This window comes from Balaenoptera ricei, chromosome X (genome assembly GCF_028023285.1).
Source record: "Balaenoptera ricei isolate mBalRic1 chromosome X, mBalRic1.hap2, whole genome shotgun sequence".
NCBI lineage: Eukaryota > Metazoa > Chordata > Mammalia > Artiodactyla > Balaenopteridae > Balaenoptera > Balaenoptera ricei.
In genome coordinates, this window is record NC_082660.1 from 198,505 (window position 1) to 340,493 (window position 141,989).

Sequence of the window (141,989 nt, forward strand, 5' to 3'; positions counted from 1 at the left end):
GGTACCCGGGGAGTCTGTGTCTCATGTTCTGGAACAGTCTTACTGTAAAGCAAGGACTTCAGGGACTAGGTTCTCCGGATAGCCTGGAAAATGGCCATTTAATCCACGTTGGAAGGCGTTCCCTTTGGGATCAAAGTACTCATTTTCCACTGGAAAATCTGCTTCTGTTTTCGGTACCAGGATCCCTCCCTGAACAAAGGTGCCTGAAACCCAGAGGAAGAAACTCATGGGTCATCTCAGGGGCTACCTCGGCCTTGAACTTGCTCGGTGGGCCCGTGGAACTCACGCTTGGGGGATCGGGTGGAGATCAGGGCATGTGGTTAATGGTAATTACGACTCAATAATCAGTGTCTCCCGCTGGATCCAACCGCGATTACCTCGCATTTGGGTCAGGAATGGTTCGACATGGATCATTTAACTCTACAGAATGATTAAAAGACATTAAAGTCAGTTGCATTTGTGGATTTTTGTTACCAAACAACCGAGAGGCTGTTGGCGGCTTTCATGGTAACGCTCGGGGAGGATCCTTAGAAATCCAAAGTTGATGGAGCACTTTTCTCACGTCGTGGTGAGTTTTTCAGAAATCAAACCATGCCTCCTTCCTCCTGTTTATTCTGATTTATAAACTTAAGGACTGGATCAAAGGCGTGCATTTGGGAGTATCTGTAGTTCCCCGCAGGGATATTAAGTGAAACTTCTGTGTTTGTTTTCAAGATGAGTTTTGGAGACCTCCGCATTTGAGGGGTGAGTTTTGGCAGAAGGATGTCGCTGGTGGGCCAGCGTCGAGGCTGGGAGCTCAGGCTGCCGGCCACGGAGGTGAAGCCAGCCAGACGGGGTCACGTCTTCAGAGGCAGCGTGGCCACGTGGCCCTGAGCACATCCCCTTCCTGTGATGACAGGCTGCCACACACCCAGGCCTGTTCTCAGAGCCCTGGGCAACCCGAGGCACAGTGGACCCCGGTTGGGAGGGGAGACCGTCTCTGCACAAGGGTCTTAGGAGGGTCTGGGTACTGGGGGAAGGGGGTGGTCTTATACCTGTCCCCACCCTACACGAGCCTGTTCCCCCCCTCCGGGCCCCCCGAGACCCCTGCCCTCCCCCAGGCCCCGCGAGGCCCCGCCTCGTCCTCCTGCCTGGGGCGCGCTCACTCAGCTCCCGCGGGGGCGTGTCTGGCCCTGCAGCATCTCGCCCGTGTCGGGGGCAGCCGCGGGCTGAGCTCGCCTCCTGAGTCCTTGGGGAGGGGGCTTTGGGGGTGGGGGGGACCCCGGGCAGTGGGTGAGGGGCACCAGGAGAGGGAGCCAGAGGCCAGAACCGACCCCCTACAGCCCTTGCTTGTGTCTTGCCGCCGGGAGGAGTTGGGGGTGGACCAGACTCGAGCAGGGAGGCTGGACCTGGGAGGAGCTGGGCAGCCGAGCCCAGGGGTCCCCGGCAGGGAGGATGGCTGACGGGGCCCCTGGGACCACGTGGGCACCCCCAGCCTGGCAAACAAGTGGGCTGGACCCGGGGAGCCTGGGGGGCTGGAGTCCGGGGGCCGGCATGCTCCCCCCCCCAGCAGGGTCTATGCAAAGCCTCCCCTGCCTCAAGGACCCTGTAGGAATCAGACCCCCGGGGCTGAGCGGCGGGATGGGGGCGGGAAGGGGGCGGGAAGGGGGCAGGAAGGGGGCTGAGCGGCGGGACGGGGGCGGGAAGGCGGCGGGAAGGGGGCGGGAAGGGGGCAGGAAGGGGACGGGAAGGGGGCGGGAAGGGGGGGCAGGCCGGCGGAGCACCTGCTGTGAGGCCCTGGCTGGCTGGTCCCCCGGCCTGGTCCTCCCTCGGAGAGGAGGCCCTGCGCCCGGGGGCCCCCTGCAGCCCCTCCTCCTCCACCCCGTGCAGGAGGACCGGATGGGGCTGTGGGGCGCGGTCCCGCTCCGCACTCGGCCTGTGGGGTCCCTGGAGGCAGCTCCTCTCGGGAGGATCGGAGGCCGTCCTGCGCACGCGGGCTCAGGGGCTCGCATCCTGACTGTCCCGCGCCCCACGATTCCATGTGGGTGCCCCCCCCCCCGGGTCCCATGCGGGTCCTGTACACGCTGCCACAGGCGCCCAGATGGCGGCTGCAAACACACATTAATTCTCCCCGCCCCGCAGGCAGCAGTCGCACGTGTCCCCCCAGGCAGACGCCCAGGACGGGCAGGGCTCATCCTTCTGGAGGCTCCAGGGAGGGCTGTTTCGTCCCTTTCCCAGCTCTGGAGCCACCGGGTTCCTGGGGTCGGGACCCCTCTCTGCACCTCACAGCAGCATCTCCGCAGAGTCACACTTTCCTCTGAGCTCTAACTCCAGTTCTGTCCTCGCACCTGCCCCGACTCTCACTTCTGCCTCCTGTTCGCGGGGACCCACGGGGAGGGGGCTGGTGGGTTCACCTGGGTGCCTTGGGGGCAGGGGGGTGTCTCTGGGATTAGGACGTGGACTTTGTAGGGGACACGATTCCGCCTGCCACACTGCCCCAGGCGGAAACTCCACAGGATGGCAGTTACAGAAGCAGGCGTGGAAGGCCTGGGCACACCGAGGACTGAGGGGGGGCCTGCAGAGCCGCGTGTGCACAGCCGAGCCTCAGAAAACAGGGAAAGCTCACACGCACACCTTGCATCCACAGGCTTAGGAGAAGCGCAGAGACTTTCCAGCGGTGCTGAAAGCCTGGGACAACTCAGGAAACGCCCCTATAATGCTGAATACAGAGGTAAGGAAAAAAGTCCTTTCCTGGTGCCAAAAGGGCAAGGGAACGCCCTTCTCATTCACTTTCCGTTTAGAAAACCTGCAGCGTAGTGTCCCGTCTCCCTGAGATGTGTGTGAATCTCTTTAAGCAGAAGGACCCCCGGCCTGTTTGCATCCCGGGAATGTCTGCCTGGGGACCCTGGAGCCTCTCTGCAAAGTGAACATCGGGAAGGGGTCCTGCCTCACCGTGGGGGAGTTTGGCCCCAGGATGTGATTTCTTGCTTGTCGACAAGATGCCCTAAGTTATATTTTTTCTTTTGGGTAAAGACAACTAACGGGTGTGTGATGGGTGGTCCCGGCCACCTGGCCCTGTAAACGGGGGGATTCTTCCTGCTTGCTGGGCTGTCGGGAGACATTTTAATTATGCCCCTGACGCTACCGTGGGGAAGGGCGAGGAGTGGCAGCCGTGAACGCGTGGACACAGAGGGAACAGGGAGCCGGACCTGCCCCCTTCACGGCCAGCGCTCACAGGGCTTCGGCCAGGCGGCCGGCACGGAAGAACCGGAAAGGCTGGTTCACGAACACACACAAAGCTTTTACTGTCTCGCGGCTCAAGCACCCTGGACGGGACGTCAGCTCTCCAGACGCCCCTGACGGTCAACCGGAACAGCTCAGAGTCTCACCATCGACGCCAGCTCCCAGCCCCAGCGGCCCTCCCGCCAGGCTCACGGGGGCGTAGGGCCCACGCGGGGCGCCCGCTCCTCTCTGAGGCGGGAACGCTGCAGCCCCCCGGCCCCCGGGGAGTCCCCCCCTCAGTCCTCGGGGAGCATCCGCACCCTTGGGCGTCCTTTCACCCTGGAAAGAGCTTCCTGAACCTGCCGTAAGCCGGGTCGCTTATGATGACCTTGACGTCGGCCACCCCGGCCTCAGGCCTCACGTCCACCGCCTGCACCGTGGCCTCCTGATGCAGCCAGCTGGGAGGAAGACGCGTTTGGTGGGAACGGGCGGCCCCGATGGAGCCCCGAAGCCCCCAGCGGGGCGTCCCACCTCTTGGTGGGCAGCCTCGCCCATGGCCCCGGCGTGCGGCTAAGCGGCCGGCACCTGCTCCCCGCCTGAGGAGCCAGACCGGCTGCCCCGGCGTCGCACCCTGGCCCCACCTGGCGCCGCCTTCCCCGCCCAGGCCAAGGGCACCCCCGCCCCCCGCCGGGCCGGCCCGACGCACCTCAGCTGCGGCCCCGCCAGCCCCACTCGGAGCGTGCGGACCCGCCTGCCCGTGGCTCTCAGAACCGCTCCCTCCAGCCTGGCCTTCAGCTCCTCCAGCCCGAGCCCCAGGAGCGCAGACACGGCCACCGCGTTGGGTTCGGCGGGTCTGTACCTGTAGGGGCGGCCGCCCGCTCAGCGAGGGGGACCGGAGCGGGGTCCCCGCCCGCGGGCCCAGCCGTGACGGGCTCGGATTGTGCCGGGCGAGGACGCGGCCCCGCCGGAAGTTGAGAGGAGGGGGTGGGAAGAGCGAGATGTGCGTGGGGCTGGGGTGCGGTCCGGGCGCGTGGGGCGAAGGGGTCCAAACGCGCAGCCCACCCCGCGCGCTGCGGGGCGCTGCTCGAGTGGGAGACCCGCGTGCGCCCTGGTCGCCAGCACGAGGGGTCCGGCGGCCGCGGGGCGGCAGGTGCTCACCCGGGCACCAGGTCCACCTTGTTGAGCACTTCCACCATGTGGTCCAGCAGCGGGCGCGGCAGCTGCAGGGCCCGCAGGGCCGACAGGACGCTGGCCTTCTGCAGCTCTGTCTCGGGGTGGCTCACGTCTCGCACGTGGATGACCAGATCCTGAGGACCAGAGGGGCCGGGCGGTCAGAGAGCTCGGGGCCAGCGGTGTCCGGCCCCGCCCGGGAGGGCCCGCCAGGCCCACGATGGGGGCGCCGCACCGCTCTCTGTGGGGGGTGGGTGCGGCTGCCCACGGAGACTTGTGCCCCAAGGGGGAGGGTGGGACCCGAGACCACAGAGCCGCTCTGCCGTGCACGGAGCCCCCCCCAGTGCCCTCGATCCGGGCCAGGCTGCCGCTCCAGGTGCACCCAGACTGAGGGGCCGCCTCGTGTCCCCGCCCGACAGGTGCTGGCCCTACGCCTGCGTGCGGCCAGTGACCCCCGTCCCCAGCCCCCAACCCGGGGGGTGCTGTGCTCGAGGCTCCGGGCCGCTCCACTTTTCTGTGAAACCAAGCTCACGTTCTAAAAAGGCTTCCATCCCTATTCCATACGTTTTACAGGCAGGTACCTTGTGCCAAATTCAGAAAAGACAGAAAAGGAGAAATTGCAGCTGAGGGTAATTCTGCCACAGGAAGGATGGGCCCATTACGGTTTGGGGGGCTCGCTTCTGGGTTGTCTCTCTCTCTCTTTTTTTTGATGAACTTAAATTTTCTTTTAATCAGTGTTTCAGTTCAGAAGTTCTAGATTTTCAGAAACTTTTGAGGACGGTGCTGGCAGCTGCACGTGGCCCTCAGGCTCAGCTGCTGTGACCTCGAAGGTGCTGGGGCATCTGTCACACGTAGGGCCCCGCAGCCCCTGTACCCTGAGTAAATGCCAGGGTTCACTGTCTCGGGGCCCCAGTGCAGCCAAAAGGTGCAGAGAACCCCTTCTTCATTAGCATTGCCTTTACAGCACATACAATCGTACAGTCGGAGCACAGCTCACTGAGGGGCAGGGATGGGGGAATCCAGTCATCGTGAAGTTTTGTGTAATGGGACCCTGCCCTGTGATGCTGTGATGCGGGGACCCAGGCCCGTGATGCTGTGATGAGGGGACCCGGGCCCGTGATGCTGTGATGAGGGGACCCAGGCCCGTGATGCTGTGATGAGGGGACCCAGGCCCTGTGATGCTGTGATGAGGGGACCCAGGCCCGTGATGCTGTGATGAGGGGACCCAGGCCCTGTGATGCTGTGATGAGGGGACCCAGGCCCTGTGATGCTGTGATGAGGGGACCCAGGCCCGTGATGCTGTGATGAGGGGACCCAGGCCCGTGATGTAGTGATGAGGGGACCCTGCCCTGTGATGCTGTGATGAGGGGACCCAGGCCCGTGATGCTGTGATGAGGGGACCCAGGCCCGTGATGCTGTGATGAGGGGACCCAGGCCCGTGATGCTGTGATGAGGGGACCCAGGCCCGTGATGCTGTGATGAGGGGACCCTGCCCCGTGATGTAGTGATGAGGGGACCCGGGCCCTGTGGTGTTGGGATGAGGGGACCCTGCCCCGTGATGTTGGGATGAGGGGACCCTGCCCCATGATGCTGTGATGAGGGGACCCAGGCCCGTGATGCTGTGATGAGGGGACCCAGGCCCGTGATGCTGTGATGGGGGGACCCGGGCCCTGTGGTGTTGGGATGAGGGGACCCAGGCCCGTGATGCTGTGATGAGGGGACCCTGCCCCGTGATGTAGTGATGAGGGGACCCGGCCCCGTGATGCTGTGATGAGGGGACCCAGGCCCTGTGATGCTGTGATGAGGGGACCCGGGCCCGTGATGTTGGGATGAGGAGACCCTGCCCCGTGATGCTGTGATGAGGGGACCCAGGCCCTGTGATGCTGTGATGAGGGGACCCGGGCCCGTGATGCTGTGATGAGGGGACCCGGGCCCGTGATGCTGTGATGAGGGGACCCAGGCCCGTGATGTAGTGATGAGGGGACCCGGGCCCTGTGATGCTGTGATGAGGGGACCCAGGCCTTGTGATGTTGGGATGAGGGGACCCTGCCCCGTGATGCTGTGATGAGGGGACCCAGGCCCGTGGTGTAGTGATGAGGGGACCCTGGCCCTGTGATGTTGTGATGAGGGGACCCAGGCCCTGTGATGCTGGGATGAGGGGACCCAGGTCCGTGATGCTGTGATGAGAGGACCCTGCCCCGTGATGCTGTGATGAGGGGACCCTGCCCCGTGATGCTGTGATGAGAGGACCCTGCCCTGTGATGTTGTGATGAGGGGACCTGGGCCCGTGATGTAGTGATGAGGGGACCCGGGCCCGTGATGCTGTGATGAGGGGACCCGGGCCCGTGATGCTGTGATGAGGGGACCCGGGCCCGTGATGCTGTGATGAGGGGACCCAGGCCCGTGATGCTGTGATGAGGGGACCCAGGCCCGTGATGTAGTGATGAGGGGACCCAGGCCCTGTGATGCTGTGATGAGGGGACCCGGGCCTTGTGATGTTGGGATGAGGGGACCCTGCCCCGTGATGCTGTGATGAGGGGACCCGGGCCTTGTGATGTTGGGATGAGGGGACCCAGGCCCGTGATGCTGTGATGAGGGGACCCAGGCCCTGTGATGTTGGGATGAGGGGACCCTGCCCCGTGATGCTGTGATGAGGGGACCCGGGCCCGTGATGTAGTGATGAGGGGACCCGGGCCCGTGACGCTGTGATGAGGGGACCCAGGCCCGTGATGTAGTGATGAGGGGACCCAGGCCCTGTGATGCTGTGATGAGGGGACCCAGGCCCCTGATGCTGGGATGAGGGGACCTGCCTCCCATTTGTGGTATTTGAGGCGACCTGGCCCTCCGCACTCACCGAACGGCGGACGTCCTCCAGGGTGGCCGAGAAGGACTCGACCAGGCTGTGGGGCAGCTGGGAGAGGAAGCCGATGGTGTCCACGTAGATGACGGTCAGCCGGGAGGGGAGCCGCCCTGCGCGGGCTGTGACGTCCAGCGTCGCAAACAGCCGGTCCCGGGGCTGGATGGCGGCGTCCCCCGTCAGGGCCTTGATCAGTGTGGTCTTTCCTGCACATCGGGCACAAGGGGACCGTGCGTCTCAGACCCCTCCGGTCCCCCACCGACCGCTGTGCACCTCGGGGCTGCCCCACACTGACTACAGGCTGCTGGAGGGGGGGCCGGGGCAGGAGGGTCTACGCGCTCGGAGCTCTCCGCAGGACCCGCGGGACGCTGCGCGGGCCGTGCAAGGACTCAGCTGCCACGATTCAGGGTAAAATGGACCAGGGCCAGGGCAAGAGTGCTGGTGTAGACGAGAGAGACGGCGTAGACACAGACAGTGGTGACGTGCATGTGAGGCGGGCAGGCGTCCACAGACGGAGGGATGGTACCGTGGCGTAACCGAGCTGTGGTGTGGTGTCCGTGTAGACGAGGGGATGGTGGAGTAGGGGGTGCAGTGTGGGCAGACAGGTAGTGAGGGTGTAGACGGTGCTGTGTGTACCTGAGGTGGCCTAGGACACCCTCCGCCACGGCCTTTCCTGACAACGTGGACACTTGCTCCACCTGAGCCCAGGTTCAGGGGCGCCAGCAGTAACCGTCCAGCCCAGGGATACCCCCTGGTTACGCCTGTAAGCCCTGCCGATGGTCCACCAGGAGGTGGTGGCGGTTCCTGCCGTCGAGTAACTGGATGGCGGGGCTCAGCCTGGACGCCCCTGCTCCGTGCAGGACCCCGAACTCCCGGTCGGTGAGCGTCGGGATCAAGCCGCACTCACCGGATCCTCTGACGGTTAGAGGAGGACGCGCCACCCTCTGAGGATGCAGCCAGGAGGGGCAGTTGGGATTTCCTGGCACGGGCGATTTTACCCGTAGACATTTATGACTTTTCCAGCCTGGACGCCCCACGGCTTCCCGTGCACGTTTGTGGGACATTCCCGCCCTCCTCTGGACGCAGACCGTGAGGCGGTGCTTCCCGAGCACACGGCGGGGCCGGGCCTCAGGGGAGCCCAGCAAGTGCCACGGACTGAATCCCCACGGTGGAGGGAACCGGGCGCTTTCCACTTATCTCAGGGCACCTGTGACCCTAAAGGACGCCCTGCACTCTGTTCCCCACGTGGGGTCCACTTGATCTGCTCGTGCAGACGAAGCTGAGAACAGACTGTGAAGCTTTCCTCGGTAACATCTGAACCGCTCTGATCCCTGGAAGATCCTGTCCACTCTCAACGGACTTAAAACTGTCACTACTTCCTCGTTCTCAGAGTTTGGAGACATCCACTAAGAGGGGCGTCAGCCCACAGCAGTCACACGGGGGGCCGCCGTGGCCCCCGGGACGCCCAGGGATGGGGCCCCAGTCCAGTCCTTCTCACTCTGGGCTAGCCCTCCGCGAATACTCATCTCGCCGGGTGGGCAAGTGGGTTCTCCTAGCGTACACCCGCCCAGCCCCGGGGAGGGCCCACTCCTCACCGCAGTTCGTGTATCCGACCACGGAGACCACAGGGAACTCCCGCCGCCTCCGCTGCTGCCCCAGGAGAAGCCTCTTCCGGCGGAGTTTGTCCAGGGCCTTCCGAATCTTCGCTTCCTTATCTTTCAGGAGACGCTGGTGCACCTGCAGGAAAGACTCTCCTAGGAGCACCCAAGATGGCGAGTCAGTGAGCAGACACAAAAGGGGCAAGAGCCACGGGGGTGCCTGCGGGGGACGGGGACAGGCTCACTCTTGGGGCTGCAGGGACCCGCACCCCCAGCCTGCTCTCCTGTACACTTGGCCCCAACACCTTCTGTTCTGAGATGGCTCTGCCCGGCGCGAGGCGGCCTCGCACTTCTGCCCCCCGAGGTCACCTGGGCTCCCCTTTACCCAGGAGGAAGAGGCCAAGGGGAGAGCCTCAGAAGTGCCCCCATGATACCCACAGTGGGCTGAGTGGTGCCCCAAAGATGTGTCCACACCCTGACCCCCAGGACCTACAAATGGGGGCTTATTAAGAAACAAGGTCTCTGCAGATGTGATGCAGTGAAGGGTCTGAGATGAGGTCCTCCTGGAGGAGGGTGGCCCTACATCCAATGACAGGGTCCTTATAAGAGACAGAAGAGGAGAGACACAGACACAGAGGAGAAGCCCCGTGAAGACGGAGGCAGAGACGGGAGGGATGCGACCACAAGCCCAGGGACACCTGGAGCCCCCAGAAGCTGGAAGAGGCGGGAAGGACCCTCCCCTGGAGCCTCCAGAAGGAACCAGCCCTTATAACTCCTTGATCTGGTCTGCAGGATTCAGGGAGGATGAATGTCTGTGGTTTTAAGGCACCGGTTTGTGGTCCTTCGTTACGGCCGCACCAGGGAAACACCTTGATACCCTCCTTTGACTGTGACCATGGATGAGGCCCCATCAGGACCTCTGAGGGATGTCGTCCCCTTTGTAGGGGTGGTGGCCAAGACACCCCCCCCCCCTTCTGAGCGCCCGGTGACAAGACGTCAGACACGGTACCTGACCCCATGATGTGGCGAGAGCCCCCTCGTCGTCCGCCCAGGTGGGCAACGTCATTTTTCAGGTGGGACCTGGCGTGGAAACGGGTCGGCTCAGGAGATGGGAGCACGTGCCCGTGGGGGGCTGGGACAGAGCCCTGGGTTGGGGGTGGGCATCTGGACAGAAAGAAGAGGCTCGCGGGGGGCCTCCCCGCTGCGTGGGCCTTCACGGGCGGGGACGGAGGGCCCCTTGCTGGGTGGCGCTCCTCGTGGGCCCCGTGCCCTGGTAGCCGTGCTGCTTGGACACGTCCCCACTGGCCACATTCCACCCTCACCACCCCGGCAACAGTCCAGGTACGGGAAAGCAAGAGGGGGTCCCAGGAGGGCTCTGCCTGCCCCGAGCCCGGGCTCTGCAGGTACCTGAGCAGGGGCAGCTCGGCCAGGGCCACCTGCAGCCGGGCCTCCTTGGTGCGGGCGTTGCAGCGGAAAATGTGAAGAACCACTGTGAATCGGTCAAACACCCGCACACCCCAGGCGGCTTCCAGTTCTTTCTAGAAGACGGAGCGCGAGGGAGGGGACCTGTGGTGACCCCAGGCCCGTCGAGACCTGTGTCCTCACGGGGACACTGACCCACTCCCTGAGCCGCCGTGGGCGGGAAACAGCGAGCTTCTGAGGTACCTTGGTGGGTGCAGCCATCCTCTCCACATTCAGGAAGACGGCAGTGATTTCCGGGGACCCTCTGATTTTCTCTAGGAAAAGAGGATGGCCTCTCAGAGATCTGCACGCCCATGATGTCTGTCTGCGGACCCTGCACTCTGGCCGTGTTCCCCGGACACCCTGAGCCTCTGAGCACAGTATTTGTCAAGTGTGGGTCGGGGGTCGGGGAGGACCGGGCCGGGTCCATCTTCAGGGGAGTACATCTCACACACGTGGGGGTCCCGTGACCCCGTGGGGACTGAGTGCCTGTCAGACACAGATGGGCGGCGAGCTCCCCCCTTGGCATGTCTCCTGCTCTGAGCTGTGAGCTAGACATGGGTTTGGGGCGGAGACGTCGGTGTCCATGGAGGGCAGGGGTCACACGCAGGACCCCCTCCGCAGGGCACTGGGAGCGGGTGGGCCGGGGCGCAGGGCTGGCGTGCGCCCGACTCTCAAAGGCCCCGCCTGTGTCCTGGGGCCTCGTTTGAATTCTGACGCGGGCGTGGTGGCTTTTGCCGTCTGATCCAAGTTCCTGTGAGGCACAGAGGGATGGCCACGCTTGCTCTGTCTCCGGGAGGGTGACGGGGACACGTGCGCCTGACTCACCTGTCAGGTGCTCCAAGGTCCCTCTGCCGAAGATGAGCTTCCTGCCTGGCGTCTTGGTGGGCACCACCATCGTGTCCACCACCGACCAGCCACCCAGCGTGTGCACCAGCGCCTGTGCTTCCACCACCTGCCACTCAGCTTTGGGGAGAGACAGGCCAGTGTGAGGGTCATTTCCGGCTGGGTCAGCCCCGGGCCCTGTCCAGCCCTGCCCAGGGCCCTGGGCCACGTGCCCCAGGCTGGGACGGCTTCCTGCTTCCCACCTACACAACGGTCCCGGGAAAGCGCCCCAGTCAGCATTTGCTCGAAATGCAGCTAGCTCTGTTCTTCTGGGCAGATGGTCAGGAGGGGTGGACACAGGACCGGGGAGGGGAGGAGGGCCCTGAACCGAGCAGGGACGCGGGGATGGCCGCCCCCCGCGTTGCAATCTGGGACGTCTGCCCCGTGGGGGCCCATGGTCCCTTGTGACCCACGGGAGAGCATCCCCTGTGAGGCTCCCAAGGGCCCATAGAACCTGCCACCCTGCCTGCGGGGTGGGCTGAGTCCCCGTGGGGGCCCTATCCTGGGCGAGCCCAGCCTGGTCTTAGCCTGGCCCCAGTGGCTGCCCTTGCCGAGCCTGGCCCGAGAAAGGCAGCGCCCACCCGGGGCCCCTGGCCGTGAACGGTCAGGATGGGGTGTGTGTGTGCGCGCGTGCGCACGTGCGCTGGGGGTGGGTGGCGGGAGAGGCAGGGCCCACCCGGGGCAGGAGCCCAGGACACTGAGGGCGCAGGCCGTGGATGCAGGGCTGTCGGGAGCCGCCCCGCCCTAGGCTCTCCTCCTGACGGTCCTTCCCGAGCAGGAAGGGGGCACAGGGCAGCCGAGGCTCTCCCCTGAGGGACAGCAGGCAGGTGGGCAGTGACGCCAGCGTGTCCCGGGGCTGGGCCCTGACGGGGTGGACGGGGCTGACTCAGGTCTGGAGAACAGCTTTGCGGGGCCCGGGCTTGTTCTCTGTGAGATGTGGAGCGCGTGCCCCAAGCCCCACGGGAGGCCGGCCCCCCATCCCGCGCCCGTGCCCCCGCCCCCTGGGAGGCCACCCTTGCACAGAATCTCAGAGCCGCGGCCCCTCTGTGGCGCCCCTGCTTCGCTGTCCCCACTCCCCGGACACCTGGGTGCTGCTGTCTCTGGGGCCACCTGACCCTCCTCAGGGCACAGCCAGGACACAGGCCAGAGGCTGGGGAGTAGGAGCCAGGCTGGGTCTGAGGCCACAGAGCAGGGTCCCCCCCATTCTCTGGGCTGTGCGGGGGTCCCCATCTTCTGGGACATGGGGGGCCCCCCCCATCCTCTAGGCCAAGGGAAGGCAGAGTCTTCTTGGGTGTGACTCCCCATGGGCCCGCCAGCTTGTCCCACCTCCTCCACCTGCTGGTCGCTCAGGTCAGGTGTTTGGTCACGCCTGACCTCCGCCCTTCAACCCCAGGTCTGACCCAGCAGTAATCCCTGCAGGTGCTGTCTCTCCTGATCCCAGGGGCCACGTCCCCAGCTCCGTGGTGAGTGCCTGCGCGGGTGCCAACAGCCTCCCTCCTGCTGCACTGCTCCTCTGGCCACGCCCACAGCTGCCTGCCTGGGGGTCTGGCACCCCACAACCCCACCCCGAAGGCCAGGGTTAGGATTCGGTGGGGATGGAAACGGAGAAGCACTTGTGCAGGTCACAGCCCAGGGGCACAGGCACCATAAGAGACCGAACCCTGATCCCAGGACCACAGAAGGCTTCCCCTCCCCCACACGTCAGCCCTCACCACTAAGGTCTATTTACAGCAGCAGTTCCTTTCACCTCGTGCATCACGTCCAGCTATCAAGAAAAAATTACCAGGCGCACCAAAAGGCAATCTGAAGAGACAGAGCAAGCATCAGAACCAGACATGGCAGGGATGTTGAAATTACTGGACCAGGAATTTAAAACAACTATGATTAACATGCCAAGGGCTCTAATGGATTTAGTAGACAGCATGCAAGAACGGACGGGAAAGGCAAGCAGACAAACGGAAATCCCAAGAAAGAACCAAAAAGAACTGCTAGAGATCACAAGCGCTCTAGCAGAAATGAGGAGTGCCTCTCACGGGCCTGCTGGTAGGCTGGACTTGGCAGAGAAAGGATCCCGGAGTTTGAGCATACGACAGCACGGAAAATTAAAAACGTCTGCTCTGCAAAAGATGTCATCAGCAGACTGAGAAGTTAAGCCACAGACCTGGGAGAAAATATGTGCAAAAGACACATCCGTAAGCACTGGTATCCAAAACATAAAAACAATTCTTGAAGTTCAGCAATAAGAAAACAACTTACTAAAAGATGGGCCAGAGACCTTAACAGACACCTCACCAAAAAGATATACAGATGGCAAACAAACATATGACAAGATGCTCCCCATCCTCTGTCATCAGGGAAATGCAAACTAAAACAGCAATGAGACACCACTCCACACCTATTAGAAGAGCCCAAATCCACAATCCTGACAACACGAAATGCTGGCAAGGATGTGGACCATCCCTCCCACTCACCGCTGCGAGGGATGCAAAACGGTACGGCCACTGTGGAAGATGGTTTGGCAGTTTCTTATAAAGCTAAACATACTCTTACCATACAATCCGGCAATCATACTCCTTGGTATTTACCCAAAGGAGTTGAAAACTTACATCCACACAAAAACCTGCACACGGATGTTTATAGCAGCTGTATTCATAATTGTCAAAACGGAAGCAACAAAGATGCCCTTTAGTACATGACTAGATAAATAAACTGTGGTCCATCCAGACAATAGAATATTATTCAGCGCTAAAATGAAATGAGCTGTCAGGCCATGAAAAGACATGGAGGAACCTTAAATGCATGTGACTGAGTGAAAGAAGCCAGTGAGAAAAGGCTACAGACTGTGTGATTACAACTCTATGACACTCTGGAAAAGGCCCAACAATGGAGACAGTATAAGGCCCAGTGGTTGTCAGGGGTTTGGGGGGGGGCGGGTGAATGGGTGGGGCGCAGAGGATTTTTAGGGCGGTGAAACTACTCTGTGTGATGCTATAATGTTGGATACATGTCATCATACATTTGCCCAAACCCGTAGAATGTACAAGACCAGCAGTGAACCCTAATTAACGTAAACCGTGGACTTGGGGTGACGATGTTATGTCAACACAGGCTCGTCAGTTATAACAAACTCACCATCTGGTGGGGATGCTGAAGGCGGCAGAGGCCATCCATTGGTGAGGGCAGCGAGTATATATGAAAAATATCTATACGTTCCTCTCAATTTTGCTGTGAATCTAAAAGCACTCTAAAAAAAAAGTTTTTAAGAAAAAAAACCAATGAAGCACTGACACAGGCTACAACATATACGTGCCTCAGAAACATGGCGCTCAGTGAGAGAAGCCAGACACAAAAGACCACGTATCACTCACGTGAAACGTCCAGGACAGGCAAATCCACGGGGACAGAAGGCCGATTCCTGGTCGCCAGGGGTTGGGTGGGGGAGAAGCAAGGGGGAGGCCTACTGCTGGGGGTACAGGGTCTCCTTCCGGGGAGACGACAATGCTGTGGAACCGGACAGAGGCCGTGGCTGCACACGACTGTGAACGTACTAGTTGCCTCTGAGTGGCACCCTTCAAAGTGGTTACTCTTATGCCCTGCGAACTGTATCTCAATAAAGGTCTAAGAGGAGGAAAGGAATTAGGAGAATGCCACCCCCCCCCCCCGATTGGGTCACTGCTCTGCTCAAACCCAGAGTACCTGTGACGACCTGAGTCCTCGCATGGCTGCACCACTACAGTGACTTGGCTCTGAGAGCCCCCAAACAGCGAAGGGGCAGCGGTCCCAGGAGGGCCCAGGACGTGCTCCCTCAGGAGCCCTAACCCTGGACACTGTCCCTATTCATCTGTGGGGTCCGTCTCCCCAGGCCACCCAGGACCACCCTGGTGAGACGGCCCCGTCCCCGCCCCCGTCCGTCCGCCTTCCTGCTGGGTTCTGAACACAGCACTCAGGTCAGGCGGCGGGCTCCTGCCCGGCGTGTCTGCTGTCCCCCCAGCCCGACCGGGGCGGGTACAGTGGGGCTGCTGATGGCCGAGGGCCATGGATGCAGGTCCCAGGCGGCTCAGGGACTCAGCCGGGTTCACGATTTCTGCTACAAAGGGCGTGTGAACACGCTTGTGCACAACCTTTGGGCGTAGTACTCAGCGATACACAGTGAAAGCGGGTCAATAAAGGCTTAAAGCTGAGGGACACACCCCGTGCAAACTGGCGTTAGTTGTTGGATTCTCTTCCTTTACAGATGGGGAGACTGCTCGGGGCAGCAGGGCCGAGCGACAACCTGGGGCGCGGCCGAAAGGGGAAGGGGCCCCGGACCCGCTATGTGCACGGGGGAAGGCGCCCCAGCCCAGAATTAGGATTTCCAGGCCCGCTGCAGGGGTGCCGCTGCCGGGAGTGGATCCGGTGGGGGCGGTCCAGCCTCCGAGTCCCCGCCCCCATAAGCCCGGCTCTAGGGGTCCCAGCCCTCGGAGTCACGCCGCCATAAGCGCCGCCCCTTCAGCCCGGCCATTCAGGAGCCCCGCCCCCGACGTCCCCGCCCTACGAGCTCCAGCTCTCGGAGTCCCGCTCCCCGAAGCCCCGCCCTATGGGCTCCAGCCCTCAGAGTCACGCCCCCAAAACCACGCCCCTTCAGCCCGGCCATTCAGAAGCCCCGCCCTTCGGCGTCTTTGCCCAGAGCGCCAGACCTCGAAACCCACCCCCAGAAGCCCCGCCCCTTAAGTTCCGGGCCTTGGCGCTTTTCACGACTCCCAAACCCCCCCCCCACCCCCCGAGTCGGTGGCCACAGTCCCGGTCACCTCGGGTCCCCTGCGGCTTCCCGGGTCCCCACTTGACGTCAGGGTGAACCAAGCACACGCGCTGGGTCCCCGCTGGCAGCAAAGGGTCCCTCCTCAGCAGCTCCTCCTCCTCCTCGTCCTCCTCCTCCGCATCTTCTGGTTCCTCCTCATCCTCCTTTCCACCAGTCCGACTTCCCCGGCCATCTGCACGTGGGCCCCGCCCCTCCGGGCCCCCCAGGCCCCCGCGGAAGGTGGCGAGCGCGCGCACAGGGCAAGGCGGCAGCGGCGGCGCGGCCCTCGGAGCCCGGCAGCCGCGAACCACGCGAGAGAAGCAGGACCCCGAGCGGACGGCGGCTCGCAGGGCCCACATACCGCAAGCGCTCCTACGCAACGGGGCGGGGCCTCGGAGGCATGCTCCCGTGCAGGCTGCCCATTGGCCGTCCGGGTCACGTGCTCTCCGCCGCCTGATTGGTGCGCGCGGTCTGGGCCGGGGGGGCCGGTCTGGGCCGGGGGGCGGGTCTGGGCCGCCGCAGTGTGGGGGTACGCTTCTCTCTGCCGCGGATGCTCGAGGCGACCTCCCAAGGCACGTAGTGCCGGAGCAGGGCCAGGCCGGGCACCCAACCCGGTGGGCGCTCCCCCACGCTCGCCACCTCCCCGCGCCTCGGTCAGGCCTCCGCGCACGTTCGGGGTCCGGTCCTGGGGATCATTTCCGTTCTCCGGAACCCCGAACTCTGCATTGGTGGATCCGAGTGTGGCTCCAGGGGTCCTAGACCCTGCCTTGGTGGGGGTCCGAGGGTGGCCCCGAGAGTCCCAAACGCTGCCTTAATGGTCCGAGTGCAGCCCTGGGGTCCCAGGTCCTGCCTTAGGGCTCTGAGTGTGTCACAGGAGTCCCAGATCCTGCCTTGGGGGTTCAAGTGCATTTCTGAGGGTCCTAGACCCTACCCTAGGCGTACGAGTGCGGACCCGGGTCCTAGACCCTGCCTCAGGGGGAGTCTGAGTGCAGCCCTGAGGGCCCGGAACTCTGCCTTAGGGGTCCCGGTGCAGCCTGGGTTTCAGACCATGCCTTGGGGGGGGGGGGGGGGGGTCCCGGATCCTACCTTAGGGGTCCGAGTGCGGCCCCGGGGGTCCTAGACCCTGCCTTGGGGATCCAGTCCCATCCCTGGAGGTCCCGGACTTTACCTTGGGGTCTGGAGTCTGGACTGGGCGGGTATTGCAAACACTGCTTGGGGGTTTCAAATCCAGTCCGGGGATCTGAAGTTTATGGTGCTAGCTTGACTGGCCCTGGGGGTCCAGGCGAGTCGCCGTGGATCCTAAACTCTGCCTTGGGCCTGTGTGTCTGGCCCAGAGGTCACAAACTTGGCCTTGGAGTCTCCTGTCTGGCCCTGCGGGGATGAAGTTAGCGTTGGTAGCTCGAGTGTGGGAATGCAGCCCTGGGGCCCAAGACCCTGCCTTGCGGGGGAGGGGGGAGCGGGTCCTAGTGGGACTCCAGTGGTCACGAACCCTGCTTTGGGGGTCCCATCCTATCCCTGGAGGTCTCGAACCCTGTCTTGGGGGTTCCACTCCATCCTTGGGGATCCCAGACCCTGCCTTACGGGATCTGAGTGCAACTCCGGGAGTCCCCAGCCTTGCCTTGCAGGCCCAAGTCTGTGACAGTGCATTCCCAGGCTCTGCTTTGGGGGGTTGGAGTGCCGCCCTTTGGGTCCCAGACCCTGCCATGGGAGTCCAAGCCCATCCCCAGGGGCCCCTGACTTTGCCATGAGTGTCCAATGCTGTCCTCCTTCAGGGGTCCCAAATGCTGGTCGGGGCTTCCCAGTAGGACAAGGTGGTGTTCCAAAGTCTGCGATGGTAGCCTGAGTGCAGCATTGAGGGTGTGAGTCATGCTAGGTTCTCAGGCCCTGCCCTGAGGGTCCGAATCCGGCTGGCAGATGGAGCTTGGTTCATGATAGCAGAGTCCACGGCATCACAGAAAGTGGGAGGCGGGCTGATTCCAAAGGAGCACCCTTCCCATTCAGACTGTAATCAGTCATATCCTCTTGGCAAAACTTTAAAATGGCATGGTGTTGAGAGCGTCACAAGGAATCCCAGCCGTCTCTAGGGGGTTCTTGTTTTTACAGGAGAACGGTTTCAATTGGAATGTTCCTTCGTAAGTATCTGCAGAAAGCCATGGCCTGCCTGATGTTTCAGGAGACGATGTTCAGCCGCATCATGTAACAAAGAGAAGGCGGGAGACCCCAGAGGAACGTGGAGACGTGTGGCCTGAAACGGGGTTGCAGACACAATTTCCATTTAGGAATGGGTGTAGAGGGTGAAAAGGGACCTTTGAGGCCAGGACCTGTCATGTACACAGCCTGGCAAGTGTGATCAGACTGTGCAGAATTACAAGTTTAAATTGAGATGGAGATTATCAGCCGTAAAGAAAACGGGTGAAGTCTTAGAATCTCGACCCAGGGTTGCCAGTGGAGCCCCGGACAGGTGGTCATTCCTGGGGGCCATTTCCCTGTGGATAGAACGAGAGGCGGAATTAAAACTCCCAACAGGGAAATCACGAATGTGTAAGTTCTGGTGGCTGGTCCTTTTGTGGCTAGTCTCCCTGCCCTCCTCCATCACACGGCGGGAGACAGCCAGGAGGCCCAAGGAATGTCGTAGACCGGGTCCTGTTAAAACCTCGAGCTCCTTTGTCCCAGCACGGGTGCGTCCGTCCGGAGGGCTGGCTCTGGTGCTGGGGTGGTTCAGGGCTGCATGGGGAGGGCGGCTGGCTGCTCCGGTCCTGCCACGCTGCCTGGCGGGAGATGCGGAGAGGTCACCTCGTTCCAAGCCCTCCTGCACGGCCTTACCTGGGGGGTGGAAGGCCCGGAGCTCCTGTTTGCTGAGCACTCGGTCGGAGGGAAGCGCTGGTCCCCTCCTGCACACAGACCTCTCCGGCTCTTCTCTGCTTTGTGACTTGTCTCTGTGCTGCCCTGGCGTCGTCACCAGGCTGTCCCCCAGAGCCTGCCTTCTCCGGGGTTTCCAGGGGTGTGTGGGGGGAGAGTTAACACACTCGATCATGAGGTAACGCAGTTGTTTACTGCTTTACTATTGATCGCATGTCATATGGCTGCTGCCAGAGGGTAGATGGTTTCCCCCTGAGTACACTGGGAACCCTAAAACCTTACCGAGATGAAAATCCAGGCCTCTGCGGAGACGACTCGGCAGACAGTCGTAGAACATCTACCGTTCATGGTACACGGCGTAGATGTTGGTGTGACGGTGATGATGAGGCTGTGGGAGGAGCTGGGAAACCAGGTGGAAAGAAGTGACCGTTGCCTGGTGTCGTCGTGTGATGGCGGGTTCCCAAAGGTGCACCGAGAGCCAGAGGGCTGGAGACGCGGTGTAGACTGCAGCTTGGCGTGGAACGTATTCCATTGCCTTGATTCTCTCCTACCAGTGATTTGGAGATGCATCGTTGATTTAATAACTTTTTACCACCCTTCCGCCCCACCCCCCCCAAAAAAAACAGACAAGCCCCAGCCATCACAGATTTGCTTGCGGGGTGAGAAGTCTCTGATTCACGGACGATCGTGCACTTAGAATCAGGAGAGCTGGTGGGTCACCTCTCCCCCTTCACAGCCGTGGGAAACGATGACTTTGATGTGGTGCCTCTGTCCCCATGGTTGTTGCCAGTTTCTTTTCAGTGGCTCCCTTTTTGTAACTTGCTTCCCTCTACTGGCAAGAGGTGTTAAGAAGTCTAATGGTAGGCTGTGCACTTAACATCCCCAGGGTTTGGGGGTGTCCGCACCTTTGGGAGAGATGTTGTGAGTGAGTCGGGGTGGCAGTGTCATTACATGGCTTACAGCTTCAAGGGCTGCATTTAGCAACTTGACTTTTCTTGTACCTTAGATGAAGGTCTGGCCAAATTGTCATGAAATCAGAGTCCGTCTCAAAAGGCGGTGGCCCTGAGAATGTGTGTAAACGCTCCTTATTAGGGATTTTGTCAGGATAACGATCTGCTCAATTTATATACATTCGTTCCTTGGGCTTGAAAATGCATTTTCCCTCCATGGAAAGAAAGTGACATATTTGTGTAGATAATTAGAAGGTGCAGAAAAGAACCCAGAAGGAAATAAAGATCACCTACAATATGACCATACAGAGATAACTATTGTTAAGATTTTGGTATGTATTCTTCCAGTTTTTTTAATGTACATCTACACACAGGTTTGTGGATTCCTATAGTATATATTGTTTTATAAAATTTTTAACTTAAAATGTATCCTGCATATACTTTCAGTACATAGAGTAGCCCTGTGTGTTGACTGCGTAGAATGTGGTTCAGTGGATATTTCATCGTTTACTTCATCCCTCGTGTTAGCTGGGCTTAACGTGGTGCCTGGGGGTGTGGCCGCCGTGTGCTGGGATTGCCCTTCTCTCCTCGCCCCTCATGCATGGCGCGTGAAAATAAGCGGCAGCCCGACTCTAATCTGGATGGTTGTACTGGGCAAATCACTGAAATGTAGAGGAGTTTCTCATTTGGGCATTAAGCATGAGTGAGTGAGAACGTTTTTAATTGAAGTATAATTGATTTACAATGTTTCAGATATACAGCAAAGTGATTCATTTATATATATATATATATATATATATATATTCTTTTTCAGATTCTTTTCCATTATAGGTTATTACAAGATATTGAATATAGTTCCCTGTGCTCTACAGTAGGTCCTTGTTGGTTGTCTATTTTATATATAGTAGTGTGTATATGTTAATCCCAAACTCCTAATTTATCGCTCCCCCATCCCCTTTCCCCTTTGGTAACCACAGGTTTGTTTTCTATGTCTGGAGTCTATTTCTGTTTCTTAAATAAGTTCATTTGTATCTTTTTTTTTTTAGATTCCATATGTAAGTGACATCATATGGTATTTGTCTTTTTCTGTCTGTCTTCACTTAGTATGATAATTTTTAGGTCCACCCATGTTGCTGCAAATGGCATGATTTCATTCTTTTTTACGGCTGAGTACTATTCCATTGTATATATGTACCACGTCTTCTTTATCCACTCCTCTGTCAATGGATATTTAGGTTGTTTCCATGTCTTGGCTATTGTAAATAGAGCTGCTATGAACATTGGGGTGCATGTATCTTTTATTTTTTATTTATTTTTTAATTTTTTATTTCTTAAAATGTCCAGATTTTTTAGTATTGAAATAATGTGACAATTTTTGAAATTAATGGATTTAAGGAGAAAATTCATATACTAATTGCTATTCATGTTTACGATGTTGGTAAGCCATTTAATAGAACTCAACATTATTATTGACTTAAGCATTTATAAAATATGAAGAGTTGCATTTTCTGTAATATGATAGAACATCTGTCTCACTCTAAAAGTCTTTATTGTGTTTACTGGGGAAACACTAGGGCCACCTCATTAAAGCCAAAATCAAGATAAAAATGTAGACTAGCACATATTACTATTTTTAGTATATTATCTAAAATAATTACATAAGAAAAATATTTAAAGCAAATGGTTAAAATTACTGTTGTTTAAATATATTGTACTGCAGACATTCAAGAATATCAACTAAAAACTGCTTTAACCTCTAGGAAAATTCAGTAGGGCACATGGAAACAATAATGTTGAGAAATTTTATATATGCATATTATAAAAGTGTGTGTGTTTGTGTGTTTGAAGATAAGATTTAATAAGAGAACTTCATTTACCATGCAAGAGATATGTAAAGTTTCTGAGAGAAAAAACTTAACAAGGAATGTGAAATATGTACAGATATGAATAAAACTTTACAGTGTTTCAAAAGTACACAAAAGAGAACTTGAACAAATAGACTAATGTGGGGATAATTCTACAGAATTCTAATAAAGGACATATAACTGTACTGTAGACTACGGGGCCAAACATAAAACAAGTATGTGATTGGTTCCTGGTATTACTTCTTGTACTGTCGAAGGACAAAAAGAGGTGCTTCACAGGTGAGGTTTGGAAATAGGCTGAAAGAATCATGGAAGGTAGTAGCAAAAAATATTCCACTAATTATTAAATATTCCACATGTGTCTTTTAAAATTAGACTTTTTATATTTTCCAGATATATGTCCAGGAGAGGGATTGCTGGGTCATATAATAATTCTATTTTTAGTTTTCTGAGGAACCTCCATCCTGTTCTCCGTAGTGGCTGCATCAATTTACATTCCCACCCACACTGTAGGAGGGTTCCCTTTTCTCCACACCCTCTCCAGCATTTGTTATTTGTAGACTTTTTGATGATGCCCATTCTGACCGGTGTGAGGTGGTACCTCATTGTGGGTTTTATTTGCATTTCTCTGATAATTAGCGATGTTGAGCATGGTTTCATGTGCCTGTCGGCCATCTGTGTGTGCTCTTCGGAGACATGTGTTTGTGTGGAAATATGCCTGCCTTTCTCTTGGGTAAATACCGGGAGTGGAGTGGCTGAGGTATATGGCAGGTACGCGTCTGACGCTTTACAAACCCACCAAACTGTTTTCCCAGCTGGTCCCTGTTTCACACTCGCATCAGTGGTGTCTGCGTCCCGGTGGCCCTGCGTCCTCTCCAGCCACTGTGGGCCTTTGGGGTGGTTGTGAGGCGGCATTTCCCTGTGGCCTCAGTCTCCGTTCCCTCATGTCTATTGATGTGCAGCGTCCTGCCATGGCTGATTTTCCCATCTGTATGTGTTCGCTGAGGAATCTGTTGAGATCATCTCTGGGCCTTTTTTTGTTGAATTGTTTGTTTTCTTCTGGTTGAGTTTTGAGACATCTTTATAAAGACCTCTACCAGGATTGTGCTTTGCAGGTATTTTCTACCAGATCCTGGCTTGTCTGTTCACTCTCCTAAGTGTCCTCCACAGAACAGAGGTTTGAATTGTGATCAGTTGTTTCTTTTGTGGATTACATTTTTTGGTGATGGATCTAGATCGCAAAATTCTTTCCTCCAGAAGTTTTATGGTTTTACATCTCAGCGTTGGGGCCATGACCCATTTTGTGTTAATTTTTGCCTAAGGTGAAAGATGTAGGTCAGATTATTCTTTCTGCGTTGAGTTGCCCGTGCAGTTTTGAGAGAAGCAGTTGACTGCGTTTCTGTCCATCAGTTTCTGGACTCCATTCTTTTCCATCCGTGGGACCCTCCTTCACAAACACCACGCTGTCTTTGTTACTGTCACTTTATGAGTGAGTCCTCCAGCTTTGTCTTTTTTTTTTTTCAAAATTGTTTTGCCTGTTCTGGTTCCTTTCTCTTTCCATATAAATTTTAGAATTAGGTTGTTAATATACACAGAAAATTGTGGTGAGATTTTGATTGGGATTGCATGGGATTTACAGATCACTTTGGGAAGAATGAACATCTCAACAATATTCTTTCTTCCAGTCCATGAACACGGTATATCTCACCGTTTCCTTTTTTCCCCAGTGTTTTTAATCGTGGTATAATATACATAACATAAAATTTACCGTCATAACTATCCTTAACTGTACGCTTCAGTGGTATTAAATACATTTATAATGTGTAACCATCATCATTAACCATCTCCATAACTCTTTTCATCTTGTAAAACTGAAACTCCACATCCATTAAATAATAACTCACCATTGCCCCCCCACCAGCCCCTGGTAACCAGCATTCTACTTTCTATCTCTATGATTATTCTGAGGACCTGGAATCATATATTATTTGTCTTTTTGTGACTGGCTTATGTCCCTTAGTATAATGTCCTCAAGGTTCACTCATGTCATAGCATATTGCAGGATTTTCTTCCTTTTTAAGGCAGAATAATATTCTGTGGTATGAATAACCTACACTTTGCTTATCCATTCATCTGTCAATGGACACTGTGTTGCTTTCAGGTTAGCTATTGTGAATAAGGTTGCGATGAGCATGGGTGTACAAATATCCCTTCCAGACCTTGCTTTCAACTCTTCTGGGTATATACGTAGAGGAAGAATTGCTGGATCATATGTTTGTCTTAATGCCAATGCCACGCTGTTTTGATTACTGTAGCTTTGTGGTAAGTTTCAAAATCAGGAAGTGTGAGTCCTTCAGCTTTGTTTTTCTTTTTCAAGATAGTTTTAGCTATTTGGGGTCCCTTGAAATTCCATGTGAAGTTTAGGATGAGTTTTTTTATCTGTGCAGAAAACATCATTGGGATTTTGATAGGGATTTTGTTGAATCTGTAGGTCACTTTGGGCAATATTGACATTTTAACAATATTAAGTCTTTCAGTCCATGAACATAGATTGTGTTTCATTTATTTGTCTTCTTTAATTTCTTTCAGCAATGTTTTGTCATTTTCTTTGTAAAAGTCTTTCTCCTCCTTGATTAATTCCCAAGGATTTTATTCTTTTTTGATGTTATTGTAAATAGAATTATTTTTGTAATTTCCTTATCAGATTGCTATTGTTTGTGTATAGAAATGTAACTGATTTTTGTATTGACTTTGTATCCTTCTACTTTGCTGAATTTGTTAGTTCCAACAGTTTTTTTTGTGGAATCTTTAGGGTTTTCTACATGTAAAATCCTATCATCTACAAACAGATAATTTTACTTCTTTCTTTCCAATTTGGATGCCTTTTTCTTGCCTCCTTGCTCTGGCTAGGACTTGCAGTACTCTGTTTAGGTTTCCTTTTTTTTTTTTTTTTTTTAATTAATTTATTTTTGGCTGCGTTGGGTCTTCATTGCTGTGCGTGGACTTTTCTCTAGTTGCGGCAAGTGGGGGCTACTCTTCATGGCGGCGTGCGGGCATCTCATTGTGGTGGCTTCTCCTGTTGTGGAGCACAGGCTCTAGGCACGTGGGCTTCAGTAGTTGTGGCAGACGGGCTCAGTAGTTGTGGCTCGCGGTCTCTACAGCGCAGGCTCAGTACTTGTGGCTCATGGGCATAGTTGCTCTGTGGCATGTGGGATCTTCCCGGACCAGGGCTCGAACCCATGTCCCCTGCATTGGCAGGGGAATTCTTAACCGCTGCGCAACCAGGGAAGTCCAGTACTCTGTTGAATAGAGGTGGCAAAAGTGGACATCCTTGTCTTATTCCTGATCTTAGAGGAGAGGTTTTCAGTCTTTCACTGCTGAGTTTAATCTACTGTGGTTTTTCATATTTGGCTTTTATTGTGTTGAGGTAGTTTCCTTCTATTCCTAGTTTTTTTTTTTTCTAACCATGAAAAGGTGTTGAATTTTGTTGAGTGCTTTTTCTGCATCGATTGAGATGATCATGTGGTTTTGTCCCTTAATTCTGTTGTTGTGGTATCTTATTTTGATTTTGCATGTTGTACCATCTTTGTAATCCAGGAATAAATCTCACTTGGTCATGGTGTATAATTCTTTTAATATGTTGCTGAATTTGATGTACTAGTATTTTTGCATCAGTGTTCATAAGAGATATTCATCTGTAGTTTCCTTTTCTTGTAGTGTCTTTGAGTTTGGAATCATGGTAATGCTGGCTTCATAGAATGAGTTAGGAAGTGTTGCTTCTTCTTATACGTTTGGAGAAGTTTGAGAAGGATTGGTATTAGTTCTTTAAGTATTTGGTAGAATTCACTAGTCAAGCCACCAGATCCAGTGCTTTTCTTTGGGGAGATTTTTGATTACTGATTGCATCTCCTATTAGTTATAGTGCTATTCAGATTTTCTACTTCTTTGTGACTTACTCTTGGTAGGTTTTGTGTTTCTAGGATTTTTCCATTTCATCTAGTTATTCCATTTGTTGGTGTACAATTATCCTTAGTACTGTCTTAGAATCCTTTTTTTTTTTTTCTGTAGAATTGGTAGTAATGTTCCCACTTTCATAATTCTGATTTTAGTAATTTGAGTCTTCATGCTGTTTTCCTTAGTCCACCTACCTTTAGGTTTGTCAACTCTGTTGATCTATTTGAAGAACCAACTTTTAGTTTCATTGATTTTTCTTCTATTGTTTTTCTCTTGTCTATTTTATTAATCTCTGCTCTAATCTTTATTATTTCCTTCTTTTTGCTAGCTCTGGATTTCATTTTTTCTTGGTAATTCCTTAACTTATAAAGTGATGTTGCTGACTTGAGATCTTTCTGGTTTTTTAGTGAAAGCATTTACAGCTATAAATTTCTCCTTAGCACTACTTTCCCTGCATCTCATAAGTGTCGGTATCTTATGTGTTCATTTTAATTCATCTCTAAATATTTTCTAATTTCCCTTGTGATTTCTTCTTTGATCCATTGATTATTTAAATGTGTGTTGTTTAATTTCCACAGTTTTGTGAATTTTCTGGTTTTCCTTCTGTTACTGATTTCTCACTTTATCCCTCATTGTCAGAGAAGATAACTTTGTATGATAGCTATCTTTTTCAATCTATGGAGACTTAATTTGTGGCCTAACATATGGTATATCCTGGAAAATGTCCCTTGTGCACATAAGTGGAAGGTGTGTGCTGTTGTTTTGGGCTAGTGAGTTCAGTATTTGCCTGTTAACCTAGTTGGTTTGTTGTGTTCATTTCCCTTTTCATCACTTATATTCTGTCTGGTCGTCCCATTCCCGAGAAGAGGGTATTGAAGCCACAAACTATTTCTGTAGAACACTGTCTGTTTCCCCTTTCAATTCCATTAACATGGTATATCTCATTGTTTCTTAAGATGTTACTTGATTTTTTCATCAAAGTCTTGTAGTTTTCAGCCCACAGATCCTATACCTATTTTGTTAGAATGATACCTAAGAATTTACTTTTTAGGGTGCTCTTCTAAATGGTGCTGTTTTTTAAGTTTCAGTTTCCAGTTTTTCATTGCTTGTTTATAGAAATATGCCTGATTTCTTTATACTGACTGACCTTGTATCCTGCAGCCTTGCTAAATTCAGTTTTGAGTGTGAGGAGGCTTTTTGGTTACATTCTTTGGGATGTTCTGCATAGCCCATCATGTCATCAGCAAATAGAGGTGACTTTATTTGTTCTTTCCCAGTCTTATTGGGCCTTTCATTTCCTTCTCTCCCTTGCACTGACTAGGACTCTGGGACACAGTGGAGTAGGAGCAGACATCCCTGCCCTGTTCTTGGCCCAGTGCACGTGCGGTGTGGACCTACATCCCCTCCTGGGTAAGAAGGAGACTGGTGCCTGCAGTGCTCGCTGGTGCTCAAGGGCGGCCCTGCCAGCCACATGGAGCAACTTTTACCTTTGGCCTCAACTTGTCCTGTTAGCATCTCAGGAGTGGGTTAAAACTGAGAGCTACAAAAGGCATTTTCTGCAGTATTATGTATAACAGCAGTAAATGTCCCAAGGGGGAGTGGTGGTTACCTGAGTTACGTTACATCCAGGGCTGGGGAGGCAGGTAGCAGCAGACAAGTTGTTGAAGAACTTCAAGATGTTTTATTTGAAATCATTTCAGACTCACAGAAAAGTTGCGAAATTAGTAGAAAGAGTGAGCTTATACCCTTCCCCCCGATTCCTCACGTTAGTTATCATACACACGTGCATCATTTTAACTGTGTGTGTGTGTGTGTGTGTGTGTGTGTGTGTGTGTGTGTACACTTGTCGTTTTATTTTCCTGAAGACACTTGGGAGCATGCAGCTGAGGTGAGGTCCCTTCCGAGTACTTGAGTCAGCGGCGCTTCCTTCAGGCAAGATCAGGGGCCTGTCGCAATGAGGTTGTTGGCGGCAGGGAGCCACCTGGGCTCAGCGCTGTAGCCCGTGGACATTGACCACAGTCTGCGGGGCAGGCCACAGTCCTGTCGGGCAGCTGTGTCCACATGTGACCCCTGGTTTCTGCTGTCGCGACCATACCCCCAGGTTGCACCATCTCCAGGCATGACCCCTGGGTTCCACCATGACCCCGGGTTCCGCCATGATTCCAGGGTCTGTGGCCCCGCGAGGCTGCGGTGGTCTCAACCCCTCCTGCCAACCCCCTAGGCTGTGCCCTCCCCGGAAGCGCAGGGAGAGCGGTTCCCTGCCTATGTTTTGTGGTCTCACTCATCCCACAGGACTTCTGTCCCTGGTCGCTGGCCTGAGTTCCCTGTCTCCATCCTGGGTCCTGACGGGTGGGGTGATGGGTGCCCTGTAACCCTGCAGACAGGGTTGGGGGACAGGTCTCCACCCCTCCAGGCACGCACGCGGGCCTCCCTGGACGCTGGTGGTTCATGGCCATGGTGGCAGGTCAAGGACCCCGGCTGTCAGGCTGTGGCAGGGACACGGGTGGGGAAGCCCCCATGGAGGCTGGAGGCTGTGATCTCCCCTCAGGGCCCAGGGAGGATCGGAAATCCTGGCTGAGGCCCCGCCTGCAGACCGTGTCCCCTCCCCCGACCCCAGGTGGGGTGTTCGGTCCCCTGTCCCCAGAGCCAGTGTCTCGTCACGTGTACCTAATCGTTCACATTCACAGGTGTGCTCACCGCTGCCTGTCGCCCCCAGGCCACGTGGGTCGAGTCCTATGAGGAGGTCGGAGTCGCCCTGCTGGACCTCATCAGCCGGTCCAGGGCTGCCGCTGCGAAGGGGAGCCTCGCACGGGGGCTTCCTGACGTCCTTCACACTCGGGTCCTGAGCCGCGCTCTCCTGCCCAGTCGGGCTCCAAGAGACCAGGCGGGCTCGGACCTCTTCGAGGGGCTGGCTTAGGTAAGGGGCTGGCTTGTTTTCTGGGCAACGTTATCTGGTATCTCAGAGGGAAGGGGGACTGTGTCCACCCAGGGAAAGAGACGTCCACGCCCTGACCCCAGGGCCTCAGGACGTGACCTCATTTGGAAGTAGGGCCTGGTCGTGTAAGTAGGTGAGACGGGGGCCTTAGGGTGGCCCCAGTCCTGTGTGACTGCGTCCTTACAAGATGAGCAGAGACACAGACACGGAGGGGAAGCCACATGAAGATGAAGGCAGAGACGGGAGGGATGCGGCCACGAGCCCAGGGACGCCTGGAGCGCCCAGAAGCTGGAAGAGGCGGGAAGGACCCTCCCCTGGAGCCTCCGCACTTTCCAGCGAGACAGCTACCATGAGTGGGCCTGAACTGAAGGCAGCACCGTGGCCCTGACCAGTCTGTCTTGCCCGCGTGGCGCCCTGGGGAGCGGCTCTCACAGGACGCGGAGACGTCCTGGACGTTGCTTCACAATGTCACAGGACGTTGGCTTCACATGAGACCGTAGGATGCTGTCCTGTGAACAGGCCCATCTCACCCTTCCTCCTGGGCTCTGGTCTCACGGGGGACTGGACACCGTGTGGGGCTGGGCTTTCAGCCTCTGCACAGGACCCCTGGGTGTTGCTTAAAAGTGCAGGTTACACCCCAAGAATGACGGAAGGTGAAATTCTCACCTGTCTCTGTGGATCTGACTGCTCCAGGGGCCTCGTGTGAGTGGGGTCACACAGGCTTTGTCCTTCTGTGTCTGGCTTACGTCACTGAGCACAGTGCCCTCAGGGTCAGCCACGCTGAAGCCTGTGTGAGAAGTCCCTTCCTTTTTAGGCTGAATAACATTCCTTTGTGTGGATGGACCATGTTTTGGTTTTCTGTTCACCCATCAATGGACACAGGTAGTATGTACATTAATTCCTCATGTCTCATAATATTCAGGGACTAACTCGCTCAGTGCAGCCCCAACTCGGATGGGCCACCTCCTTTTTCCTCACGGGGTCCCGACGCCCGGTCAAGTGGGTTCATTCTAGCCAGACTCGGCATCAGGAGGGGTTTTGGCACCCCGCATTGGGTCTTGTGCTTTTTTTTTTTTAAAACATCTTTATTGGTGTATAATTGCTTTACAATGGTGTGTCAGTTTCTGCTGTACAACAAAGTGAATCAGGTATACATATACATATATCCCCGTATCTCCTCCCTCTTGCGTCTCCCTCCCACCCTCCCTATCCCACCCCTCTAGGTGGTCACAGAGCACCGAGCTCATCTCCCTGTGCTATGCGGCTGCTTCCCACTAGCTATCTGTTTTACATTTGGTGGAGTATATATGTCCATGCCACTCTCTCACTTCGTCCCAGCTTACCCTTCCCCCTCCCCGTGTCCTCAAGTCCATTTTCTATGTTAGTGTCTTTATTCCTGTCCTGCCCTTAGGTTCTTCAGAACCATTTTCTTTTTTTCAGATTCCATATATATGTGTTACCATATGGTGTTTGTTTTTCTCTTTCTAACTTCATTCTGTGTGACAGACTCTAGGTCCATCCAGCTCACTACAAATAACTCAATTTCGTTCCTTTTTATGGCTGAGTAATATTCCATTGTGTATCTGTGCCACATCTTCTTTATCCATTCATCTGTCGATGGACACTTAGGTTGCTTCCATGTCCTGGCTATTGTAAATAGAGCTGCTAATGGACACTGCAATGGTACATGACTCTTTTGGAATTATGGTTTTCTCAGGGTATGCGCCCAGGAGTGGGATGTCTGGGTCATATGGTAGTTCTATTTTTAGTTTTTTAAGGAACCTCCATCCTGCTCTCCATAGTGGCTGTATCAATTTACATTCCCACCAACAGTGCAAGAGGGTTCCCTTTTCTCCACACCCTCTCCAGCATTTGTTGTTTGTAGATTTTCTGATGATGCCCTTTCTAACTGGTGTGAGGTGATACCTCATTGTAGTTTTGATTTGCATTTCTCTAATAATTAGTGATGCTGAGCAGCTTTTCATGTGCTTCTTGCCCATCTGTATGTCTTCTTTGGAGAAATGTGTATTTAGATCTTCTGCCCATTTTTGGATGGGGTTGTTTGTTTTTTTAATATTGAGCTGCACGAGCTGTTTATATATTTTGGAGATTAATCCTTTGTCCGTTGATTCGTTTGCAAATATTTTCTCCCCTTCTGAGGGTTGTCTTTTCATCTTGTTTGTAGTTTCCTTTGCTTTGCACTTTTAAGTTTCATTAGGTCCCATTTGTTTGTTTTTATTTCCATTACTCTAGGAGGTGGACCAAAAAAGATCTTGCTGTGATTTATGTCAAAGAGTGTTCTTCCCATGTTTTCTTCTAGGAGTGTTATACTGTCTGGTCTTACATTTAGGTCTCCAATCCATTTTGAGTTTATTTTTGTGTATGAGTGTTCTAATTTCATTCTTTTACATGTAGCTGTCCAGTTTTCCCAGCACCACTTATTGAAGAGACTGTCTTTTCTCCATTGTATATCCTTGCCTCCTTTGTCATGGATTAGTTGACCATAGGTGCGTGGGTTTATCTCTGGGCTTTCTACCCTGTTCCATTGATCTCTATTTCTGGTTTTGTGCCAGTACCATATTGTCTTGATTACTGTAGCTTTGTAGTATAGTCTGAAGTCAGGGAGTCTGATTCCTCCAGCTCCGTTTTTTTCCCTCAAGACTCAGCTTTGGCTGTTCAGGGTGTCTTGTGCCTCCATACAAATTTTAAGATTTTTTTGTTCCAGTTCTGTAAAAAATGCCATTGATAATTTGATAGGGATTGCATTGAATCTGTAGATTGCTTTGGGTAGTATAATCATTTTCACAATATTGATTCTTCCAATCCAAGGACATGGTATATCTCTCCATCTGTTGGTAACGTCTTTAATTTCTTTCATCACTGTCTTATAGCTTTTTGCATACAGGTCTTTTGTCTCCCTAGGTAGGTTTATTCCTAGGTATTTTATTCTTTTTGTTGCAGTGGTAAATGGAAGTGTTTCCTTAAATTCTCTTTCAGATTTTTCATCATTAGTGTATAGGAATGCAAGAGATTTCTGTGCATTAATTTTGTATCCTGCCACTTTATCAAATTCATTGATTAGCTCTTGTAGTTTTCTAGTGGCATCTTTAGGATTCTCTGTGTGTACTATCATGTCATCCGCAAACAGTGACAGTTATACTTCTTCTTTTCCAATTTGTATTCCTTTTATTTCTTTTTCTTCTCTGACTGCCGTGGCTAGGACTTCCAAAACTATGTTGAATAATAGTGGTGAGAGTGGACATCCTTGTCTTGTTCCTGATCTTAGAGGAAATGCTGTCAGTTTTTCACCATTGAGAATGATGTTTGCTGTGGGTTTGTCGTATATGGCCTTTATTATGTTGAGGTAGGTTCCTCTCTGCCCACATTCTGGAGAGTTTTATCAAAAATGGGTGTCGAATTTTGTCAAAAGCATTTTCTGCATCTGTTGAGATGATCATATGGTTTTTATTCTTCAATTTGTTAATATGGTGTATCACATTGATTGATTTGTGTATATTGAAGAATCCTTGCATCCCTGGGATGAATCCCACTTGATCGTAGTGTATGATCCTATTAATGTGTTGTTGGATTCTGTTTGCTAGTATTTTGTTGAGGATTTTTGCATCTATATTTATCAGTGATATTGGTCTGTAATTTTCTTTTTTTGTAGCATCTTTGTCTGGTTTTGGTATCAGGGTGATGGTGGCCTCATAGAATGAGTTTGGGAGTGTTCCTTCCTCTGCAATTTTTTGGAAGAGTTTGAGAAGGATGGGTGTTAGCTCTTCTCTAAATGTTTGATAGAATTCACCTGTGAAGCCATCTGGTCCTGGGCTTTTGTTTGTTGGAAGATTTTTAATCACAGTTTCAATTTCATTACTTTTGATTGGTCTGTTCACATTTTCTGTTTCTTCCTGGTTCAGTCTTGGAAGGTTATACCTTTCTAAGAATTTGTCCATTTCTTCCAGGTTGTCCATTTTATTGGCATAGAGTTGCTTGTAGTAGTCCCTTAGGATGCTTTGTATTTCTGCCGTGTCTGTTGTAACTTCTCCTTTTTCATTTCTAATTTTATTGATTTGAGTCCTCTCCTTCTTTTTCTTGATGAGTCTGGCTAACGGTTTATCAATTTTGTTTATCTTCTCAAAGAACCAGCTTTTAGTTTTATTGATCTTTGCTGTTGTTCTCTTTGTTTCTCTTTCATTTATTTCTGCTCTGATATTTCTGATTTCTTTCCTTCTGCTAACTTTCGGTTTTCTTTGTTCTTCTTTCTCTAGTTCCTTTAGGTGTAAGGTTAGATTGTTTACTTGAGATTTTTCTTGTTTCTTGAGGTAGGATCGTATTGCTATAAACTTCCCCCTTAGAACTGCTTTTGCTGCATCCCATAGGTTTTGGATCATCGTGTTTTCATTGTCATTTGTCTTTAGGTATTTTTTGATTTCCTCTTTGATTTCTTCAGTGATCTCTTGGTTATTTAGTAACGTATTGTTTAACCTCCATGTGCTTGTGTTTTTTACGTTTTTTTCCCCTGTAATTGATTTCTAATCTCATAGCGTTGTGGTCGGAAAAGATGCGTGATATGATTTCAATTTTCTTAAATTTAGTGAGGCTTGATTTGTGACCCAAGATGTGATCTGTCCTGGAGAATGTTCCGTGCACCCTTGAGAAGAAAGTGTAATCTGCTGTTTTTGGATGGAATGTCCTATAAATATCAATTAAATCTATTTGGTCTATTGTGTCATTTAAAGCTTGTGTTTCCTTATTAATTTTCTGTTTGGATGATCTGTCCATTGGTGTAAGTGAGGTGTTAAAGTCCCCACTATTATTGTGTTACTGTCGATTTCCTCTTTTATAGCTGTTAGCAGTTGCCTTATGTATTGAGGTGCTCCCATGTTGGGTGCGTATATATTTATAATTGTTATACCTTCTTCTTGGGTTGATCCCTTGATCATTATGTAGTGTCCTTCCTTGTCTCTTGTAACATGCTTTATTTTAAAGCCTATATTATCTGATATGAGTATTGCTACTCCAGCTCTCTTTTGATTTCAATTCGCATGGAATATCTTTTTCCATCCCCTCACTTTCAGTCTGTATGTGTCCTTAGGTCTGAAGTGAGTCTCTTGTAGACAGCATATATATGGGTCTTGTTTTTGTATCCATTCAGCGAGCCTGTGTCTTTTGGTTGGAGCATTTAATCCGTTCATGTTTAAGGTAATTATCAATATGTATATTCCTATTACCATTTTCTTAATTGTTTTGGGTTTGTTTTTGTAGGTCCTTTTCTTCTCTTGTGTTTCTCATTTGTTGTAGAGCTGGTTTGGTGGTGCTGAATTCTCTTAGCTTTTGCTTGTCTGTAAAGCTTTTGATTTCTCCATCGAATCTGAATGAGATCCTTGCCGGGTAGAGTAATCTTGGTTGTAGATTTTTCTCTTTCATCACTTTAAATGTGTCATGCCACTCCCTTCTGGCTTGCAGAGTTTCTGCTGAGAAATCAGCTGTTAACCTTATGGGAGTTCCCTTGTATGTTATTTGTCGTTTTTCCCTTGCTGCTTTCAATAATTTTTCTTTGTCTTTAATTTTTGCCAATTTGATTACTATGTGTCTCGGCGTGTTTCTCCTTGGGTTTATCCTGTATGGGACTCACTGCACTTCCTGGACTTGGGTGGCTATTTCCTTTCCCATGTTAGGGACGTTTTCAACTATAATCTCTTCAAATATTTTCTCGGGTCCTTTCTCTCTCTCTTCTCCTTCTGGGACCCCTTTAATGCGAATGTTGTTGCGTTTAATGTTGTCCCAGAGGTCTCTTAGGCTGTCTTCATTTCTTTTCATTCTTTTTTCTCTATTCTGTTCTGCAGCAGTGAATTCCACCATTCTGTTTTCCAGGTCACTTATCCATTCTTCTGCCTCAGTTATTCTGCTATTGATTCCTTCTAGTGTAGTTTTCATTTCAGTTATTGTATTGTTCATCTCTGTTTGTTTGTTCTTTAATTCTTCTGGGTCTTTGTTAAACATTTCTTGCATCTTCTCGATCTTTGCCTCCATTCTTTTTCCGAGGTCCTGGATCACCTTCACTATCATTATTCTGAAATCTTTCTCTGGAAGGTCGCCTATCTCCACTTCATTTAGTTGTTTTTCTGGGGTTTTATCTTGTTCCTTCATCTGGTACATAGCCCTCTGTCTTTTCATCTTGTACACAGCCCTCTGCCTTTTCATCTTGTCTGTCTTTCTGTGAATGTGGTTTTCGTTCCACAGGCTGCAGGATTGTAGTTCTTCTTGCTTCTGCTGTCTGCCCTCTGGTGGATGAGGCTCTCTAAGAGGCTTGTGCAAGTTTCCTGATGGGAGGGACTGGTGGTGGGTAGAGCTGGGTGTTGCTCTGGTGGACAGTGCTCAGCAAAACTTTAATCCACTTGTCTGCTGGTGGGTGGGGCTAGGTTCCCTCCCTGTTGGTTGTTTGGCCTGAGGTGACCCAGCACTCGAGCCTACCTGGGTCTTTGGTGGGGCTAATGGTGGACTCTGGGAGGGCTCACGCCAAGGAGTACCTCCCAGAACTTCTGTTCCCAGTGTCCTTGTCCTCATGGTGAGCCACAGCCAACCCCATGCCTCTGCATGAGACCCTCCAACACTAGCAGTTGTGTCTGGTTCAGTCTGCTATGGGGTCACTGCTCCTTCCCCTGGGTCCTGATGTGCACACTACTTTGTGTGTGCCCTCCAAGAGTGGAGTCTCTGTTTCCCCTAGTTCTGTCAAAGTCCTGCAATCAAGTCCCAGTAGACTTCAAAGTCTGATTCTCTAGGAATTCCTCCTCCCGTTGCTGGACCCCCAGGTTGGGAAGCCTGACGTGGGGCTCAGAACCTTCACTCCAGTGGGTGGACTTCTGTGGTATAAGTGTTCTCCAGTTTGTGAGTCACCCACCCAGCAGGTATGGGATTTGATTTGATTTGATTGTGATTGCGCCCCTCCTACCATCTCACTGCGGCCTCTCCTTTGTCTTTGGATGTGGGGTATCTTTTTTGGTGAGTTCCAGTGTCTTCCTGTCAATGATTGTTCAGCAGTTAGTTGTGATTCTGGTGCTCTCGCAAGAGGGGTTGAGTGCACATCCTTCTACTCCGCCATCTTGAACCAATCTCCTGGATTGCCTTTTATTTTGAGTTTTACTTTCGGGATGGGTTCTTCTCTGTTTTCAACCTCTGACCCCCCCGGGGGGTTTTCTACAAGAGGTGAGGACACAGTCTCACCGGTTTTTTCTCCACCTTCCTTTGCTGGGTTTTCCATGCCCCCCGGAGGCCGCCTGCATGTGGCTCAGTTCAGCTCTGGTCCGAGTGGCCGTGTAGCCTCACCGTGGCCCCCTTGCTGCCCGGGGGGCCCCACCCTCCCCACGGAAGGCGCGTCCCCGGTTGAGGGCCTGGCACGGTGGCCATGGCTTGGACCCTCTGCTGAGGGTGCATCTCGCCCCGAGGACGAGGCTCGGGGTCCAGCCTCCCCGGTGGGTGTTGGACGCGCCTCCGCGCTGGGCCAAGGCCAGGCCCGAGGGGCGGGGGGTGCTGAGGGCACCACAGGCACAGTTAGTCTGGGGTCCAGGCAGTGCGGCTGGGCCACGGGTGGCTGTCCCCACTCTGTGACTTTCAGTTTTGGAACACAGTGGCCACCAGTGTGTGCTTAAAGTGTTGCCGTGGTAACCATCCCTTTCTGCAACTCCCAGCATTGCCACCACTTTGGTGACACCTTCGAGGAGACGGTGACCAGGACGAACATAACCGCGGGCTCTGAAACGCCCCATCCCTGCTCTTCTGCCGCAGCAGGAAGCCTGGAAGGTCTGACGGTGCCCCGCGGCCACCCAGCCGGGGCGTGAAGTCACGGTGAGTCGCCGGGGCCTGAGGACGGCGGGGACACGCTGGGGTCACCTGCTGCCTCCTTAGAAATCACCGCCCTGGTCTGCAGTGTGTCCTCGGCTGCGCATGGGCACGGGGAATCCTGGTGTCCTGTCCTGTCGGGCAGTGGTTACAGCAGACGGGCCGGCTGTAACATCAGACGTTTGTCTCTTGTCTTGGAGGCTGGACTCTGAGACCAGGGTGCCAGCGGGTCAGGTTCTGGAGAGGCCTCTTCTGGGCCGGGTCATAGGCGGCCCCTTCTGTGTCCTCACAGAGCAGAGGGGAAGCTCTGTCCTGAGTCTTACGAGGACTCTGACCCCATCATGGGACCGCAAGCGTGTGACGTCATTAACCCTGATCACCTCCCAAGGCCTCACCTCCTAATCCTGTCCCACCGGGGGGTTAGGGCCTCCACACGTGGATTTGGGGGGACATGCACACTGAGTCCATCCCATGTGGCTTATGAAGTCAGCCCCACCTTAGGGACGTTGGCCTTTGTGTCCTGTCCCTGAGGACAGGAGGGGGGGATGGGAGGAAACGGCCCCGGTGTGTCATTGGGATATGTGACAGGTCGGGGGTGGCACATGGAGGGGGGGTCTCGCCCTGTTGCCCAGGCTGGGGAGTAACCTGTGGTTCTGTGTTGGGCTGGACTGTCCCCGGGGTGGGGGGCGGCTTTCCCAGCTGAGCCCGGGACCTTCCTGCCGTCTGCAGGAACCCCAGGGCGTCTCAGGGGCCGGGTGAGGGCAGCACTTACCTACAGGTGCTTCTGCATCTGCCGGGGACAGGCGTCCCTCACCCCGGGGCGTCTGGGCAGTTCCTGCAGCTGCCTGCTCTCTGGTCAGGCGGCAGACTGTCCCCTCCGTAGACCCGCCCACTTGGGCATCCCCGCACACCCGACCTTGGCCCATCCTTACACAGGGTACGAGGGAGGGCCCCGTGCGTGAGCTTCGTGTTGAGTGTGGGGACTTGTGCTGCCGACGGTGACGCGGGGAGGGGTCTCCCCGTCCCTCGGGGTGGGCATCTATCTGTCCTCTGTCTCATCTGAGCTGTCACGTTGTCATGACGGCATGCGAGCGAGGTTGGTTTTCTGATTCTTCGTCTTCGTGGAAGAGTTGACCCCAGAATCGTGGCGTCCGGGGTGTGGCGAGCGGCTGTCTCACCCTGGGTTGTGTTTCCTCGTGTGTTTCCCTCGCCAACACCCCTGCCTTCACATCGGGGGTTACTCACAAGTGTCGGCATATTCTCTGATGAGCCCGCCTTGAATCGGGGCCAACCTGGTCTCGGTCCCGAAAGCGTGTCGGGGGAGGCGGTGCTGCTCTTCTCGCCTCGTCCACTCGTCTGGGCTCGGTGCTGTGTCCGAGCCCTGGAAGGGACGGCCTGCAGCCCCCGGGCCTCAGGCTTTCCGCTGCTGCCGCGGATTCTCCCCCCCTTGGGGGTTGACCCCCTGCCCCTCGCGCGCTGCGGCAGTTTCTCAGGAAGGGCCGGGACGGAGCCCCTCTCGGAGCGTGAGCGCTGGGCGGGCGTTCCCGGCCGGCACGGGTCCTTCCGGACCCAGGGCTGCGCACAGGCCAGGTGCCCAGCTTCCCCTGGACAGCCGTCGGACGCCCTTTACCCTCCCCGTCCTGCAGGGACGTGGCGACCAGCCTCCCCTTTTCTGCAGTTTCTGAGATCGTCACACGCAGGTTTCACGTTAGGTTTCCTGCAGTTTGCTCCTGGGCGGGAACGGCCTCGTTTCTTCCTCGTTGTGGAGCAGCCCGAGACGTCCAGACGATCCCCAAATTCCAGGAACCGAGTGTCCAACGTTGGCGGCCACGTCGGGCTCCACACGTGCCCCACACGTGCCCTTCTCTCTTGGTAATGAATCGTGAGCGTCTCCCCTGGTCAGCGGGTTTCCATCCGGTCGTCGTGCTGAAAGGCTGTGAGGGTGTCCGTGGACCGGAGGTGACGTGGCCGGTGCGAGTGTAGCTGGATGTAGGCAGACCCTGCCCCCAGCATCTCGGCCGTGGATCAGTGGCCTCCATGCGTGTGTGTTGCTGTGGTTCTGTGCCCCCCCCCCCCCAGCCCCGTGAGTGTCCCCAGGCTCAAGGGTCCCCGTTCACCTGCACTGCATCAGCCTGTGGGTCACCCTTCCCTCGACCACACGCCTGTTTCCCGGGACCCTGTCATTATTTTGCCTCTGGGGGAGGCGAAGGTGGGGAGGCTCTTCCGGATTCTTCTCTGGATTGTCTTGAACCTGGGTCACCTGGGGAGGGGGCTCTGCCCTGCTGTCTTGGTTGACAACCTGATCCAGACACCGGCCCACTCCCCTGAAGTATGGGGGCCGGGGGAGGCCCCAGGCAGGTCTGGGGTCCGAACCCCTGCGGCTCGGCTCAGACCTGGGTCACAGGCCTGTGGGTGTGGCCACGGTGCACAGAAGTTTTCCAGCCTCTGTTGGGGGTGAGGAGCCCCACACCCTTCCCCTGGAAGGAAAGGGGGTGTCAAGGCCACGATGGCTTCTCTTGGTAAAACATGCAGATACGGATCCTCAGAGCCGGGACACCACCTCCTCCCACCCCTGCAGGTTCACCCGGACCCTGGCATATTGGGTGCCCCCAGACCGCCCACCCCTGCACATGGGAGGGCCCCCTGACCCTGCACTGGGAAGGTCTCTCAGACCCCTGCACATGGGAGGTGCCCCCTGACACCCCCACGCGTCCTTGGACACATACGGCCTGGGCAGCGACCCCACGGAGTGCATTTGCGTCCCCTGCTACTCCACGGGCTGCTGGCTCACAGCCTGGTGCTTACGCCACCCACCGGGTGCACAGGTACGCTTAGGTCCCGCCCCTCTGCCTGAGCCCCGCCCACTTCTCTGAGCTCCGGTTCCCCCATCAGAGCTCTTCCAAGTCCTGAGCCCCGCCCACCTCTGGCCCCGCCCTAGCAGTCCCGCCCCCTCCTCTGGACCCACCCCGTCTCTAAGCCTCACCCCTCCACCCGAGCCCCGCCCACTTCTCTGAGCTCTAAGTCCTGAGCCCCGCCCACACTGGCCCCGCCCTCTAGGCCCATCCCTGCATACGCCCCGCCCTCTCCCTGAGCCCCGCCTCCAGGGATGGGCAGGCCTTCGCCTTCCCGGAGGCCCGAGGCCCCGGAGCCCCAGGTGAAGGACGGAAGGACAGAGGAGGACCATAGCCGCCAGCCAGCGCGTCCCCAGCCTCGGCGTCCTGCCCCTGCTCGCCCAGTTCCGCCGGATCCTGGCAGAGCGTGAGTGCCCGGCCCGCGCTGTGGTGAGGAGGGCCGGGGGGATTCCCGCGGGGCAGGGCGCTCCCCCGCCCCCGAGCCTCCGTGTCCCCGCACGGCGTGCTCGCCGCTGTGAGCGTGGGGTGGGGGCACAGGTGAGCTCCTGGGGGGTCCCCTCCCCCGTCCCCGTCCCCATCCAGGCACCCTGTTGCTGCAGGCTCGCCCACTTGTGGGACTTCATCCCCGAGGGCGTGCAGGCCTTGGGGGAGGGGGGCGCGGAGCCTGTCGACAACCCGTTGCCGCCCCCAAGGGGTCTGTGGGGAGGTGGGGGGGGGCGGGGGGTGAGAGGCGGGCGTCCTCGGAACAGGGAGTGGCCTGGGGGGGGGGGGGGGAAGCAGCAGCCCTGCTGTGCCACCGCGGCTGACCGCTCCTGCCACTGCAGAGCTGCCCGCGGGGACGAGCTCCACCTGGACGCCCTGGCCGGCACCTCCGTGGTCGGCGGGGAACCCAGAACCGTCTGCAAATCCCCAGTCCAGCAGGTGAGGCGTCCCCTGTGCTGTGGGTAATGGGGGGCAGCGAGGGAGCAGGGGGGACTCTGCAGCCGCTGGGGTCTCCCAGGTGAGACCTGAGCCCAGCGTGGGGATGGGAGGGGCCCCTGTGCAGTCAGCACCGGGGATCCAGGCCCTGGTCCCAGTGACCCGGGGCCACCGTGTGCACCATCACCCGCGGCTGGCTGGTTGTCAGGTGGCCCAGGCCCCACTGAGCCACCCCAGGTGCTCTGATACCCCAGGTGTAGACTGGGGCTCGCTCGGGCGCCTCAGGCGTGCGCCCAGGCCCGCATGGCTCAGGCCACTGGGTCAGGGGCGCCCTGGGGTCCTGGCGTCCCTCCTGACTCCGGGCTGGGGCAGTGCTGCCGGAGCCCCGGTGAGTGTGGGCCTGGGACGGCCCTTTAGGAGCAGAGGTGCCCCCCCTCCGAGGCACCTTGCGCAGACCCCGCATGGTCAGTGCACCAGTCCGGGGGGGCTCTGCCCTGTGTGGTCCCACGTGGTCTGGCTCTGCGGGGGGCCGGCTCCTCCTCTCGCTGCCGGCCCTGCCGTGGGCGCGTCTTCTGTCCACTGCCGCGGGCCCAGCTGCAGGGTGGACGGACTCATTCCCTGAGGTCTGCTCAGTGCCCAGACCTTAGACGACCTGTCCCTGGCCTGGGCAGGGGGACGCTCGTCGGCCACCTCCCCCTGGACACGCGGGGCCGCGCCCTCCCCTCAAGTCTCAGGTTGGTGCCGACTCAGCCGTGCCGGACCCGGGGGTGGCCCGAGCGGCATGGAGGGTGGGCGTCGGGGCCTCCCTGTGGTGTCTGCGGGGAAGGCTCGCGCCCCGTCACGCACAGATCAGAAGTGACCGCGGGCGACAGCGGCCACCCGGGCCCACCGTGGCCAGAGGGTCAGGCTGCAAGTGCCCCGGGGCCCAGGGCCTGGGACCTGCGCCCCCGGCTCCTTGCCCTGAGGGCCTCCACACCCTGCGGTCTCCCCGCACTGACACCACCGTCTGCCCCACGTCCCTCTGTGACCTGCCTTCGGAATCCCCGGCCGCTGTGTCCGTTTTTGTCCCAAGGTGAGCCTGGGGCTGAAAATCCTTAATTTCTTTATTTGAAAATACAAACGTGATCTCATAAAACGTTTTTAAACTGCTCTGCACAGCAAATAAAGCTCCACTTTACATATTCTGTACATTTACACAAAAACAGTAAAAGATGATATGCTGACGTGGGCGCTCCCTCTGGGGGAGAAGCTGCGGCCAGGACAGTGGCCCCTGCGGGGGCGCCCGCGGGACGGAGGCGCCGGGGCTCCTGGAATGTTCCTGACGACCACACCCCGCCCCGAAGTCAGCGCACCTCCACGACCGCAGGCAGATCTCCTGGGTGGCGCCTGGGAGCCGCTCAGCCAGACGAGGTGAACCGCTGGCCAGGCAACGCGAGTCTGCAAACACCTACACTTGGAAGCTGGACAGCGCGTCCTCGCCGCCAGGCCGGGCTGGGGCTCTCGCACGCGCGGCAGCTCCTCCGGGGCGGGTGGGGCCCCCCTCAGTGACCGTCTCTGGCCAGCTTCTGTGCTGAATAAATAAGAACGTCTCTCCATACAAACGCACTTCACTTTCTGTAAAAGAGCTCCACGAGCACACCGTTCTGTTCCCGAGGCAGAGGCCGCGTTCACGCCCCGCGGAGGCCACAGGTCACGAGGGCGGCAGGTCGTCATCCCCGCACTCGTACTCATACAGCTCGACGGCGCCCAGGCCGGTTGGCACCTCGAAGAAGGGCCTCTGGGCCCGTGGAGACCGCAGCGCGCCCAGCTTCTGGTCCACGGGGCTGAGCTCCGCCTCGTACCTGCAGGGAGGGGCTTGGTGAGGACACGGGCGGGCGCGCCCCCCACCTGTGCTCCCCCACGGCCGGAGGCGCTGCTGGCAGACCCCCGATGCGTGAGCGCAGGACCGCCACGCCGACGGCCTCCTTGCTGAGTCCTGCCCGCGGGGAAAACAGGCACGTCCCCCACCCAAACTCCTCCCGAGGGCGGGAGGAGGCACCCTCTCTGTTGCAGGAGGCCGTGACCCCGACTCCAGGATGGTTGCCAGGAGGCCCGCGTGACCCCGGTGCCACAGCAGGGCACAGTGTCACAAGAAACTGCAAGCGATCGCTGCAGCAGAATCCGAGAACAAACGAGAAGGCCCGTGTACCGTGACCAGGTTTGTCACGGGAAGGCAAAGCCGGTTCAACCACGAGAACCACACTGTGTCTGTGTCGGCAGACGACCGGCGAGGGGCCACCTGGCCAAGGCAGCTGACAAAGCGCAGGATTCAGAGTCTCCGCGAACGGCAGTGAAGCGGAGTGTCCGCAGGCTGGGGAAGCACGTGGGCGGAAGCATCCCGCAGCAGCGCCACGCTTCCCGGGCAGCGGGGGACTCCACCCCTGACGTGGGATCAAGGCCAGGCCGTCTCCCGTCACCACTCTGATTCAGCACCGTGCTGGGTGCTGGAGGAACCACCACAAGATGAATAAACCGTATTTCTCTACGTCACCAGTGAACTGCTGGGACGGAGAGCTCAGCAGGACCGCTTCAATACCAAACACGACGACGTACTCAAGTACAAACTTCACAAAATACGTGTAAGATCCATACACTGAAAACTACACAACACTGGCAGGAGAGGTCAGAGGCCTAAATAAACGGAAAGAGTGCTTTGCGGGTCAGGAAGCCCGATGTCACTAAGGCGTCACTGTCCCCAGAGCGCTCGTTCCTTCCTCAGAGTCTCAGCTTAATACTGTGTAGAGACAAGCTTGTTCGGAAACGTCCACGTCAAAACAAAGGAACCAGCACAGCCGACACCTCGCTGAAGCACGCGGGGTCTCACCTCGCACAGGCCGGGTTACCTCGCAGCTGCAGGAAGCACAGCCGGGTGGGCGGCCCGAGGCCAGCCACACCGGTCACGGGCCAGACAGTCCCGAGACCAACTCACAGGGGGTCGCCCGGTCACGGTGCCAAGTCTCACCACGTAGAGACCCGGCTCAGCCCAGTAAACGTCTCCCAGGCGCTTCCTGGACAGTCAGGCCGACTCTACGATTCACACAGAAGCCAAAGCAACCGGAGTGACCCAGACGGTTCTGAGCACGACCAGAGTCGGAGGCCTCGCTACGCGATCACTGCCGCACCCCGAGGCCACGGCGAGCGAGACGGCGTCGCACCGGGGGCCGGACAGAGACGAGCGTCAACAGAACCGAAGGAGCTCACAGACAGGCCCACAGACACGGTCAAGTGATTCTCAGCGGAGATGCCGACCTGGTGGCCTTGCGTTACACTGGACATCCACGTGCATAAAAAATAACCGGGACCAGCCCCATGCCCCGCAGGGGAGGTCCCTCAGAGCAGATCACAGACCCAGCGTAAAGTGGAAAACGCTGCAACTTCCAGGAGAGTCTCTGTGGCTTTGGATTAGGCAATCATTTCTCACACGTGACGCCAAAGCCCAGCCCGTAAAGACAAAGTGACAAATGGCAGTTCATCAAAGTTCAGAGCGTCTCCTCCGTGATACACAAGGTTAGGAGAAGGAAAAGATACACCACAAACGGCGAGGAAATACAAGTCCCCTCTCTCCTGAAGGGCTTGTATCCAGAAGACGTAAAGAACCCGAGACTCGATCAAAAGGAAACAACCCACGATGGGGAACAGACAGAAGACACGGCCCTTCACCAGAAAAGGGCGACAAGGACAGCTAAAGCCGGGACGCAATCCTGCTGCACACGTCCGAGTGGCTACAATTAAAAAAACAAACCAACCGTAACCACGGCAGAGCCGGCGAGGATGTGGAGCTGCGGGAACGCACGCCCGACACCGGTGGGGACGCAAAGTGGCGCAGCCACGTGGGAAGATGGGTGGGCGGCTCGTGGAGGTGACCCGGAACCTCCCGCCCAGGCTCTGAGCCGGAAGACGAGCGCTTACAGCCCCACGAAACCAGCTCGCACGTCTCAACCGCGCAGCCGTCCACGCGTGCCCAGGCCCGAAGCAAGAGACACCAGCAAGCAAGCGTCCATCGCCGGTGAGGAGCGGCCAGGTGTGAAGGGGCCCAACCTCCTGACGCGCCCAGGGACGCGCGGGGCTCTGAGAGGCCGCGTGCTGAGAGCAAAGGCGGGCGTGAAGGGGCTGGGGGATTCCACCTCTGTGACCTTCTGGAAAAGGCCAAACACCTGGACCAAAGACAGGCCCTGAGGGTGGGCGGGGTCCGGGGTGACAGGCGTGCTCACCGTCCCGCCCGCTCTGAACCCCCTCGGACCCCTGGGCAGGCAGCGCCGCGGTCGGCAAGCTGAAGCCCCCTCCTCAGAGGCGGAGGGTGACCCTCAAGCCCCGGGCTCCACTGCCACCCGTGCGCCACACACACGAGGAGCCGTGCCAGCCCCGGCCCTGGGGCCGAGCAGCCGCGTCAGGGGAAGAGGCAGGCGGGGAGGCTCTGGGCGGGACCGGGTGAGGGTCCGAGCCCGTCAGGGACCCAGGCATGAACGCCGGACCCCAACCCTCCTCTACCGCAAGGCTACTTTCAAGCCTGAGGACCGAGGCCCTGGGGGAGACGCGCAGTCCCCGGCTCCCCTCACCCGTCCACACCCGCCAGCCACGGGGGAGGAGGGGCGTCGTCGGCAGGCGCGCCCACTGAGCTACAACCACGCTCCCCGACGGGAAGCCCCCCGAGGGGCTGCCCTGCCGGCTCCCCCGGCCACCCTTCCGCAGGGCTGGGCTCTGCGCCCCTCAAGCCGCCTGCCGGTCCCACCCCCGAGGGCGAGAGAGCTCGGGAGATGGCACACGGGACCCCGGAGGACCGTGTGTGGAGCCGCGGAAGGGCCTGACTCAGCAGGAAGCCCTCCCGGGGCCAGGGCTGCGTGAGGCCGGGCGGTCGGGAGCGGGGTGAGCGCCCGGGGACAGGGCGGGGAGCTGCTGCGGGCCCAGCCTCCACAGGTCCCTGCCCTCGGGGTGGGGCGGCGGCAGGTGGAGCACAGCAAGCGTCTCTTGCCTGCGGGCTCCTCGGGCTGTGACACAGGGGGAGTGTCCCCGTCCCCCCAGCTGGCCATCCCCGCGTCCCGGGCCCCCGTCCCCCCACCTGCATCCCCGCATCCCGGGCCCCCGTCCCCCCCAGCTGGCCGTCCCCGCGTCCCGGGTCCCCGTGTCCCCGCCGCGCCCTTACTCGTCGTCCCAGGGCTCCCCCACAGCCTCCTCAGCCACCAGGATGTCGTACTCCTCGGCGGCGTACCTCTCCCAGTCGGACATCTCGGGGCCCTCGCTCTCGCTCTCCTGCGGGAAGCATGCGCGTCGTGTCACACGGGTGGGGGGGAGGGGGAGGGAACCCGGAGGTGCCCCCGCGCCCCGCCCCCCGCTCACCCTGAACAGGGAGACCTGCTCTCCTGCGGGAAGCATGCGCGTCATGTCACCCAGGGGGGAGGGGGAGGGGACCCGGAGGTGCCCCCGCGCCCCGCGCCCCACTCCCCCCCGCTCACCCTGAACAGGGAGACCTGCTCTCTCTGCTCGTGGTCCAGGTACTTCTCGATGTTGAAGAAGGTGTCGAAGAAGACGCTGGCCAGCTTGCACTTCTTCAGGTCGTGAAGCGTGATCCTCCCTGCGGGCAGAGGCGGCACGTGAGCTCCCACGGCTCCCACGTGCGCCCAGGAGCCGCGTCCCCTCCGTGCGTGCGTAACGACGCGCCTCAGGACCCAGCGCCCCCCGCCGCGAGCCAGGCCACGGGTGTGGGCAGAAGCCCGGGGGAGGGGACGGGCGGGAGACAGGGCCCGACGCAGTGAGGGCCGCGCGCGCGTCACCTGAGGGCGGGGCCCGAGCTGCCCTGGACCCGCGGACACGGGGCAGGAGGCCCTAAGCCAGGGCAGGAAGGCCCAGGACACCGTGGCCCCCGGTGCCGACACCTGAGACCAGGGTGCAGGACACGGACGCACGACACCGACTGAGGCGGGTGGGTCCGCGCAGAGCCAGCCTCTGACCCTGGAAGGTGTCCTGGGCGCCCCTGGACGGACGCACCTGGTGGGCTCCCGGCTCCCACACCCACCAAACACACCCCGGGGACCCCAGCACAGGGCTGGACGAGGGGGAGCCGAGGGCGGGGGGCCCTCTGAAGTGCCCACACCGGGCGTCCCGGGCTTGGGCTCCCCACGTGGGCCGTGAAGGAGCACAGGCACCGGGCCATGGGGTCGGGGGACCCCCTCCCCCGGGGGTGTCCCTGTCTCACTGGGGCACCCCGCCCTCCGGCATCACCTTCGCTCTGGGGCTTCACCAGGTCCAGCATCTGGCACAGGCAGTCCTCAAAGGGCAGGGCCTCGATGGCCATGCTGTCCAGCCGGCGGCACTGCTCCTCGTAGAAGTACTCCAGCTCGTACATGGACAGCACCCCGTCCCCATCCAGGTCCATGCAGCGGAACCAGTACTCGATGCTGTGACGCCGGGCCACGGTCAGCGTGGCCGCCCAGCACGGACCCCAGCACCCGGGGACGCCTCCCCCAGCGCGAGCCCCGCCTGGGACAGACGCCACCAGCCGGGGACCCCTCCCCCAGCGCGAGCCCCGCCTGGGACAGACGCCACCAGCCGGGGACCCCTCCCCCAGCGCGAGCCCCGCCTGTGTCTGACCTTGCCCAGGTGGATCACGGAGGGGGGGCGCCCTCGCTCGGGGGTGACCACCAGCCCCTGCTTCTAAGTGTTCCAGCAAGTGGGGCAGAGGGCAGCTGCCAGATACTCACCTGGTTGGGGTTTTCTTGTCTTCCTCGGAGATCAAGAACCAGACAAAGTCAGCGTAGCTTATTTTTCCTTCTTTCTGCACTTTTTTCCCTCTGCATTCAGGGCCGGAACCGAGAGACAAAGACTGCGTCAGGCAGCAGTGGCCTGAGGCGGGGTCCCCGCCCACCTCCCCCGGGGCGTGGGGAACCCTGCACCCAGCCCAGTCCTGCACCCTTGGTTCCTCCTCGGGACAAGGCCTGAGAGACCACGTGACCCGGAGGAGGGTCCCTGGGGCCCAGCTGGGGCAGGAGCAGCCGCCGTGGTCACAGCCGCCTCACAGCCTCAGGGGCAGGGGCCTGTGTCCCCCAACTCACGACCTCGTGGCAAAGGTGTGTACGCGAGTCCCTAACTCACGACCTCATGCGACAATGGCGTGTCCCTTACATGTGACCTCATGTGAGTGGCATGTGTCCCCGACTCATGACCTCGTGAAACAAAGGTGTGTCCCTGACTTGTGACCTCGTGTGACAAAGGTGTGTATGCGTGTCCCTAACTCACGACCTCATGCGACAATGGTGTGTCCCTTACACGTGACCTCATGTGAGTGGCACGTGTCCCCAACTCATGACCTCGTGTAACAAAGGTGTGTCCCCTACTTGTGACCTCGTGTGACAAAGGTGTGTACGCGTGTCCCTAGCTCACGACCTCATGCGACAATGGCATGTCCCTTACATGTGACCTCATGTGAGTGGCATGTGTCCCAGACTCGTGACCTCGTGTAACAAAGGTGTGTCCCCAACTCGTGACCTCGTGTGACAAAGATGTGTACGTGTCCATAACTCACGACCTGTGACAATGGCGTGTCCCTTACATGTGACCTCGTGAGTGGCATGTGTCGACTCGTGACCTCGTGTAACAAAGGTGTGTCCCCGACTCGTGACCTCGTGTGACAAAGGTGTGTACGTGTATCCCTAACTCACGACCTCATGTGACAATGGCGTGTCCCTTACATGTGACCTCATGTGAGTGGCATGTGTTGACTCGTGACCCTCGTGTAACAAAGGTGTGTCCCCGACTCGTGACCTCGTGTGACAAAGGTGTGTACGCCTGTCCCTAACTCACGACCTCATGTGACGATGGCGTGTCCCTTACATGTGACCTGTGAGTGGCATGTGTCCCCGACTCGTGACCTCGTGTGACAAAGGTGTGTACACACGTGTCCCTAACTCACGACCTCATGTGACGATGGCACATGCTCCCAGAGCACGGCCACCTCACATCAAGGGCGAATGAGTCAGACCCGGATGCGCGTGCGGAACGTCAGCCCAAACCCCGATGAGAGCGGCTGGGACGCACCGCGTCACGGCTCCGGAGAAGATCCTCTCGATCATCTTGGTGGATATGGCTGCAAAAGAGGAAGCCAGCCGTGAGCCCTGCACGCTGCTCCTGGCCCAGCGTCGCAGCCGTGCAGGTGGCCGGGCGGGCTCAGGTCTGAAGGCCGAGACCCGAGCCCGGTCAGGCGGAACCCTCGGGACTGAACCTCCTGCTCCCGGCCTCCCTCAGCGCTGCCCGGCGCGTTCCAGTCCCGGACCTGAGCCCAGAGCAAAGCAGAGTGAAGAGCTGGCCCAGGGGCCCCAAGACAGAGTGGGCGGTAAAGGCAGGACGCACACGTCCACCCTCTCGGAGGCTCTGCCTCCAAACACTCAGTTGTTGTGATCAGCACACAAATGCATCCAACCCGCTGGCAACTAAGAGGATGGAAGAGTGAAAGACACCAAATCAGTCGGCTGGGGCTCCCATGATGAAGCACCGCAGACGGGGTGGCTTAAACGGCACACGTTATTTCTCCCCCAGTCCCGGAGGCTGCAGTCTGAGATCCAGGTGTGGGCAGGGCTGGTCCCTCCTGAGGCCTCTCTCCTGGGCGTGTAGACGGCCCTCTCCTCCCTGTGTCCTCACAGGGCTGTCCCTCTGTGTGTGTCTGGGCCCTGATCTCTTCTTATAAGGACACCTGTCCTGTGGGATCAGGACCCACCCTAGTGACCTCATTTTACCTTCATCCCCTCTTTGAAGGCCTCATCTCCAAATACTGTCACATCCTGAGGTCCCGGAGGTCAGGGCTTCATCGTGTAAATTTTGGGGACACTTTTCAGCCCATACCCAAGATCTATAGCCACAAAAATGGGGAAATAAAGACCAAGTGTCTTTTCCCCCAAGTCATCCGGCCTCACTGAAAGTCACCTCTAACGGGAAATGACCGGATGGTGTCAGAGGCTGAACGGTGTTTCTCAGAAAGACACGTCCACGTCCTGACTCCTGGGCTGCGAACGGGACCTTATGTGGAAACAGTGTCTCTGCAGATGTGATGCAGTGAAGGGTCTGAGATGAGGTGGCCTCCTGGATGAGGGTGGCCCTACATCCAATGACAGGGTCCTTCTAAGAGACAGAAGAGGAGAGACCCAGACACAGAGGAGAAGCCCCGGGAAGACAGAGGCAGAGACGGGAGGGAGGCGGCCACAAGCCCAGGGACGCCTGGAGCCCCCAGGAGCTGGAAGAGACGGGAAGGACCCTCCCCTGGAGCCTCTGGAGGGAGCGCGGCCCTGGGGCACCTTGACCTCAGACGGCTGGTCCCCAGGGTGGGGGAGGGTGGATTTTAAGCCCCCGATTTGTGGTCATCCGATACAGCCGCCTCAGGAAGCCCCTCCTGGATGACAGTCCTTCATAAATGCGTTGATTTTGGACCTCTGGCCTCAGAACTGGGAGGATAATTTCCTGTTCTTTGAGGGTCCCCCCACCACCCCGCCATGACGACAGCCCCAGGGAACTGGACAGCTGACTCAGACTCACTGCCACGACCGGCAATCTGAGACCAGAACCCACTCGTCCGTGGGACACGGGACAGGTCAGCTCTGCCCCTCTGCCCGTTCCTTCCCACGACGTAAGGAGGAGCCCTGCCGCCTCTCGTGCAGGACCTGGTAGGTTAGGAAGCGGCAGATGGAAGGGGAGGGACGCATCACGGCACTCACGTCCACAGCTGGGGGACTGTGCACGAAGCCACCCAGTGTCCTGTGCTGGCCGCAAGACCACGGTCCCCACAGTCAGTCGTGTCTCCAGGACAGACAGACGAGGCCACAACGCCACCAGCCCAGCCTGGTGACAAAGCCCCAACACCAGCCCCACGAGACGCCCTGACGTGAGACCTCGACGGGGTGGACACAGGGACACAGGGATGTGGGCACCAGGAGAGGGTCGTGGGGACAGGCGGGGACAGGTGACCCCCGATCTGGGGAACCACGTGCCGGCCACCACGGGTCTGCGCCTGGAGCTATTCCCGAGATCACACAGGGAGTTGGAGTTGAGACCAGGCGTCGAATTTAGGGACGGAGTTGAGAGAGACCCACGTCCGCTCAGGCGTCCACACGCCAGCGTCCACGGCATCCTCGCAAGGCCAGTCCAAGAGATATAGCAAGCAGACAGTGCCCCGGGGAGCTCACGTCCGGGCCCCGTCACCACAGACAAGACACACGCCCCGAGGATGCAGAAATTCGGTTGTGCGCGTGGGTACGTGAAATATCCGTTACACGAAAACGTGCAGTCTTAAGAAAATGGTTTCTAAGACTAAGAACCCATGGCGCACTTAAATTCTGGCCCACTCTGTGTACCCTGAAAATGTGATTTCTTGTCACGGGAGGTAGGAGGTGATAATTTTCTCTGATCAAAGAAGCATTGACACTGGATTCCCCCCTGCTGCTCCTGAACTGTGAGAAGCCAGAGTGCAACTTCTCAGGCCTTTCTGTGGTGAGAAGGCACGGAAGCTCACAGTCAAACCCAGAAGCCAGAAGTACAACCTCTCAGAGAACTGCGTCTCCGCTCCGCCGTTCCCTCCCCTCAGGACGGCTCCCGGGGGCCCGCCGCCGCCGTCCCACCCGCCCCGGCCCCAGTGGCCCCGAGCTGGAATCTGGCCTCAGGACGGTGCCCAGAGCCGCCCACGCAGACAGGGCACCGTCCACTCCGCAGACGGGCCGCTCGAGGCCCCGACACAGAGCAGGAAGCCGCGGGAGGAGGGAGGGAGGGAGGGAGGGAGGGGAACGCTGCCGAGAGATACAGCATACGGGGACAGTTTGCTCAGCTATGGGAACTGGTGCTGGAGGCTCAGGGCAGCACCCAGACTGGCCCACGCCGGGGCTCATCAGGGGACCTGGCGTGAAATGACGGGTGGGGTGGGCCCGAAACACTTGAGCACAAATGGAGGGGAGGTGGGCGGGGAGAGTGGGGGGACGGACAGAGCCTGTGTGGGGCAGCCGCTGCCTCTGCTCAGGACGGGGGCTCCACGCCCCCCAGAGAGCGCCTCCACCAACGGCAGGACCTGTGCGTCCCGGTCCCCGCGGGTCCCGTGCTGTCCCGTGTCCGCCCCGACCCCCATCCGTCCTGTGCTGTGTCCCGTGTCCGCCCCATTCCCATGTGTCCCGTGTCTGTCCCGGTCCCCACAGGTCCCGTGCCGTGTCCCGTGCCTGCCCCGGTCCCCCTGCGTCCCGTGCCGTGTCCTGTGTCCGCCCCGACCCCCATCCGTCCTGTGCTGTGTCCCGTGTCTGCCCCATTCCCACGTGTCCTGTGTCCGCCCCAGTCCCCACAGGTCCCGTGCCGTGTCCCGTGTCCGCCCCGGTCCCCGTGCGTCCCGTGCCGTGTCCCGTGTCCGCCCCGGTCCCCGTGCGTCCCGTGCCGTGTCCCGTGTCCGTCCCGGTCCCCGTGCGTCCTGTGCTGCGTCCCCGCCGCCCGCCGGCCGCGCCCTCACCGTGGTCGCTGTGCCGGGCCAGGTCCTGCGCGTCAATGAGCAGGTCGTGGTCCGTGTCCAGCTCCCAGAACTTGCAGTAGATGACGTAGAAGTGCTCGTAGGAGAAGAACTCGGTCAGCTGGTTGATGTCCGCCTCGTCTTCCAGGAGCGCCACGTTCTGCCAGGACAGACCCAGAAGACTGCTGCCAGGCACCTCCAGCTGCAGCGTGGAGACGGGCCTCCCGCAGGTGGGACCCCCCCCCCCCCCGCCCCGCCCCGCCCCGCCCAGGAGTCTCACGTCCTGAGGGTGGAGGGTCAGCGCTGGTGGAGACCTGCTTGAGGGCTGGGAGCCCAGCACCCAGGTCGGGGCGCACCGGTCAGGGCCCCGACACCGCAGCACGGAGCAGCCCAAGCACGTACGCTCTCGTGGCCGGGGGCTCCTGACGCGAGCGGGTCAGCCCCGCCCTTGTCGACACGCACAGGTCCACAGAACCCGGGTGCACCCGCTCCCCAGAGGGCGGGGCCGTGCCTCCCGGATGGACAAGGGGAAAGGAAGGGTACACGACGAATGGAAGAAGGAAAAGGGTGGGCGGGTGGATAAAGGAAAGGAAGGAAAATGAACGGATGACGGACGAGTCGGGGGACGAGGGACGGATGACGGCGGAGGGATGCAAGGTGGGTGGGGTAGTGATGACAGGTGGGCAGATGAGTGGGGTGACCGCGGATAAGCTGGGTGCTGGGTGGAGGGATGGAAGGTGGGTGGGGTAACGATGACAGGTGGGCAGATGAATGGGGTGACCGCGGATAAGCTGGGTGCCGGATGGGTGACCGCGGACCAGATGGGTGCTGGGTGGAGGGATGGAAGGTGGGTGGGGTAACGACAGGTGGGCAGATGAATGGGGTGACCGCGGATAAGCTGGGTGCTGGGTGGAGGGATGCAAGGTGGGTGGGGTAATGATGACAGGCGGGCAGATGAATGGGGTGACCGCGGATAAGCTGGGTGCTGGGTGGAGGGGTGGAGGGATGGAGAATGGGAGGGAGGAGGGAGGCGGATGGAGAGTGGGTGGGTGGAGGGAGGGGGATGGAGGATGGGAGGGTGGACAGAGGGATGATCTAGGGGTTGGTGTAGCGATGGGTTACTGGTGGGGGGGTGGAGGGATGAACGAGCGCGTGGGTAGATGAAGAAGGGGATGGTGGGTGGGGGATCGAGGCAGGAACAGGTGATAGCGTGCTGGAGGGATGGGTAACGGCTGGGTGGATGGACAAGGAGGTGGACGACGGGTGGGTGGACCGGGTGGGGGAAACAGGTGATGCGTTAGCCGACGGAGGGACGTGTGACAGGCTGGTAGGTGCAGGGAGAGACGACGGGTGGGCAGAGGGGTGAGTGGACCGACGGACGATGTGTATGTGGATAAAGAATGGACTATTGGCGTGTGGGCGGAGAAACGGATGACGTTGGGGAAGGGAAGGGAGGGAGGGAGGCTGGGTGGGGTAATGACGACGGGTGGGCAGACGGGTGGGGTGACCGCTGACAGGTTGGTGGAGGGATGGGGGATCGCTGGGGGGCGGGCGGAGGGATGGGTGGATGGGTCGCGGTGGATGCCGGGAGGCTGGATGAGTGGGCGGGGGCATGCAGGAGGCCCCGTGTCCCCTCGGGCAGCCGCCACCCACCTGCAGGAACGTGCTCCTCCGGAGCTCCGCGCACGTGATCCTCCCGGACCAAGACCTGTTGACCGCGTAGAAGATCCTCTGTACGACCTGTAGGAGGAGGCCCGTCGGCTGAGCACCGGGACGCGGGGGGCCGGGGGCCCCGCACGTGACTGTGCGGCAACCCCACGTGTGGTCCTGCAGGTACCCGGCCCGGGGCCTCGCCTACGAGCTCCTGCCTGGCCCCACCAGGAGCTCCGCACCCCGGGCCGCAGGGCCCCGTGTCGCCAGCAGAGGGCGACCGCCCGCACGTCATCAGACGGTGGGGGGGGAGCAGTCCTGCCTCCAGCTGCAGGGAGGACACAGGTGGCAGGAAAGGCGGACCCGCTGCCACATGCAGGGGGATGTCCGGGTGAGATGGCCACACCTGAGCTGGGACGGCGTGGGCAGGCAGTTCCTGTGGGGCTGGGAGTCTTTCTTACACTGCGGGTGGTTTGAGAAACTGCTCCCAAGGCTTCCACGGACGCTCAACTGACCGCTGAATGGAAAACGTTAAGGCCAGAGAGTGACCCCTGCGCCCTGCACAGTGAGGCCCACCTTGGCCACGGGGCTTAGCTCTGCTCCCAGGTGGGGACGCCCCTCGCCTGTCCCAGGGCATCTGCTCACCTGTCCTCATCTGAGACGTCCCCTCGCCTGTCCCTGTCACGGGCTGTCCCCTCACCTGTCCTCCTCCCGGGGCATCCCCTCCCCCGTCCCTGCTGTAGCCCGTCCCCTCCGCCCGGACGTGTCCTGCCTTGTCCTGTCTGCGCACAGAGGCCGGGGCACGGGAACGGAGCTCCTGGCACCCAGCCCCGTTCACACGCAGCGCTCCCTGCCGCCGCTGGAATAAGGCACGGCTCTGGGCACCGCTCCTCGGCGACGACCCCTCAGGGCGACGTGGAGCGGTGAGGGGGCGGAGGGAGGCCTGTGGAACCGCGGGCACGCAGGCTTCCACGAGCGACGGCTCCGTGCCATGCAACAAGCGTGCCATGGGGCCGCGGCGCTGCCCACCTCCACCCAGAGCCGGAGGGCCGTCCTCCCCAGGCGACCTCTGACCCGAGCGGGGGCTGGGCTGTGGAGTCCTCGTGTCCCCGGGCCAGGCCGGCACCCGGCCCGCCGCGCTCCAACTCGCTGGGCGTGCTGGCCTGGAGCCGAGGAGGCCAGGCCCTCAGGCTGAGGGGCCCAGGCTGCCCAGAGAGGGAGACCGCTGGGTCTGCGGACGTCCCCTCGCCTGCCCCGACCTGTCCGAGCCCGGGGCACGCGGCCAGGACCACCCAGGCTCTCGCTGAGCGCGCCCAGCTGGGGCCCAGCTGGGACCCAGGTGGGACACACAGCCCACGCGCGCCCGAGCCCCACACCCGCTTCCTGGTGGGAAAGCGGGGCTGTGAGGGGCCACGGGTGCAGGGGCTGGGCGTCCGTTCCCTCACGGCAGGCCTGGAGCCCGGGCCTCAGGCGCCCACGGAAGCCACAGGGGCAGCGGACGTGCTCGTACTCACCGTGGTGATGTAGCGGGAGTGGAACTCCGACGCTTCCTTCAGGAATGCCAAGCCCGGGTGGGTGTTCACCACGTCCTGCACACGGGGGACGGGACACGGCCCTGGGATGTGCCGCCAGGCCCAGGGATAAGCGCGCACGTGTCCACCACCAACACCCAGGTTCACACATCCAGCCACAGAGCCGCTCACGCAGCGTCACCCCAGACACGCGGTTACGTGAAATCACATCAAATTAAAGGATCACACAGAATCATCTGGGCCACGAGCTAAGGAAGCACGCCACCCGTCGCGGCCGAAGGTAACAATCTGACACGTATAAATGTATCAAAGACCACCGTGGAACTCCACCCCAGATTCTGAGAAAGAAAATTGGTGATATCCTCACTTAACAAAGCACCGCAGTCCCAGGAGCCCTTTAAGTCGCTTCCATTCAAATGGTTTGGTAACTTCGGTTACTCCGTGTTCACGTGGAACACGCGGGTAACCGGGGACCGCCTTCGATTCCCCTCTACAGGACGTAACAGAAAGCGCTAAACAAAACCGTGTTTACAGGAACCAGAACGGCGTCTGGAAGTGCGCGTTCTGCAAGCCGCGAGCGGCCTCTCGTGGGCGGCCCGGCGCCCGAAGGCGCGACTCCACGCTCCGCGGGCTCAGGTGTGCAGCTGTCTGCACCGTCCTGCCTCTCACGCAGGCCTGGAGGGGCTGCACGAGCCAGCTTCGGAGGAGCCCGCCCTGCCCCGCCCGCCCGCCAGCCCGCCCCCGGGGTGTAGACGCCGGGGCGCGCCTGCGAGGAGGGGGCGGGGGCGAGGGCGCGTGCGGCGGGGAGGCGGGACGGGAGGCGGGGACGGGAGGCGCGTGCGGCGGGGAGGCGGGACGCACCTGCAAGAAGGGGATGAAGTCCTCCTGCGCCAGGGAGTTGCCGCCGGGGCTCACGAGCAGGTGGACGAACTTGGCCGCGTCATCGTGACAGCTCTGGAGCATCCTGGGCGACAGAGGGCACCCCAGCTGCACCCCGCGCGCGTCCACAGGCCCCTCCCCAGACTCCGGAGGACGGGCACAGACGGACGGGGCCCCGCAAGGGACACGGCGGCCGTGCCGGGCACCCCCGGACATCCGTCTCCGTCCCTTACTGTCCCGGCCGCAGGAGCACCGGCCAGTGGAGGCAGAGGCACGGCCGGGCCACCACTCCCGCCCCGGCACTCACTTTCTCCACATGGCGACGAACTTGTGCACGGAGACGGAGCCCGTGCGCTCCCCGCCGGCGCCGCAGAAGAGCGGCCCCTTCCAGTAGAGCGGGCAGCCGCAGGCCTGCGCGGGGAGGGGAGGGGAGGGGAGGGGACACAGGGTTAGCGCGCCCCGGGCCCCGCAGCGGCCGGGAGCGCACCGCGTGCAGACAGCCCGGCCGCGCAGCCCAGCGCCTGCGCCAGCGCCAGCGCCACGGGCCTCCGCGGGGAGGGGCAGCCTCTCCCAGCCGTCACTCCGGAGACGCCGACGGCAACGGCGCTCCCGGGCACGCGGCACAGACCGCCTGCCGCAACTGGAGGCGGCACGTCGGCAGCTGTAGGGAGGCGACGAGCACGTGCCCAGCCCTGGACGTGCAGCACCTCCGATGACGCGTCGGGGCGGCGTAAGTGACGGAGGAGGTCAGGGGACACTCGGGGTGCGACAAGCACGAGGCTGTGACCCGGGCACATCTCAGTGGCCGAGGCGACCGCAGGGCTGGCGGCCACAGCTGTCAACGCAGGTGCTGACCGGGAAACAGGCGGAAAACCCACGCTCTAAGCTTCCCTCCCGAAAACGCAGAAGCAGCAGGGCGGAAACAACAAAGGCTGAGAGAAGAGAAAAAGAGAGCAGATACGCAACAGAGAGAGGCAACAAGGCCGAGTCAGCTCTTCGGAAAGCTTTTAAGCAAGCAATTACCCCTCAACAACACTCCTGGAGAAGCAGAAAAAGGAAACGCGCGCTCCCCACGTCAGCGGTCACTGCAGAGCCCGCCAGCGCTGGACAGACAGGCAGCTGACACTCCCAAAAACTGGAGGCCAGGAAACGCGACAACTGCAGGCAAACGGGCGGACCCCTTGACTAAAAGACGTGTCCAACCACAACTGACAACGGACATCCAGACGGTTCTACATTTCAAGAGACCGAACCCGTGGCTTAAAGCCTTCCTGCTAAGAAAATCCCGGGCCCTGCTTTAGGGAAGAAATCACGTGGATGGTACCCACACTCTTCCAGAGAATGGAAACAAGGGACGTCTCCCAACTCCTGTTACGAGGCTGCACGTCCTGGACCCTGACACCTGTGAGGGGAGATCAGGCCCCCTCAGCTCCCAGGAACAGAGATGCCAACACCCCACACAAATCCAGGCCGGCAAATCGAATCCAGCAGTTAAAAAAAAAAAAATCACAGTGAAACAAACAACAGGCCAGGAAACTTAAGAACAGAAAGGAACACAGCACTGTAATCAGGGGCGTTACACAGGAGCCCACGGCTCACATCTGCACGTGGGGACACGTGTCGGCCGGCTCTGCCCTGAGCTGGAACAGGACAGGCTCCACCAGCAGAGATGGAGGAGGGGACGCTCGGGGCAGAGACAAAGAGAAAACTCTGGTAATTCACAAATACGCGGCGGTAGGGAGAATTCCGAAAGGTTTACGAAATACCAGAATTACACTAAGTCCCCTACACACGAACGAGTTCCATTCCGAGAGCACGTTCCAAAGTCCAGTTTGTCTGTAAGTCCAACAAAGTCAGCCTAGCTACCCAACTAACACAGTCGGCTGCACAGTACTGTACTGTAACAGATTTCTAATACTTTCCATGCAAATGATACATAAAAGACAAACACAAAAGATGAAGAAAACATTTTTACATTTTTACAGTACCTTGAAAAGTACAGTAGTCCAGTACAACAGCTGGCACACAGGGGCTGGCATCGAGTGAACAGGCAAGAAGAGTTACTGCCTGGAGGAGGGAGAGGAGGTGGGAGATGGTAGAACTGAAGGATCTCCGGCAGTAGGAGACGGAGGGCAAGCTGCAACGTCACTCGTGCCTGACGCTTACGGTAAGCACGTTCGCATCTCTAAAAGTTCGCAACTTGAAGGTGTGTACGTAGGGGACTTACTTGTAACAGAAAACCAGCAAAGCCGCGGGATCCCAGGACAATGTACAAAAATCAATTATATTTCCACACACTGGCGACAAGCAATTAGAAAACAGAAAATGTAACAGTGCCATCTATGAAAAGCATAAAAGACGTCAACCTACAGGTAAACCGTAACTGAAAGTGTGAGATCTCTACAAAGGGAACGAGAAAGCGTGGCTGGGAGAAGTGGAAGACCCCCCAAATGGAGGGACAGACCATACAGATTCCTGGCCTGGACACTTAATGCTGTTGACACATTTCTGACCGGAGACGTTATTACAGCCACAGGCGTTAGTTTCTGCAAAAATCCCCCGGTCAATAATGTGTTAAAATGTCAACTGTTCCCCAGACGACCCACAGATTCAACGCAAAGCCAGTGCACACCCAGCAAGGTGTGCTTTGCAGGAATCCACGAGCTCATTCACGGCCCACGTGCAAACGCACACGACCGCCAGCCTCCCGAGCACTCACAGCACGGAGGCTGCGCATCAGGGCAAAGAGGAAGGGACCGGTGTAGGGACAGACCCCTGAGCTGGTGCCACCCACCAACTCGGCACACAGACAAAGCTGGCGGCAGCTCAGAGGGAACGATCGTCTCCAGTGAGAGCCCAGCTGGTCGGCGGGGCAACTCTACAAAACCATGACGGAGGGATCCCAGCCCCAAGCGTGGACGGTGAAACTCCAGAAGGAAATGTAGGAGGTCATCCTGATGCTGGAGAAGCAAAAGGTTCCCTAAACGTGACTCAAACACCAAAACTCTGAAAGAGAAGGTGGGTGGACTGAACCGCTTCCCCACCAGAACTCCGGGGCAGACGTCGCCGAGGGCATAAAAACAAGCCGCAGACCAGGAAAACGTTCACAGGGCATTATCCTGACAACGGGGTCACGCCCAGACTTCAAACTAAGGCAAAGGTACAGGAAAAAAGGCCAAGGGCCCAAGAGAGCGACCGGCCCTGCAGGGAGAAGGGTGTGAACACGGCCGGACTCCGGAGGGAGAGGCAGAGGAAAGGCGCAAACCGGGTCCCCACAGAAGCCCACACGGTGACGGCGCTCACAGGACCCGCGTCACGGGCATCGCCCGCGGGTCGGGGAGGTGGCGGCGGAGCTGCCGGCAGATGGTCTGGCAGGACCCGAGCACCGGCCACGCACGCCCGCGGCCAGGGGCCGCCCCGGGGGAGACCGCCGGAGCCCGCTCCTGCCCACGACGCCAGGCCCAGAGCGCGCCGGCGCCTCACCCTCGGCGCCCCGGGAGGGAGCAGCCCAGCTGCGCGGGAGCCGTGCGTCTGGACGCTCTGTGGCTTCGCGCACACGCTGGGGCGGGGACCACGGGGCGAGGCTCGGGCACAGTGCGGGCTGAAAGGCCTCTGCTCCGCGCAGGTGGGCGCGCGGCCTGGCGCGACGGGCAGCGGAGGCCTCCTGCCAGGGATGCTGGCGCCAGGGCCCCGAAGGGGCTGTGTGAGCCGGGGCGCGGAGGGCACTGGCCGCTTCCCGGGGCGGGAGGGCGCAGGCGGCCGGGACCGGGGAGCCAGGGGCCTCGGGCATCCCGCCTGGAGCGCTCGCGCGGGCACGTGAGAGCTCGCTGGATGGACTCGGGCGACGGCACCGTCCCGTCCCACGGCCGTGCGTCCGTCCACCGCACGGCAGGAGCTGTGCCCTTGCCCGTGGGGTGACGCCTGCATTCACGTCCCAGGACGAGCGGTGCCTGCACTTCCCAGCCCACCCACCCCACAGGCAGCGGGAGAGTCCATCCTAACGCTTTCACCGTGACCTCCGTCCACTACCTCTCAGGACCGTCTGCAAACATTCTAAGGGAACAGGAAACACCAACTCTGAAATCCAGAGGTACGAAGAAACGCGTTTAAAAATATGGTAAAACGCCACCCTGAAGGGAAGAACACAGGACGTGGTAAGGTTTTACAGGTCTGTAACTTTCATCTAGCGTACGTGACGGGAGACCCGGGCACACGCCGAGGCCCGCGTCACCCCGTCAGGAGCAGCCCCGCGGTGACCCCGATCCCCTCCCTCACGCCCCTCACGGCACCCCCCGACGCCCGCGCACACACAGAGCTCCCCGTCCGTCCACACAGCCTGTCCCGAACACGGCAGCATCTGGCTGGGGCCTGGGGTCTGGCTCGGCTCCCGTGGCACAGGGCATCTGACACCCACCCGAGCAGGACTCTGCGTGTGGACCATCAGCAGGCGCACGCTGGCCTTTGCCCGGCTCCCCCCACGGGGCTCCTGACCACGTGGGGTCCCCTAAGGGAGGGATTCCCAGAGCATCTGCGCTCCCACCACGAACCAGTGCCAGGAGCGGCTTCTGTGCTGATATTTGGCCTCTGCCCCCAGGTCCGGACACAGAGCCCCGGAGTCCCTCGGAATCTCCTGGGGGGACAGGAGCCTGTTTCGTCGTGGATGGGGCTGTCCTTTAAAGAGCCCACGCCACGGTTACTGAGCTGGAACTTTCAGCACCCCGGCATTCTCTGCAGAGGGCGAAGGCAGAGGTGGAGAGAAACCTCGATCGTGCCCACGGGATGCCTCCGAAACAGCCCCTAAAGGAGCAGGTTCAGGGGCCTTCCAAGCTAGGGAACAAATCCGCCGTACCAGGACGGAGATGCACCCCAACTCCACGGGGACAGACTGCTGCACTGGGGAGCCCCCGACGCCGCACCCCGATGCCTCTTCTCCAGGCTGCTCGCCGGTACCCCTCAGCATACCCTTCATAAGGAACCCTTTATAACGAACTGGTGTTTCCCTGAGTCCTGTGGGCTGCCGAGCAAACTGCGGAATAGACGTGATCGCCTATTAGAAACCCCTAAGGAACCTGAAAAGTGATCTGATGGGCATGTGTCGTCCACAGCCAACACACAAAAACCAACAGCAGGGGGTCGTGGGAAGCCCCGGGATCCAGAGCCGCTCAGGCGGACACACAGGTGACAGCCTGGGACGCGGGCCTGGCGTGTGACTGGGGGCCCAGGGGCTCAGCACCCGCCGTGCTAACTCCAGGCAGCAGGGCTCAGAACGGGAAGACCTGCAGGACGCCCAGCTCAGAGCCCACACGTGTGCCGACAGGGGCCCCCGTGCGCAGGGAAGGGAAGCAGAGACTGCCCTTTTCACGGACCAGCCGTTTGCCCCTTTCTGTGTTCAGAGGAGCAGGTCCACTGACCTCGGGCACGCAGCCTCCCGAGAAGCACGTCTCCGGCAAGAACAAGGGCCGCGTGGCGATGACGAGGGAGAAGGAGGGGTGTGGGGACGGAGCTGATCTGGGGACAGGAGGTCCTCACACGACACAGCCGCCCACAGAGGCACAAAGGCCGCGGCCCCCGGCCCACAGCTCCCCGAGGAAAGCCCGCAGTCACTCACCGTCGGGAGCCGCACCCTCTCCCGCAACTGACGGAACAGGCAGAAGCTGCCGAAACGCCGGGACCCGGACACGCTCGGAACCCAGGGAGCAAACCGACACTCAGGGCTGGACGACCTTCACGTGCGCGTTTACCAAGGCGACCACCCTCAGCCCAGAAAACAAGTCTCAGTACATCTGGAAGCACTGAGACCAGACAGAGCACCCCTGCCCACGACAGAACTAAACTGGAAATCAGTAACCAAAACATGTCGAAACAAGCTGCAGGAGTTGAAAATCAAAACAACGAAATTCTAAATAATGCATCAGCCAAAGGAGAAGTTTACAAGACAAACACAAATGTAGTTTGCACTGAATGAGAAGGGGAAAAAAAACACACAAAAAAACCCAAAAACCAACACATCAACAACGTCTGGGATGCCGGTCCAGCAGCGCTCGGAAGGAAGTTCACAGCATTAAGTGCTTCCGTGAGCAAAGCAGAAAGGCTGAGTGGACAGAGCTGCCTCGTTAAGAAACTGCAAGGAGAACAGTTAGCCCTAATGTGAGCAGCAGAGAGGAAACAATAAAGACGGGAAATCAATGCGATAGGAAATCACTACAAAAAAGTTAGCAAAACTAAAAGCTAGTTCTCAGAAAAGATCAGGAAAATAAAAAACTTCTGGCCAAACCGACTGAGGATAAGGACAGAAGACACAAATGCCAACATCAGAAGTGGCAGAGGGACGTCAGTCAGTACAGACCCTAAACGTGTGGAATCTTATCAACAACGTGTGTCAATAAATTCACCAAGTCACGGGAGCTGGGCACACACTTGAAAGACGGGAACTACCCCATCAAACTCAATGTCCACAACCTTCCCAGGGAGAGAATGTCCAACCCCAAATGCTTCACTGTGAATTCTGCCAAACGTTTATCGTGAAACACCATCCCAGTTCTAAACACGCGGCTCAATAACCCAACCAATTCTGTGAGGCCAGGCCACCCTGCGACCGAGCCAGAGAACTCACTAGACAACGCATCTCCAGATGGGTGTCCTTCCGGAGCCTGGATTTAAACCCTAACAAGACACAAGCAATCAGAACCCAAAAGCACGCAAGGAGGAAGAGACAGGATTTATGATGAAATGGGATTCATCCAAAGACGCAAGACGGCTTGAGGGAAGAAGAAAAACCACAGGAGCACTCAATACGTGCAGAAAAGCAAATTTCAACACGCGTTCAAGATTTTACACAGTAAAAGGGCTCTCAGCAAACTAGGTTCCTCAACCTGATAAAGGACACAGGAGCAGCTGCAGCTCCCACGCTGCGTCTGCGGGGAGTGACGCGCCCCAAGGCTGGGGGGGCGAGGGCTATGGTGCTCCCACACCCCGAGTCAACGTCCTCACGGAGGCCCAGCCAGCACAGCGAACAGGGCAGGAAAGAGGATACAAGACCCGCAGATTACAGAGCAAACGGGGACACTCTCTTCATGCGCAGAGGACGTGATCGTCTACTGGAAACTCCTAAGGAACCTGAAAAAGTGATCTTACGTGTCGTCCAAAGCCAACACACAAACACCAACAGCAGTTCTGTGCACTTCAAGGAACAGCCATGAACTGAAGCAAAATAACGCTACTGACAGTATCGTCAAAGACATGAAACACTGGGTTATGCCCAAGTATTCATACGTTTGAGGAAAGACCAACATGACAAAACGGTACTGAGAGAAATTAATGATGACTTAGAGTCTGAGAAATGCCGGGCTCATAAGCCGGCAGACTCGATGTTGGAAAGGCGTGGACTGTCCCCAAATTCACCTACACACTCCAACGATCACAACCCGAATCCCAGCAGGCTCCTTCCCCAGCAGGCGTGGGGACGGTGATTCTGCAGTTCACGTGGGAATGCAGAGACACCAGAACAGTCGCAGCACTTGAGAACCAGAGAGAAGCAGGAAAATCAGCACTGCCGGACGTGAGCACAGCAGTGAAGCTACAGCAGCGGGGCCAGCGCTGTCCTGCTGTGACAGACGGCCCGTCACCGACACCCAAGAGCCTCCAGGGACAGACTCACGTACGGCAATTCCCGTCGGAAGAAGGTGCCAAGGCAAGTCAGCGGGCGGACGGGGTGCCCAGCGAACAGGTCTGGGGCCACTGGACACCGTGTGCAGAGACGCACCTTCCCTCCTACCCCACACGCGCCAACACCCAGCTCAGAGTGGAGCACAGACCTGAAGGGAAGAGTTACCCGAATCAGCCTTTAGAAGAAAACACATGAGAAAAATCCTACTGGCCTCGGATTTGCCAACACTTCCCATCAAGGATACAAATGCATAAACCAAGTAGGGAAAAAATCTGAAAACTGGACACAATCAAAATGAAAAACGTTTGCAATTCCAAAGACTGTTACAAGAGCAGAAAGACAAGCGAACATTGGGAGAAAACGTCTGCTACACAGTACCTCTGACAAAGGACTTGCATCTAGAATGTATGCAAAGCACATATAACTCAACAGTAAGAAAACACCAGATTTTTAAACGGGCAAATGATCTATCTGAACAGGCATGTCATGAAAGAAGACATACAATGATAAATGGGCACATTTAAAAGATGCTCACTCAGTACTGACAGTCATTAGAAATGTGCAAATTAAAACAAGCTATCTCCATATACCCAGTAGGATAGAGCTATGGTCTGAATGTTCGTGTCCCCACCCCACCCGGCAAAGGTCTTATGTTGAAACTTAATCCCCGAGGTGATGGTGTTAGGAGGTGGAGCCTTTGGGAGGTGATGAGGTCATGAACGGGATCAGTGTCCTTATAAAAGGGACTCCAGAGAGCTCCCTCACCCCTTCTTCCGCGTGAGGGCACAGCAAGAAACTTCTGTGCCCCAGAGGACAGCCCTCACCAGAACCAGCCCTGCTGACACCCTGATCTCGGACGTCCAGCCTCCAGAACTATGAGAAGTAAACTTCTGTTTTATACGCCACCCAGTCTGCAGGATTGGTACATCAGCCTGAAGCAAGACAAACGGCTACAATTAAAGGGAGAGAAAAGCAAGTGTGCTGAGGATGTGGAGCGATGGGAACCACACATGCTGGTGGGGACGCAAGATGGTGCAGCTGCCGTGGAAATCAGCGGGGTGGTCCCTCAGTACGTCAAACACAGAATCACCATATGACCCAGCAATTCCACTCCTAGGTATGTGTACACACACCCACACCACCACCCACCCTGCCCCCAGCCAAAAGAACTGAAAACGGGGCCTCACACAAACACCCGTACTCAAGTGTTCACAGGAGCACTGCTCACGACAGCCAAAAGGTGGAAACCACCCAAACGCCCAGCTATGGATGACTGAATAAGCAGAATGGGGTGCAAGCACCTAATGGAACATGACCCAGCCATGGAAAGGAGTGAAGCTTTGACACAGGCTACCATGTGCATGGACCTCGAGGACGTGATGCCAAGTAAAGGAAAGAAGTCAGACACAGGACAATTAGTCCTGGTTCCATTCACATGAAACATTCAGAGCAGGCAAATCCACAGAGACAAGAAGCAGATGAGCGGTGTCAGGGGCTGGGGGAGGGGGAGTGCAGCGACTGCCAAGGGGCCCAGAGCTTCTTTTGGGGTTAGGAGAATGTTCCGGAACTAGACAGTGGTTAGGGTCGTGCAACACTGTGTGTGTAGTAAGGCCTCTAAATTTTAGATTTTAGAATGGCTAACGTGCTGATAGATTTTTATGTGAATTTTACCACAATTTAAAAAATAAGTACCTACTGTGTGATTCTATTTGCATGAAGTTCTAGGAAACTCTAACTGATCCACAGTGACAGAAAGTAGACCAGTGGGGGCCTGGGGCTGGGCCAGGATGGACTGGAAAGGAGCCAAGTTTGGGGGGATGCTGGAAATGCTTCTCATCTCGACTGCATAGTCTCACGGGGATTCACACACATCAAAGCTCACAAAATGGTACACCGTAAACATCTACTGTTTACCTCACATCAGTTATACCTCAAGAGAGCTGCCAAAAAAAGAAAAAGATGTTGATGAGAAACAAACACATAACCAGGGACTGAACATAATCATTAGGGAAATGAGACACGAAGCCACAGTAAGTGACCTCTGCAGGGGCACCAGCTCGGCTAAAGTGAAAAAGCGTCAACACCAAGTGCTGACAGCTTACAGAGCAACTGGCGTCTCACACACCGCTGGCTGGACACACATAACGGACAGCCACACTGGAAGACGGTTTCGCAGTTTCTTATAAAATTAAACATAGAGTCACCAGATGACCAAGCAATTCAACTCTGCAGCATTTCTCACCTCAGAGAACTTGCAAAGGCGTTGCACAAATCCTGTGTACAGACGTACACAACAGCTTTATTCACGAGACAAAACTGGGAACACCCTTTCACCCACCAGTAAACAGATACACCCGGGGACGTGCGAGCACGGAACGCTGCTCAGCAGCAAATGCTCAGGACGGACACTGACGACTAGGCTGCGCGGAAGAGGCCAGGAAGTCCCAGACAGCCCACCGCATGGTCCCATTCACGTGAAATTCCAGAAAGGGCAGAACAAGAGCACCATAGGGCCAGGGAGTGAGGGCGAGGTAGGCCGGGACCTGGGACCCTTTGCTGCAGGGCTTGCACATGGACAAACGTCTCCTCCAGCAACAGATACAAAGAAACTATAAGGGACTAAAATAACTGCACACACGTGCAGCTGGGGCAAGTTATGAATAAGACACAAAGAAGTCAGAACCTAACTGTCACTTCTGCGGTGCCAGGAGCAAAAGCAGGGTCCTGCACCCATGATCCCTGTACATGGCACCACCAAGGGGGTGGGCAGATGCCCAAGCCACTCCCTCTGGCCCAACCCACTGATCAAGGAGTCCAAGGGACGTTCCTGGGGGATTAGTGTTCCCTACCTTGCCGGTGATGTGGATCCACAGGGGTGAACATTTATCAAATTCTGTCAAACTGTATACTTAGAATTGGGGAGTCTTACTCTGTGTCAATTTTATCTCAATAAAGCTGACTGAAAAATAATTATTGTTCAATTCAAGAAGCTGGAAAAAAGTGACAATAGAAAAAATGTAAGAAAGTAACAAAAATGGAAGCAGAGGTTCATGAAGGAGATGAACAAAAAATTAAAGTACTCAATGAAGCTGATAGATTCTTATCTGAAAAAATATAAGTTAACCTCTAGCATGACTAGTCAAAAGGAGAGATAAATAACCCTATGAAGACAAAGGGTCAAATGTGCAGATTTGAGTTCTTGGATTGAAAGAATTGCTACTGCCAAAATGAATATACTACCCAAGGCAATCTACAGATTCAGTGCAAACCCTATCAATTTACCAATGGCATTTTTCATAGAACTAGAAGAAAAAAATTTTTAATTTATATGGAAACACAAAGACCCCCAAATAACCAAAGCAATCTTGAGAAAGAAAAACAGAACTGGAGGAATCAGGCTCCCTGGCTTTGGACTACACTACAAAGCTACAGTAATCAAAACAGTATGGTCCTGGCATAAAAACGGACACACGATTCAATGGAACAGGATAGAAAGCCCAGAGCTAAACCCATGCACCTATGGTCAATTAATCTATGACAAAGGAGGCAAGAATATACAATGGAGAAAAGACAGTCTCTTCAATAAGTGGTGCTGGGAAAGTTGGACAGCTACATGTAAAAGAAAGAAATTAGAACACTGTGTAATACCATACACAAAAAAACCCTCAAAATGGATTAAAGACCTAAATGTAAGGTCTTTACACCGGGCGGGACGTGGAGGGGAAGGAGGAGGGAAGGAAACGTGGAGGTGGGATGGGACCAGCACCCTCGGGGCGGTGAGGGGAGGGGTTCCTACAGCGGAGGAGGGTCAGCGGGGACGGGGAGAGGCGATCAGGGGATCAGAGGGGAATGTGGCCAGCGTCTCCCCCGACCACTCGGGCCCTGGCGAGCCTGCTGGGGTCCTGGGCCTAACCCTCAGCCCTCCAGGGCCCCTCCCTCTGTGCTAGGCCTAAGCCCCACCCCTCAGGCCTCTTCCAGCCCCCTTTTTCCTTCTTTTTTGCTGTTGTGGTTCTGTTTTGCCTTGTTGTTGTTGTTTTATTTTTAATTTTACAATATTTTTATTTTTCTAATTTTGTTTTTGTTTTTATTCTTTGTTATTGCCCTGCTTTGCTTTTTTTTTTTTTTTTTTTTTTTGCTGTGCCGTGTGGCTTGTGGGATCTCGATTCCGAGGCTGGGGGTCGGGCCTCAGCTCCTGTGGTAGGAGCACCAAGTCCAAACCTCTGGACTAACAGAGAACCTCAGGCCCCAGGGAATATTAGGCAGTGTGAGGTCTCCCAGATGTCCTCATCTTCCACCAAGACCCGGCTCTACACAACTGCCTGGAAACTGCAGTACTAGACGCCTGAGGCCAAACAACCAGCAAGAAAACAGGAACACAGCCCTACCCATCAAAAAAATGAGATGACAAAAAAAATATGTTACAGATGAGAGAGCAAGATAAAAACCTACAAGACCAAATAAATGAAGAGGAAATAGACAACTTGGCTGAAAAAGAATTTAGAGAAATGACAGTAATGATGACCCAAAATCTTGGAAACAGAATGGAGGCACGGATCGCAAAAATACAAGAAGTGTTTAACAAGGACCTAGAAGAACTAAAGAACAAACAGAGATGAACAACACAATAACTGAAATGAAAAATACACCAGAAGGAATCCACAGCAGAATAACTGAAGCAGAAGAACGAATAAGTGAGCTGGAGGATAGAATGGTGGAAACAACTGCCGAGGAACAGCATAAAGGGAAAAAAATGAAAAGAGATGAGGACAGTCTCAGAGACCTCTGGGACAGCATTACACACACCAATGTACAAATTATAGGGGTCCCAGAAGAAGAAGAGGAAGAGGAAGGGTCTGAGAAAATATGTGAAGAGATTACAATTTAAAACTTCCCTCACGTGAGAAAGGAAATAGCCAACCAAGTCCAGGAAGTGCACAGAGTCCCATACAAGGTAAACCCAACAAGAAACACACCAAGACCCTTATTAATCAAACTAATAAAAATTAAATTCAAACAAAAAATATTAAAAGCAACAACAGAAAAGCAACAGATAACATACAAGGGAATCCCCATAAGGTTATCAGCTGATTTTTCAGCACAAACTCTGCAGGTCAGAAAGGAGTGGCAGGATATATTTAAAACGATGAAAGGGAGAAAGCTACAACTAAGATTACCCAGCAAGGATCTCATTCAGATTCGACAGAGAAATCAGAAGTTTTACAAACAAGCAAAAGCAAAGAGAATTCAGCACCACCAAACCAGCTTTACAGCAAATGCTAAAGGAAATTCTCTAGCAGGGAAACACAAGAGAAGAAAAAGACCCACAAAAACAAACCCAAAACAACTGAGAAAATGGTAATAGGAACATACATATCAATAATCATCTTGAATGCAAACGGATTAAATGCTCCAACCAAAAGACACAGACTGGCTGAATGGATACAAAAACAACACCTGTATATACGCTGTCTACAGGAGACTCACTTCAGACCTAGGGCTACATACAGACTGGAAGTGCGGGTGAGGGGTGGATGGAAAAAAATATTCCATGCAAATGGAAATCAAAAGAAAGCTGGAGGAGCAATACTCATATCAGGTAAAATAGACTTTAAAATAAAGACTATTATAAGAGGTAAGGAAGGACACTACATAATGATCAAGGGATCAATCCAAGAAGATATAACAATTATAAATATATATGCACCCAACATAGAAGCACCTCAATACATAAGGCAAATTGCTAAGAGGCATAAAAGCGGAAATTGACAGTAACACAATAATAGTGGGGGACTTTAACACCCCACTTATACCAATGGACAGATCATCCAGACAGAAAATAAACAGGAAAACACAAGCTTTAAATGACACGATAGACCAGACAGATTTAATTGATATTTATAGGACATTCCACCCGAAAGCAGCAGAACACACGTTCTTCTCAAGTGCACACGGAACATTCTCCAGCATAGATCACATCTTGGGTCACAAATCAAGCGTTGGAAAATTTAAGAAAATTGAAAATCGTGGCAAGCATCTTTTCCGACCACAACGCTGTGAGATTAGAAATCAATTACAGGAAAAAAACTGTAAAAAAATACAAACACATGGAGGCTAAACAATATGCTACCAAATAACCAAGAGATCACTGAGGAAATTTAAAAAATACATAGAAACAAATGACAATGAAAACACAGCAACCCAAAACCTATGGGATGCAGCAAAAGCAGTTCAAAGAGGGAAGTTCACAGCAATTCAATCACACCTCAGGAAACAAGAAAAATCTCACATAAACAATCTAACCTTACACCTAGCAACTAGAGAAACAAGAACAAAAGAAAACTAAAGTTAGCAGAAGGAAAGAAATCATAAATATCAGAGCAGAAATGAAGAAAACAAAAAGGAAGAAAACAATGGCAAAGATCAATAAAACTAAAAGTTGGTTCCTTGAGAAGATAAACAAAATTGACAAACCTTTAGCCAGACTCATCAAGAAAAAAAGAGAGAGGATTCAAATCAATAAAATTAGAAATGCAAAAGGAGGAACTACAGCTGACGCCACAGAAATACAAAGGATCATAAAAGACTACTACAAGCAACTCTATGCCAATAAAATGCACAACCTGGAAGAAATGAACAAATTCTTGGAAAGGTACAACTTTCCACAACTGAACCAGGAAGAATTAGAAAATATAAACAGATGAATCACAAGTAATGAAATTGAAACTGTAATTAAAAATCTTCCAGCAAATAAGAGTCCAGGACCAGAGAGAGCTTAACAGGCAAATTCTATCAAACATTTAGAGAAGATCTAACACCTATCCTTCTCAAACTCTTCCAAAAAAACTGCAGAGGGAGGAACACTCCCAAACTCGTTCTACAAGGCCAAAAGCAGACAAGGATATCACAAAAGAACAAAATTACAGGGCTTCCCTGATGGCGCAGTGGTTAAGAATCTGCCTGCCAATGCAAGGGACAAAGGTTCGAGCCCTGGCCCAGGAAGATCCCACATGCCGTGGAGCAACTAAGCCCGTGCGCCACCACTACTGAGCCTGCACTCAAAAGCCCGCAAGCCACAACTACTGAGCCCATGTGCCACAACTACTGAAGCCTGTGTGCCTAGAGCCCATGCTCCACAACAAGAGAAGCCACAACAATGAGAAGCCCGCTCACCGCAACTAGAGAAAGCCCGCGCACAGCAACGAAGACCCAACACAGCCAAAAAACAAACAAATTAATTAATTAATTAAAAAACAAAAAGAAAATTACAGACCAATGTCACTGATGAACATAGATGCAAAAATCCTCAACAGAATTCTAGCAAACAGAATCCAACAAAACACTAAAAGGATCATACATCATGATCAAGTGGGATTTATCCCAGGGATGAAAGGATTCTTCAATATACACAAATCAATCAATCTGATACAACATATTAACAAATTGAAGAATAAAAACCATATGATCATCTCAATAGATGCAGAAAAAGCTTCTGACAAAACTCAACACCCACTTATGATTAAAAACTCTCCAAAAAGTGGGCATAGAGGGAAACTACCTCAGCATAATAAAGGCCATATAATGACAAACCCACAGCAAACATCATTCTCAATGGAGAAAAACTGAAAGTATTTCCTCTAAGATCAGGAATGAGACAAGGATGTCCACTCTCGCCACTATTATTCAACATAGTTTTGGAAGTCCTAGCCACGGCAATCAGAGAAGAAAAAGAAATAAAAGGAATACAAATTGGAAAAGAGGAAGTAAAACTATCACTGTTTGCAGGTGACATGATACTATACATAGAAAATCCTAAAGATGCCACCAGAAAATTACTAGAGCTAATCAATGAATTCGGTAAAGTTGCAGGATACAAAATTAAACCACAGAAATCGCTTGCATTCATATACACTCATAATGAAAGATCAGAAAGAGAAATTAAGGACCCGATCCCATTTACCATTACAACAAAAAGAATAAAATACCTAGGAATAAAGCCGCCTAAGGAGGCAAAAGACCTGTACTCAGAAAACTATAAAACACTGATGAAAGAAATCAAAGATGATACAAACAGACGGAGAGATATTCCATATTCTTGGATTGGAAGAATCAATATTGTGAAAATGACTATACTACCCAAAGCAATCTACAGATCCAATGCAATCTCTATCAAATTACCAATGCCATTTTTCACAGAACTAGAACAAAAAATTAAGGGGCATCATCAGAAAATCTACAAACAATAAATGTGGGAGAGGGTGTGGAGACAAGGGAACCCTCTTGCACTGTTGGTGGGAATGTAAATTGATACAGCCACTATGGAGAACAGTATGGACATTCATTAAAAAACTAAAAATAGAACTACCATATCACCCAGCAATCCCACTACTGGGCATATACCCTGAGAAAACCGTAATTCAAAGAGACACATGTACCCCAACGTTCACTGCAGCACTATTTACAGCCAAGACTTGGGAACAACCTAAATGTCCGTCAACAGATGAATGGATAAAGAAGATGTGGTACATATATACAACAAAACATTACTCAGCCATAAAAAGAAATGAAACTGGGTCATTTGTGGAGACGTGGATGGACCTAGAGCCTGTCATACAGAATGAAGTCAGTCAGAAAGAGAAAAACGAATATCGTATATTAACGTATGTAGGTGGAATCTAGGAAAGTGGTATGGATGAACCTCTTTGCAAGGCAGGAATAGAAAGACAGACGTAGGGAACGGACTTCCCAAACCTAAAGAAGGAAACAGATATCCAGATACAGGAAGCACAGAGGGTCGCAAACAAGAAGAACCCAAATAGACCTACACCAGGACACGCTATAACAAAAATCACAAAAGTTAAAGAGAGGATTCTAAAGGCAGCAAGAGGAAAACAAAGAGTTAATTACAAGGGAACCCCTATAAGGCTATCAGCTGATTTCTCTACAGAAATGCTGCAGGCCAGAAGGGAGTAGCAAAACATATTCCAAGTCTTGAAAGGGAAAAATCTGCAACCCAGAATACTCTACCCAGCAAGATTATCATTTAGAATAGAAGGAGAGACAAAGAATTTCTCTGAAAAGCAAAAACTAAAAGGATACAGCAATGCTAAACCTATCCTAAAAAAAATATTGAGTATGGCTGAGTCACTTTGCTGTGCACCTGAAACTATCACAACACTGTTAATCAGCTGTACTCCACTATAAAATAAGAAAGTTAAAAATAAAAAGAAAGAAATATTGAAAGGTCTTCTCTAACTAGAAACGAAGCGAGAAGATATAGGAAAGAGGAAATCACAATTGGGAAATAAATCACTTAAATAAGCCAGTATACAAATCAAAAAGAAAAAAAACCTATTTGTGAAAGCAATGATAAACACAAGGAACAGCAAAAGGATAAACATGAAGATGTAAAAGAGGACATCAAAATCACAAAATGTGGAGGAGGAGAGTAAGAATACATAGATTCTCATTTTTAGAACGTGTCTGAGCCTATATGACTATCAGTCTAACGTAAGCAGATGTAGGAAGGGGTTAACATACTTGAAAAAACAGGATAACCACAAATCAAAAACATACAGTAGATTCACAAAAACCAAAGAGAAGAGAACACAAGCATAAAATAAAAGGAAATGATCAAGCCACAAAAAGAAAAACAAAAAAGAAACATATAATCAACTGGAAAGCAAGGTTTAAAATGGCAATGAATACATTACTTATCAATAATTACCTTAAATGTCAACAGACTAAATGCTCCAATCAAAAGACACAGAGGGGCTTCCCTGGTGGCGCAGTGGTTGAGAATCTGCCTGCCAATGCAGGGGACACGGGTTCGAGGCCTGGTCTGGGAGGATCCCACATGCCGCACAGCGACTGGGCCCGTGAGCCACAATTGCTGAGCCTGCGCGTCTGGAGCCTGTGCTCCGCAACAAGAGAGGCCGCGATAGGGCTTCCCTGGTGGCGCAGTGGTTGAGAATCTGCCTGCTAATGCAGGGGACACGGGTTCGCGCCCTGGTCTGGGAAGATCCCACATGCCGTGGAGCAACTGGGCCCGTGAGCCACAACTACTGAGCCTGCGCATCTGGAGCCTGTGCTCCGCAACAAGAGAGGCCACGATAGTGAGAGGCCCGCGCACCGCAATGAAGAGCGGTCCCCGCACCGCAATGAAGAGTGGCCCCCGCTTGCCGCAACTAGAGAAAGCCCTAGCACAGAAACGAAGACCCAACATAGCAATCAATCAATCAATAAATAAATCTTTAAAAAAAAAAAAAAAAAGAGAGGCCGCGATAGTGAGAGGCCCGCGCACCACGATGAAGAGTGGCCCCCACTTGCCTCAACTGGAGAAAAGCCCTCGCACAGAAACGAAGACCCAACACAGCCAAAAATAAATAAAATAAATTTAAAAAAAAAAAAAAAAAAAAAAAAGACACAGAGGAGTTCCCCGGCGGTCCAGTTGTTAGGGCTCAGCACTTTCACTTCCATGGCCCAGATTCAAACCTTGCTCGGGAAACTAAGATCCCATAAGCCGCTCGGCGCAAACAGAAAAAAAAAAAAAAGACATAGAATGGCAGATTGTATTAAAAAACAAGAGTTTACAATATCCTGCCCACAAGAGACCTACCTTAGGGCAAAGGACATGCACAGATTGAAAGTAAAGGGAGGGGAAAAAGGTATTTCACGCAAACAGAAATGACAAAAAAGCAGGGGTCACAATACTTATATCAGACAAAATAGACTTTAAAAAAAAGGCCATATAGAAAGATAAAGAAGGACACCATATAATGACAAAAAGATCACCACAAGAAGAGGATATTACACTCATCAACATATATGCACCCAAATACATAAAACAAATGCTAGCGGACATAAAAGGGAGAAATTGATAGGAATACAATAATTATAGGAGACTTTAACACCCCACCCACATCAATGGACAGATCTCCAGACAGAAAATCAATAAGACAATAGAGCTCCTAAATGATACAACAGAACAGTTACACTTAATTGATATTTTCAGGACATTACATCCAAGAAAACCAGAATACACATTCTTTTCAAGTGCACATGGAACATTCTCTAGAATTGACCATGTACTAGGGCACAAAACAAACCTCAACAAATTTAATGGTATAGAGATTATTTCAAGCATCTTCTCTGACCACAACAGCATGAAACAGGAAATCAACCACGGGAAAAGAAATGAGAAAAAAAGATTACATGGAGACTAAACAATATGCTACTAAAAAAACCAATGGGTCAGCAAGGAAATCAAAAAGTAAATTAAAAACTACCTTGAGACAAATGAAAACGAAAACACAACCATATAAATCTATGGGATGGATGCAACAAAAGCAGTTCTTAGAGGGAAGTTCATAGAGATAACAGGCCTTCCTCAAGAAACAAGAAAAATCTCAAATAAACAACCTAACCTACCACATAAAAGACTTAGAAAAAAGAAGAACAAACAAAACCTAAAGTCAGCAAGAGGAAGGAGATAATAAAGAAGAAATAAATAAAATAAAGATTAAAAACTAGGAAAAAATCAATAAGACCAAAAGCTTGTTCTTTGAAAGGGTAACAAACCCAACAAAAATTGACAAACCTCTGGCCAGGCTCACCAAAAAAAGAGAGAGGACTCAAATAAACAAAATAAGAAATGAAAAAGGAGAAACATCAACCAATACCACAGAAACACAAAAAACCATAAGAGAATACTATGAACAACTACATGCCAACAAATTCGACAACCTAGAAGACATGGACAACTTTCTAGAAACATAAAACCCACCAAAATTGAATCAACAAGAAATAAGATAATTTGAAAGCCTGAAAACTGGAAGTGAAATAGAATCTGTAATAAAAAAAAAAAAACTCCATACAAACAAAAGTCCAGGACCAGATGGCTTCACAGGCAAATTCTACCAAACATACAAAGAAGAACTTTTACCAGTCCTTCTCAAACTCTTTCAAAAGACTGAAGAGAAGGGAACACCCCCAAAGACATTCTATGAAGCCACCATCGACCCAATACCAAAACCAGACACTACCAAAAAGGAAATTACAGGCTAATACCTTTGATGAACACAGATGCAAAAATTCTCAACAAAATACTAGCAAACCGAATCCAACAACACATAAAAAAGATCATACACCATGACCCAGTGGAATTCATCCCAAGTTCACAAAGATGGTTCAACATATACAAATCAATGTGAAACACCACATCAACAAAAGAAAAGACAAAAACCACATGATCATCTCAATAGATTCAGAAAAAGCACTTGACAAAATTCAACATCCATTCATGATAAAAACTCCTACCAGAATGAGAATAGAGGGAACAGATCTAAACATAATAAAAGTTATTTATGACAAGCCCACAGCCGACATACCCTCAAAGGGGGAAAGTTAAAAGCCTTCCTGCTAAAACCTGGACCAAGACAAGGATGCCCACTGTCACCACTTGTATTCCACACAGTGTTGGAAGTCTTCGCCACAGCAATCCGGCAAGACAGAGGAACGGGCATCCAGATGGAAGGGGAGAGGTAAACTTGTCACTACGTGCAGAGGACATGATACTGTATGTAGAAAACCCTAAAGACTCCACACAAAAACTACTAGAACTGATAAACGAATTCAGCAAGGTACCAGGATACAAGATTAACATACAGAAATCAGTTGCATTTCTTTACACTTTAACGTACAGAAATTGGACGCATTTCTTTACACTAAAAATGAAAGAGCAGAAAGTGAATGTTAAAAAAAAAAAAAAAACCTTTTAAAGTCACACCAAAAAAACAAAAAAACCCCCCAAAAACTAAGGAATAAACCTGACCAAGGACGTGAAAGACTTACATGCTGAGAACTATAAAACATTAACAGAGGAAGTTAAAGATGATTCAAAGAAATGGAAAGATATCCCATGCTCCTGGACTGGAAAAATGAATATTGTTAAAATGGCCATACTGCCCAAAGCAATCTACAGATTTAATGCAGCTCCTAACAAATTACCCATGACATTTTTCACAGAACTAGAACAAATAATCCTAAAATTGATATGGAACCATAAAAGACCCAGAATTGCCAAAGCAATCCTGAGGGAAAAAAACGAAGCAGGAGTCATAACCCTCCCAGACTTGACAAAATACTGCAAAGCTACAGTAATCAAAATACTGTGGTACTGGCACAAAAACAGACACATAGATCAATGGAACAGAACAGAGAGCCCAGAAATAAACCCACACACCTGCGGTCAATTAATCTTCGACTAAGGAGGCAAGAATATACAATGGAAATAAAACACTTTCTTCAGCAAGTAGTGGTGGGAAAGTTGGACAGATGCATGAAAATTAACGAAGTTAGAACACATCCTCACACCATACACAAAAATAAACTCAAAATGTCTTAAAGACTTAAATACAAGACATGAACCATAAAACTCCCAGAAGAGACATAGGCAAAACATCCTCTGACATAAATCGTACCAATGTTTTCTTAGGCCAGTCTCCCGAGGCAACAGAAATAAAAACAAAAATAAACAAATGGGACCTAAACAAACTTACAAGCTTTTTCTTGCACAGCAAAGGAAACCATGAACAAAACGAAGACAACCTATGGAAGGGGAGAAAATGTTTGCAGAGGATGCAACCGACAGGGGATTGATTTCCGAAATATACAGTCAGCTCATGCAACTCAACAACAACAAAAAAACCTAATCAAAAAATGGGTGGAGAACGTAAATAGACATTTCTCCAAAGAAGAAAGATGGCCAACAGGCACATGAAAAGATGCTGAACATCGTTAATTATCAGAGAAGTGCAAATCAAATCTACAATGAGACGCCACCTCACACTGGTCAGAAGAGCCATCATTAAAAAGCCTGCAAATAACAAATGCTGGAGAAGGTGTGGAGAAAAGGGAAACCTCCTACACTGTTGGTGGGAACGTAAGCTGGTGCAGCCACTATGGAAAACAGTATGGAGGTTCCTCAGAAAACTAAAAATAGAGTTACCATATGTTCCAGCAACCCCACTCCTGGGCATATATCTGGACAAAACTACAATTCAAAAAGATACATGCACCCCTATGTTCACAGCAGCACTATTCACAACAGTCAAGACATGGAAGCAACCTAAGTGTCCAGAGACAGAGGAATGGATAAAGAAGATGTGGTACATATATACTATGGAACATTACTCAGCCATAAAAAAAAGAGTGAAATAATGCCATTTGCAGCAACATTCATGGACCTAGAGATAATCATACTAAGTGAAGTAAGTCAGAGAAAAACAAATATCATATGACAACGTAAATATATGTGGAATCTCAAAAATGATACAAATGAACTTGTTTACAAAACAGAAACAGACTCACAGACACAGAGAACAGACTTTGGTTGCCAAGGGGGAGGAGGGGTGGGGGAGGGATGGATTGAGAGCTTGGGATTAGCAGACGCAAACTAGTATCAGGTTGGCCAAAAGGTTTGTTTGGGTTTTTTTGGTAAGATGGCTCTAGTAGCACTTAGTTGATTTAACTTCATTCAAAACAATTTTGTTAGACTGTATGTGACAGCTGTCATACCAGCATGCATTTAAAAAAAGACTTATCAAAATTGGTTAAATTTTTGTGTAGCCATTTTAATATTGAAGATGGGAGAAAAAAAGCAACATTTTCGGTATATTATGCTTTATTATTTCAAGAAAGGTAAAAACGCAACCTAAACGCAAAAAAACGATTTGTGCAGTGTATGGAGAAGGTGCCGTGACTGATCAAACGTGTCAAAAGTGGTTTGCGAAGTTTCGTGCTGGAGATTTCTCGCCGGACAATGCTCCACGCTCGGGTAGACCAGTTGAAGTTGATAACAATCAAATCCAGACGTTAACTGAGAACAATCAATGTTATACCACGCAGGAGATCGCCAACATACTCACAATATCCAAATCAAGCGTTGAAAATCATTTGCACCAGTTTGGTGATGTGAATCACTTTGATGTTTGGGTTCCACTTAAGCGAAAAAAACCTTCTTGACCGTATTGCTGCATGAGACTCTCTACTGAAACGTAATGAAAACATTCCGTTTTTAAAACAAATTGTGACGGGTGATGAAAAGTGGATACTGTACAATAATGTGGAACGGAAGAGATCGTGGGGCAAGTGAAATGAACCACCACCAACCACACCAAAGGCCGGTCTTCATCCAAAGAAGGTGATGTTGTGTATATGGTGGGACTGGAAGGGAGTCCTCTATTATGAGCTCCTTCTGGAGAACCAAATGATTAATTCCAACAAGTACTGCTCCCAAGTAGACCAACTGAAAGCGGCACTCGACGAAAAGCATCCAGAATCAGTCAACAGAAATGCATAATCTTCCATCGGGATAACGCAAGACCGCATGTTTCCTTGATGACCAGGCAGAAACTGTTAGAGCTTGGCTGGGAAGTTCTGATTCATCCACCGTATTCACCAGACATCACACCTTTGGATTTCCATTTATTTAGTCCTTCACAAAATTCTCTTAATGGAAACAATTTCAATTCCCTGGAAGACGGTAAAAGGCACCTGGAACAGTTCTTTGCTCAAAAAGATAAAAGGTTTTGGGAAGATGGAATTATGAAGTTGCCTGAAAAATGGCAGATGGTAGTGGAGCAAAAGGGTGGCTACGTTGTTCAATAAAGTTCTTGGTGAAAATGAAAAATGTGTCTTTTATTTTTTACTTAAAAACTGAAGGCATACACATATACAATGGAATATTACTCAGCCATAAAAAGGAACGAAATTGGGTCATTTGTAGAGACAGGGATGGACCTAGAGACTGTCATACAGACGGAAGTCAGAAAAAGAAAAACAAGTATCGTATATTAAGGCATATTTGTGGAATCTAGAAAAATGGTACAGATAAACTAGTTTGTAAGGCAGAAATAAGAGACACAGATGTAGAGAACAAACATATGGACACCACGGTGGGGAAGCGGGCATGGGATGAACTGGGAGATTGGGATTAACATATATACACTAATCTGTATAAGACAGATGACTAATAAGAACCTGCTGTATGGCACAGGGAACTCCATTTATTTCACTGTACGGTAGACACTAACAGAACATTGTAAAACAACTATACCCCAATTAAACAAAAAACAAGTTGTAAGTATGTGAGATTATGGATGTGCTAACTAACATTACTGTGATAATCATTTTGCAATAAATACGTCTATCGAATCGCTATGTTGTACACCTTAAACTTACACAATGTTGTATGTCAATAATCTCAATACAGCTAGAAAGAAATAAATAAATAAGTACAAAAACCAAAACCGAAGGCACTTTTTGGCCAACCCAATATATATAGAATGGATAAACAACAAGGTCTTACTGTATAGCACAGGGAACTATATTCAATATCCTGTAATAAAGCATAATGAAAAAGAATATACAAAAGAATCTGTGTACCTGTATAACTGAATCACTTTCCTGTAGAGCAGAAATTAACACAATGTAAAACAACTTTAATATTAAAAAAGTGAAAAAAAATCACCCAGAGAATGGGAGAAAATATTTGCACACTATATATATCTGATAAGGGATTCTATCTAGACTGCATAAAGAACTCTTACAATTCAACAATAAAATGACAAATACCCCAACTGAAAAAATAGTCAAAGGATCTGAAGAGACGTTTTTCCAAAGAAGACATAGAAATGGCCAATAAGCACATGAACAGAGGCTCAACATTAACCATGAAGGAAATGCAAATCCAAACCACAAGGAGGTACCACGTCACACACACTGGGATAGGATGGTCTTTAATCAAAAAGACAGGTAACAAGTGTTGGCAAGGATGTGAATAAACGGGAACCCTCACACAGTGCTGGTGGGAATGTAAAGCGGGGCAGCTGCTTTGGAAAACAGTCTCCTAGTTCCTCAGAAAGTTAAATAGTGTTACTGCCTAACCCAGCAATTCCACTCCTAAGTATCTACCCAAGAGAAATGCAAACATGTCCGTCTACACAAAAACTTGTAGCACGTGAATGTTCACAGCAGCACCACTCACAAGAGCCAAAAGGTGGAACAACCCAAGTGTCCACGAAAGGATGAATGGATAAATACGTAAAGGAATATTAAAAGGAGTGAAGGGACTTCCCTGGTGGCGCAGTCGTTAAGAGTCTGCCTGCCAATGCAGGGAACACGGGTTCGAGCCCTGGTCTGGGAAGATCCCACATGCCGCAGAGCGACTGGGCCCGTGCGCCACAACTACTGAACCTGTGCTCCTAGAGCCCGCAAGCCACAACTACTGAGCCTGCGTGCCTAGAGCCCGTGCTCCGCAACAACAGAAGCCGCAACGAAGAGCAGCCCCCGCTCGCCGCAACTAGAGAAAGCCCGCATGCAGCAACGAAGACCTAACACAGCCAAAAATAAATAAATAAATTTATCAAAAAGGAGTGAAGCACGGGCTACAACGTGGACGAACCTTGAAAACATGATGCTCAGTGAGAGAAGCCAGACACAGAAGGACACACAGTGTGTGATTCCACTTACAGGAAACGTCCAGAACAGGCAAATCCAGAGAGACAGAAAGCAGATTAGTGGTTTCCTAGGGATGGGGGAGAAGGGGATTGGGGGATGACAGCCAAAGGGTGTAAGGTTTCTTTCTGCGGTGATAAGAATTAACTGTAGTGATGGTTGCACAACTCTGTGAATACACTAAAAACTACTGAGTTTACTGTATACTTTAAATGGGTGAATTGTGTGGCATGTGAATTACATCTCAAGAAAGCTGTTAGAAAAAGAAAAGAATGCAACCGCTGCAGACTGAAAGCAAAAGGGAGCACATGAAGTTATTCAGCACACAGAACAGGAGAACTTTTCAGAATGCACATAACGGACAGAGGATCAGCCGCCAGGACGTAGAGAGAAATTTTACAGGCGGGAGGGAGAATGCAAAAAGAGAACTCACCCCAGCAGCACCAGGGGCAAAGGAGAGGCACAAGCAACCCACTGAGGAAACCTAACACTGAATCCAGAAGCACTTTGTAAGGCAGCCTGACCCACGGGGGACCGGGACGTACAAACCCCAACACCCAGGAAGTGCCCACGCGCAGCTGACAACGACACAGAGAGCTGGGGGCTGGGTGCGCGGGAACCTGCCACGGGGCACAACACCGCTCGGCAACCTGGGGCATCTCACGGAGGTGAGGGTGGGGACTGTCCTCTGTCCAGCAAGCCCGCCCCCAGGCTGAGACACCAGAGGGACCGCGCGGAACCCGGGTCCCCCGCCGCGGGCAGCCAGCCAGCCATCGGGGAGGGACGAGCACACCGTGGTGTGTTCCCGCAACAGACGGTGCAGCAAGCAAACCGACGGGCGTCCACACGCGGGACCCCGACACACACTGCTGGAAGAAAACACCGAACCGCTCAGGGGTGCGCACGGCGTGGGAACACCTGGGCTCAGCTGGAAACCCCACACACGGTGCTGGTCCACGCGGACCGTGGGTCCACACGCGCCCGCCCAGAACACCACCACCCTGCACAGCGGACACAGAGCCCCGGGGCAGGGTCCCTCCAAGCCGCCACGCCTGGGAGGACGGCACACAGACACGCCCGAGGACAAAGCCTAACACGGATCCCTCTGCGCCTCAGATCACAAGGACCGAAGTAAGCGGGACGCAGGTGCGGTGAGCTCACGCACGGCCACGACCGCACAGGGACCGCGGGCCGCGTCCCCGCGCGCAGACACCCACCTTGGCCACTCTGCCCATGTCCCCCATGGTGGCCCTCTCGTGCGGGAACTGGGCGAAGGTCCTCTCGATCTTGGCGATGACGGCGTCCACGTTCACCGCGTCCTGCGGGCGGCCTCGGGGGAAGTAGAACGTGGGAATGCTCAGGCTGGCAGCGGGCGGCAGGGCCTCCTCCTTCCTCGTCTGAACCTGAGCGAGAGCGAGCGAGAGCGAGCGAGCAGTGAGGACCCAGCACGGCGGGCACCCGCTTCCCGCCGGCGCGGACGGGACCAGAGCGGCCGCCCCGAGCCCAGCGAACCCGACTGTGGACAGAGCCCAGACCATCGCCGGGCTGACTGCAGACGCGGGAGGCGATGCGGCCCGCGGCGGAGCGCCACACACGGCCCTGCTTCCCCCGATCCTGCCTCGGGTGTGACCCCTCAGGACGAGGACGGCTGCTGAGAGAACCTGCCCTCCTGCCCTCCCGGGAGGTCAAGGTCAGCAGAGGCGGGCTGTCCCCTCGTGTGCATCTCGCGCCTGGAACCGCCTGTCCCCACACCGTCCTCCCCTGTGGCCGGGATGCGAGGCCAGCGCCGTGGCTGGGCGCGGCCCTCGGAAAGCACCACAGCCCCGAGGGCTCGGCATCCTGGCACGGGGAGAGGCAGGAAGCCGTCCTGGAGCCCACGCCGTGCCTTCCAAATGGCAGTGTCAGCACGCCTGCCCGGTGACCGACGGGGTGACCTGCGAGCTAGCTGGGTGCAGTCACGGGTCAGAAGCGCGCACCACGCACGCAGAGGAGGGCTGCGTTCGCCAACGCCCCTGAGCAGACGGGACCAGCCAGCGGAACCACTCAGGAAGCACCTGCCGGGAGTGGACGCGCTGGGACCGGGCAGGCCTCGGGGGGCCGGGAGGGCGGCCGCACTTGGTGACGCTCGCTCTCCCTGGACCGCGGGGCACTGTCCCCCTGCAGGACGCGCGGTGTCCCTCTGCGCTGACCCGGGAAGGCCCCCTGGGTGCCAGAAACAGCTGCCCCGAGTCACGGCCCGTAATGCCCGTGGAGACTCATGCATCCGGGCACCCCTGATGGGCAGGGACAGGCAAGCACGGTCCAGCCCACGGCCCACCTCCTAGACACACCCCAGGTTCCCTGTGGTTGGGGACACGCGGACACACCGTGACGCAGCAGGAAGAGCCCAGGGTCCGGGTGGGAAGCGCTGGAGAGAGGAAGGCGCACCCAGGCCTCAGGCCACGGGACTGGCGGGGGACGGGGAGTGACCAGGTGTTCCGGAGAGGGGACGGCGAGGGGTACGCCCACCAACGAGGCCTGGGAAACTCAGCGCACACAGGGCACTACGGACACACGGAGCCCACAGCCCCTGAGCATCCAGAGACACACGCAGAACAGCAGACGGAAGGCAAACACAGGAGAGAGGACTCCCCCGCCAGGAGTGGTTACATCAGGGGGCTGGGGCGGGCAGCCAGGCCCACACAGCCAAGGACGGGGCCGGGTGGCGGTCTGCTCACTGCGGGGTGCCCCCGTCCCAGCTGCCCGACCAGGCGCACACAGCACAGCTCCACGCCCACAAGCGCCAGAGGCCCCGCCACCGACCCGCAGCCGAGACACAGCACACGGCCCTCAGGAGTCACGCTGTGCACTGATTCTAACGTTGTGAGTGGACGTCACTCCTACAGCCTGCCACCCAGACCGCTTCTCCACCCGCAACACAGCAGCAGACGGCAGGCATCCCCCTCGGTCACATCAGGGACATCCCGCGTCCCCTCGGTCACACCTCGGGACCTCCCGCGACCCCTTGGTCACATCAGGGACGTCCCGTGACCCCTCGGTCACATCAGGGACATCCCACGTCCCCTCGGTCACATCTCAGGACATCCCATGTCCCGTCAGCCACATGGGGGATGTCCTGCGTCCCTTCTGTCACATCGGGGATGCCCCACGTCTCCTGTGTTTCCTGAGGTCCCAGCTGAGGCAGCTGTTCAGTGCTCGGTGACCTTGCAAGGCGCGGTGACCGCATCGAGAGGAGGTGCGGCCGTCGTGAGTCAGCTGTACCAGGTCTGTGTGGCAGCCTGGGGACACTGGGCAACGAGCTCTGTGATCACCACGGGGCCAACACAATCCTGAGGGGCTGCGTGCAGATCTGGCTCAGTCCTGAGAGGCGAGAGGAGAGCTGGGAAGGCGCACGCGGGGGAAGGAGAGGGACGGCAGGCGGCCCTGAGCACCGGCACAGCCACGGGCTGGGGCAGGGACAGCACAGGGATGGGGCGGGGGGACAGCAGGAAGCAGGAGGACAGGCCCTGGAGGAGCCCCTGACCCGGGAGGGGCCGCGGGACGCCTCCGGCCCACGTTTCATTCGGACTCGGCCCTGTCGGCGCCCAGGGACAGAGGCTGAACCCCTCCTCCCAGCCCAAAGACGTCCTGTCTCTGTGATTTGGTCTCGGGGCAGAGCTGCTGGGCTGTGATGCCCACCTACAGCGGCAAAGAACAGCCGCAGGGGAAGCAAGACCCAGCGCCGGCCCTGAGGACGGAGAGATTCAAGGGTTCACGCGTCGCCTGGGGACGCCCAGGGTTCACCTGGGGAATGTTTCCCCCCGGTTTCACTCCTCTGGGCGGGTTCAGTTTTCCCCAGTTTTCCTCGCCTCTGTTTGGAGGGCAGGATGGAGCGCAGGCCCCATGTCCTGGGCTGTCACCTGTAGCAGCTCATGGCTCACGTCTGCAGAAAGGGCTGCCGGCTTGCACCGACACCTCTGGCATCCTCCCCGGCACGGCGGCACTCAGCGCCGGGCGCCACCATCGCCCATCCCGAAATCAGCTGGGCCGGCTGGTCCCAGGGCAGGTGTCCCCACCTGCCCAGCCACGGCCGCAGACACACAGAGACAAGGTGTCGCTCAACATCGTGCGCTATTTTCTCCGCTGTCAGCACGGGGCCGCCGCCCTCACCAGCCACCGAGAAGCCAAGGGAAATGGACCCGCCAGGGACACGGCGGAGTGGAGGCTCGCCTCCTCAGCGCGGTGAGCTCTCCCCACGTCACCAGCTCCATGGCGCCTGCCCCACGGTCAGCTCGTAGGCCCCTCCCAGGGGAACTGGGCTCGGGCAGGAAGCAACGTGCTCCCAAACGGAAGGTCTGAATTGCAGGATGGAACGAAAGGCAGAGAACGTGGTGCCTACGTGGGTAAATCCACGCACACGCCCGCCACGCACATCGGTAACAAGCATGTTGTTTTACCTCTCTTTAAAGACTCTCTCAGGACAACGACACGAAACGAGAGGGGGCCGGCAGTGAAGGGTTTGAGAGTTTTGAGTTGGAGGATAAAGATACGGACTCTGTACCTAGAAAAACGAAGGCACTGACATTGTAAGATGAGCAGTAAGCTAGTATTAAGTACTCCAACGAGGAAAAGATAAAAAAGAGGGAAAGGAGAGCATAAAAAGAAACATAAATAAGATCGTGAAAATAAAACAGAATGGATTAATAATCCTTATAAATGTAAATGGACTAAACGCTCCAGTTAAAAAACAAAGATCAGACAGAAAAAAGAAAGTAAGACTTACAGGAAACACATGTAAGATATAAGGACACAGAGGTTGAAAACTTTTAACAAGTGGAAAAAGATACAGCAGCCAACAGTGACAAAAAGAAGGCTGGCATCGCCGTATTCACGCCCAGATAGGACTAAAGGTCTGGATGCGACAGAGAGAGATGGTCAGGACACCACACGGGGCGCCCATCACGGGAAGCTCTGCCGACCCGGAGCTGACCGGTGCCCCAGCACAGCCTCGGCGCCGACCAAGCCAAGGTGCTGGGGAAATGCGGGCACGCGGCACAGAGGCGGGCCAGGCCCGCTCCCCCCCCACCCCTGACGGACCACCGGATGACGGAAAAACAAACAGCTGGGCACGGACACGGGAGATTTACAGTGTAATCTCTGGGCCATAAATAGAGCGCGGCCGGCGCAGCTGCAGGACACGCGTTCTTTTCCAGCACACGGGGCGCTGCTGGGAGCCGGCCACCTCCCGGCCCCAAACAGGCCTCAGCAGAGCCTGAGGGGACCACGGGGGCTGTTCCCTGAGCTACCTGCGGCCAGGCTGGACGTCCACAATGAAAGCGGACGCGGCACAAATACGTGTGTGTGTGTGTGTTTGTGTGTGTGTGTGTGTGAGCGAGACAGACAGACAGGGAGGATCCTCGAGCAGGGCTGAAGCTTCTCAGAAGCCAGCACGGCAGGTGGGGCACTCGGCTCCCAGCAGGGCCGCTTCCCTCCCAGCGACACGCCTGCCGCCCGCCTCCCGGCTGTCACCCGGCCACCGGTCAAGATGACACCTGCTCGCAAAGAGCTATTTCTGTCGCCGGCACGGACACCAGCGCGGCCTGACTCATCACGATTGCAGACATCACGGAGACGCCCGGGGCCCCCGGAACACAGGCGGGCTGAAGGCTCGGCCTCATGGGAAGCACGGCCGTCCCCGCGCAGCGGCAGGGGCCCCGGGAGGTGGGCCCGCACAAGCAAGCGCCCAGGCCAGCCTTCTCTAAACGCAGCTCGCACGCAGCGCCCCTCGGGCAGACGCACTAGCTGGGGCGGCGGAAACGACCGTGGCTCCGACTCGGCCAGGGCAGGACGCAGGGCAAGCGCGGCACGGCCCGGGGGCAGCAGCCCGCGGGCCGCCCCAGCCGAGCCGAGACCCGGGGGCAGCCGGGGGCAGCAGCCCGCGGGCCGCCCCAGCCGAGCCGAGACCCGGGGGCAGCCGGGGGCAGCGGCCGAGCCCGGCGGGCGGCGCGGGGACACGGGCGGGCACAGCGCCCACCAGAGGCCACCGCCGGGCTGGGAGGCCCTGCAGGCCGGAGCTGCTTCTGCTGCGACCCCAGGGCCCCTCCCCACCGGCTGGCGGCAGGCTCCCCAGCTAGATGCCAACGGCCCGCTGGACGGACGGCAAGAGTCCAACTGTGAAGGTTTAAAGCAGAGGCGCCAAAACAAAGATGAGAACGGCTGGCCCTGCGCGTGGGTTTGTTCAAAAGTCCTCTAGCCACCACAGGAGAGGGACCGGCCTCGAGGGGCCACATGAGCCACGGAGCTTTCCAGGGGAGAAAGGGTGTCTGGAGAGCAAACTCTCAGAGCCGCGAGGAGCTGGGCCGAGCAGGGCGCCTGCCATGCGGGGACAGGCCGGGGCTCCACGTCCACGAGGCAGGGGCCTGAGATGTCGGCTGGGTCTGCACCCCCGGCCAGAGGACGCTGGGGCCCCACGGGGCCGGAAGGCAGGGCTGGGGGCGTGGACGGGACGGGACGGGGGGCGGCGTGAGGGGTCACATCCGTGGGCTCAGGGACCCGGGGGGCCACGTCCGACCCCTGGGTCCTGGGAGCACAGATCAAGGGGGTACTCAGGGCCCACCCCGCGCAGCGCTGTGACCCCGCGCGGTGTCCGAGACGGCCAGAGTCCCCAGGCCAGGCTGTCACCGTGTGGAGGAGAGGTCGGGTCAGCGCCCAGCAGTGTCCCAGGGGGGCGGCTGCGCTGCGCTCTCGGTGCCCCGCGGGGCCCGTGCATCCACCTGAAGCACCCCACGGGGCAGCTGGACGGCCGTGAGTGGGACCAGGGCACGGTGACAGCGGAGGAGAGCGCGTGCGGAGCCCGAGAGTCAATCCCCGGGGGACGGAGGGTCGGGACCCGGCTAGGACAGGGCGGGCAGCACGGCCATAGCGGGCCCTCGTGGGCTTGGGACAAGGTCTGAGGGACGTCGGGGGGACGACCTGGGGGCCTCAGGGCTGCTCAGAGTGCGCAAGGCGCGGGCGCCACAGGCAGGGCAGGCGGGTGGACACGGGCCGCAGGAGCAGGACGGCCTCCCACGCACGACACAGCCTCGCTGCACACCTTCCGTTGGCCCCGAGTGCAGCGCGGACGCCCCAAGCTGGCAGCAGGGCCGGCACGGACGAAGCACCCCCCCCATCCCTCCACAGTCCCCGTCTGCCCACAAGGCCAACCCCACCTCCCTCAGGCCATCCTCTCCGGCCATGCCCCCATCCCCACATGCCCTCCTCCCCACACCTTCCCCCGCTGCCCTCCGCGCCCCCATCATCTCCCCACGCCCCCCACCATCTCCTCCCACGCTCCCCCCACCTCCCCACGCCCTGAGGTCTGCCGACCACCCACAGCTCTGCGCAGAGTCTGCACTCAAACACCAAGGGGCGAAGGAAGCCAGGAACACTCTCCTCCCCGACACTCCCCCGATGCCCGCCCCTGAGAAGCGCTCACTCCACGCAGCACGTGCCCACGTTCGTGGGAAACGTCATTGGAACGTATCTGCCGTAACGTGAAACTTTTTCCTCTTAAAGGCAACCGCGAATCGCGTATCCCAAAAAGTGATTCTGTAAGACGAAGAGCCGTCCTGGAACAACCAGGCTGCCGTGAACAGTTCTGCGTGGAGCCAGGACCACCACCCCCCCCCCCACCAAGATCAAGTCACAGCCGTCGTGGGGGGAGGGGGGAGGGCTCCCCAATCCAGGAAACACCCCGGCGCAGCCTGTGTGCACCATGTGTGCGCCACGCACACAAACAGTAACCAGCAAACATCAGACCTCCTCTCTGTAGAAGATCACCCTTAGCTGATTCCACGTTAAGGTCTCCACGTTCAGATTCTAAGTAGACTTTCCTTCTCCACAAGCGACAAACATACAAGCATCAGCCACTTGCAGACAGAATTTCACAAGTTGAAGGATAGAGATCAGACACAAAAGTACCAGAAGCCCTGCAAAAGTTGAGACATGATCCCAGGAAAAAAATCCAATTACACTACCAGCAGAAAGCAGGTCTTTTTTCCCACCCCAAACAGCCTGGTTTGATTCGATGTGATTTTTTTTAGGCCACGAGATGACCTTTAACTCCTCGCCTGGGTGAAAATACAAGTGATTTAACGTGCCAAATACCCGTAAGGCAGCAGAACCTCCAGTTGCCAAAAGATCCCAGGTGGCCATGACTTTTAAATTCCATGGTCCTCTTACACGAATTTACAAAGCACACACGAGGCACAGACACGGGGTTTGCTTCTGTGAAGCGCCGTGATGTTTACAAGCCCAGTCGTCACTGAAGCCGCGGAGAAGGGCGCTCCGGCTGGTACGTGCCTGCGATAAAGCCCTTAAAGCAACACAGGCGCTCGCAACAAACCGCGCTCGCTCTCCTTTCCAGCAGCGCTGCGCTGTTATTACCCAGGGCGCCACACGCTCCAACGACACGGGGAGGCTCGCTGCGCACCTGCGGAGGGTCAAGTCCCGAAGGCTCCTACTGCCCGAGGTCGACACCTCCCCGCCTCGCGCAAGACGCACCACGACGTTGCCCCGCGCCCGGGGTATCCGCTGCTAGGACTCCAGGAAAGGAGATGCCCGCGCCTCCCTTCACAGCGCTTTCCCTGACAAACTGCACGGGCGCACCTGCTCTCTGCGCGCACGGGCGCTGTTCCAGGGGAGCCGCGCACGGGCACAGGTGGAGCGCCCCGAGCCCAGGCAGCCCCCCACCCCGACCTCGCCAGAGCGGCGAGGGGCCCGCGGACGCAGCGGACCCGCCCGCACGCCGGCCCGCCGCACCTGCTGGAAAGCCTTGAGCCTCTTCTTGAAGCGGGAGGGCAGCACGAAGTCGCAGCCGCGGGCCAGCGAGGCCAGCTCCTGCCGCAGGTCGGGGTCCTGGCGCAGGGACAGGTCCCGGAGCCGCATGTCGGCTCGCATGGGCCGCCGGGGCCCGGGCCGGGCGCGCTCGCGGGGCTGGAGCTGCGGCTGGCCGGGGCCGGCGGGGTCGGGGCGGTCCGGGCGGCCGGGCTCAGCGCGCTCCATGCGTCGCCGGCCGGCGCTCTGGGGGCCGGGCCTCGGGCGCGCGCATTCCTCAGGCGGGGCCGGGCGGGCACACGGCGGCGCGGCGGGGCAGGGGAGGCGTGGCGGACGCGCGGCCCCTCCCGCGGCCCGGGCTGTGCTCCGCGGTGCAGGACGGAGCGCCGGACGCCCGCCCCGAGCTGGCCTGTTGCGCGCGGAGGCGGCTCTCCCGCCGAGAGCCTCCCTCGGCTCAGCCTGTAGGCAGGCCGGCAAGGGCAGCGGACCTGGAGACGCCGCCTGCCGGCTCCTGGGAGGGTGGGCCTTCTCTCCGGACAAGGGCAGCCCGTCCAGGACTAAGCGCAACCTGTTACCGAGCCCGCGGCTGGCGCCCCGGCCGCGCCCGCCCGACAGCCCACGTGCGGCCCAAGAGCTGGTACGTCGGGGAAACGGCCCCAAACGAAGGGGGCACCCTCCAGCCCTCCAGGAGTTGAGAAGATACACTTAAACGGCAGAGGACGCTCTGACGGCCTTTGTTTAAAACTCGGGGTGGGGGTGGAATTCGGGGTATTAGAGCTCTCGCCCTGTCGTACACGGCTGTGTAGAGTGTAGTGGAACGCAGACGTCACAGATGGTGTGCGTGGTGTGGAATACGACACAGACGACGCATGCTGTCGTGTCACGTGAGCGATGAGAGCACGCGACTGAGCCCCCTGACACGAGGAGGAACCAGGAGCAGAGCCAGGCCCCCCTTCTGGGCGGGGCTTTCCCCCCACATACCGTCTAGATCGGGCCTGCATGTCCCACCCCTGAAATCCCAGGACCCCAGGAACGCCTGCTCCAGCCAAAGCTGACCTTCCCTGCCCCCTTCCCTCTGCCCCCAGACAAAGACGTTGGGGAAATGACCTCGGGGGTCGAAAGGCACTTCACCCATCCACCCTCCTCCTTGTCTCTCTAATGGACTTTTTGGGGGGGGGGAGGGTAGTTTTTGTTTTACAGAGACGCTGGGCAGAAAGTACAGAGCTCCCGTGTGCTGCCCCTGCAGAAACCAGGTTCCCCGTCACAAACACCCCGCTCTGGGTGCTGCATCTGTTACAGCAACGAGCACCCAGGATGAGCCCATACTGATACGCTGCTATGAACAGAAGTCCACGGTTCCCCCTAGGGTGCATCGCGGTGGTGCACATTCTGTGGGTCTGGACAAATGCACAATGACGTGTGTCCACCATTACTGCATCACGCAGCGCAGGGTCGCTGCCCTGGAGTGCCCTGGGCCCGGCCTGTTCATGTCCCTCCCCAACACTGACCTCTTACTGTGTCCGTATTCTGTCCTAAGCCTAGCTGGGATCGCAGGGGTCTACCCTTCCCGGCGTGTCCCCTAGCCGGGACCGCAGGGGTCTGCCCTTCCCGGCGTGTCCCCTAGCCGGGATCACAGGGCTGCAGCCTCTCAGACCCGCTTCCTCTTTCATCTGCACCATCACCCAGCCCCAAATTCCTCTTCAAACTCCTGTTCGGGGGGCTGCCCTCTCTCCTGTCCTTCTCCTCTGCCTCTTTCCCATCTCTTTACCCTATTCCGTCCTTCTCCCCATTCCTGGAACATCCTCAAAGATTCAGAGGTTGGCTGGCGACCCCTCTGGTTCTCCAGACACACAGACAGGGGCAGTGTAGGCACCCCAACGTGGCCACAGAGCCGCCCCAGGCGGTGTGAGGCTACAGGGCCTAAGTCCTGCCCTGTCCAGACCCGGACACAACACGCAGGAAGGCCCCCAATAGCACGCCCCGGGCAGGGACCAGGTTCAGGACAAACTTCTGACTTCAGGGTGTCGGCAGCTGGTCATCAGTGGCTCAGGGAGGCCTCCGGACCCAGGCACAGCCCCGTCACTCTGCGCTACGCCTCTGCCATGAACGGCCACACCTGCAGGTTCACTCTCGTTCCCCCTCCCCCTGCAAACCCCAGGGAAGAGGGGCTCCTCCTGCAGCGTGAAGAGCTGTCCAGGCCCTCCACTGCTGGCCCCTGCCATGCAGCTCCTCCAGGGGAAGGCGGAGCATGTGCGCTGCCCGAGACCTGGGCTTGTCCCTGCGCCTGGCCCTGGCCAAACAGCCCACGAGGTGGCCGCAGGTCCCGTGCCGGCACAGACTGGGGAAGGTCCTGCCGAGAACCCAGAGGCTGCTAAGCCCAGGGCTGAGTCTTCACAGCAAAGCCCGGCGCTGCTGCACTGCGCGTGAGAGACGAGCACAGGGGCAGGTGGGGCAGCACAGAACTACACACCTGGGCAGGCCCTGCCCACAGGGCGTCCCGGCCATACAGACTCTGCCTTTCCAAGTCAGCTCTCAACTCTTCTGTTTAAGTTTCTGTAGCGATGCTGGTAGGCGTGTGTCGACTGCAGCGCTGAGGGTGCATGAAACGGACACCGAGAGAGTCCCCAAGACCCCTCACTTGTAGCTTACAATTTGGCTACAAACCAGAAATTTAACCCAAGTAGAAAAAAGGAATCTTTTACTCATTTCTCCACTTCTAGGTAAACTGGGGAAAAATCCATGGCTCCTCCAACGCTCAAAGGTAGCTCAGGAGAGAGGGAGACTGAGGCCCCCCAGCAACCTTCAGTAACGTTTCTGCCCCCGAGCAAGGGCTCACCCGCAGGACAGCCCCGGACGGAGGGAGCAGGTGAGGAAACAGGGTGGAGTGGGCCTGGCTCAGGAAGGCAGCTGACCCTGCGCAGGACTGACGGCTCGGGGCGCCCCACAGGCGGGGGACATCTGCCTGCCGCGGCCACTGCTCTGAGAGCAGCACACCCACCGAGGCAGCGTCCAGAACCACGCGGGCACTCGGCACGTGCAGACACAGCATCACCGGCTCTCTTTCCCCTCCTTCAGCCCAGGCCCTGGTGCTCCGGAACCTGAGCCCCCAGCCAGGCTGGAGACACTGTCACGAGGAACAGAAAGAGCCCCGGGGGCCAGGGGGCGGCCCCTCGCTGGGAAAACACCCGTGAAAACTCCTCTTAGCCGCGCCCGGTATGGACAGAGCCCAACTCCAGCGGTGCAGACCCTGGGGCTGGCAGCAGGCCACGGGCACCCCTGAGGCCCCGGGTCTGCGTGGAGGCCCGAAGTCCCCGGGACGGCAGAGAACAGCCAATCCCTGCCACCAGCACCCCCTCCCCACGTTGCTCATCCCATGATTCTCTGAGCTCAGAGCCAAATGCTGGCCAGAAAAACTAAGACGTGATGTACTGTCCACAATTTAGTGTCGATTCAGATAAAATAACCATTCCCGACGATTAGCTCTGCAACCCAGCTACAGAGTCAACCCGGCCCTGGCCCATCTCCTGCCCCGGCTCCTAAAAGGCCCAGAGGCGGCCAGGCCACGTGCGCACGAGGCCCCCACACGGAGGCGGCTAGAGACGAGGAAGTGCCAGCCTCCTCGTGTGGTCTGAGCGATCTCAGAAAGCTCACGGCGCTTCCCCTCTGGCAAAGGAGTTTTCTGAAAGTCTGTTCTTAAGTTTCTGGACTTATCTGACAACGCTGATCTCTACGCTGCTCTGTGACGACAGCGTGTGGTCTGTAGGACGGGAAGGATCTGACGTTTGTTCACACGGGCTCTGTGGTCTGGGACTCGACACCCAGGGAGGTATCTTTCAACAGGGACAGTGAAACTTCTGCTTCCAGACAAAAGAGGAATGGAGACCAGATTCACCCCCGCCTAGATTCTACACAGCATTTTAAGGAAGAAATGATACCGATATTGAACCCTCTTACAGAAAACAGGGCAAGGAGTAACCATTCTTAGCTGCTCTTGGGAGGCCAGCATCGCCCTGACACCAGCGCCAAGGAAATCACACAGAAGACGGGAGACGGGTGTCCCCCGACCACAGACACACTGATCTCACAACACGGGAGCCCTCAGAGCCCAGCAACGTGTGAGAGCATCAGCTGGGATCACTGGATTCATCCAAGGAAGCAAGGCTGGTTAACACCCACAGATCAAGTGAGAAAACATCACGTGATCATAAAGAACTGGACAAGATTCAACACCCATTCATGTTAACAGTTCCCAACCAACTAAATATACAGGGTCGCTTCCTCAACCTGCGAAGGGCGTTACGAGAACACCTGTATCTGTGTCATCCTGAGGAAGCTTCCTCAACCTGCGAAGGGCGTTACGAGAACACCTGTATCTGTGTCATCCTGAGGAAGCTTCCTCAACCTGCGAAGGGCGTTATGAGAACACCTGTATCTCTGTCATCCTGAGGAAGACGGGATGCTTGCTGGCTGAGCCGGGACCAATCGAGCAGCTCCACTCTCAGCGCTGACCCTGACCAGGCCCCGAGACCCCAGCTGAAGTGTCGGGCAGGAAGGAGAGTCCCAGGCACGCCGGCCGGGAGGGGTGACGCGGGACAGCTGTCCCTCACGCCAGCACGACCCTGGTGCAGGGTCCTCGAGCATCCACTGACCGCAGAACTGATCAGCGGGTCAGCGACTTCACAGGGTGGGGACTCAAGTGCACGGCCGTCGGAAGAGAGCACGCGGAGGTGACGGGAAGACGGTTCCACTCACAGCAGCACCACAAGCAACAAACGCCCCAGGAACTCGTCTAGGGGAGGAACCGTAAGACCTGCCCACCCAGCCAGAAACCCCGCGGACAGGGACGGGCGCCTCCATGACGGGGGACCCGCACTGCCGGGCGGCCACTGCCCCACAGGGTCTGCAGACCACGCGGCCTTGAGCCAAACCTCAGCCGCCCTTTCGTGTAGAACTTGGCACCATGACTCTAAAAGTCCACGGAAGCAAAAAGCACCCAGAAAAGCCATCCCAACAGTCGTGCACCGGGGCGGGGTGCTGGTTTCAGGTCACCAGAACGCGGGGTGACCTGCACAGAGATCTGCAGTGCGCACACAGGTGCCCACAGGCGCGGGACAGAGGGTCCAGGAACCAACCCAGACACCTGCGGACACGGGACTTCCGGCAAAGGCGCCGGCACCATTCAACGGGAAATCATTTCAGAAAGCCACGCTGCAGCAATTGAGTAATCACGCACAAAAAAAGCACACTCCGAAACTTACCTCAGACCACACACAGAAATTAACTTGAAACAGACCATAAGTCTAAGCATAAAAGCGAAATTTGGAAAAGTTCTAGAGGAGACACAGGAGAAAACCTATCTGCCCTAGGGTTTGACAAAGATTGTTTAGATTACGGATTATACTTTTGGGAACATCAAATAAGTAATAAATTGGACCTCATCAAAATTAAAAACTTTTTGCTTCAGAAAACACTAATAAGAATATAAGAGAAGGTGAAGGAGACTGAGATACAGACTTCCAGTTGCAAAATAAATGAGTCAAGGGTATAAATGTACAGTGTGGGAAACAGTAATTATGTAACATCTTTGTATGGTGACATATCATTACTAGATTTATTGAAATGTATAGAAATACCAAATCACAATCTTGTGTAACAAGAACATAGTTTTATAGGTCAATTATACTTCAAAACAAACACTCATAGAAAAAGAGATCAGATTCCTTACTAGAAGAAGTGCGGGTGTGAGGAGGGAACTGGATGAAGGAGGTCAAAAGATACAAACTTCCAGTTAAGGGATACAGTACTAGGGACGTAACGTACAACATGGTAAAGATAATTAACACTGCTGTATATGGAAGTTGTTAAGAGTAAATCCCAAGAGTTCTCATCACAACAAAAGGAAAAGTATCTTTTTTTATATATCTTTAATGTTGTATCTATATGAGATAATGAACTGTACTTATCGTGGTCAGCATTTCACGATTACGCGAGTCTAATCATTACGCTGTACACCTTAAACTTATGAAGAGCTGCGTGTCAATTATATCTTGATAAAAGAGGTAGAAGAAATGGAACATAAGAGAAGTCATTCACTAGGAAGACAATTTGCAAATCCTGTAACGTGATAAAGGAGTTGTATCCAGCAAACACACAGGACTTACCAACTGAATGAGAAAACCAACGACCCAGTGGGGGAAATGGTAGAGGATCTGAACGGACACTTCAGCAAAGAAGATGTGTGAGGACCAAAAGCCCAACATCACCGTCACCAGGGAAAGGCAGATAAAGCTGCAGAGGTGCCCCAGAGGCCCACATTCCAGAACAGGGCAGGTCAGAGGCCTGGCGATACCCAGGGCTGGTCAGGATGGGGCAGGAACACCCCCCGCGCGGCCCCTTTGGAAGGCAATTTGACAGTCTCTTAGACAGCAGAAGGCACATGTGCCATAAAACCCAGCGATTCCTCCTTAGGCCCGTCCCTAAGGTGAGTGAAGACACGGTCCTCACGAGGAGTCACACGCGAATGTGCTCACACGAGTACCCGTGAGCGCAAAGCCCGGGACAGGCCCAGGGTCCAACAGACACCCCACGAGGCACCCCGGCTCACGGAGCAGTGCTCAGCAAGGAGACGAGGCACAGAAGCACGCACTTGAACTCGGTGAGCTTTATGGGATGAAGGACACGTGAACGCAGCTGGTAAAAGTCCGCCTGCAGTTGCAGAGGAGACCTCGGACTGCTATGGACGTTGCTGAGAGCCCTGGCTGCCGCAGGGGGTGGCTAAGGCGGGAGAGGGTTTGTGCACAACTTTTCACGTCCTTGGAACCCTAAATGGGAAGGCACCGCATCTCCAAAACTAAGCCATCCACTCTCGGCCAGCCAGAGGGACACTACAGCACCGCCCTGGACGGTCTGCCGCACCGCTGCACAGCCCGGTGACCTGCAGCACCCTCCAGCACACGACGCTACCGACACCAGGCCACCCCACTTCAAAGCGGAGACGTGGCTGACACACGGGGAACGGCACTTCCCAGCCACTTTGTGGCAGTTGGAGAAGCCCAGGTCACAGTCAGCCAGGACCTCCACCCAGGGCGGCAACAGAGCCCTGCAGCTGCAGGCCTGAGAGGACCCCTGTCAGCCACAGGCAGCCCCGCAAGTCCAAGGACCAGCAGCTGCCCCCCACCTCCTCAGGGAGACCACCCGCACCCACGTCCTCCTGGAGACCCTGCACCCACCTCCTCGTGCAGCCCCCGGACCCTCCCCTCAGCCCCTGTCCTCTGTATCCTGAGGAGCCCCGTCCCATTGCCTCTGACCCCCGCCCGGGTGCCCCCCTGGGTGCTGGTGCCACCCCCAGAGCTCCGCCATCCTCCCCAGCAAGCGTCCTCCAGGGCCGCCCTGCGTCCCTTCTCCTGGGGCCCCGGGGATCCTCAGAGACCCGTGCACCACGCGTCCTCACTCTCCCTTCCAGCACAGCCTTGCAAAGGTGCTTCCTTCTTCCAGGACCACTGATGGGGCACCTGCAAGAGGCAAGGCGCAGGGAAGGCCCCGCCTCACCTCCCCGGGGCTGCAGCGCAGACAGACGGAAGCAGGCGGCTCCAGGGGATGAAGAGGTGCACGGCGGGTGGTCAAGCTGGCAGGACACGCAGCACAGCCCGGGAGCCGTCCCCAGGCCCAAATGCTGCCCCCGACCCCCCACACGCGAGACAACCAGCACTCTGGCCCCGGCGGGGGCAGGGGGCGCATCCACGGGGACCCTGCCGCCTTCCCCTGGGGGGACCCGGCACAGTCGCACCCGGCCCCTGACACGCGAACTCTGCCCAGAAGACTCTGGTCCACGGCGCTCCCGAAACCTCCTTTCATCCCGGTCTAATTACACACGCGTTCGTACCAGCAGCCCGCGCGGCGATACGAAGTGCTCTGCAGCACGCAAACGGACCCTTGGAACACGTCTGCGTGGACAGGCTTCCTGCGGGACCGCGCCCTCCTGGACACCCGAGCCTAACCACGCTGATTAGAGCAGGCGAACAGGGAGCCGGGACAGCGGGGTCTGACCTCTGACCCACCACAGGGTCCGCTGGCTCTGTGCTCGTCAGGACACTGCAGCCCGGGGCAAGGAGGGGACATCGTGACGGGACCGGCCAGCGGGCCTCCCGAGCAGACCTCGGCCTCGGCGCTGTGCGCACGGCGGAGGGGCGGGGGCTGGACGACCGTCTGCGGGGTGGGGGGGGGTGGGGGGGGGGAGTGGGAGGGGGTGGGGGGGGGTGGGGGGCAGCCCTGGCCTCCACCCCAGAGGCCGGGGCCCCTCCCCCAGCTGCAACAACCAGAAACGCGGCGCACGCGTCCGCCAGGTGAGCAGCGGTGCTGTGGCCGCAGACCGACACACTCACTGGCTCCCGGGCTCTGTGCTGGGAGCTGGTCTCGGGGCACGGGCAGCTCAACTTCCACCTGGTCCTGAAAAGCACAGACTCCAGAAACGGCACCGGGTCGCTCGGACAGACACGACCCATGGGAACACCACGGACCTACTTCCGAAAGCACGGCCGCCTCCGCCGTGGCCCCCCGGCAGGCCCGCCCGTGGTGTGAGCACAGCGGCTCCGAGCGCCCAGGGCCCCTGCTCTGCAGCTTCCCCGCAGGGAGCCGACGCGACGCGGGCTGGCACCCCCGGTCCCGTCCTAACGGCGCGGACCGGAGGCGGCGCACGCGCGCGCACGTGGGCCCAGCTCCCGCCGCAGTCACGCGCGCCGGCCCCTCCAGCCGCGCTTCCCACGGCGACGCCGCTTCCGGGCCAAGGTGAAGACTCTGTAGACGGCAGGGCCCCGGTCCCGCTGCGGGGTCCGAAGTGCCTCCTCAGAGCCCCCCGTCCCCTGCACTGACTGTCTCCAGTGCTCCGAGCACGGGTCCCCCCAGGAGCTCCGAGCAGCGGACCCGGGAACGGGGCAGACACGCAGATTCCACCACCACCACCGCAGCCCCCGAAACTGGAGTTCTGGAAAGGGGCCAGCAACTGTTTTCACGGGCCTCCCTTCCGCCTGTCCGCCTGTTCCCAGGACACCCACACGTCCATCCAGCCTCAGGACCCTCCCATCCACGGCCCACCTGCCCCGAAGACCGTCTCATCTGTCCCTTCATCCATCCGTCCCCAGGGCCCTCCTGAAGGACGTCATCGGCTCCACCAAGCAGGTCACCGGGTCACAACACTCACAGAGGCTCCTACAGCGCTCTCTGCTGTGGACCTGCTCCCACAGTGCCCTTCAAGGCTCGGAAAGACCCCCCGAGTCTGGCGCTGACCTGAGGCCTGCACAGTACTGCCTAGTGCTGAGAAAACGAATGCTCCAAAGAAACAAGCGTAAATCCTAGGCAATTCTGTCACCTCCAAAGAAACAAGCGTAAATCCTAGGCAATTCTGTCACCTCCAAAGAAACAAGCGTAAATCCTAGGCAATTCCGTCACCAACAGGGGTGAGGGGTGGTACACAGCTCTACCCTAGACAGTCACCAACCCAGCTCCTGAGGACCTGGGCTCCGAGGCGCCGCCACGAGGGCCCCCCCGCAGGCACACACCACCGGCGACTCCGCAGGTGAGTCCTCTGGGGTGGGGAGGGCCCTGATTCTGCCCCCCTACAAGCCCCATTCAAAGGCCCCATCCAACACGGGGCAACGTGATGGCCATGTTCTGCCTTTGTGGGGCCCCGGGGATAAAGACCCAGGTTGAAGGTACCTGCTCTATGGGGAACCCACGGAGACGCTCCCCGGCTTTAGCTCTAGCACCCTCCTGAGCCAGGACTAAAACAGGACTGAGCCAGGGCCCTGAACCAGGACTGAACCAGAGCCCTGAACCAGGACTCCTCAACCATGACTGAACCAGGGCTCCTGAACCAGAACTAAACCGGAGCCTCTGGACCAGGTCTGAACCAGGACTGAACCAGGGCCCTGAACCAGGACTAAGCCAGGACTCCTGAACCAGGTCTGAACCAGGACTGGATCAGGGCCCTGAACCAGGACTAAGCCAGGACTCCTGAACCAGGTCTGAACCAGGACTGGATCAGGGCCCTGAACCAGGACTAAGCCAGGACTGAACCAGGACCGAACCAGGGCTCCTGAACCAGAACTAAACCAGAGCCTCTGAACCAGGACCGAACCAGGGCTCCTGAACCAGAACTAAACCAGAGCCTCTGAACCAGGACTGAACCAGGACTGAACCAGGTCTGAACCAGGACTCCTCAACCATGACTAAACCAGGGCCTCTGAACCAGGACTGAACCAGGTCTCCTGAACCAGGACTTGAACCAGGGTTCCTAAACCAAGACTGATCCAGGACTCCTGAACCAGGTCTGAACCAGGACTGGATCAGGGCCCTGAACCAGGACTGAACTAGGACTAAGCCAGGCCTTCTGAACCAGGACCGAACCAGGGCTCCTGAACCAGGACTGAACCAGGGCTCCCGAAGCACACCTCTGAACCAGGGCTCCTGAACCAGGACTGAACCAGGGCTCCCCTGGACGGGGTTCTGCCATGTAGTGTCCCCCCCACCCCGGGCCTCAGTGACCATCCAGTGGCCGAGCCTCAAGTCGGCCCCTTTCGGCCCAGCAGCCTGGACAAGGCCTGGGGAAGCTGGTCCACGGGGGGCCCACAGGCAGCTTTGGGGGAGCTGAGGACTTGGGGACGAGGCGATACCCACCATCGCTGGGGAGTGGGCTGTGGCCAATCTGCATCTGAGGCCCCTCAGGCTCCTCACGCAGCCCGCTCTGTGGCCAGTCGGGAACAGGAGTGGCGGCCCAGGCAGCACCCAGGTGGACGCCGGGTACCAGAGCGAGGTGCCCTTGGCGGGCACGTGCAGGCTGCGGGTGCAGGGCCCTGTGTGGGAGGCCCGGGAGGACAGGACAAGAGCACTCACACACCCCCCACCACGTGATCCCGAGAAACCTCCTGGTTCCACTCGTCAGGAAGAGAACGGAGGGCGTCTAGGTTCGTGCCACTTCAATGTGGCAAAGTCTTGACCAGCGATAAAAAGTTCTCAGTATTTCCCCTCCTTCCTGCACAGAGATTCTCGTTGATGCCAACTATGAAAACCGGAAATCGTTCTTCACTAAGAGATCCACAGAATGGAACGTGGCCAAGCTCACCCCTCTGTGAAGTCACGGTCACCGGGCAAACTCAAGGCTCCCGTCAGAAACGCTCTCAAGATCCTGACCTTCTGCTGCGAGGACTTCCAGGTCCTTTCTGTCTCCAACACATCTGCAGGAAAATCTAAGGACGCGTCAAAGTAAACACACGTGCCTGCTGTGTGTACACGCATCTGCACGTACACACGAGTGTGTCTCCAAGGAACGCACTTCTAACCTAGAACATGGTCGCATGTCCTGAGGGAATCAACGGTTAACTGGATACCCCGAAAACTACAAAACGGCTGCAGAGAAAGATCTAAATAGATGATGATAAATTTAACCAAGGAGGCGTGACACCTGTATGCACACAACATTGCTGAGAGAAATTATGGGACATGTAAGTAAATCGAAAAACATCTAGAGCTCATGGGCTGGAAAACTTAACTGTTTTTGGGTATCAGTTACACCCAATTGATCTACAGATTCAATGCAATCCCAATCACAATTCCAACAGGCTTTTTTGTACAAGTTCATAAACTGATTCTCAGTGTTAGGTGGAAATGCGAATGTCAGCATAGCCAGAGCTGTTTTAAAAGACCAGAGTTGGCCGTACACCACCCACTTTCCACATGTTAGTCTACAAAGCGCCCCAGAGTGAGAACACAAACACAGATCAGGGGGTTAGGGATGAGAAAATAGACCCAGACGCATACGGCCAATTGATTTCAGACAACACAACTCAATGGGAAAAGGAGAGACTTCAAAACTGCTGTGTACCTGGATATCTTACACCACATGCAGAAACTTACGTGAAATGGATCAGAAGTTTAAATGCAAAAGCGAAAACCAGGAAGCTTTCAGAAGGAAAAGAGCAGATAACCCTGAGAGCTTGGGATAGGCACATATTTCGTAGATCGGATGTAATAAATAAGAACCATAAAAGAATAAAATTGAAAGAATCAAAAAACAAACAGCTTTTGCTTTCAAAACACATGTTAAGCTTTCAAAACACATGTTAAACAAATGACAAAATGGGCCACAGACTGAAGAGAAATATGTGAAAACATGCGCCTCATAAAGGAGCCGCATCCAGAGTCTACACCAAGAGCCCTTACAACTCAGTGACCGAGAAATACCCGGTTTTCAAAGGGGCAGAAGATTTGGACAGACGGGGCACAACGGCTGATAAGTCATGAAGAGAGGCTCGCCGTCACCAGAAAACAGGGAAATGCAGATAAAACCATGACACACAACACGCCCGCCGGGATGGCTGAAGTACAAGTCTAAGGACAGCCAGTGCCGGGGAGGCGTGGACGAGGGCCCGCACGCACGGCTGGGGAAATGGGACGTGACACCTGCCTCCGGTCAGTGTAGGGGCTTTGGAGGCTTTTCAGTTTTTTTGTTTTCTAAGTTAAACACACACACAGCGCACAGCCCAGCAACTCCACTCCGAGGTCATTCATCCGAGAGAGATGCAAACAGCTGTCCACGCGGGGTTCTCGGCAGCTTCATTCATGAGAAGCACACGCAGAGACAGCTCGAGGGGCCCCCAGTGCTGAAGTGACAATCAGGCTGTGGTCCATCCACGCAACGGGATCCTACTCGGCAGGGAGAGGGAAGCAGGGCCCGCAGCACCTCAGACAGATCCTGGCAGCGGGAGTGGCTGCCTGGGGCGCGGGCAAGGGGCGCGGGGCCCTGGGGGCGGGAAGCGCTCTGCTCCTTGGCGTGTTCACACGCAAGTGTGACGACCGTCCCGCACACCTATAGGCACCATTCGCTGTATGTAAACTAACCCTCCACAAACTGGACTTTTCAAAAATCAAGGGTTAAGAAGAAGCCCGCCCCCCTTTCCCTGACACCTCTGCTTCCACACTCGGGGAGGGGCTCGGCTCTTGCCGCGCTGGGGGATCAGCCGGCACACGCACCCCTCAGCAAACCCGCCGTGCAGGTCTGAGTGTGTCCAGGCACCCGGGACGCAGCAGGCGGCAGAGAGATAAAACAGCCCTCCGCTTCCGGTGGCGATGGGAGAGGAGGCACAGCAGCGAAAGGGGAGGGACCAGTGCCCAGTGGAGGGGCAGAGCCGTGCCCCAAACATTCATGTTCACTGGAACCTCAGAACAGGGCCTTATTTGGAAACGGGATCTCTGCAGATGTGATGCAGTGAAGGGTCTGAGATGAGGTCCTCCTGGAGGAGGGTGGCCCTACATCCAATGACAGGGTCCTTCTAAACACAGAAGGCGAGAGACCCAGACACAGAAGGCGAGAGACCCAGACACAGAGGAGAAGCCCCGTGAAGACAAGAGGCAGAGACGGGAGGGAGGCGGCCACAAGCCCAGGGACGCCTGGAGCCCCCAGAAGCTGGAAGAGGCGGGAAGGACCCTCCCCTGGAGCCTCCGGAGGGAGCGCAGCCCTGGGACACCTTGACCTCAGACATCTGGTCCCCAGGATGGGGGAGGGTGGATTGTTGCCTGTCACTCCCAGGACTCTGAGGTGTCCTGGGCTCTGCGTGGAGGGTCAGGACCCAGCCTCCTCCCCACCGCTCCCATGGGTGAGGGCCTCACGTGAGTCTGACTCGCTTCCTATTAGTTCTTAAAGAAAAAAAGGTTCAGAACTTTTCTCACAGCACTTTATGTATGAACGTTTTTCTGAAATTAATTATCCATTTCTTGGGGCAAAAGAGCTCTTATCATTTTGTCAGAATAACAAACATCCTTTTGGGGTACTCGCTTCTTGAAATCCAAGTGAAGCACGCCATAAATTCCAAATACATTGAGACGTGTTTAAAGTCACCTTCAAGTACCAGACAAGGTCCGTCATCACTTTTTGAAAACTCTTGGGACGACTAAGAGAAAGTCATTCTGTTTTCCCTCAAAACCGGTTTCTCATGCTGACTTGCTCTATCTGGTCATGGAAACCACAGACCAGAGGAGGGGTCTTCAGTCTCACCCCACCTCCGTCAGCACTTCCTTTCATTCACCCCCTTTCCATCCTGGCCACGCCACCCAGGCCACGCCCCACCCCTCCAGGCAGAAGCTCATCTCTCTGCGGCCCCATGTAGTGCAGGGCAATGCAATAACGTGGTCTTGAGGAAACACCACTCCCGCCGTGTCGCTGCCCTCGGGAAGCCCAGCAGCCGGCCACAGAGGCAGAGAGATTACCCAGCCCTGAGCTCTGCTTCTGGCTCAATACGAATCCGGCTGGCGCGGCCCAGACGCAGCAGCCCGCTGTGCGACGGCTCAGGTCTCTGAGCATAAACATCTGGTCCTCACACTTGGAACATAGCCCCCCCCCGCCACGTCCCCTCCGCCCCGCAGGCGCCCTCCCCTAATTCAGGGCACCCCCTAGTCCCACAGCTCACTTCCTCCACGCCCCATCCCTCCAGACGGAGAGGAATGGCCTCTCCCCGCTCTGAACACCTACGGAACTTAACTTCCACTGGTCTGTGACTTCCTACCTGCTGCGCAGAAACACATTCTCTTCACATACATCCAAGTCACCCTCCTCGCACGAGCTGACCTTCGGTAGACATTTCCAGACCTAAGGGGACTCACACCAGGTCACGGGGTCACGAAACACAAGAATTCATCTTCCAGCGGTGTCACCGGAGCACACTTAGTGACAAAGTGGGGAGCTCCCCACAGAAGACCTGAGGGATCCCAGGGAGGAAGAGCACCTGGGGGAGGACGGGCGGGGGGCTGTCACTGCTAGAGGGGGCTTGCTGAGAGAGCCCTGGCCCCCCTCACGTACCCACCTCCTCAGTTCAATGGGGGCTCAGGCAGGCCTTCTGGAGCACTGTGGTTCTGCAGGTCAGTGGGGGCACTGCAGACGCTCAGACTAAGGGATGGGTCCCAGGACACACGTTCCTGCAGATCCAGATAAGCCTCCTTCGGGGCGTTTCTACAGGGTCTCCCAAGCTGCCTCTGGGTCTACCTCCCATCCTCCTTGGAGGCTCACTTTCTGGAAAATATCCTTGATCCGTGAGAACATGTCAGACACCCTCCAATCACTTGGAACCAGACGAGTGCCTTCTGGACTGACATCCACCTCTCACTCTCCCCTTCGTGGCTGGGAAACCAGCAGACTGAGTGATGGGGGAAGTCCCTCCTCCTGATACGCTCAGTGCTGTTGATGGGACGGATGCGGGCTCAACGGGAAAACCGTGAATGTTACCAGCAAGTCCCAATGGAACAGGCGCACTCCTTCAGGCTTAGGCGTACGCTAGGGGTACGATATGCACCAACCATACGTTTTCCCATAGCACCTGGAGACGTTTTATTACTTTTAACCGACACGGTATTAAATATCAAAAAGCACCTTTTTTAAAAAAAATTAAATATACTGCTGTCCAGCTGTCCTTATTGTAGATAAATGAGGCATAAAACCTCTAGGTTCAGAAGCTAGGCAGAATAGAAGAAGCTGAGACATGGATAACTAAAACCAACCGGAAACAAACTCCAGAATGACGACCAACTTGGGAATCTGTCAAAGACAACATTTTTCTGTGTGCGAGACTTTCTTGGCAGGGGAAAGAGACTAGACGTGCAAGCGCTTTCACGCCTGACATTCCTCCAGCATCTTCGACCACCCTCAGCTACACGTCGGTAGGCGACCCGAGTTACCTCCGCAGGCGTTAGGAGAAGGAAGGGTAACTTACTACTCTCGTCCCTGCGGATCGACGAGGCCCTCGAACAGGTGGTCCACTCCGGGCACTAGAGGCGGCTCCCAGGGGGAGAGCGGTGGACGCGGGGGACGGGCTGGGCGCCCCCGGGCCATCCAACCCGCGCGGCCTGCAGGCGAGGGCCGGGGCTGCGAACGGGGGCCCGGGCTGCCCTGCGTCTCCCGCGACCCCCTCGGGCCCCCCGGGCATCTTGAGCCTCTGCAAGCAGTCTTGGAGCATCGCCTGCGTGCTGGACTCGCTGAGCCAGCACAGGAAGAGCTCGTCCACCTTCATCTTCAGGACGGGCTGCAGGACTTTGCCGGGCGGCATCTCCGGGGCTCGGACCCTCCTTCCAGGGGGACCCCTTCCTCCTGCACAGGTGCCTGGAGCCGGGACCGAAGTCCGACCTGAATGGACCTCCGCGTAGTAGGCGACGGCCGCCAAAGGGGACGAGCCCCACGGGGGTCCCGGACCCGTGGTCCCGGGTGAAGGCGGCCGGCCCGGCGGGCGTGGCGGGCCCGGGGTCTGGCGTGGAGTCAACGGCCCGGCGAGCGTCGCGGGCCCGGGGTCATGGGTCGGGGTAGGGCGGCGCCCCGCCCAGGGGCTGCGCGGACTGGGGGGCCCGTCGGAGGCGGAAGGCCGGACCGCAGGGGGCCCGCCCAGCTCAGGGCAGCTTCAAAACGGGCGCGCCGGCTGCGCTCCCAAAGAAGGTCGCCTATGTCGTGCGTCACCGTGACGCGTGGCGTCATCACGGCGCCGCCCGTCGGCGCCCACGACTCCAGCCGCGGCTGTGCCGGGGCGCTTCGGTGGGCTGGAGGGCGCTCAGGAGCTGGAGTGCGGACGGGGGCGGGGGATGGCGGGCACCCCACCCCACGTCTTTCAGCTTTTAGGCTTTCCTGGGGTGCGGCCCGCACCAGCGACGTGCCCTTACGTCCGCGGAAGTGCAAGCACGCGCGGTGCGATCTCGCCGGGATGGGCGGGGGTAGTCGGCCGGTCTGTTGGGCATGCGCAGTGCATGCCTGTCGTGGCGGCGCTCGGGAGGCCTGTCGGTCGAGCATGAGCAGTGCGTGCCCGCCGGCAGCTAGTCGGAGGCCGGGCATTGTGCGCGGAGAGGCCGTGGTACAGGGGAGGAGCATGCGCAGGGCGTGCCCGCCGACCGCGGGAGCGAGCACGCGCGCTGCGGGAGCGAGCGGGAGGTGGGCGTGGCGGCGATTGCGGGGAAATGCAGTTTTTAGATAAGACGGGCCCCTTCAGACCGCAATGGTTGCGGTTACGTTAAATTTGTTAAATGATGATAGTGACGGGTTGGAGGCGTGCAACTGCTTTAAAGCTGGCCTTTCAGGCTGAGAATGAACTGCTTTTGTAATTGCAAAAATAATCTATTCTGATGGAAGTGGAAGTAATTACTTAAATGACTTTGGCCCCATGACTAGCTTATTTCAGTTTATCCTTTTAATAGTGTCGATAAATCATCCACACAGCACACATGCACCTCTTTTTTTTTAATGCCTTGATCTTTTTTCTAAGTTGTTTTTTTTCTCTTAACATTATGAGTTTTCACTTGGGTTTGCTCTCTTTTAGGAGGTAGTTTCGAGGTCTTATGAGCCGGGCTCTCCTATTTCTCAGGAGTATAAGTATAGCTAGACTCACTAAATAACTCTTAAACTATGGGTTTATTTTGTGCCTACAATGATTTCAAACTTCGTTTGTGTTTCCTGACTGAAGAAAAATGCACAGCCTAAGAGTTGAGAATTATGTTTGATTCCGAGGACTTAAGCCAGGGAGGTACCCTCTCAGATGGCTCTGAGGGACTTCTTCCAAGAGGTCAGGGAGGAGCCAGGGTATAGAGGCCTTTTTTGCAACAAAAAATAAGATAGTTGGAAGGTTACTGTTAATGAAAGAAAAACAGGCATCTCAAGTTAATGAATTTAGCACTTTTCTATGGATGGGAAGATGCTAAAGATAGGAAATCACTCCTTTGATATGCACCTTAGCTACCTGGGACCAGTATCCTGCTTTTCTCCATCCTGAGTCCCCCCCAGGGTGCACAGTCCAGGGTGCCTGCAGTGGCTGAGGGCTTGATGGATGCAATATCCTTTGTTTACCGATATGGCTTGAAGATAAAAATCCGAGTATCCTGGGTCAGGACAGGGCCATAACGCAGGAATTCTGTGCGGTTCTTTCTATTCATTGGGAAGCTAATGCTTGTGTACGCAGGCTGTCACTTCTGGAGAGAAGTAAATATTAATACACGTCTCTGAGTTTATCACACACAGACATCTTGTCCAAGAACAAATGTGCTTTTCACTCGGGGTCTGTAAACGAGCTGCCATTCATCCATGTGGTTTTGGGGGGAAATGGTCTTTTTGAGTCCCTGCACAAGACGGCTTTATACCCCGGGGCTCGGCGGGGCCTAAGGAAAGGTCTGTGCGTCTGCCAACGGGACAGCAACAAACTCCGTGAAGGAAACAGAACCTCCTTCAGTCTGTGCGGTGGATCCCGCCGCAGGGGACAGAGAGGTGCTGTGCGGCCCGAGGCCGGCGGGGCAGAGGCCAGAGGGGCCTGCACCGCCCACCCCTGAACAGAGGCAGGACTCTGCTGATGGCAGGAATGGAAGCGCTGCTGGCTGCAACCGCCTTCCAGGGGTGGCGGAGGTCTCAGGGCAGAGGGTGGGGGGATGGGGGTGGAGAGCGTGCACGTGGAGAGGAAGATTCCAGAGGCCCCCCTGTGGGAGGGCATGCACTGCGCATGCTCCCCATGTGGGAGGGCGGAGCTTATCCAGGGGAGTGGGAGGGAGGGCAGTCCTTCCTTCGTCCACAGGAGCCCAGGTTCCTCTGTGGCCATCAACTCAGAGCCCCAGGTGGAGCTGCTCGGAAAGGCAGGCGCTCAGAACATCCTGTGGCTCTGAGTCACACCTGCCTGTCACCAGAGCCCAGGTCGGGTGGTTGCTTGCACACTCAGGCGTGAGGCATGAAGACGCCCTGGACAGAGTGTCCTATGTGGTCAGTCTCACTGGTCCTGGGCTGACCCTGAGCTCCAAATATACGTGTCCTGTGCAGCTGGAAGTCGGAGTGATCAAGTTTTTATCTGCCACGGCTGTTCCACCTGAGTTTCTTCTTTCTTCCCTCCTTCCTTTCTTCCTTTCTTTCTCTCCTTCCATCTCCCTCTCTTCCTCCCTCGCTCCCTCCCTCCCTCCCTTTCTTTCTTTCTTTGTTTTTTTTTTTTTTTTTTTTGGTCTTTGTCTTTCTCGTGAAAACGGACTCCTGAACAGCCACGAGGGTGCATGTGTTTGATTTCAAGTGACTTCCTCTCAAAGTACTTAATGGGGAGTTCCGTCAAGTACAGTGTGGAGGCTCTTTTCTGATTGGCGTGTCTTTTCCATCTCTGTCTTTTCCCTTCCTTGTCTTTATTTGCTTTGCTTTATTCCCGACTGATTTCCTTTTCAGCCTTGGTTTGTTGCTGGATGAGACTCCCTTTCAGACAATGTGACAGTGGAGGAAGTGGCTGGTGCATCCCATCACTGTGGGGCAGCCCCGCAGACACACCCCGTTACGGGAATACTGCACATTCCCTGATCGTCGAGGAACCGTTTCCTTCCTGTGAACCTCGCTCACCCCTGCATCCTCTAACTTGTGGGACTCAGACAAGCCCCGGACGCAGTGCCCCCGAGTTTCCCTCCGTTGAAAGCAAAGTGGTTTCGGGGAAAGGTTTTCAGACTCAGAACCAGGGATCAAATGGCCTTTGAACATTTTTTCAGCATTCCTTATGTGCTAAGGTTTTCCTGCAGCCAGGACAAAAAGGAGGGGGAAATCCATTGAATGTTTCCTATATAAGTAGTAGCATTTTAGGTAAAATGCGATATGGACCTGATAATTTAAAAAAAAAATTTTTTTTGTTAGCACCCATTTTGATAAGCTTTCAAAGAATAAGAACGTTGAACAAAAGAGGAAAAATGAAACGAATTCATAGCAGTTCTAACCAAACTAAAGAGAACTGAAAAATCTCAAATGCTAAAAATAAAAAAAAAAAATTTTAAAGATTGGAGGGGGGAGGGATAAATTGGGAGATTGGGATTGACATACACACACTACTATACATAAAATAGATAACTAATAAGAACCTACTGTATAGCACAGGGAACTCTACTCAATACTCTGTCATGGCCTATATGGGAAAAGAATATGAAAAAAAAAGAGTGTATATATATAACTGATTCACTTTGCTGTACACCTGAAACTAACACAACATTGTAAATCAACTGTACTCCAATAAAAACTTAAAAAAAAAATTGGGGAGTGTGCATATAATCTGCCCTTTTATCCACAAGAAAGAGTTTTACAGAAGTTGAGTATGTGCATGGTTTTGTACTATTTATAATGAAACTTTCCAGACATCCACTGATGGTCTTGATTCAACATCCCAGTTCTAAATGCTGGCTCAGGACCCCATCCTCTAAATGACCTTTGACCCTGCCCCATTTTTTATTGTATTTGTCCAGCTGTCAGCTGTAATGGTTGTGATCGGCTGTAACTTCATGACATCAGCTCGCCCGCCTCTATCAGTCCCTTGTCTTTTAATTTACTAACAATTTATTTGTTATGCTGGGACGCAGCATAATTAAACGGGTTAGTATTGGGTCGTCTGAGTGTGTGTGACACGCCTGAGGACATAGATAAATAAAACAACTCGTGATCTCGGAGATCCGGTAGCGGAATGGGGTGGGAGAGGGGAATTATTTAATTAGATAATTCAACGTTCAATTATACGGTATGATGCAGAAGGATGATAGAAAAGTGAACGTGGGGAGACAGGACAGGCTTGCGGGGGGTCGGGGGGAGTGCTATTTAAGCAGAGTTGTTAAGGATGATTAATAGTGGAAAGCAGTCTGCATGGAAAGAACACACAAGAATTGAAGCTAGAACCATTGTTTGAGGGTCTGTCGTGAAGGGCTTCTGTGCCAGGCAGAGACTTTGGATGTTTTCATGCACAAATACCTTGAATTAGGAGGCTGGAAAAATAGTGATCATGCTAAGTTATGGTGGGGTAGTTGGTAAAACCATGAGGAAACATAGTGATCATGTTAAGTTATGGTGGGATAGTTGGTAAAACCATGACTTGCATTAACCTGGGAGGCAAAACATGTGCCTTGTACACCGGCAGCTCTGGGAAGCCATCTGAAAACAAGACTGCAGGCTGGTTGTGACCAACTGCATTCCATCAGTTTCTACATGAAAGAAAAGAAAAGAATGGGCCAGTTTGCCACCAGAATTTTACAGAGAATAAGGGCAGGCCCCCAAATTGCAGGGTTAGAAATTGAATCCATTTTCTTTCATCCAATCAGAAGTGTGTCCACTATAACACAACCTTGGAGAAAAGACCTAATGCAGGTTTGATTCCCTTTGTGAAGACCTCTGAAAGAACTAGAGTGGGAAAATTGGGGGTGGGGGACTCTGAGAAAGAGCCCAGAATCCCTGTCACTGAGTTTAGAGAGAAGGGCCAGCCCACATCAGCCAACTCCCAGCCATGGATACAGATGCACAAGGGAGAAGAAATGATTATTATTGTGACCACAGAGTTTGGGGATGGTCATTACACACCACTAACTGCCTGATACACAAAAGGCAGACCATTGAAACACAAAAGGCAGGGATTGAAATGATCCAGTATGTCTGAGGCCTTTAACTCTGACAGTGAGGAGGAAGATGAGTTACAGGCATGGGAATCTAGACAACGATTCCAAGGCTGTAAGGGATTTTAGCGGGTGCATTAGTTGCCTAGGTCGGCTATAACAAAAAGCACAAAATCAGTGGTTAAAAAGAACCCAAATGTCCTCTCTCATGGTTGTGGAGGTCAGAAGTCCAAAATCAGTCTCACTGGGCTGCAGTCAAGGGCTGGTTCCTTCTGGGGTCTCCAGGGGAGAATCTGTGCCGTGTCTTTTCCAGCTTCTGGAGACAGCTGCCTTCCTGGGCCCATGGCCCCTTGCTCCATCCTCAAAGCTCATCACTCCAATCTCTGTTTCTGTAGTCGCACAGCCTTCACCTCTTCTGCCTTCAAATTTCCCGCTGCCTCCTCCAAAAAGGACCCTTGTGGTGACATTGGGGCCACCCAGATAATCCAGGATCACCTCCCATCTCAACACCGTTGATTTCATGACATCTGCGAAGTCCCTTTTACCACTGGTGTTAGTTTCCTGGGGCTGCCATAAGGAAGTAGCACCGCTGGGACTTAAACAACAGACATGTATTTCTCCGAGTCCTGGAGGCTGGATTCTGAGATCCAGGTGTCAGCAGGGCTGGTCCCTCCTGAGGCCTCTCTCCTGGGGGTGTAGACGGCCCTCTCCTCCCTGTGTCCTCACGTGGTCGTCCCTCTGTGTGTTTCTGTGCCCTGATCTCCTCTTCTTATAAGGACAGAAGTCCTATGGGATCAGGACCCACCCTAGAGACTTCATTTTACCTTAATCACGTCTTTGAAGACCCCATCTCCAAATACAGCCCCATTCTGAGGTCCTGGGGGTCAGGACTTCAACATAGGAATTTCGAGGACATGGTTCAGCCCGTAACAGGTGAAAGGGTGGGCTGGGGAGGGGTCTTGGGAACATGAGACATCGTGAACGGTAGCCATGACTATTGCCTGGAAACCTCACCTGTCCAAAAAGCAGCAAAGAACTCAGAAGCAGAGAAAAGACTGCTTCTTCTTGTTTCCTCTTCATAATTTCTGTCTCTTTATTAAAATTCTCCTGGTCAAGACTCCGTGCTTCCATTGCAGGGGGTTCGGGTTCGATCCCTGGTTGGGGAACTAAGATCCAGCAAGCCATGTGCCATAGCCAACAACAAGCAAACAAACAAAACAACAACAAAATAAAGTCTGTTGAGTGAGTGCAATGTCTGGGCACATGCTGTGTGATTCCTTTTATGTGAAATGTCCAGAACGGGCAAATCCATGGAGACAGAAGGCAGATCAGTGGTTGCCAGGGGCTGCTGGAGGGGGACGGAGAGTGGCAGCTCATGGGGACGGGGTCTCCTTTCGGCGTGATAGAATGTTCTGGAACCAGACAGAAGTGGTGGTTACACAATATTGTGAATGGGCTTAATGTCACTGAGTTGTCCAGTTTAAATGCTTATTTTTATATCACGTGAATTTCACCTTAATTAAAAAAAAAAAAAAAAGAAAAGAAAGCACGCAGGTAGAGAAAAAACGGGAAACAGCCAAGAGAGGGACCCCAGGCCGGGAGCCGGAAGACTGGACGTGGTGGCGTGTCTCCTCGGCCGCCCCCTGAATACCTGAGACTTCCGAGCCAACTCAGCACCAAGGCGAGCGCTGCTTCTCGTTTTGCCTTAAAACTGCCTGGTGACGTAGGTCTGATTAGCCAGCCGTGTGTAACTGACGGAGGCATTTGAAGCAAGTTGACAAGTGGCCGGAGAAGTTTGGAGAACGAAAACCCGGCAAAGTCATCCCAAGCTTCGTGTGGCCTCTGAAAAGGGAAACACTGTTCTGACAGAGATGACTATTCCCTTGTCACCCTGGTGTAAGGGATTCAACGGGGGGCCCCCAAAAGTTATGCCCTCATCTTGACCCCAGAACCTGTGAAAGGGACCTCATTAGGAAACAGGATCTTTGCAGGTGTGATGAAGTGAAGGGTCTGAGATGAGGTCCGCCTGGATGAGGGTGGCCCTACATCCAGTGACAGGGTCCTTGTAAGACACAGAAGAGGAGAGACACAGACACAGAGGAGAAGCCCCAGGAAGACAGAGGCAGAGGTGGGAGGGAGGCGGCCACAAGCCCAGGGACGCCTGGAGCCCCCAGGAGCTGGAAGAGGCGGGAAGGACCCTCCCCTGGAGCCTCTGGAGGGAGCTCAGCCCTGTCCACACCCTGACCTCAGACGTCTGGTCTCCAGGACTGGGTGAGGATGAATTCCCGTGGTTTTAAGGCCCCCATTTTTGGGTGATGTGTTACGGCAGCGCCAGGACATTCACACTCTGGGTCCTTGTGAAAATGGGATGGTCCTGGGGGGAAAGTCCAGAAATCTGAGCTTTAATCCAGACCCGTTGTCCGAGGTGCTCTGTGAAACTCTAATCAGTACATTGTGTCAATTTTGCGGGTCTCAAGTCGGAGGAGAGGAAAAAGAAGAAGCAGAAGAAGCCAAGAATGGCTGGCACCCCGTCTCACAAGAGAGCACAGGGGTTGCTTCTCCCCCCCCCCGTAACTTCTCAGGTCTGCATCCTGACCCAGCGGAAGGAGACCCTGACAAACACCTCTTTGTCCTGGGCCCACTCACTGCCACTTGTTTGGCAACATAAAATGTCCGTTGAAAAATGCTCCTTTTCCACTTTCACGTCTAATTGAATTCTCTCCCTGACCCCCCAGTTCCCCACGGCGCCATTTCAAGGTTTTGATGATAAGGAAAAGAATCTCGTATTTGGATAATAAAATTTTCTGACTTGCCTTCCGCCACCTTCAACTCAATTTCCCGTCCCTGGAGACGATGTGTATGATAGAATAGAATCAAATTCCTTATTCATGGGGAAAAAGCTCCAATTTAATCTGAATATGCAGCACTCTGCACGGGTCAGGGTGATGGATGGCATATGGAAATGCGTCTGGGGCAGGTAATCAAATGGGAGAATGCACGGCGGGAGTGCTGGAAATAATGAAGTCGATTGAATATCCCCGCAAAGTGCGAAAATGCACATTACACCGCGAGACCCCGCGTCCTCCTATTACTGTACCAATAACAGCTCTGTCGCAGGGGAAAAAATGGTAGGTCACAAATTAGGACTTAATGTACGAGAGCACGTGGAAATGCATCCGCTGGGCTGGGCAAGGCGGCAGCCGTCTGCCACCGCGTTCGTGGAGAAGGACAGATGCCCTCGCAGGAAATGAACAGAAGCTGTGGGCCTCGCCAGACCTTGACGCGTTTCCGAAGGATTCAAAGGAGAAGATGAATCTGCGGGGGCTGCAGAGAATTGGAAACACCTCGTTAGAGACGAGCATGGGAATTCACAGGATGGACAGCCTGGAAGGTCGAGCCCTGGCCCATCCCAACACCAGAGGCAGGACTGCGGTTCTCGGGCATAGAGGTGCGTCGGGGTGGAGAAATCAGGCTGAAAATGAAGAGACTTGGAGCCTGGAAGGAGCAGCCCAGGTCCTAGGCCGCTGGGCCCTGCGCTTTAACTGTTCTGGAAAAGCACACGCGGGAATGTTCCTTGCTGTCTCCGGTGCCCCTGTCACTCAGCCTGCTTTGGTGGGGAGTGATGACAGTCACCGTGGTCCAATGAAACGTGCCCACAAGGAGCGCATGGGGAATGCGTTTCCCGTCTTCTATTTATGCTGCAAACGCTGGGTGTTTAGTTTGTTTCTTCCTTGGTCACCAAGGCAGGGACGTTGTAGAGGGAGACTCGGGGGCCGTAGGGCAGGGACTTGTCTTTCTGGAAAGTATTTAGGGAGGAAGATCTGCCTTCCCGTCAAAGTCCCCATGAGACACGTGCGATCTCCACAGGGTCCCAGATACAAAAGGGGCTCAGCACCGTCCTTGTGTGGACCAGACGGTGACGCCGATCATTAGATGCCCGGACCCGGGGCTGGACCAGCAGGGCACAGGGGACGGAGATGTCAGAGTGACCTCCATGACCCCAAAACCATCCCCTGGGCCACCTCTGAGACCCCACCATCCCTGATCTGTCACAGACATGACCTCACAGTGCCCTGGACATAGATGTCATCCTAGGTGACCTCTGTGACCTCATCATCACCCAGGTGACCTCTGTGACCTCACCATCCTCTGGGTGACCTCTGAGACCTCTGTGACCTCGCCATCCTCTGGGTGACCTTGACGTCGCCATCCCCCAGGTGATCTCTGTGACTGAGCCATCCCCTGATCTGCTCTCAGACATGACCTGGATGTGGGCCCTGTCCTTGGATGACCCCAGTGACCCGAGCTACACCCACTTTTTTTCTCTCAGGTCACCGCTGTGCCAGCCCCTCCTCACCTGGGCACAGGTGGGAATCCAGGTAGCCCCGCCCCACCCATCACACTGATCTCCTGGGCGTAACACATGGGCAGTAGAGCAGGGAGCGGGGCTGTGCAGAGGGTCCTGCTGTAGGAGGGTCTGTCCAGCCCCTGGCCGCCCCCTGCAGCCCCACTGCTGGGTGAACCAGGTGGTCTCCGGATGGTCACCTGGCAGAACCGCTCTGTCGCTGTGGTGGTTCCCAGAGCTACCGAAACCCCTTCCTTTTGTCTATGACCCAGAATGTCACATGCCTGCACACAACTGTTCCATTTTTATAAAATTTAGTTTTTAATTTATTCAGGTGAAATAACATAAAATTAACCATTTGAAAGTGGGCAAGTCGGTGGCATTTAGCACATTCACAGTGTTGTACAACCACCACCTCTATCTACATCTCATCCCCCCAAGGAGTCCCTGTCCCCATCAGCTGTCACTTCCCATGCCCCTCCCCCAGCCCCGGTAACCATGAACCCACTTTCTGTCTGTGGATCTTCCTGTTCTGGACGCTTCCTATCAATGGAATCACACACTGTGTGTCCTTCTGCGTCAGCTTCTCTCACTGAGCATCCTGTGTTCAAGGTCCATCCGTGTTATAGCTTGTGTCAGAGCTTCACTCCTTTTCACGGCTGAGTCATGTTCCACTGTGTGGATGGACCCCATTCTGTGTGTCCATCTGTCCATCCATCTGGCCATCAATCCATCCACCCATCTATCTATCCATCCATCCATCCATCCATCCATCCATGGACACTTGGGTGGTTTCTGCTTCGTGCCTGCTATCAATCATAATGCTACGAAAGCCTTCATGTTTTAAGGGAAAATGCTTATCATTCGCTGTGTCACTGAGGTTTACTCGGGGACCAGAGCTTTGACTCAACCACTCTGACCCTCAGTTGCCTCCTTGGCAATGTTGCCTTCATCACAGCCCTCACCTGGCAGATTCTGACACACATTAGATGAGCTGACATGGGAAAGGCACTCAGAACCATTCTGGAACCTCGCAACGAAGGCTGAGGGCGCAGTGTGGGTCCCTCGCTGGGGTCACGTGAGCCCTGCTCACTTTCAAACACCACACAGACCCTGCCCTGCCCCCGCCGGACACAGACCATGGTTATGGGCTGAACGGTGGCCCCAAAAAGCTATGTGCATGCCCTGACCCCCAAAATATAGGAATGAGACCTTATTTGGAAACAGGGTTTCTGCAGTTGTGATGACGTGAAGGGTCTGAGATGAGGTCCTCCTGGAGGAGGGAGGCCCTACATCCAATGACAGGGTCCTTCTAAGACACAGAAGAGGAGAGACACAGACACAGAGGAGAAGCCCCGGGAGGATAGAGGCAGAGATGGGAGGGATGCGACCACAGGCCCAGGGACGCCTGGAGCCCTAGAAGCTGGAAGAGGCAGGAAGGACCCTCCCCTGGAGCCTCTGGAGGGACCTCGGCCCTGGGACACGTTGACTTCAGACGTCTGGTCTCCAGGACTGGGGTCGGATGGGTTTGAGATGTTTGAAGCCACTGGTTGGTGGTCATCTGTGTGGCCGCCCTGGGACACTGACACAGCACCACCTCCACTGGGGCCACGGGGCCTGCAGATCCACAAGGCCTCACTGAGCATCACCTGCGGCCCTTCATCCCCCTTAGAAGACAAGAGACACTTCTCTGTGACCCCTGGGACTCATTTGATAGATCCCTTAAGTCAAAGAAAATGAAAACATTAATTTGAAAGGTATATAGACCCCAATGTTCACAGCAGCACTATTTACAATACCGAAGACATGCGAGCAACATAAATGTCCATCCACAAATGAATGGATTAAGATGTAGTACATATGTACAATGGAATACTACTCAGCCATAAAAAAGAATGAAATAATGCCATTTGCAGCAGCATGGATGGACTTGGAGGGCATTATGCTAAGTGAAATAAGTCAGACAGAGAAAGACAAATACAGTATTTTATCACTTATCTGTGTAATCTAAAAAATGCAACAAGCTGGTGAATATAACAAAAAAGAAGCAGACTCACAGATAAAGAGAACAAACTAGTGGTTACCAGTGGGGAAAGGGGCAAGATAGGGGTAGGGGAGTAAGAGGTACAAGTTACTATGTATAAAATAAGTAATCTACAAGGATATGTTGTACAACACAGGGAATATAGCCATTATCTTGTAATAACCTACAATGGAGTATAATCTGTAAAATTTTTGAAGCACTATGTTGTACACCTTAAACTAATATAATATTGTAAATGAGCTATACCTCAATTAAAACAAGAAACAGAAAAGAGTCTCCGAAAGCAAGCACAGATCTTCATCCCTGCAAGACCCACAAAAAACGGAAAAACGAAAGCTGTCTCCACGACCAAGAACAGCAGGAGGGACCCGTAAGTCACGGCGCATTTCCTCAAGATGCTGGGCAGCACTGCGCATGTTCAGACAGAAGGCCGTGACAGATGAGGACCACAGTAAGTGCGCCTGTCACATCGGCAGAAAGAGCTACGTAGTGGAACAGGATGCATTCTCTATAAAAGGAGCCCTTGAAGAGGACTGGGAAGGGATACACAAAAGGAAACTCATTTTTGTTAAACAGATATGGATAATAAGTGACCTAAAAATATTTTCTCTATCTTCCAAATTTCAAAGAGTGAGACCCACATGCGTTAAAATTACATGCGTGTTGAAATTATTTCTGGGAAGTGCTAGGCTATAAAAAAGCTTAGGTGATAAAAGAAGAGAGTACAATTGTACCGTTCCCAGGAATGTGTGACTCTAGAAAATCACTCACAAATTCTTCTTTAAGGAAAGAAAAGGGATGTTTTCTGGATGCTTCTTTGGTTAACGAAAGCCTTAGATCTAGCTCTTTTGCTATGACATACGCTTTCCCCTGAACTTAAAGCAGGTGGAAACTCTTAGGAGCTCAGATGTGATACTCTTTTCTTTCAGTGAGTGCAATTTTAAGGATGCTGGTGACAGAAACTAGTTTTTTCCTGTTCAAGATGTACATTTGACTCGGAGTGTAGAACGCTCACTTTTCTAAATGATATGGGGCTGTATTTCTGAGGGCCAAGGTTAGTGATTTAGATCACCATATTCCAGACATCTGATTATATTTACGACTGTAAAAGTGATAGGTAGCGATGGGAGAACATGGGGAAATCTAAGGAAAACATAAAGAACACAGAACTTGAGGGCCATCATGCCACCCAGAGTGGACCCAGTGTGTGCACGTGCCTCTGGGTCCAGGTGTGGATGGCCGTGCTCAGGAGGACAGGTAACTGTACCCTCGTGAAGGTGGTAATGGGGCTCCCCTTTCTTGGGGAGAAGGCTGATGCCCACATGGGTGGTCAGAAGGGTTCTGCAGAGAACGGGGATCCGTGTTGTGTGTTTGAGAGGGTCCTGGTGCCCCCTCTCAGCTTCATGGTCGGGAGATACAGGCACTGGAGTCAACCCTGCAAATGTGGGGAAGGGTCCCGGGCAGAGAAAACAGCCAGGGTGAGGGTCCCAGGGCAGGAAGGAGCTGCGTGTGTCCAGGGGGACCAAGGTCCAGCTGGAGCCCATGTGCCATGGGTGCTGAGCTGAGCTGATGTCAGCGGGTGACCAGGGCCAGCCAGCAGGTCCTGGAGTCACAGCCAGCCACCGGGAGGGAGGTCTTACACGAGGGGGCACTGTCTGCTGCGTACAGAGGGGGCGAGAAACGGTCCAGCCGTTCCTCCAGGGGTTAAACACGGGGTGACCATGTGACCCTGCGATTCCACTCCTGGGCGTGTACCCGAGAGAGAAGAAAACAGCCGTCCACAGAAAACCTCACACACAGTGTTCACAGCAGCGGGATTCACAACAGACAAAAGGTGGAAACAACCCAAGTGTCCATGGATGGATGCATGGGTGGTGGGTGGGCGGATGAATGGATGGATGGATGGATGGATGGATGGATGGATGGATGGATAGGTGGATGGATGGATGGATGGATGGGTGGGTGGATGGATGGATGGATGGATAGATGGATGGATGGATGGATGGATGGATGGATAGGTGGATGGATGGATGGATGGATGGATGGATAGGTGGATGGATGGATGGATGGATGGGTGGGTGGATGGATGGATGGATGGATGGATGGATGGATGGATGGATGGATAGGTGGATGGATGGATGGATGGGTAGGTGGATGGATGGATGGATGGATGGATGGATAAGTGGATGGATGGATGAATGGATGGATGGATAGGTGGATGGATGGATGGATAGGTGGATGGATGGATGAATGGATGGATGGATAGGTGGATGGATGGATGGATGGATGGATGGGTGGGATGGGTGGATGGATGGATGGATGGACGGATCCTTGGATGGATGGATGGTTGGATGGATGGGTGGATGGATGTTGGATAAACAGCACGGCGTCCATCCATACAGTAGAATATGACTCAGCCATGAAAAGGAGTGAAGCTCTGACACAGGCTACCACGTGGGTGGACCTCAAACACACGATGCTCAGTGAGAGAAGCAGACACAGAAGGACACACAGTGTGTGATTCCATTGACAGGAAACGTCCAGAACAGGCAAATCCACAGACAGAAAGTGGGTTCGTGATTTCTCAGGGGGTTACATGGACATGATGGCTGACGGGTGTGGGGTTTCTTTTTGGGGGATGAAATGCTCTAAAACAGACTCTGCGGTGATTGCACAATTCTGTGAAAACACTAAAAGCCACCTAATTATACACTTTAAATAGATAAATTGCATAGGATGTGAATTACATCTCAGTAAAGCCACTAAAGAAAGACCCCAGAAAACAAGGGGACGAGAGCTGCTGGGCGGAGAAATGGGGATGGGTAGGGGGCAAGGAGGCGGCTGTAGGGGTCCTGGGAAGGGGACGGTGGCCTGGGACACGGAGTTGGCATGGGGAGGGGAGCAGGGGACAGTGCATGCTGGGCTCAGGGGGAGAGGTTGCAGGGTCACTGAAAGAGCAACAAAGGGATCTTGGGTCACCCCAAACTTGTGATTTGAGCCAGGGTGTCGGGTTCCATGAGTACAGCACGAATGAGTGTGTATGAGTTACTCAAGGTCGTGTACAGACGGAACGACTGATGTGAGGTCAGTGCTTGAGTCCCCGGTGGGGGTCACTTAGCTCTGTGTGTGTGTGTATGTGTACGTGTATCTCTATGCATCTTCACCTGGTCAAGACATAATTAACGAATGTTACTGAAGGCCAAGTGGGCGTAGTGGGCTGAACTGCATTTCTAGAAGACGCATCCGCATGCTGACCCCTGGGACTTGTTAACGGGGCCTTATTTGGAAGCGGGATCTCTGCAGATGTGATGCAGTGAAGGGTCTGAGATGAGGTCCTCCTGGAGGAGGGAGGCCCTACATCCAATGACAGGGTCCTTCTAAACACAGAAGAGGAGAGACCCAGACACAGAGGAGAAGCCCCGGGAAGACAAGAGGCAGAGACGGGAGGGATGCGGCCACGAGCCCAGGGACGCCTGGAGCCCCCAGAAGCTGGAAGAGGCGGGAAGGACCCTCCCCTGGAGCCTCTGGAGGGAGCGCGGCCCTGGGACACGTTGACCTCAGACATCTGGTCTCCAGGACCGGGGGAAGATAAATGTCCGTGCTTTTAAACCCCCCACTTTGCAGTCATCTGCCACCTCAGGGAACCGACAGAGTGGGAGACATCGGAAACTGAACACAGCCTGTCAGCCTGGTGCCTGGGTGTGGGCAGAAGTCCCGATGACCGTCTTAAACAGCACAGGATGGCGTCTCGTGACAAACTGTTCAAACGAGGCCGCCCCGACACCGTGCCTTGTCTCTGGCCGCTGCTCCCAAGGTTGAAGAGGCCACACGCTCAGCTGCTCTGGCCGTGTGCCATGTCCCCCCAGGAGCCTCGGGAAAGGCATTTCCTCGTGGAGACAGCTGAACACAAGCTTGTGTTGGCAGCACATAACTCGGGTTATTTTAAGGGCTCTCGTTCATGCCCCAGGGGTTACGTACCAGCAAATTTCAGGAAATCACAGCCACGCATGGCATTAAAGCTGCATTACTGTCCGGCTCCGGAATCTGAAGAATGTCATTAGCTCCTAATCCTCAGCGTTGACCTCGGTCGGGCTCTTCAAGGACAGAGAGGCACTGAGCGGTGGGCTTTCGCTGGGTGGAGGGGATGCACAACCCGTGCGGCTTCGGCGGGCGTGGTAGCTGGTGCTGCGTGCGCGGGGCTGGGCGCGGGGACGGGACGGGATTGTTCCGTAGCAGCGAGAAGCGCCTTCCTCCGCCTTCCGATGGGCTTTTCTGGTGACGTGGAAGGCGCGCTCTCACAGGGCTGGTGGCAGTTCTTTGCTTTTTTAAAATTTTTAAAAAATATTTATTTACTTTATTTATTTTCCTTATTTTTTTCGGCTGTGTCGGGTCTTAGTTGTGGCATGCGGGCTCTTCGTTGAGGCACGTGGGATCCTTCGTTGCGGCACGCGGGCTTCGCTCTAGTTGTGGTGTGAGGGTTTTCTCTTCTCTAGTTGTGGCCTGCGGGCTCCAGGGCGCTCTGTAGTTTGTGGCATGCGGGCTCTATAGTTGAGGGGCGCGAGCTCAGTAGTTGTGGCGCGCGGGTTTAGTTGCCCCGCGGCATGTGGGATTTTAGTTCCCCAACCAGGGATCGAACCCACGTCCCCTGCATTGGAAGGTGGAGTCTTTAACACTGGACCACCAGGGAAGTCCAAGGCTGGTGGCAGTTCTGATGTTCAAACAGAGCACACGCCGTCAGTGGGAGCTGAAGAAAGTCCCCCACCATCGTCAGGAATGCGATTGGTCAGAGAGCTCTCGCTTCTGTGGTGTCTGAACTTCTCCGCTGAATTTCTGTGTTCTGGCCACAGGGAGAGTGGCAGAGTCAGAGCTGGGTTTCAGGGAGGAAGTGGGTTATTCACTGGGGATTTGTTTCTGACCCACTTTAAACCCAAACCTCATGGTGTTGCCCAAACCAATTAAATTCTTTCTGTGCAAATGCACTGAGAGGGTGGACACTTGACGCTTTGAAAAGTAACTCATGTATTGAGCTTGAGTTTCCTTCCAGACATGGGATGAAAGGGAAATAGACAGGATAGATAGATAGATTAGATTAAATTAGATGGATATATAGATTAGATAGACAGACAGATGATAAATAGGTAAGTAGATAAATGATAGCTAGATTAGATTAGGTTAGATTGATAGATAGAGGCCAGATAGATAGATAGATAGGTGATAGATAGGTGATGATATATAGATGATAGATAGGTGATATGTATTTCCTTCAAGATACATACACATATGCCACTTGGAAATAAGCAAAGAGTTTATGAGATACGTGAATATATATATAATGTGTATGAAAATTATATAATTATATATTATAGTCTATAGTATTCTGTAATATGCATACAATGTATATCATATAAAATTGTACAATACATAGTTATATATTACATACATATAATACATATGTATACATCTTATGTAACATAACTTTAATATATGTGTACATATCATATAACAATATTAGATGCTTTATATTATGATACTATATTATTACATAGTACATATGTTATATAATTAACATAGTACAATATAATAATACTATACACTATAAGTTTCATATGCACATGGCACATGCATATATTATACAATACGGTAGTATGCTATATTACATATAATTTGACTTCTTTTTTTGCATCATTTTTACAATCCAACAAATTATTAAGATGGCTTTGAAGTTTTACACATGGATTCCGACCTTGTGCCCACCCCACGGAGTGAATTCTCCGGAGTCTTCCTGCCTGGAACCTCCCCAGGGCGGCCGTGCGGTGGGGTCTGTGGACAGGTGCTGCCCTCCCACTGGGGGCAGATCTGTGTCTGGCCAGACAGGGATTCAGGGCAGCCCCTGCCTGGGTGGTCTGGGCCCCAGAGGCTGCGGGCCCCCAGCTGCACTTCTCACCTGCTGTCAGGCGCGGCCCAGGTCCCCCTGCCTGGATGCCAGAGCAGCTTACCCACACTGCTGTGCCACGAGCCCTGAGGTCCACAGAACTCACCTGTGGGCGGGTTTCCCGTCTTTCTCTTTCCCCCTTGAGCCTGTAGACTTAAGGTGCTGGCTGTGCCCCATCTCTAGGTGTGGGAGAGGGGACCTGACCTTACAGCAGCTGATGGGAGGGGCCACAGGCCTCAGCTGGGGGGGGATACCCACGGCAGAGGCCATGGGCTCAGGCCACGACCTGTCACCCCATGACCTCAGGGAGGGTCCCTGGGAACTGCCACCCCGTGCACCTGGGGAAGGTCCCCACGACCTCTCACCCTATGTGCCTGGGGAGGGTGCCTGGGACCTTCCACCCCACACCCGGGGGCTGTGCAAGGCTGGGAGCCAGGCGCCTCTGTTCATAGGTTTGTGTGTCCACCTCTTTTATTAGCAGTTAGGTTTTCTCATTAAAAGCTGGAATCCATCCCTCGCAGGCAGGGGCCATCATCGGCTCACGGTTTGAGAAGGCTGCACCCACAAGCCCTTGATGGACCCCGACCTGTAGAGTCTGCATGCACAGAGAAGACTGTGTGTCCCACCCCCTGGGGGGGCACAGCCGAGTCCCCTTGGATGTGATAAACGCCCCAATGGAGGTGTCAACCAAATGCCCCCTGCAGCTCAGAGCTGCTCGCCTGGCAGGGGCTATAGGTCAATAAGGCACGGTTATGGCGCCACTGAGGGCACGATCGAAGCTGACTGTGTTGTTACAGCTCGCAGGAGGGACCCCCAGACAGATGCCAAGAGCCAGGAGGATGCCTGGGCTGGTACTTTAGCTCGTGAATAAGAGTGTGGTGGGGACACAGGTACACAGCCAGAGTGAGGACCCGGAGAGAGAACACTGTGTATTCTAAGAAAGGACAGCGCCAGCGTGAATCCTCGGGGTGAGCCAGCGAACGTCAAGGCGTGGACGGGAGCCCGCGGGACCAGGGTGGCCTCTCCGGGCTCCGCCTGGGCCATCTCTGCAGAGCAGGGAGGTAGACCAGATGTCGCCAGGCCCGCGTCTCCCAGACGCCTGGCCCGTCGGAGCAGGAGAGTTTATTTCTGGCCACAGCACAAGTTGACTAGATTCCGACCCTCGAAAAACATCCCCGCGAGCGTGCAGGGGCCATCTGTCCGCATTCCTCTGCACCCGACACCTGATACCCGGCGTCCTGGGCAGCTCTATTTTTGGAGGGCAGCTGCAGGAAGGATGAAACCGTGTGGTTTTGCTGTGTTGAGTGGGGGACGACAGAGGGATTCCTAGCCTGGCTAACATTTTTATTCTTCAGGCTTCCTCCACTCAGCTGATGAAAGAGAGGTTGAAACGTCCGAATGAAGGGCTTGGGTGCCAGGAGGGAATGACAGCCTCAACAGGGTGTCTGCGATGGGATGCTCTTTCTCGTGGCAGAGGTTAGAGGTTTTCTCTCTTGGTTGCAAAGGCTGTGCCTTGCGGCAGCAGGTTCTCACACTTTTCCTGCCATGCCAGCTTGCTTTTGGGGGGGACCATTTTTGTCATTCAGTGCATCTCGTAGAGCCTGACCCTATGTTCATAGTTAATTCCCCTGCTCCCGTCTGCAAGCCTTTGGCTCTGCAGGAACTCCTGGTCCAGGTTCTCTCCAGGCTGATAGCACAGAGCTGCTGCTTCTGATGGTCAACAGTTCCCCACACGAGCTTCCCTCTTTGGGTCTAGATTCTCATCCTGGTCTCCCTGCAGCTCTGTGGTGGCCCCAACGGGATTTCAGAGATGCACTTACATTCTGGCTGAACCCCCAGGAAAGCAAATTCAAGCAAGAGCAGCTAACAGCTTCCCCGGGACAAGCAGGGCAGTGGAGGGATTGTTGTACATATTTTTCTTTTCCTGAGGCAGTGTATGATTTTTATGTTTTTAATTTAAAAATTTTTCTTATATTATTTTTTTTGGCCGTGCCACGCGGCATGCGGAAGCTCAGTTCTCCAACCGGGGATCGAACCCGCGCCCCGCGCACTGGAAGCGCAGACTCTTAACCACTGGACCGCCAGGGAAGTCCCAAGTGTATGATTTTTAAATATGAAGCCTCAAGGATCCCACTCCTCCCTACCCTTCTTCCTTCTGTATTGAATCAATCCCCCCGACACCCCTAGGAGCTAGCCTCCTGGGTTCTCAGAGGCTGGCTTGTTTAAGGGAAGCGTGTGTGAACCTTCTTCCTTGTCATAAAGGAATAAGGTGACCCCATAGCTGGCCGTGGTCTCAAGGCATTTGGACCCTCCCGTGGCTCGGGTGCTATGTGCTGAGTCCTGAGGTTGCAGAAGCTGGTGAGATGTGCCTTCAAGGTGGGAGGCTGGAGAAGGTGGGCGGGGAGGCTGGGGGAGTGGGGAGCAGGATGAGGGCCTCCCAGACAGAAGAGACGGCCGTGCAAAGGGAAGCAAGCAGGACGTGGGAGACCGGTGTAGTTGACACCTGTGATGGGCTGAATTTTGTCCCCCAGACTCATCCGTGACCCCCAGGACCTCAAAGTCTGACTGTGTTTGGAGACGGGGGTCTTTATAGAGACAGTCAAGTTAAGATGAAGTTGGTCAGGCGGGGCTGGATCCGCTATGCCTGGGGCCTGTATAAAAAGACCCTGGGGCCTGAGCAGCTTCTCGCGCAGAGCCCCCAGCAGGGACCAGCCCTGACCTCAGACTTCTGTCTCCAGAACCGAGAGAGGAGACACTCCTGTCCTTTCAGCCCCGCGGCTGGCAGCGCTTTGTTAGACCAGCCCCAGGACACTCATACAGAGCCGCACGGGGCAGGGACGCTGGACAAAGCGTCTGTGGGGACACCATGAAAGGACCAGGCAGACCCAGAAATGGCCAGTGACAGCCCCTTGCTGGGGGCGCTCCAGGGAACTCATCCCGCTCCTGGCAAATCCACCGCGTATGTCATCCTGCTGACCAGGAATGAGTCGGCCCTGGCTCTTTTATTTACAACTGACATTTGATTCTCATGTCTCGGACAGATTTTGGGGCCGTCTTACTGCTCCCTAACAACTTCAGAGGAAAGAGAGATGCTGAGAAAAGTTCTTCTTTTGATCCTTTATTTTTTCCCAGATTTGTTTTAAAGCCATTGTCTTAGTCTCCTGGGACTGCTGTAACAAAATACCCCAGGCTGGGGGCCAGACATTTATCTCTTGCAGTGCTGGAGGCTGGGAGTCCGAGATCACGGTGTGGGCAGATTTAGTTCCTGGTGAGGCTCTCTTCCTGGTTTGAAGACAACCACCTTCTTGCTGTGTCCTCACATGATAGAGACGGAGCTGTGGTCTCTTCCTCTTCTTAAAAGGACACTAATCCCATCTTGGGAGTCCCACCCTCCATGACCTCATCTAACCCTAATCACCCCCCAAAGGCCCTGCCTCGTAACACCATCCCACTGGGGGTCGAGGCTTCGACATATGAATTTTGGGGAGACACACTCAGTCCATTACAGCTATGCTGGTGAAAGTTTTAAAGAGATTTAAATAATAAGAAAGTAGGATATGTAATCACCCACATCACTGACATTTCTGAAACTCTGAATTCCTTCCACTAGATCCTTATTTCCCCCTGATGCCGTTTTCCTTCTGCCTGAAGGAAGTCCTTTAATGTTTCAGGAATGTGGATGAGCTAGAGATAAATTCTTTCAGTGGTCCTGCCCCTGAAACATCTTTGGTTTTTGCCTTCATGTTACAAGTCCTGGGGGAAGATTTTATAGGGAAGGATGTTGATGCTGTGACATAAAATAAGGTGTTTTTGGACTGTCTGGATGTCATGTCCCCATTGGAGCAGCCCCCAGCCCCCGTTAGAACATATACCCCTGAGGACAGGGAACAAGTCTGTTTCACCCACTGCTGGGACCCCCCGGTTCCTAGATCTTGCCTGGCACTGGGTCGGTGTCTACATAAGGTTTGTGAGATCAGTGCACGAGTGGATGAGGTGGTGAGACAGCATGTTGTGTTGAGAATGAGAAAAGATGAGCTTAGGTGGGGTTTCTCTAGCAGACGCCCTCCCTGTCTCAGAAGAGCACGGACACCAGGCCCCATGGAAGCTGTCTGTGCAGGGAATAGGCGTGCTTTTCAGTGCTGAAAACCAACACTGTGGCTCCCACCCCTTACTCTTCCTTTACGCTACATCAGTTTGGAGAAGAGGTGAGTTGGAAGAAAAAGGAGGTCTGTTCATAAGTTAACGCAGTACCTTTTTTTTGCCATGTCCTCGCCCGTGGATATTAAGGAAGGCTTCTATTACAGGACGTAGTTCTGAGCATTCTGGAACATTCCGATGGTAGGTGAAGCTGCCAGAACAGAGCCCTGCCCCCTTGGGCAGGAAAGGGGGGGGGGGTGAGTCGTGGGCCTGATGTCCTGGGGGTCAGTGTTTTCCTAGGTAGGTAAATATCACCCCAGAATCTCATTGCTCAGCACTGCTGTGTGTCTGCAACCGCGACTTAGGAATAAAATATCTGTGGAGAGATGGGTGTGTGTGCGAGTGTGTGTGTGTGTGTGGGGGGGGGGTGGTGGTGCTGAGGCTGGCAGGAACGGGCCATGACACGGGGGTGGGGAGAGTGACCTTCCTTCCTGCCCCCTCTTCTCTCCCTCCCTGCTCCAGAGGGGGCGTGAAGGGCAGGACGTGAGCGGGTCAGGCAGGAGGTGGCAGCAGGGTTTTCCCCACCTGGTGGACACCTGACACTTGAATGGATGATGCACTTCTTTGGGGGCGTGTCATCCTTCTCCGTTTAAAGCAGAGGGACCTGGGGCACCGCGGAGTCGGGGTACGCGCGGCGGAGCTGAGACGACTCGCGGGCAGATGGACCCCCCCCTCTTGTACCTCCCCACTTGCGCCCGCCGCCCACTCCGAAAGCCCCATGCGCACGGCAGGGCAGGAGCCAGCTGGTGGAGGGAGAGGAGCACCTGAGGGCATCCTGATGCAGTCACACGAACGGGCCTTTGGCCACTTCAAAAAAAAGCAAGATGAGCTTATATTCCAGTTGGGGGATCAGGGCTCAGTCCGGACCTCCTGTCCCAGAGGCTCCCAGCTCAGATATCGAACCCCTGTTATTAAAGCTCTTTGTTATTTTCCTCCAGGTTGGAAGCAGAAACTGCCCTAAATCATAGCCATGCGATTTCATTCCAGAAACCACACGTTTTGGAGGACGCAGGATTCCGACTTCTGGCACCTGCACTTGCCTGTGTCAGAAACCCCTCCTCCATGACCCCCATCCTTCATACGCAGTAAATGCTGATGGACTTAAGTCATCTCTGAGAGCACCCCGAGTCATCAGAGTTTAAAGAGAAAAGCAGGAGGGTCGCGCACAACGCTGACCGTTCTCTGAAGAAAAGCGGCCCTAGATCCGCGGCAGCTGTTTCATGACTTCTCAAAAGGATGTGGACTTATTTTATAAATGGAAGAATTTTTTAATCAAGTCATAAGACGGGATGTATAAACTCCATTATTGATTACATGCTCGTAGGATTAGACTTCCTTCCTTCCCTCAGGTTTCTGTGGGTAATTTAATCTAAACTCTAACTTTGTGTTTTTTTTTCTTTTATTACTTCATATGACAGTACATTGTTGGAGCCACAAATTGAATAGCATAATTGTTTTTCCTTCCCAAGACAAAAAAAATGGGCTTTTTGTTCAAGCAGGTAATAATTCTGGACAAAACGTCACCGTTTTAATGCAAAAAAGTTCTACCAAAAAATAAGAAGAAAACCCCAAACCGTTCACCGACATTTATGCATGTATGTGCACCTTTGATCTCAAACGATTTGGCCGTGTAATCTCTTTTTTCAAAGGAACAAAAGAGTGCTCGGTTGTAAATAGTCTGTTGGAACATTTGCTTTGTTACCTATTTTAAATAAATCGTGGTTTTGTGTCACTGCCTGTGCTACCTCCTTTGTGGGCTGTCTCCGCTCTTCCTGGGCGGGGGAGTGAAGGGTGCGCCTGAGGCTGGGGACCCTGGGGACCCCCAGGGACCCCAAAGTCTCCTCGTCTTTCTGGGCCACGCCAGGCTGGGTAGAGCGCCAGATTGGGGGTCCACTGCGACCCCTCCCATCCCCTCCCTGCTCTTTCCCTGGTGTTTGGTAAACTCAGACATTGAAGGTCTGTGCTTCCTTTGGCCTTGAGAGTATTTTTTTCCTTATCAAGCTTTTGTTTTCAAATTGAGGTAAAATTCACAGAAACGTTCATTATGACATTACCTGTGGGTTTTCCTCCCTTAATCAGGTTAAGGGAGATCTTTCTGTTCCTCGTGTATTGAGTTTTTATAATGAAAGGTGTTGAATTTTTTTTTTTTCAAATGCTTTTTCTGCATCCATTGCGATGATCGTGTGTTTTTTTTTGTCCTTTATCTTATTTGTAGAGTGGATGACATGGATTGATTTTGTGAAAAAGGGGCTTTATTGAGATATAGTTCATATAACACAATTGACCCATTTAAACTGCTCTATTCAGGGCGGTCCCAGCCCCTGGCACTGTAAGAGGGACAAGCCAATTCTGACTCCACGTTGGATCTGTTTCTTTCACTTTAACCTTTGCTTCCAGCTGCTTTTGTTCACGAAAAGGATACTGTCTATACACAATGGCCTGCCTCGGGGGACCCTGCCCCTCTGCCTGAAGGTTAAACCGAAGTGTCTTTGTTCAGGGAAGCATCCGGACCCCGCCCACCTGCGGAGGGCTGCAAGAAAGAAGAAATTAACACATCCCCTCCCCGAGGCTGGCCATTCCAGGGGATATTTGCAAAACTTATGGCCTTTTTACTTTACTTCCCCATCTCCTGCCCCTCTCTGTGCTATAAAAGAAACTGGCATCCAAACCCCGATAAGATGGTTATTTTGAGGCATTAGTCTGCCGTCTTCACGGTCTGCGGGCTTTCCAAATAAAGTCATATTCCCTGCCTCTACACCTCGTCTCTGATTTATTGGCCTGTCGTGCGGCAAGCAGAGTGAGCCTGGACTCCGTAACAGCACCACTAACTCACTTCCTGTGTCTGTGGATTTGCTCGTTCTGGACGTTTCCTATCAATGGCATCCCACACCGTGTGCCCTTCTGGGTCTGCTTCTCTCACTGAGCATCGTGTGTTCAAGGTCCATCCATGTTGTAGCCTGTGTCAGGGCTTCACTCCTTTTCACGGCTGAGTCATATTCCACGGTGTGGATGGACCCCAGGCTGTTTATCCATCCATCCATCCATCCATCCCTCCCTCCATCCATCGGATAAACCTTCCCTGTGAAAAGTTCTGTTAACAATTGCGGGCCTGCAGACTTCTTTTTTTGTGTCAAGTGTGTTTGTGGGTATTTCATGCGGTGTGTGACTTATACATTATCTCACTTGATTTCCTGGCAGCTCTGGGGACGTGGGATCTGCTAGGGGTGAAAATAGGGCCCCAACCTACACCTGTGCTGGGAATCAATGCGTTCTAGAGCGGCCGCTGGTGGCGATTCGCGCCACCTGGTGGGCCAGAGGGAAATGACCATCGCGGCCGAGCCCTTCCAACCTCTTCTCGCAGCAAGGTCTTCAAGGGTTCTCGGCTTGAGCACGGAAGCCTCGCCGCACACAGGAGCCCGAACCTTGCCTGACAGCACGGAAATGCTGGTCTCTGCAAACCCTGCCCCGCACGTCAGTTTATCCGGGACCGTAAGCTGGGACGCGGCCCTCTCTCAGGTGTGTCTGTTGCACGTCACACGGCCATCCTTAGCCCGGTCGTGGCCTCGGGGGCGGGGCCGAGCAGCTGCCGCGGGGGGAGGGGGACCGCTGGGCATGACCTCCTGGCTGGCGAGGTGGCCTCCTTCCGGTTGGCAGGGCTGGCGGGTCTGTTTAGCCGTCTCCGTGTGCGTCGCTATGGCCACCCAGTGTGACATTTCCTGCCTTGTCCCCCAGGGGAATGGGCTTTCTATCCTGCAGGGATGACCGGACGCCCTCCCTCTCCCAGGAGACCTCCCCACTCTGGACCTGCTGGAGGAAAGGGATTCCAGGGGATGGGAGGGAGGTTGAGGGGCTTAGTCAGGGAGCTCGGGGTGAAAGGTTCGGAAGCCGGGGGCTGCGGTCCGGAGATACCGAGCTCATTCTCCCAGGCTGTGGGCTGTCGGGTCCAGACACCTACCCATCTGTCAATAATCTCTCAATAGCTCTATCTTTTATCTATCCATCCATCCATTGTGGATTTATCTATTATCTGTCATCTATCCACCCATTTATCTACCCATCTATCAATAATCTGCCTATATCTCCTTTATCTATCTATCCATCCATCCATTCATCCATCTATCTATCTATATCTATCTATCTATCTATCTATCTCTATCTAATCTTTCTATCTATCAACCCTCCGTCCATCCACTGGAGATTCATGCTGTGAAGAAAAGGAAAGCAGACACGGGCACATCAGGATGGCGGTGTGGATGTGTGCATGTGTGTGTGTGTGTGTGTGTGTGTGTGTGTGTGCTTGTGAGTGTGTGTCAGACACATGATTGGGTGTTTGAGCAGAGCTCCAAAGGACATGAGGGCGGGCACCGTGTGGGCCACCAGGGGAAAGCACTGCAGGCAGATGGAACAGCATGAACACACACACCCAGGGTCTGTGTGGTGATGCAGCCGAGGTGGACAGATCTGGGGGCTTGGGGGGCAGATGGTGCCGGCCTTGCGAGGCTACTGCGGTCCTAGGCTTTCTCCCTGAGTGACATGGGGGACCATGGGGGATTTTTTTTGGTATTTTAAATTTATTTTTATTGAGGTGAAATTTAATAACATAAAGTTAATCATTTTAAAGTAAACGACTCAGGGATATTTAACACATTCACAATATTCTGCAACCACCACCTCTGTCTGGTGCCAGAACATGCTTGTCCCCTAAAGGAGACCCCGACCCCGTGAGCAGTCACTCCCCATCCCCCTCCCCAGCCCCTGGCACCACGAACCCACTTTCTGTCTCTGTGGATTGGCCTGTTCTGGACGTTTACTATCAATGGAATCACACACTGTGTGTCCTTCTGGGTCTGGCTTCTCTCACTGAGCATCATGTGTTGAAGGTCCATCCACGTGGTAGCCTGGGTCAGAGCTTCACTCATTTCATGGCTGAGTCATATTCCACAGTGTGGACGGACCCCGTTCTGTGTATCCATCCCTCCCTCCATCCATCCCTCCATCCCTCCCTCCATCCCTCCCTCCATCCATCCATCCCTCCCTCCATCCCTCCATCCATCCATCCCTCCCTCCATCCCTCCATCCATCCCTCCATCCATCCCTCCCTCCATCCATCCATGCACACTTGGGTGGCTTCCACCGTTTGGCTCTTATCCACAAGGAGAATTTTGAGGCTGGCTTGTCTGGATCTGCCTCTGGCTCCAGGTGAGAACTGACCATCGGGGAGAGTGTGGGACCAGAGAACCCAGGGCCGGGGCCTAGACCTACGTCCAGTTCACACCCCGGGTGATGGCAGAGGAAGCAAGACCCAGCTGGGCTTGAGTGTGTTTTGGAGACGGAGCCCCGGGAACTTGCTGGCTGCCTGCTGGGTGAGGAGGAGGAGGGCCCAGGGCTGGCCCGGCCGACGCGGCACAGGGGGTTGGTTGCCTTTTACCATCTGAGAGGGAGCCAGGAGCTCATCATTCGTGTGGAGCCGTTCTCCTGAGACGGGAACCAGCTTAGCTTCCGTGGAAGGAAGTGGAGGAGGGTTATAAGGGACCCCATGGGTTCGGGGTCTCCAGGCGTCCGGCCAGTGGGATTGAAATAAAAATGGAAAGCGCAGTGGCCAGGGACAGCTGTGGCGTCCCGCTTCCATCTGAGGCCAGCGCCGCAGCCCCGCTTGAAGTTCCACAGCAGTTGCTTTCACGAGGCTGCCGCCGGGGCACGTGCTGAAAGCTGGTGGCTATTCATGGGGGCTGACGAGTGAGCTGAGACGCCCACCTGGTGAAAGCACCCTGCTCACACGTTCCCAAGACAGTAGCCCGCAGGGAGGGGTCGGCTGGGTCAGGAAAGCCAGCAGGAGTGCGGGTCTTCGGTTTAGATGGCAATGTGCACGGCGGGGCACGTGCCTTTTTAAAAAAATTCATTACTTAATTTACAGTTTATTCACTTTGATTCCTCTTTTTTAATTAAAGTATAGTTGATTTACAACATCATATTAGTTTCAGGTGTACAGCATAGATAAACAGTCTTTAAAAACATGAAAAGTCTTTACCATTTTTAAAGACTGTACTCCATTTACAGTGATTATAAAATTTTCGCTGTATTCCCTGTGCTGTACACAGGGAATTTAGTAGGTTATTTAGTTTATGCCTAGTAGTTTGTATCTGTTAATCCCCTCCCCCCATCTTCCCCCTCCCCCTTCCCTCTCCCCACTGGTCACCACGAGTTTGTCCTCTGTATCGTTGAGTCCGCCTCTGTTTTGTTGTATGTGTGCGTTTGTCTTTTCCATTCCGCGTGTAAGTGATATCATACAGTATTTGTCTTTCTCTGACTCCTTTCACTTGGCGTTACGCCCTCTAGGTCCATCCATGTGGTCACTCTCCTTTTAAACGGCACCCAGAGCGGCTCAGACCTAGAGGTACCTGGGCTCGCAAATCTCCATGAATGCCTTCCCCGGCTGTGGCCCCATCCATGCCACAGCCTCTGGCCCGAGCCCGGCCAGCACCGCCCTCAGCCTCGGGGACCGTGGCACCCCGCTTCCGAGTGAGAGAAGACCTGAACCCGCACATGGGGGAGATGTCACAGCCTCTCACCCTCCGGGTCCTGGCTGGCGGCTGGGTTCGCGCAGAGAATCCAGCCGCCCCCGAGCTGGGGGATGAGCTCAAGAGTGGGGACCCCGGACGCCTTGGGGCTCAGGGCTTTTTTGGGCCCGTGTAAAGAAACAGGATCTGCACCTCTAAGACCTCGGGGCCGCGCCTTTGCCCCTCAGCTGTCACACGAGCTGTGTTTGTGTGGTTGCTGGGAGATGCGGGGTTATAAATAGGAGGGTCAGCCAAGGTCGGAGCCAGGCCTGGGCCGCCAGGACGGGCCGCTGTAAGCAGTGGCAGCCCGGGCCTGGCCTCTCGACCCCGTGGGTTACGGGGGAGACGGCGCCTTCACGCTACGCCACGGCTTCGTGATGCCGCACACACACAGAGCCAGCAGCTCTGCAGACCCCAGCGTGTGAGGGCCAGACGTTTCCTGGTCTGATCTCCGTTTTCAGAGACACGGGCAGGGCCCTGGCTGGCGAGGTCTGTGCCGCTTTTAGGACACACGGTTGTGAGTCACTCTGCCCGAGAAACGGCACCGGGCCGGAGGGGTCAGGCGCCCGCCTCTGCTGGCTGGTTCTCTCTGCAGCAGCAGCTCACAGGCGGACAGAGCCCTGGGCATGCACCGTGGTTTCAGGGAGAATCTCTGTCTTTTTTTGCAGCGTTGCCTGCGTGAATGAAGCAGCGTCAGTGTCCTTTGAAAAGCACACAGAATCTCCCGAAGTCTGAATTCTAGGAGATACGGATGCTTATGAGCTGGAGGGTGTCGGGTAGGAAAGTGGAAGAGTTCAGAGGAAACGTGAAGACTGTAAGAGGGCCCTCTCGGAAGTCCGGGCATCGGGGTGTTTGCTCGAGAACGGTGGACGTGGGTGTGGAAAGGGGCAAAATCAACCCTGAAACGTTACCCGGGACGCACTGGGGGCTTTGTGCAAAGGGGGGGAGCTGCCATCCCTGCCCATCACCCCAGGGATCCCGGGGGGACCCCAACCCCTCTGAGTCTCCCCGGTGCCGAGGTTGCAATGACCAGGCCCCCATCCTGCAGAATGGGACGTGGCCCCGGAGTAACTAAGGCCCCAGGAGAAAGAATGCAGCTGTGCTGGCCCCGGGGACCCGTCCGGCAGGGCTGGGTGAGCGCTCCGGAGGGGACGCTGCCCCCCACCCAGGGCACGTGGTCTTGTCCTCCTTCATTCAAAGCGGGCACGTCTGCTGCAGGATCCTGACCCTGTTGGGTGCGGTCGGCCGTCGGCACCCTCACCTCCAGGAGCACAGTCGCCCCGGCTCGGGTGACGGTGCCCTTACTTCAGGAAGGAGGACGCAGGACCACCAGGGTGTGGCGCTGTTGGGGCCACGGAGGGTGGAGACGCCCCACGTCAGGTTTAGGCAAAGCTGGGATGGGAACTGGGACGCTGTATAAGGAGCCCAGAAGGAACCCCACCACCCCTTGCCGGGGCCTGGAGTGCTCCCCGGGGCTGGGGGACTCCAGGGTGGACCTGAGGGTCCCTGCTCATCGGGAGCCCACTGGCCACAGAACTTCACGCGTTGGTGGTGCCAACGGTCAGACTAGCCACGCCGCAAAACAGAGTCCAGAGTTGCTGTTTAACGTTTCCAAAATGAGGGAATGGGCGTATGGTGGTGCCATGTATGGTGGAACGGGTGGCCCTAGCAGGGCAGAATTTATGGTTTTTCCTGCAAAGGGTCATGGCAACCAAGCCTCCTTGGCTTGGTCAGGACTACATTCGGGCGATGAGTTTCCTGGGGGTTTTCGTAACAAATGACACCAACCGGGAACTTAAAAGCACAGGAATCCATCCTTCCGCATCCTGGAGACCAGACGTCTGAGGTCAAGGTGTCCCAGGGCCATGCTTCCCCCAGAAGCTCCAGGGGAGGGTCCTTCCCGCCTCTTCCAGCTTCTGGGGGCTCCAGGTGTCCCTGGGCTTGTGGCCGCCTCCCTCCCATCTCTGCCTCTGTCTTCACGTGGCTCCTCCTCTGTGTCTGTGTCTCTCCTCTTCTGTGTCTTAGAAGGACACTGTCATTGGATGTAGGGCCTCCCTCCTCCAGGAGGACCTCATCTCAGACCCTTCACTGCATCACATCTGCAAGGACCCCGTTCCCACATGAGGTCCCTTTCCCCAGGCGGACAGGAATCTGGGGTCTCTTCATAAAGACACTAACGCTTATGACCACGCTCGTGACCTCGTGACGTCCCAGAGGCACCATCTCCATCACAAACATCGGCCTGTAACACCCTCTCCCTCGCTTGCCTTTCCTGTGAGACGGGACCGGAAGGGCTGACTCTGCTGCCCTGGGGACCCAAGACAGCCGGCAGCTCACGGGGCGGTGCTGTTCCCCCCCCCCCCCCCGCCCCCGCCCCCGCCCCCGCCCCACCAGGAACGCTGCCCTGGGGCTGAGCGCAAGCTGCCTCGTCTGAGGTCAGACCATCCATAAGCCTTACAGTGAAATACGACCATGCGGACCAGACACCCAGGTCTGCCGCGTTTATAAGCCCGGACGGCTCTACGCACCGGCTGGGGGTCCTTATTCCTTTCCGTGCTGTTGAAGGCCCGTCCCCCTGTGTCCGCGAGCCACAGAGGCCCTGGGAAAGTATTGTTTGTTTATTGGGTGTAAACGTGTGCGGAAGAGAACAGTGTGGGGGGCTCTGGACCGCCCCCGGCTCCCGGGTCATGAGCTGGTTGCAGAAGGACTGCCGCAGGGGCAGAGCTGGGGGCCTGCGGGGGAGGGGGTTTGCATGTCTGACCATGGAGGAGGCTGGCTGAGGGTGTGGTCCAAGCTGTGGGAGCATCAGCTCAGGTCTGCAGCTGCCCGGGGCCGGGGCGCATCGGATGAAGGCAGGCGGAAATTCACCACCACCTTGATGGAGGCGTGGCAGATGTCCGGGGCCACCTGGGCTGGGTCTCCTCTGTCCCATGCTGGGCGAGGGTGAGGGCCTTGGAGTTCTCTCTGCTTCAGGATGGAGAACCTTGGTGATCCAGGCAAAGAGGGCCCCTTCCTCCTCCAGACCCTGGGCAACGAGACGTGCCTTTGAGATTCAGATTCTGCCCAGGGCTGGGTCTCCTGTCTGATCCAGGAGCTGGCTCTCAAATGCATTCTCCCCAATAACAGTACGGTGGGACTTCGAGAGAGTAGACAAAACACAATTATTTGCACACAGAGGCCGTGTCCCCGTACGTATGGCTGACTCACCCAGCTCCCAGGGCTTGAGGGAGGGCCAAGAGGGGGCAGGGTCCCTGTTCCCTTGCTGGCTCCTCTGCTTTGCTGTACAGACGGGGTCCAGTCCTCTGTTGCTCTGGGACTGCAGGTAAGAAGGGTAAGTTTTCAATCGTCTGGGGTCAGGGAGGGAGTCTCTTGACTAAGCCGAGGTCCTAAGTTACTGGGGTCACAGCCCCACCCAGGTTCCAGCTCAGCTCGAGTGCTTTACCCGTGAATGTCTGTATTATAATCGGAAACGTAATCCAGAAAGGAAACGGCGATTCCTAGGCTTCAGGGTGAAAAATGAAAATGAGGTCTCCCTGCGCAGCCACTGGAGAGACGGTCCCCAGTGTCACCACCGTGTCCTGTAAGTACACAGGCATCACCGCCACCCCCAAGCAACTCATCCTACTCACCTCTGTAAAGACCCTATTTCCAAATACAGTCTCAGGATGGGGTCCTGGGCGTAAGGACTTCAACATACTTCATTTGGGGGACACAACCCACCCGTGACAGCTTTTGTTTTTTTTTTCTTTAAAAAATAAACGTCAAGGGAGTTAAGAGCCGTGGCGGGCACCTCTGGACAATGTGGGTGGTTTTGAGTGTAGGTTTGTGGATTACACGGGTCTCTGCCTTCATGCCAGGGTGGCGTGTAATATCCTTCATCTTACTTTTTAAGAGAATCACCCCAAGTTTACCAATTTATGTGTTTGGACAGGAGATCTTTATGGCACAGGTTTGAAAAGCAACAAGATCGTGAATAATAAAAAACTGATTTCTGTGAAGGGTTAACTTTCTTGGCAGTGATTATAATTGCTTTGGGGTTTCCCACAGTTTCTTAAACGTTACATTAGCAGATGTTATATAATTAACCGTAGCTGGAAAAGGATATCAATTTACACATCATTCAAAGAGCAAATGATTTTTTTCTACAGTCTTATGTTCTGTTTTTCCCATGCTCTGTGTTTTGAGATGTAATAGGACATGATTGACGTTTACGTAGAAACTTAATTTTGTACAAGCCTGCCAGAGCATTTCACCAGTTTTGAGGTTTTCTTTACTTTTTTGAGTTTATTACAAGTAGAAATAACATTGGTACTTATTTTGCTATACCTTGCCCAGCAATGAAAGGGATGGACTTTTTAAAAGCATTTAATTGAAAGAAATGAAACTTCCTTTATTGAATTCAAAAAAATCCCCATGTTACAAAACGTTCCACCTGCTTTATTTATTGAACCTTGGTGGCCCTTAGCGAACATCATTAGAATATGACCCAGAGCCCATAGATGTTAACTTTGACCCTGGATGCTGCAGACCTTTCATTAAGATCAGACAGAGATAAAGAGAAGTCAGCAGTTGTCTCTAATTATTTTGCAGTTCAGGATCTGGGCGCCCCCGGTAGCACAAATTCATGCACATCTCACACCAAGTACCTAGTTTTTGGGCATCGGAAGCATCTGGCTGAAACTAATTACACAAAGGAATCGAGGTCCATGAGATGGGCCAGGTCTGCACACGAGGCTGGTTAACTGATGCTGTTTATCCTTTGTTGATTGTGGTAAAATATACGTAACATAACATTTTCTATTTTAACTGTTTTTGGGGGGACACGCTGCACGGGTTGCGGGATCTTAGTTCCCCAAGCAGGAATTGAACCTGGGCCCACGGCAGTGAAAGAGCCGAGTCCTAACCATTGGACCGCCACGGAATTCCCTGGTTTTTAACTATTTTAAGTGCGCAGCTCCAGTACATTCACGTTGTACAGCCATCCCCAGCATGCGTCTCCAGAACTTTCTCATCCTCCCAAACTGAGACTCTGTCTCCTTGAAACACTCCCCATCCCCCTCCCCCAGCCCCTGGACCCACCCTCCTGCTCTCTGTCTCTATGGATTTCACTCCCCTAGGGACCTCCTATGGGTGGAATCACACAGTGTTTGTCCTTCTGTGTCTGGCTTATTTCACTTAGTGTAATGGCCTCAAGGTCCATCCACGTGGTAGCCTGTGTGAGAGCTCCACTCCTTTTCATGGCTGAGTAATATTCCACTGTGTGGATGGACCCCATGCTGGGTATCCGTCTGTCCATCCATCCATCTGTCCATCCATCCATCCATCCATGGACTTGGGCTATGTTGACCTCTTAGCCATTTGTGAATAATGCTGCTGTGAACCTGGGTGTACAACTGTCTCTTTGAGTCCCTGCTTTCCATGATTTGGGGGGGAATTCCAGAGGAGAATTTCTGGATAATATGCGAATTCGATGTTTAGTATTTTGAGGAACCACCGTACTGTTTTCCAACGTGGTTGCCCCATTGCACATTCCCGCCATCAGCGACCCTGGGTTCCCCTCTCTCCGCATCCTCACCAGCCCCGATATTCTCCTTCATGATCATCGCCGTCCTGATGGCTGTGAGGTGGTGTCTCATTGGGGGGGTTACCTTTCCCTCAGGCAAAAGGAAACGTCCAGCTGGGGAAGAGCTGGCATTTACCCACAGACCCAGACGCTGGAACTTAGGTTTGTAGACCACGTGCACCTGTGCCAATGTCTGATTGTGTCCTGGGGCTCTTGACCTCTGGCCTCAGCCCCTAGCTTATCTTGAACGCTCTGCTTTACCTGACCAACTGCCCATCCATCTGGTATCAAATGTCCACCGAATAAAGCACTGTGCCTGACACGGAGAAGAAGCCGCTCCCCAACACAGAGTGGGTTCAGTGAGGTCCGAAGAGACCCTCCGTCCCAGACATCTTCGTCAGCGTGGACGCCAGCGCCCAGAGGCTGGTTTTAGGAGGAAAGCTGTGAGTGCCACCAAGGCTGAACTCACACCCACTGCCCCCTACATCTGAGCATCCTATGCGCGGGCAGGGAGCCCGACACAGGAGCCGACACGGAAGGGCCCCGAACGCCCGCCCAGCAGACAACCCAGGGCTGCCCTTGGCTCCAGGGCCCTCCAGGGACACCCCGCGCCCTGAGACTAGGCGGGGTCGGGACACCCGGCTGGTCCCCGTGATGCAGCCGTCTCAGAACGGAGCAAACACGATCAGTCCTGCTCACGGCCACGTTCCCGACGGCCCGAATCCGTGGTCTCTCTCTAGTGGCCTTGGAGCTGCCGGCCAGCGGCGAGATCTCGCTTCTGGACCAATACTGCGGCCGCCGCGGTGCACAGGGTGCCTCCCGTATCACAGGGCTGTGTTTAAGGAGGCAGCTTCCTTCCCCGGGGTCCGGGCTACCCGGGCCTGGGTCTGCCCACATCTCCAGGTGCCCAGGCCACCTCCACACCCAGGACGGACGCCCTGGGCGTCCCGGGAGAAGGAAGTGTGTCTGCGGCCACTGGGCGGGGAGCCTGGCGGGCACAGACACAGTACGCGGCGGGGCCGGGGCGCCTCGCCGGGGCTTCACCCGTGTGGGCACCGGGGGCTGTGCGGACACGCGGCCTGGGCTTCTGACCGCGGCTCCAGCGCTTGCTGGGTCTGTTGTGCGGGCAGTAAAGGGGTTATTGTGCCTGGCGAGGCTCCCTCAGGCCGGACGCGTCATCTCCCGGATCCAGGTGGACGCCCGGTGCCTGGCCCGGAGAGCCGGCCTCCTTTCTTCCTGCAGAGGCTCTGGAGGGGTCCAGCTCTGCCCCTCCAGGCCCGGCTGTCCTCCAGACCAAGACAGAAGGAAAGTTCCTCTTGGCTTTTGCAAATCATGAGATGCTGGCCTCTGATTGCAAAAGCAATCCGGACGGGCTCCTGGTAAAAATATTCCAAAAAACAATAAAGGAAAAAAGAATTGAGTCTTAAAAAAAGTAAAGGCGAAAATAACGCCAGCACCCTGAGAGAGTTTCGGGCGCGTACTTTGGTGTCTTTCCCTCTGTTTTGTCTTGTTTTTTTCCATGTGTTTCCTTCCATTTCCCCCCCCTAATCAATTATATGGATCCCCCTCTCCCCCGCCCCCCAGGGCACAGATAGCACATCTCGTCCTATAAGTTAGGGCTCCCACCAGATTCACAGCAGTTGCTTTTATATCCAGAATGTTTCTTCCAGTTAAATTGTGTGATGAGCAGTCTTCTTGCCACGAAAAACCTCTGAAAATGTCTTTTCTTTCTCTGAGTGAGGGCGCTATTTTCTGGTGTGGCGCCTCCAAGGTTGATGCAGCCATTTCCTTCATGTCCCAGCGCTTCGCTTGTTTCCAAATCCAACACGAGGAATTTCTCAGCGAGGACGGTGCCCACGCACGAACCCTTGGGCACGGCTCTGATTTACGACTCTGGGAGCAGATCCTGGAAGGAAGGGAGTGGATGAACTTTCTCGAGTCTTTGATACCCAAACGCTGAATTGCTTTCCCAGAAGGCTTCACCATGGCATGAACCAGCTGTCCTCTGCTGTGCTATCGGTTCCCCTAATGCCTGCCAACCTCACCGCTGAAAATGGCTCTGTGGGAGTTTCCAGGGGCTGCTGTCACGAAGACCCAGACGGGGGGCTTAAAACCACAGGCATCCATCCTCCCCAGTCCTGGGGACCAGACGTCTGAGGTCAAGGTGTCCCAGGGCCGCACTCCCTCCCCAGGCTCCAGGGAAGGGTCCTTCCTGCCTCTTCCAGCTCTGGGGGCTCCAGGCGTCCCTGGGCTTGTGGCTGCCTCCCTCCCGTCTCTGCCTCTTGTCTTCCCGGGGCTTCTCCTCTGTGTCC

The 141,989-nt window shown here is 54.9% G+C and overlaps 2 protein-coding genes across 8 annotated transcripts; both read right to left on the bottom strand.

Moving 5' to 3' along the window:
* Positions 1-3,259: 3,259 nt before the first annotated feature.
* On the bottom strand, positions 3,260-16,316 carry GTPBP6 (GTP binding protein 6 (putative)). 3 transcript variants are annotated; one of them, XM_059910972.1, is made up of 11 exons: positions 15,960-16,049; positions 14,305-14,416; positions 11,116-11,253; positions 10,492-10,562; positions 10,234-10,364; positions 9,836-9,906; positions 8,824-8,982; positions 7,226-7,434; positions 4,360-4,508; positions 3,908-4,060; positions 3,260-3,659 (listed from the first exon to the last, which is right to left on the bottom strand). In XM_059910972.1, exons 3-11 carry the CDS (start codon positions 11,183-11,185, stop codon positions 3,536-3,538), a joined length of 1,137 nt encoding a protein of 378 aa, XP_059766955.1. In that variant the 5' UTR covers positions 11,186-11,253; positions 14,305-14,416; positions 15,960-16,049; the 3' UTR covers positions 3,260-3,535. The 3 variants fall into 3 exon arrangements, with proteins under 3 accessions (XP_059766955.1, XP_059766954.1, XP_059766953.1); XM_059910971.1 differs by lacking the exon at positions 15,960-16,049 and adding an exon at positions 14,541-14,658; XM_059910970.1 differs by lacking the exon at positions 14,305-14,416 and having other exon boundaries at positions 15,960-16,316.
* Positions 16,317-41,209: 24,893 nt separating this feature from the next.
* On the bottom strand, positions 41,210-106,087 carry PPP2R3B (protein phosphatase 2 regulatory subunit B''beta). 5 transcript variants are annotated; one of them, XM_059910225.1, is made up of 13 exons: positions 105,408-106,087; positions 82,080-82,265; positions 55,990-56,093; positions 55,665-55,767; positions 54,786-54,860; positions 53,275-53,361; positions 51,625-51,781; positions 48,192-48,240; positions 46,859-46,948; positions 46,380-46,555; positions 45,629-45,732; positions 45,304-45,410; positions 41,210-41,965 (listed from the first exon to the last, which is right to left on the bottom strand). In XM_059910225.1, exons 1-13 carry the CDS (start codon positions 105,738-105,740, stop codon positions 41,815-41,817), a joined length of 1,722 nt encoding a protein of 573 aa, XP_059766208.1. In that variant the 5' UTR covers positions 105,741-106,087; the 3' UTR covers positions 41,210-41,814. The 5 variants fall into 5 exon arrangements, with proteins under 5 accessions (XP_059766208.1, XP_059766207.1, XP_059766209.1 ...); XM_059910224.1 differs by having other exon boundaries at positions 45,614-45,732; positions 105,408-106,086; XM_059910226.1 differs by lacking the exon at positions 105,408-106,087 and adding an exon at positions 89,641-89,897 and having other exon boundaries at positions 45,614-45,732.
* Positions 106,088-141,989: the final 35,902 nt, after the last annotated feature.

Coding starts and splice junctions, on each gene's coding strand:
- PPP2R3B (XM_059910224.1), bottom strand. CDS start 105,740: ATGCCGCCCGGCAAAGTCCTGCAGCCCGTCCTGAAGATGAAGGTGGAC. Junction 53,362..54,785: donor ACTCCCGCTACATCACCACG/GTGAGTACGAGC, acceptor CTCCTCCTACAG/GTCGTACAGAGGATCTTCTA. Junction 46,556..46,858: donor GACAAGAAAACCCCAACCAG/GTGAGTATCTGG, acceptor CCGGCGTCACAG/CATCGAGTACTGGTTCCGCT.
- GTPBP6 (XM_059910970.1), bottom strand. CDS start 16,308: ATGTGGGCCCTGCGAGCCGCCGTCCGCTCGGGGTCCTGCTTCTCTCGC. Junction 11,254..15,959: donor GAAGCCGCAGGGGACCCGAG/GTGACCGGGACT, acceptor CTCTCCCCAAAG/CTGAGTGGCAGGTGGTGGAA. Junction 8,983..9,835: donor TCGCCACATCATGGGGTCAG/GTACCGTGTCTG, acceptor GGGTGCTCCTAG/GAGAGTCTTTCCTGCAGGTG.